The 144,179-nt window shown below is 40.6% G+C and overlaps 3 protein-coding genes across 3 annotated transcripts in view; 2 read left to right on the top strand and 1 right to left on the bottom strand.

The window, feature by feature from the left end:
- The first annotated feature begins 61,489 nt into the window (after positions 1-61,489).
- Positions 61,490-113,600, top strand: gabrb4 (gamma-aminobutyric acid type A receptor subunit beta4). The gene is made up of 10 exons (XM_085363512.1): positions 61,490-61,569; positions 63,549-63,643; positions 94,095-94,162; positions 96,339-96,559; positions 104,574-104,656; positions 108,527-108,664; positions 110,688-110,840; positions 111,893-112,149; positions 112,857-112,946; positions 113,247-113,600. Exons 1-10 carry the CDS (start codon positions 61,490-61,492, stop codon positions 113,598-113,600), a joined length of 1,539 nt encoding a protein of 512 aa, XP_085219638.1.
- A 19,551-nt stretch (positions 113,601-133,151) lies between these two features.
- Positions 133,152-137,747, top strand: LOC146623912 (V-set and immunoglobulin domain-containing protein 1-like). Its single transcript, XM_085363511.1, has 7 exons — positions 133,152-133,194; positions 133,289-133,452; positions 134,178-134,385; positions 136,906-137,061; positions 137,192-137,308; positions 137,416-137,560; positions 137,651-137,747. Exons 1-7 carry the CDS (start codon positions 133,152-133,154, stop codon positions 137,745-137,747), a joined length of 930 nt encoding a protein of 309 aa, XP_085219637.1.
- A 1,433-nt stretch (positions 137,748-139,180) lies between these two features.
- The window catches only part of tmlhe (trimethyllysine hydroxylase, epsilon), a 12,130-nt gene continuing 7,131 nt past the window's right edge, over positions 139,181-144,179 (bottom strand). Inside the window, exons 3-7 of the mRNA XM_085363510.1 lie at positions 140,526-140,805; positions 140,287-140,406; positions 139,962-140,198; positions 139,714-139,852; positions 139,181-139,568 (exon numbers count right to left, since the gene is read on the bottom strand). Coding sequence (XP_085219636.1) covers positions 139,437-139,568; positions 139,714-139,852; positions 139,962-140,198; positions 140,287-140,406; positions 140,526-140,805 — 908 coding nt within the window. The 3' untranslated portion in view covers positions 139,181-139,436. The remainder of the gene's footprint in view (positions 139,569-139,713; positions 139,853-139,961; positions 140,199-140,286; positions 140,407-140,525; positions 140,806-144,179) is intronic.

The raw sequence follows: 144,179 nt of genomic DNA, 5'->3' as shown, positions 1-144,179 counted from the left end.
ATCACACAGAACTCCTTCTGCGTAGCTACAGCAATCCTAACTGCTAGCTCTCGGTTTAAGCTGCTGTTGCCAAATAGAATAATAAGGACACGATGAATAATGCACATTTAATGTTAATATTAAAGGAAAGACATTCAGTAAAAGCTCAGTTCTGTACGAATGCCACTGTGATAGTGATACAACGATGAATACTATTGACAGTGCTCATAAAATTCTAATAATGTTGGAAGAGCAGCTGCATTCTAAATGTCTCTTTCTATTCCAAGAGAGAATTATGACACACATTCTTCGTAATCTAGTAGTGAAATTGGTAAAAGAGTTTGAATCTACGAGTAGTGGTTTTTATTTTATTTTATAAATCTCTATGAATCAGGGAGATTTAGAAGGAGGACAAACATCGCAGAGGGTCCAAATTTTGAAAGTCTGCACGTTGTAGCGGTTAGCCTTCTGCATGTCTGCTGCAAGGCCACTTACATTAGAGCCCTGCTGTACATTTTGCACTTTTTTTTCTTAATCTTTTTTGATGATGCAGATGCATGCACCCTGACTGGATAGCCTTAGTAAGATTGTGATGTTGAGCACTATTTTATTCTCTTAACATAAGGTTTGATCTTTCACTTGTAGACTTCACATAGTGTCTGTTTCTTAGATGTGCATCTTCAGACTGGCCCTGATGATTTCAGCTACATGGAGCATCACTGAAAGAGAACCTGCCTGCCAGTCAGCTCTATAGGCTTCAAAGAGTTTGCAGTTGTGATTTGGATTTTATGAAGCCGAAGCTATGCTTTCATGATTTTGGGTGTTGGAGAATACCCAGAAGAATGACTTCTTATTTCCTGCAGCAGTCATTCTGACACAACAGCTTTAGATCACTGAATTACACCGTGGATCTGACATCACCCTTTCATTTGAATCAAATGAATTCGTTACAAGTTAACAAAACTCGTTTGTCCATATTACGTGAATGTAGGGTTTTATCTGCACAGATTTCCTTTCGTGATTCTTTCCCTCCAACGTTTCACGGCAAAGAAAGTTTTTTATTTAACAAACATTGCTTTCTACAAATCCCTTGTTGTAGACAAGGTTTTCCATGTTAAGTAGGAAAATGTTATGAATTCTGAAAATGAAGAGGAAAAGAAGCTTATCTAGAAAAAGGGGAGACACATGAGAGCTATCTTTTTGTAGATACAGCTGGCGCTGGCAGCACTGGCATTAGCTACGCAAGGATGTAGTAATTCAAAGTAAACCAAGAGAAATTAATTATTGATGTGTTATGAGAGACAACCATACATCATTATGGCGTTTTAGATGGAAAAGCAAATAAGAAAGAATTATAGAGTAGGCATTAGTTAGGCCAGCCACCAGGGAAAGGAAAACGCGAGTATTAAAAACATCAACTTGCTATCCTGCCCATCACTCAGTTTTCTGTTTACACTGGAAGGCGGACGCTTTAGATCAGGCATATGGAAGAAAAAAATTAGAAATATGACAAAAACTAAACAAACAAATAAACAAAAAACACACCCTGACCCTGCAGCCAAGGCTGAATACACTTTACATCTTAAAAAAGATGTGGATGTGGCCGGGCCTTTCATCAGCAGCCAAAGACATCATCAGAGGCAGATACAGAACAGAAAAGCGGGTGGCTGAAGTGGAAGAGAGACGACTTTATTGAATCTGGGACTCAAAGTCAGGAAATTTATCACGAGCAATGGATGCCTTACAGGAATAGATAATGTGCTATAATATGCATTTACCAGTCATTGTATTTCTAAATGCATTCATCTCTGTTTGTGGGAGTGGTGGAAAGTTGATGTTTTTATTAAGATGGATGACCTCGACATAAATCACTGTTAGCTCTTTTAAGAAATTTAATGAATACTATTATTATTTCCAGGAAATAAAATAAAATTATTGATTATTGCCCATTTTCTGACAATCAATAAAACCTGTCTGATGGCTGGAATTGATCAACGTGGCAGGAAAGAGAGGCTGACAGGAAGGGTCGTGACCTTTACAATGACTGGAGGAGGCACGGTAATGAAAGGCACAGAAGCAATTATCTCGTCAGCTCCGGGTTTCTCTGTATGATCAATGAAACAATATGGCTTGATGTCTACATCCACCTTAAGTCTTCGGCGCACCCCTGAATGTGCCGGACCTGTCAAAGTGAGCAGTGCTGTATTTTACCCCGAGGAATTTGGGTGACTTTAAGCCCAGATTCAAATGTCACAACTCAAAGCACATCAGTAAAGCCTCAGCACATACTAAAGGACAAAGTTACAGTTATCAAAGGGAACACTTTCTAGCACACACACACATACAGAGATACAAAGAAGCGCTGGTTTGAGAAACATTTGTGTGTCTCAGAGAAGGATGCATAGGTGTGACAGAAGATAGCATTCGTGTGCAGCCAAGACTGTGGCTCGTCTTCCAGTGAAGCATATCAACAAAACCAACTCCATGGAAGGGCTTAGTCATCCTGTGCTGCCTGTTTGAATAAAAAAGCCGAGCTATACTTGGGAGCACTCGCTGTTCCTACTCCAAATAATTGTTCTACACTTTGGAGTTCTGCACCTGTTTGTGGGTTTGGCTTTTAATGTCATAATTTTTTTAATCAATTTTTATTGTTTACATATGGATATGAAAATGAACAATGACAACAACGAGATTCTGATTTGTTTTTAGAATCAGAATACTTTATTAGTCCCAGGGGGAATTGCTTTGTTACAGACGCTGTTGAAATCTCCCAATTCTTTGAATCTTTGGGCTGAAGGAGGGACAATACTCGGTGTATAAATGCTCAATCAACAATCATTTATTTTCATACAATTCAACAGTCAGAGCATTACAACGTCCGGACGGGAGAGATGCTACCAGAGGGTCAGGCACATGTCTCAAAATGGTGACGGGTTGCTCAGCTTTTTATAGTCTCTAGTGGCCCCCAGCTAGTCGTAAAAGCCAAAACATCACATTCTTTCTCTGTTACAGCGCCTAAGTTATGACCTCGGCAGTTGTTTCTCTGCTTTCTGTAAGGTGGGGGTGTGGAATGTGGTCTATCTATCTCCCCTGTCTTTAGACACAGAGTCTCCTGCTTACAACCTTCTCTTCATGATTCAACAATTAAGCATGTCAAGAAAACAGTGTAACACATTCCCAGCAGATCAAGGATACAGAGTGATGCACATTTATCTAATGAACTAATATGTGAATATGTTCTGTTAACTCAAAAGTATAATGAGAACTAAACTACATACAGCTCACACACTCTATATTAAAGGGTATAATGTGATCTACAGCAGTATTCTAATTCAACTACTTTGATTACATATATAAGGTAACATATAATAACAGAATACAACGCCCACTTGAAAGTATAAATATGAGAGGTAGGACACTAAAAACCCTATCCCAAAAAATTAAGCAAAACTAAGGCGCTAACTAAGATAAAAGAATAATATGTAAAGTAAGGACAAGATATTACAAGTGAAAATAGTCATAAGGTGTCATAAAGGGGTCTTATGAAGTCTTGTAAGGATTTTGTGTCCTTTTGCAAACCTAACAAAGGAAGATCTCTTGCAACATGACTAGAGTAAATCACAGAAACCTGCACATTAACCTGTTGCCAGTCTAATAACAGTCGTGAATGCCAAGACTTGCGGAAAAAATCTTCCAAATCCCCAAACAGAATTAAGGTTTGACTTTATTTGCAGCGTATTTTCTGACAGCACTGAGAAAAAAAAGAAAAGGGGGAAAAAAGGACTGTATTATAGAAGTGAAACTATACAAGAATTAATACACAAACAGCACCAGTGATAGAAAAAAAAGGTGAAAAAGCTCGATACCCTCCTTGTACATGTAAGACTGAGAAAGCCATCCCAAGAGCTGGTTAGCTTTGCTTTACAAAATAACTGGAAACCTTTTAACACTGTGTTAAATGGTGAACATTTGGGTTGCTAGTGAATGCAAGTTGTGACCTTTAGATGAAGCCAGAGCACCTGTTTCTCTTTTCCCCCCCAATATTTGTCCTAAATTATAGCCTACCTCTGGTTGTAGAGTCACATATAAACATGTTTAACAAAAGCATCCAAACCAACAAACTATGTTCTTAACAAAGAATATATTTTTAAGTATTAGATTCTGTTTCACTGGTTCTGTCCTGATATAAAGATTTCTTTGTCTGCTGTGAAAATCTCCGAAGCTGCTAAATTATACAAAGGCTTATATTGCTGTTGGACTTTAGATTGCTATTGACCCGAGTGCTTCTTTTATTTTAGTGGATCCAAATGTTTAAATTTCTCTGATTGCACTGCTTCACAGAGCAAAGATACTCTGTGCACCGAGTAAAAAACTTGCATGCAATAACACTATCTGGATATAGCAAAGTGCAGCGGAACTATTATTTCTCTTTCGAAACTCCCATGAGGGATAATTACCAGAAAACAGAATCTGTTTTTTTACTGTTACTTGTGCACACTGATAATGTGCACATGGCCTGACATTTAAGGAGCCTATGTTGAATTTGATAAATGACTATTTTGATAATGAGGCGGCTGTTCCATCACACTGTGGGATGCTGTTGTGAATAACATATACAAACAAAATACCCACTGTTTGATGTGAGCACAAAGTAGGAGTACAGCAGTGAGCTGATTTGCTATACATTTAAACCCCTACCACTGGGACAATGGAGCTCAGACATCAAGGTGGGAAATGCAGACTCACACCCTGAAGATATCCCCACTACTGATCGGATTCTGTGTGGAGGAGAGAATGAGTAACACTCTACCTTAGGTAACACAGTGGGGAGTTTTCCCAGTGGCACGCACTCACGCAGTCACACAGTCAAGAGTGGTCTTGAACCCACACTGAAAGCAGCATTATTTGGCAAGCAAGAAAACAAAAAGGGATAAATGGCTGGTTTTTGCTCTTATTTTTGATGGTTAAGGTTTCACTTTTTCCTCCACAGTTGAAAATATAAATTGTGGGGGTGGCTACGCACCTCATAATGCAGTTTATTGCTTACTTCAGTGGTTGGTACAGTTAAAGTTCAGAAAATCAAACCACAAATTTATATAATAGCAAAGTACAGTCAGGTTGTACTGGTCCTAATGCTTCTGTTTTTTAAGCCACAGAAAGGGTCTAACACTCCAGAAAAAAGGTTTGCCTATCTGTCTACTGATACTGGTGTATCTCGCTAAAATAACTCTAAAATCAATGCATAACATTTTCTACAAACATTCATGAACCTCTGAGGATGTCAGTAAATGTTCCCCAGAACTCTAGGTTCACATTTATAGTTTAATGTCTTGGAAAGTGTTTCAGTTTTAATTGCAGTGATCCCTGTGGTTTCATAACACCTTCTGGTTCACATTTGTACAAAGTCATGTTCTAGTTGCTGGGTTGGAGGGTTGCGCTGTTTGATCCTGTTGTCTACAGCAACACATGGCAACAAAACTTACAGTCTGACCGCAACGTTAAATACCCAAAGCAATAAGGTAGCACTTGACAAATCTCAAACACAACAGTTTGACCTGCAAGATCCAAAGTTCAAACAATTAATCAGTTTGATCTTATCTTGCAATTAAGAAGACCGTGTGTGATTCTTAGCCATGGTCCGATACTATAGTGAGACCCCTGTTTGCCAAAAGCTTTCTGAGGACACTGAGGTCTTGATTTCTGCTGTTTTGACTGTCCCACATATCACTGAGCCTCAGTTTTCATCTTTTTTTTTTCCAACTACAAATGCATGCTAACAGGCGCTGGGGATGGTCTGCTGCAGATGAAAGAGACCGCAATTGACCATGTAGTTCGTCTTTATAGAGAAAGTTTAACTCTTACCAGTCAAACTATTTGATTGCAGAAAAAGAGGTGCTGTCTCTCATTTGGGGTTTTGCAGCATTTTCAGTTGTATGTGGAGGATGGTAGCAAATATCCTGTGGCATGTACAGAACACAATCCCTTCCAGTGCCTCATTTCATTGTGCCTTTGTGTACTCCTACATTTTTATCTTAGAATGAGTATGTTAGCATATTGATCACTTACTTTTAGCTAAAAGAAAGATCTTACTAGGACAGCTGTAGGCTGTTATTGGGAATCCACATCAAATGTGGCTTAAAGGAAAGCAGCAGACTTGAATCATAAAAAATACATGGACTGCTGGGGTTAGGCTGGATAGATACATTTGATAAAAAAGAAAAACATCTCTTGTGAGTGCCTGGCAGGTGAAGGATGTCACAACTATACCTTTGGTATGTGGATCCTTTAGTTGACATGAATGCCACACTGTGACATTTACCTGGCCATGGCGCTTGTTATCAGGCTTAGTTTTCATTAGACATTAGCTGTCCTAGCCCTACAGTGTCTTTCTAGTCTATACAGATGACTAAGAACGATTGACTTTGCACTGCACAGCTTCGTTCCACACTGTCTTCCAAATGGGACTTTAGTAAGTTCTTCTGACAGAGGACAAAACATGTAAAATAAGAAATATGAAAAATAAATACATATGGTAGAATTTCTGCCTTACAGTGTGCTCCCAACACATCTTTCTCCTGTTTGGAATAAAAACTGACATGTTGCAGTGCACTTCATCTGACAGCATACTGTAGGTACACTAGGCACAGCAGTGCAGATGGTGGAACAGAGTATAAATTGGGAGAGCTTGTCAGGGATCTTGCCACAGACATCAGTGCAGTTAGTGTGGAAGAATATAATGTGTAAATTTTGTTTTCTGCCAGCTGAGAATGTTCATCCCCACAGTGAAGGTTGTCTTTAATTTGAAACTGCACATTTCCTGCAGGATCTCAATCTGTTTTATAACGTAACATCAATTTGGCTTTTATTTTAGAGCTTAAAGTGAAATACACAATGAAATGAGAGACAGGAGGTGGTCTCATATTGGATTTAATTCAGTGATGCTGCTTTCAGGCTAGATACTTCAGTGACCTGACCCGCAAGAACGCTCATTCTATTCTCTCTTTTTAATGATAACATGAAGAGGATGGTTCGTTCTTTCTCCTTCTCCTTTATTATCCCTTGGTGACCTCAGGAAAGCAATCCTTGCTTTCATCTATTGTGGTCTAGATTAGTTGAACTTATCATGGACTCTATTCTCAGTGATTCAAGATGCCTTATGCCAGAGCTTCCCAAAGTGTGGGGCCCGCCCCCTAGGGGGGCGCAGAGCCGTATGAAAAGGAAAAAAAAAAAGAACGCTTGGACACTGCTAGCATAATGGACAGGTTTTTGATGGGGCTCCCGCACAAACGCAAAGCAGGAGATGAAGCATAGCTGAATATGTTTCCAAACCAACTTCCTTCCAAGCCAAAGACTAGAAAATATAGTGAAGCATATCTTCCCTGTGGATTCACCTGCACAAGTGCCAAGGTAGGTCTCCCCTGCAGAATTGGTTTTCCCTGCGTCGGGAGCACGCGCTGGGCTGTCCAAATCACGGACAAATAGTATCCCACATTCTTGATTTTTAGTTCACAAACACTTCTTGTAATAACCAACTACTCCTGACATTTTGGAGATGTTAGCTTTTTATACAGTAAAGTTATAGCGGGATACAAATAATATCAGGCTGATCCTGCCGTAATTTGTTCCCCCGGTTCAAATCACGGACAAACAGTATCCCACAGTTGTTTATGTTTTTGAACCCATTTTGCACAGAGAGGCATTTTTTTGAAAAATGTATTGATAGCAATGTTGAATATTATTACACAGGGGGAAAAAAACAACTACACGTAAAACTAGAAAATGCATTTTCTGAAGAAACTGCAGTGTGGATGCTGATAGCTGAATGTTTTGAGCTGAAATGAAATAATTGCTGAATGTTAAGTTAAAAATGTTGAATGAGATGAAAAATACAGAAATTTTCACCTGAAAACAAAAGTTCAGAACTATTGAAAGCTGACATTCTAACAGAAAAAGTTAAAAAGTAGACGAACATGTTTACAATGTAAATTAGAAAAAGCTGAGTAATGACAAAAGAAAATGTAGAGTCAGAATACATCTGCATAAAAAAATTGAAACCTCATATTATTTTAATCACTGAATGACTGAAATGTGGGAAAACAGACAGCTAAATGCAGTAAGTCTTAATCATTCAGTCAGAAAAAATGATTCTAAAAGTCATCATCTGACTCCAAATGCCCAGATCTGAACCACCTGCGTGCGGAAGAAAAATCCACCAATTGGGGTGCCCCCGGCCTCTCGGCCTGGGGCTCGGTCACTCAGGCGCAGCTGGGGGCCGGCGGAGCTCACGGGCGCGTCACTGCAACTCCCCCTGACTTCTGCTCCGCGGCTGCTGGGCGAGCCCTCATCTGGGACTCTCCTCAGCTCTTACTGGAATAGTGGCGCGGCTGCCCCTCTGTTGGTCTTCCATGGTCTCTTGTGTTCTGGGGGCCTCTGGATGTCTAGAGTTTTGATCTCCTCCATACCCGCTTCACACCCTGGAGGACGGGGCTGTGGCCCCCCCACACTCCCTAGCAGATCATTACATGGAGAAACCTTTGGAATGCAAGCATGCTGATCCACACAGGTATGCACACATGGGTATTCACAGACGCGGACTAAAGCTTTCTTGGCTGCTACCTCAAAGCACACTGTGCGCTGTCTATCTTGCGTGCTGCACAATATCGTTTATTATTTAGTAAATATTGATATCTATGGCTAGCTAGTTTATTGTGATGGTGCTTTGTTTTCTCTATTATTATGTTGCTCTTTGTTGTTTGCTGTCTCTTCTGTTTGTTTTTTTTGTTTGTTTTTTTTTTCTCCATACAGGTGACCCAGGAGTTCTTTTTTTTTTTTTTTTTCTCTCTCTTCCCCCCCCTTCTCACCGTCTCTTCTCCCCTTTGGTTTTCTTTCTTTCTCTCCCCCTCTTTCTCTCATTCATTCCCCCTGTCCTATTTATTTAAAAAAAAAAAAAAAAAATGACAAAGGATGAACTGAAGCTCTGCCATCACGTAATGTTGCATACTGCTGTTTCTGATGTCATTTAGAAAAAAAAAAAAAAAAAATCCACCAATGAACAATGAGTTTGAATTTAACAGGCCAATCAGAATACCCTATTTAATTGGCCTGCTAAAGTTGCCCACTTTTGCTGCTTAAAATGAACAGAAAAGTCAGGCCGAAACAAATCGTTCCCAAATGAAAAGTACAAGTCGTATTGACGAAATTCTTTCACCATGAGCGACAGCAATTTCTAGTCTATTGAATTCTCAGTTTTCATGCCTGTGAAGTTTATTATATGGACGTGGTGACAGTGGAAAGACACCATGCTCTTCTGATTTTCAAACTAACCTTCTGAGCCATTTTAACATTAGAGTCCATGGAAGAGTTGGAGGGAGGAGGCTGTGCATTGGTGACATTTACGAAAGAACCATAACACCTAGTACAATAATAAACACATTGGATAAAAGAGGACAGCGATGGCTACGTTTTGAGGATAAAATCATACCTGTAGAGCAAACGCTGCGGACACAGCAGCAGTTTTAAAAAAGATTTGAAGATTAATTTTTTTGCTCCTCTCACTCTAGCAGTTGAGCTGTCTCATTCTAGCCGCAACATTCCGTCCCATACACAACAATTATAAACTCTGAAACGGGTAAAAAAAACATCATGAAACTTAAACTGGAACTGAAGAAAAAGTATAATAGATATTGAAAAGATAAATACAAGTTGAATAGTTGAATGTCTTGTCTTCGTTTTAAAGTTTGAATGGTGGCTCTACGTCAACGTATGTGGAAGTAGTAAGAGTTTAAAAATGAGTAAGTTGAATGAGGATTTGAAGGGTCTCTCCATTGAAATACATGGGAAATTTTTGTTGAATAAAGTTGAATAATTTAAAAAACAACATAACAGCCAAAAATGAGAAAAATACAAGCACACATCTCCAAAAGAAGAGGAATCTAATGGTGCTTGAATGGTTTTTCTAAGTTGAATGGTGATAAAGGAAATAGCATACAAAAAGCGGGTCTACTCTGTGACCAGTGTTGCCAACTTAGCGACTTTCTCGCTATATTTAGCGAGTTTTCAGACCCCCTTAGCGACTTTTTTTCTAAAAAGCGACTAGCGACAAATCTAGCGACTTTTTCTGGTGTTATTGGAGACTTATTTATGACGACTTTTTGACGTGAAAGCGGGTATCGCTTATACTCTCAACAAGCAGCGGGTGCTGCCGTGGGTACCTTGCCCGTTCCAAAGTGCTCACGGGCGGAGAATAGTCCCCCCCAGCTGCTATCAGGGCAGAAGATGTTCACACCTATGCCTCCGAACTGCAAATGAATACTTTTCAAGCATTCACACTAAATAGAAGAAAGAATAGAAAAACAATACTGTGGATTCTTAATCAGTATCCACACTAATGATTACACCGTGAGGCCTCTGCCTTTCTAAATGGAGGGACAGTAACTGTGTGTGTATATGTAAGCGTGTAAAACCTGCAGATAGTCAGATTAACAGTAACAGTATTTTGTCTCTATCTGCCATTATGCAATTCATCTCATGTAAACAATAACATGGCGGCGTGACGTGAAAAAAGGCACATACCTTTGATGTTGGGTGACGAACTCTGTATTCCTCATCCACATGTAAACGCAAAAAAAGAGTTTAAAAAAAATCCCAGTTTTTGGTGATTTGAAACGTCGTTTACGTGTAAACGAAAGACCCAAACACATAGAAACAGCTGCGTTTTCAAAAATACCCGTGTAGGTGCAGATGTAGCGTAAAAGAGTTGTTAGTGTATTTTATTACTACCTGTAATTTATTGCAGATTACTTGTATTTGTTTAATTGTTTACTAAATGTTTGAGGTGTGAAATAAACTGCAGTGGAGTTTGAAAACTAAATATGGGTGTATGTGGTTGGAGGATGTGTTTGTGCAGAGGAGGGGTGGGGTGCTGCCACTATATGTTTAAATGAAAGCATCAGGATCATATCGTTACCATATAAAGGAGCTCCCGGTATGCTCTGAAGTCCAGTGTTAAATTTTTACTTCTTGTTCAGCTGTTTTCTTTGCCTGATTTATAATTTTCCTGTATTAGATAGAAAACACATTTATATTAAAGGTTCCTGTAAAACATTTTTCAGTTGTTTATTCCTTAAAAAATATCTCATGCCAACTGAGGTATGTCGTGGTAAAATGAGAGAGCTGAACCTTAGCGAAGGCGAACGCTGCAATCAGTTGATTTCTTCATGTTTGATAACCGAGGGTGGGGATAATCTACTTCTTAAATTCTAGCCCCCAGTAAGCTCTGTGGAATTGTTGAGCACTTACTTTCTCATCTGGTGTCCCAGGAGCAGTGAGCACAGCTTGATAATGCAGGAGGATGCTGCTCAAACTCCACAGCATGTATCTGCAACACGATCACAAACTGTAAAGTGTGATTTCATTAAAAAAAGAAAAAAAGGGGGGGAAAAAAGCAAACCTCCCATAGTTTACATCACAAGGGTGGCTTAGGTGTAGCCGTGCATGCATGACTCTCCCAGCAGCATTACTGAAGCATCAACTGCCAAATGCCAGAATATGTGTTAGACATTTCTTTTTATCTAACTGGAACAATCCCCCCAAGCCTGAAATACAGCTAAACTTGGCAGAGAGCGGGATACAAAAAACTGCAACACTGCAACAATCATTGCAATCATTATAGCTGAAATTATATTAATTTTAATACTAAACTGATCAGGTTTTAAATCACTGATGACTGTGATGACAAAAGGAAAATAAACAAAGACTTGGTAGCACGTCTATACTAGGAACACACAAAAGCCATTGCTTGTTGATTGTGAAGCCACGCAATGAAAAGACTTTGCTTTAGGTATTCTGCTTTTTCATAATTAGATATTCAAGTAAAGCCATTCGGAACTTGAGTGTCAAGTACCTTGGATACAGTATCTCACTTTATAATTTACTATTTTATTTTGTAGTCTTTGGTACTTCGTGTCTTGTCTGTACTGTTACTGTATATCTGGCATTTTCCTTGATTATGTTCAGCTGTGTCCTGTTACCGACCGTCCTATTCCCTTGATTAGTCCTCAGTGTGTGTGTCTGTGTGAGACAGCGAGTATTTTTTTTGTCATTCTTTTGTATTCACAGCCTTTCTTTTTTTGGATGTTTATTTATTGTATCCACACTATGTGCCTGTAGCTTTCTGTTCTTCATCAGGTGGCATTTGGGTCTTAAGCTCACAATTCATGATAATTGATACAAAGTGCTTAAAATTTGGTAAACTTTCTTGTTCTTTATAAGGCTTATATTTTATAGTCGCATGAACCAGTTTAACACAGTACTTCTTAGTATATTTTAAAGGTAAAAAGACACTGGGTTGTATAAATGCTAAAATACTGAAATGATAACGGTGTAGAAAATTGTAAAAGTGTACAAAAATGCTAAGAACAGCACTCATACACACACTAAAATACCTTCTGCTATACTGCTGTGCAGCGCTTCCCAGCGCTTCCCATCAAAGCTTAGTATTAAAGTCGCACCATGTGTGTGTTGGGCTCCTGTGAGATCACTGAGGGCTGTGGTACTGTAATAAAGAGCCAAAAAGAAATAGGATGAAGAGGGGAAAGGAAGACACATGAGGAAGTAGAAAAGCTTCTGTGTACTGTGAGAATAATAAGGTTAACTCACACGTGAACCTTATTTAGTAGGCTAAAATATTACATGTGCATTATGGCTTTGTTAATGGCTCAATCCTGGGTGCTGATATGATCATAGTCTTTGCTCATCACATCCCAGCACTTAATAAATGCTTTGCTAATTCATTATGAATCCAAGTAAGCTACAGGCCACAGTTTCCTTTGAAGGCACACCTGTTATTCAAAGCAGCCATGCCTCTATCTTTAAACCTAAACAAAATCCAAATGGGTAAGCTATAAAATAAATCCCTCTCTCAGAGGTCATGAAGGAAGAAATGAGCTATAAAGCCCAAAAACCATTATTTGTTGTTTTGCTGCCAGTTTTTTTTACTGGACATTTTCACAAAAATTGCTAAATATCAGTGAAAATAAGTTAATTACACCTTTAAATGAGATGTCTTAATATAAGAAAAAGAAATGTAATTTCGACAGTATGTCTTAGTTTATCTACATGATAAAGAAATGCTGCTCGTAAAAAAACAGAAACTTCTATAGCAGATGGTGGAAAAACCAAGAACTCTTCTGTCATTAAATTGTTTATCTATTACTCAATTACTTTGGCATAGCATGACTGAGTTTCACAAGTTTCATTTTGCATTATAATAGGCTTTTATGAGTTAGTTTATTACATGTGCTTCATGCTTTTTTTTTCTAATGAAGCAAGAAATGCAGAAAACAGTTCTTGCTTTTTAAGTTGTACTGCACTTGCATACTTAAAAAAATAAAATAAAAGGCAGTTCACTGAACTCCAGATATTCATGGCCCAAACTATGAATATTCTTCATTAAATGCTTAAAGGGTTTCACATAATCTCTAGATCCTTCCATGTTTAAAGAACTGCAGGTCTGCTAATGTAAGAAATGTAAAATCAAAAAGGTTAAATCAGGGAAATAACATAATTTCGTTGACTTAAAGGCATTTTACTTGGTAACCAATTACTCCAGCACCACATAATCATATGTTGAGCTGTAAAGTTGGGGATTAGCCTTGGCCCATTTTTCCCTTTCTCACAGTACACAGAAGCTTTTCTGCTTCCTCATGTGTCTTCCTTTCCCCTCTTCAGCCTATTTCTTTTTGGCTCTTTATTACAGTACCACAGCCCTCAGTGATCTCACAGGAGCCCAACACACACATGGTGCGACTTTAATACTAAGCTTTGATGGGAAGCGCTGCACAGCAGTAAAGCAGAAGGTATTTTAGTGTGTGTATGAGTGCTGTTCTTAGCATTTTTGTACACTTTTACAATTTTCTACACCGTTATCATTTCAGTATTTTAGCATTTATACAACCCAGTGTCTTTTTACCTTTAAAATATACTAAGAAGTACTGTGTTAAACTGGTTCATGCGACTATAAAATATAAGCCTTATAAAGAACAAGAAAGTTTATAATGGAGAGGTGAGGTTTTCTTTCTTACTGCCTGTAAAGCTCCCACTCATCATAGTACTGTGGCCACACGGGTTCATTGGTCTGTCCTGTTCACTCTGGGACTTATTCATTGGTACACTCTAATCTGCAGTGGCAGTCTGGGTCTGTTTCCTTGCTATTTGTGCTCTTGCAGCACCAGAGCACTCAGTGAAATCACTTCCCATAGCTACAGTAATTGTTTTTGCTATCAGCACCTACCATCCAAACTGAATTAGGGAAAGCTTCTGTGTAGTCTGCTCCCTCTCTTTTTTTCTGACAGCTGATGTGACAGCAGTTCTTTGTGATGCCTTTCTTCCATTATTACAATAGTGGTGTGATGGATATTCTCATGTTGTGTTCAGGGCTACGATGCATACATTCATCAATGCCTTAACAAAGAGGTTGTTAGTGAGTGCAAATAGGTTGGAAGCTCATATGATGCATTATGTAGCAAGTTGTACAGGTAATCCTCATATTGTTAGTTACACCTCTGATTTTTGCTGTATGATAGGTGAAAATATCCACAGAAGACAACTGCAGACATACTGCATACTGTACAGCTCTCATGGACAAATACAGGATGAGGCCTGGAACCGACTTGTTGCCATCCTTCAAAATAAATGGCTGCAATATTTAATGAACCTCAAGGGGAATGGCTGTAACCAATCTGTCCTGCTTTAGAATTCAAACAGAGAACACTCACCCTATTTTAATTTGATGCTCTTTCATTGGTGAACTGCAACATATCACCACAGTCTCCAGCAAGTCAGCTGGTGGTGCAGCAGGGAACATGATGGTGATATAGTGAAAAGGGGTAAATGGAGATGAAAGATGGAACAACAACAAACATTTAATGTAAATTTAAACAATGCTGTATTCATGATATGTCATCACTAGAATTAAAAACTGTTCATGCTTCTTAGTTTTTCTTAAAGGGCAGCAGATTTTGCACACAGTATGCTAGTATTTGGTAAATTTTTATTGATTGGTCCTTTAAGGTTTTATGACAGAACAGCTTGATGCCACGCTTGCAATATCACAACAGAAATGTACGTGCACAACATGTAGAAGAGGCAGCTGGTTTCAGTGGTCGAAAGAGTGCTAGTAGTATTTCTCTCCTGGAACAAACTTCTTCCCTGAAATATTTTTTTCATGTCACTCTTTACTGCAACTGTATTAAGTTTTAATTAGCTGTAGTATTGAAAATGTTATCAGTGCTTGCTGGTATTTAATAAATCCATCCATCCATCTATCTTCATCCGCTTTGTCCGGGGCCGGGTCGCGGGGGCAGCAGCCTAAGCAAAGAGGCCCAGACCTCCCTCTCCCCAGCCACCTCCTCCAGCTTATCCGGGGGAATACCAAGGCGTTCCCAGGCCAGCCGAGAGATATAATCTCTCCAGCGTGTCCTGGGTCTGCCCCGGGGCCTCCTCCCGGTGGGACATGCCTGGAACACCTCACCCAGGAGGCGCCCAGGGGGCCCGAACCACCTCAGCTGGCTCCTTTCGATGTGGAGCAGCAGCTGCTCTACTCTGAGCCCCTCCCGGATGGCCGAACTTCTCACCCTATCTCTAAGGGAGAGGCCAGCCACCCTTCGGAGGAAGCTCATTTCTGCCGCTTGTATCCGCGATCTCGTTCTTTCGGTCACTACCCACAGCTCGTGGCCATAGGTGAGGGTAGGGACGTAGATCGACCGGTAAATTGAGAGCTTCGCTTTTACACTCAGCTCCCTCTTCACCACGACGGACCGGTGCAGCGTCCGCATTACTGCAGCTGCAGCCCCAATCCGTCTGTCGATCTCCGGCTCCCTTCTCCCATCACTCGCGAACAAGACCCCGAGATACTTGAACTCCTCCACTTGGGGCAGGAACTCATCCCCGACCCGGAGTGGGCACTCCACCCTTTTCCGGCTGAGAACCATGGCCTCAGATTTGGAGGTGCTGATCCTCATTCCCGCTGCTTCACACTCGGCTGCAAACCGTTCCAGTGCGAGCTGGAGGCCCTCACCCGATGAAGCCAACAGAACCACATCATCTGCAAAAATCAGAGATGAGATTCTGAGGCCACCAAAGCGAAAGCCCTCCGCCACTTGGCTGCGCCTAGAAATCCTGTCCATAAAAATTATGAACAGAACCGGAGACAAAGGGCAGCCCTGGCGGAGCCCATTACCCACCAGGAACGAGTCCGACTTATTGCCGGCAATGCGAACCAAGCTCTTGCAACGGTTGTATAGGGATCGAATGGCCCGTAGCAATGGGCCAGACACCCCATATTCCCGCAACACCTCCCACAGGACACCCCGAGGGACACGGTCGAATGCCTTCTCCAAGTCCACAAAACACATGTAGACTGGTTGGGCAAACTCCCATGCACCCTCAAGTATCCTGGAGAGGATAAAGAGCTGGTCCAGTGTTCCGCGACCAGGACGAAAACCGCATTGTTCCTCCTGTATCCGAGGTTCGACTAACGGACGAACTCTCCTTTCCAGCACCCTGGCATAGACTTTCCCAGGGAGGCTGAGGAGCGTGATCCCCCTGTAGTTGGAACACACCCTCCGGTCCCCTTTCTTAAAGATGGGGACCACCACCCCGGTCTGCCAGTCCACAGGTACTGCCCCTGATCTCCACGCAACATTGCAGAGGCGTGTCAACCAGGACAGCCCTACAACGTCCAGAGCCTTCAGGAACTCGGGGCGGACCTCATCAACACCAGGGGCTCTGCCACCAAGGAGTTGTTTAACTGCCTCAGTGACCTCGCCCCCGGAAATTGGCGGGTCATTCCCCTCATCCCCAGACTCTGCTTCCTCCTCGGAAGATGTGTCAGTGGGATTAAGGAGGTCCTCGAAGTATTCCTTCCACCGCCTGACAATTTTCTCAGTCGACGTCAGCAGTGCTCCGCCAGCACTATACACAGTGCAGGTAGAGCACCGCTTTCCCCTCCTGAGACGTCTGACGGTTTGCCAGAATCTCTTCGAGGCAGTCCGAAAGTCTTTTTCCATGGCCTCTCCGAACTCCTCCCACACCCGAGTTTTTGCTTCAGCCACTGCCCGAGCCGCATTCCGCTTGGCCTGTCGATACCTGTCGGCTGCCTCCGGAGTCCCACAGGCTAACCAAGCCCGATAGGACTCCTTCTTCAGCCTGGTGGCTCCCTTCACCTCTGGTGTCCACCATTTGGTTCGGGGATTACCACCACGGCAGGCACCAACCACCTTGCGGCCGCAGCTCAATGCAGCAGCTTCGGCAATGGAGACGCTGAACATGGTCCATTCGGACTCAATGTCCCCAGTCTCCCTCGGAATGCTGTTGAAGCTCTGCCGGAGGTGTGCGTTGAAGATCTCGCGGACTGGGGCCTCTGCTAGACGTTCCCAGCACACCCTCACTACGCGTTTAGGTGCACCAGGTCTGTCCAGCGTCTTCCCCCGCCACCTGATCCAACTCACCACCAGGTGGTGATCAGTTGACAGCTCAGCCCCTCTCTTTACCCGAGTGTCCAGAACATATGGTCGCAGATCTGCTGATACGATTACAAAATCGATCATCGACCTACGGCCTAGAGCGTCCTGGTGCCACGTGCACTTATGGACACTCTTATGTTCGAACAGGGTGTTCGTTATGGCCAAACTGTGATTAGCACAGAAGTCCAATAACAGAGCACCGCTCGGGTTCAGATCAGGGAGGCTGTTCCTCCCAATCACGCCCCTCCAGGTCTCGCTGTCGTTACCCACGTGAGCATTGAAGTCTCCCAGCAGGACAACAGAGTCTCCAGGTGGAGCACCCTCCAGCACCCCCCCCAGGGACTCTAAGAAGGCTGGGTACTCTGAACTGCCACTCGGCGCATAAGCGCAGATGACAGTCAGGACCCGTTCCCCGACCCTAAGGCGCAGGGAACAAACCCTCTCGTCCACCGGGAAAAACCCCAACGTACCGGCAGCAAGCCGAGGCGGCGGGCTGGGGTGGGTATCCTAATATCCCCTATATTAGGATACCCACCCCAGCCCGCCGCCTCTCACCAGGGGCAACTCCAGACTGAGACAGAGTCCAGCCCCTCTCCAGGAGACTGGTTCCAGAGCCCAAGCCATGTGTAGAGGTGAGCCCGACTATATCTAGCCGGTACCTCTCAACCTCACGCACTAACTCAGGCTCCTTCCCCACCAGAGAGGTGACATTCCATGTCCCTATTGCCAGTCTTGGCAGCCGGGGGTCAGTCCTCCAGGGCCTCCGCTCCTGGCTGATTCATTCAATTCAATACACTTAGGAAATATTAAGCAAATACTGATGAATGTAAAACTGCCTGCCTAGAGACTCTGGGCAGACATAAAGTAAGATGTTTCATCCAGGACAGAGCAGCAGTATATATATTACACAATCGGCAGGTTTAGCCAAATTTAAAAGATAAAGCATTTTTATGGACTACGTAAAGAAATGCATTTATTTTATAAACAGGGAGCCATTCTCTCAAGGCTAGCCATTCATGATTCTATTCAATGTTCAATATGTTGCAATTAATTCACTGTATTAATACAAGGGGGAGCACTGCTGTTACATACTAATCACAATCTGCTATTCCACTGTTGCTATAATAATGTTGGTTCAGGATCATGTATAGGAATTTCTTTTACTTATGTATTAATCACATTATTTTATTGTATAATGCCTTGGTGCCACTGGATTTTAACATGTCTGACACCCATACTGTAAGACAAATGGTGGGGGCGTAGTAAGGAAGTTGGGGGAAGCAGACTACAGGAAGAGTCTTTTGTCTCTTCGAGGACTCTGGGAGGTAGCAAGGGAGTGTGAACCTTAAGGTGTGAAACAGCTGTGTACTGCCTTTTGTTCCTGGAGAAGGTATTTAACTGAGAGCCATGCTAGGCTCAGTGAGAACTCTGCTGACCGACTGTCCCGCGAACATGCAGGGGCTCCATCAAGCTTGGTTGTCTGTTGTCTTTGTGTGCTTGGATTAAAGAATGTTAGCTACCGCTCACCGCTCGTCTGCAGGCTTTATTTTAATGGAAAACTTCCACAACAATCAACAATGATGCTGATCAATGAGCTTTCAGTTAGCATTAGTCAAGAAGTTAGCTGATATTTGGAATAACTATCACTAACAAACCAATATGAGTAACCTAAATTTGGCTAATAAGAAAGCTAATATATTTATTATATTGTATAAACTAATTAAGAAATAATACTAATTAAGACACTTAAAATACTTACTACTTGTTTTTAAACACAGTTCTATATGAACAAAGGTTGCCCCGCCCATCACTAGTATCACCCGCATGATTGGTAAGTTGCTTGTTACCAGTCATGGGGGTTGATCCATGAACATTAATATGTCAAGGCAGGAATAACACCCATAGGTACGGTGGCCCTGAGAGGCCAAACGGACTGCAACTTAAGAAAACACCAGCAATAAGAAAAATGCTGCAAAAGCACACAAAATACAACAGAAATAGGAAAAACGACAACAGAAATAGGAAAAAATGACAATGGGAATACGAAAAAAGAAAACAGAAATAGGAAAAAACACAAGGGAAGTGTTTCTGGGGGAGACAATAACCCGACAGACCAGTTGCCGGAACTGAAAAAATGGTAGGTGTGTTTTATCATGATTCATATAATACTGATGATGGATTTTTAGGCTAATAGTTGGGCTAACACACTTACCTCTCGTCTTTTCTTTCCTCACAAAACTAATAGATACTCCACTTCTTTTAAGTGTCTCCCAGCCCAATTCTTAGCATATTTTGGTTCCTGCAACTGGTCTGTCGGGTTATTGTCTCCCAGGAAACACTTCCCTTGTGCTTTTGGAAATCTGTTTTTTCCTATTTCTGTTTTCTTTTTTCCTATTTCCATTGTTGTTTTTCCTATTTCCGTTGTGTTTTGTGTGCTTTTGCAGCATTTTTTGTATTGCTGGTGTTTTTTTAAGTTGCAGTCCGTTTGGCCTCCCAGGGCCACCGTACATATGACATGTTGCATGTTTAGAGCTGGAAATACGAGTCCGTCAAACAGAGACATTTCAAGTTCTAGACTCAACACTTGAAGAATAAGTAATTCTTTAATCATTGAATGCTATAACACCAAAGATAACAGTTCAAGGACACACGTTCCCCAAGACATGAGTGAACGTGCAGCAGAGTAAATGATTATCTGCAATAACTGCAGAGACTTTACCAAAACGTTTGCCAAGTTGCAAGATTTGCCTTGAAATATTTTGGTCAATATACTTAGTGATAGAAAAGTAATTTTAGCTATTTCAGTTATTTCTTTTATTTTCAGACAAAGACATAAAACGCCTGCTAATCCAAACTTCTGCTTTCTACTGTCTCACATTGCTGCAAACTATTTCTATTTTGTTAAGCAGAGAAAAGCTTTGGAGGACAGCACATGGGTTGAACAAACTCTTTCAGCTCTTTGTATTTTTATTGAGGAAGAAGAATTCCCCACACTGAAAAATGTTATGCAGAATAATAGATAATAGAAATGAATTGCTGCTGACCTGGTTGCTTTGCTCGCTTACCCCTTACCACAGTAAACATCCATCTCCTGCAACACATTGCTTATTGAAGTAATGAGCACAGTACAAGAGAGAAAAGAAAATGGATGGTTGTATATTTTTCTTTGCCTTTAATTCTCTTACAGCAGTGTCCAGAGCCAGATTCACAAAAACACACATCCATTGTTCAAAGCTGCTACTTCTTGGCACAGTTAAGTATGACTAATTTGCCATGAACACTATGTAAATGAATACTTTTTTTAGTCTGAAAAATATATAGGAATCCCTTTAAACTGTTTAGCTCACTCGAGCAGAGAATATTTGCCCCCCCGCAGAGAATGCATCAGAGTTACAGCAGAGCTCAGCTGCAAAGGATTCGCGGTCTAATGAGGGTCAGTACAACAGTTAACTTGTAGGTTATACGCTCAAATGACTGATAATGTTTTCAGTGTATATTCCCTGTGTAGTCACCAAAAACTCCCTTCTCATGCCTTGTTTCTCAAACTTGTTAGGGAACACCAAACATGAGACACATGTTCCTCTTTTTTTGGTCCCATGGTGCAGCTAATCAGCAGGAGGCACTTACTGTTACCATGGAAAACAAGGCTTTAGCTCTGATAGACATGCTAGCTTAGGTTGGCCTAAAACGGACCTGACACGACAAACAAGTTTTAATGCCTACAGAAATATCAGAGTGAAATTAGTCCCATTTCATATCTCATGAACTTTTATTATATCTTTCTGTCATTTGCATCTATAACACCTAATCTATGCTTCAGACCATCAGGCTCCTCAATAATTCCAGCTAGGATCTGATTAGACAGGTCCAATTGTTAATTATGTTTAACATAATTAACAATGTTAACAGTGTTGTTAAATATCACTGTGTTACATAAGACTGTCATAAATTAGATGGTAAGAAAATACATTATGAATCCCATTTCAGTTTAAGAGAGAAAGGGGCGATCAGAAGAGCACCAAATATTAACAACAACTCTAATAACTAAGACTGAACTGACAATCTGTTGGATTTGGGTGCCAAGTGACCTTGGCTATGTCTGGAGTGCTGATACATGAGGGGGGAATTGACGTAAATGTAAATCATGTACCCCTTTAGCTGATTAGAGTGCCAAATGCAGTGTAACGGGACAAAATATGGAGGACCACCCTACTCCTAGGGTGCAAAAAGCACCAGAGATAATGAAACCGCCCACCACGAGCAGGTCTCCAGAGAGAGTGACAGGTTTATGTGCGGATTCTAAATAGCATGTGTCCTCTGTAAAGACAGCGTGCATAAAGTGCACTCTGAATGACTTGCCCTCATAACAGTCCGACGGACTAAGGCGGCGCCTCATAATATCAAATGGTAGAAAGGTCAGGCTTTTATCACACATGTAAGAGTAGACACATCTGGATACTTCATCTATGGATATTGCGCCTATCTCTAAAAACGTCCTCATATACTGTAAATAAGGGCCCAAGGGAAATTAGAGTGATGAGAGAAGCTGCGGTGTGGCTTTTTGCAATGTAAGCTGGGAGATATGCATGTGTTGCATGAATAGTCAGGCCCTCGGAGGTGAGGGTGGGCTCTTGTGTATCTGACTAGTGATGGAGTTGTTTGCTCTTGCTCTTAACTATGGAGCGTGTCTGTGTGATTGGTAATGAGGCTGAATTTTTAGTTCTTGTTTTTTTGCAGTCATGATCAATTATGGGGATAAAACGCTAATAACTGTAATGTTGGTGCTGCAAGCTTTTTGTGTTTCTATCTAAAGTGCTGGAGTTGGAATGAGAAAGCAAGTCCATAAATGCCCAGCCACTGTGACTCCCTTTCTGCTACTGCCGATTTCTTTAAAATCTTTAAAATCATATTTATTTCACTTGAAGCAAAGTGAGCGAAATTGTGGCTCACAACTGATATTAAAATCAGAGGTTTCATTTTCTTCTTTAAATTTCATCAACTCATCGAATAAATTTCTAGTGAAGATTATATAAACCTCCTGCAGAACCAGACTCAGGGAGAGGCAACCATCTGCCAGGACCGGTTGGGGGTGAGGGGAAAATTATTTCTTGTATTCTATTTTTGTGGATTTGTATAAAAGAAATATGTTGTATATAAAATTACATATACACTTTGCTGTAAAACCTCTCTGCATATGCTTTATAGTTTATCAATGGTTTATATAGTCAGGCAAGGACAAGGACAAAATTCTGGTTTATGTCACCCTCTTTTTAGATTTTGTGAAAATATTTTGGTTTAGCTTACAACGTACCTTTCATGAGGTTAAACAGACAAACTTCTACAACATTTCCATGATCAGCAAAGTTGCATGTGTAGTGATAGCGCTGGTCTCATGGCAGTCTTATCTTGCACAATGAAAATGATGCTAAAAGAATATCCAGTGCATTACAATGTTTCAGAAGGGGATGTATTGTGAATGAAAACAGGTTGACCAGGCTACAGCAAAAGGTACTTAAGCTACTAGTTGACACAATAATGGAGCCTTCCTAAGTCTGTATATAAAAATAAACTAGCAAAAAACAGCAGTCTTTGGTATAAACTCCTATTCAGATCACACATAAACATTCGCCACGTTATAAATTTGCCCCATACTCTTTGATAAATTGTGCAACTGAATACAAATCAATATCTAATTTCAATGAATTGTCTTCTATCTGTCTCTAAAGACAGATAAAATGCCTTTAGCGAGGCCTCTGTTCCCTGAGGATGACATTTTTTCATTTTTATTTTTTCAAACTTTAAGGTCCTTTCTGCCTTGTGTTACCGAGAAATGTCAAGCCAAGCTAATTTTGTCTTGCTGTAAATAAACACAAGTAGGTGTTGCTGAATCCTGTGAGTCTCATATCATGAAGGAATCGGGCAAAAACCATCACACGCTGAGAATCAGAGCATGCATGCTGTGGGTTAATAGGTTACCAAAGTGATACACCTGCCTTTGTGTAATCTAATAATAACCCTGTTGCTGCAACACTTCATTAAGTACACTCTTTAATTGCAGTGACACTGAAAGCCTGCTTCTAACATCACACAAATAATCTTGGAGTGACACCTTCTAAAAATGATTTTTCGTTATTTTTCCTTCAGCAGCCACACATGTCTTTGGATAAAAATAGCTTGGCTTGCCTTAAAATACAAACAGCATACAAATACACATGCAACGAATGTGCTGATAATGAGCCATTCCCTACTGTGTCTGAACACTGCTTTCTCGGGAAGAGCTCTGTGGGCAAACATTAAACTTACACGCTGATCATATCCTTTGGTTTCCACAGGCCTGGGAATACTTGATTTAATTGCAAGCCACTCCACTGAAAAAACCAAATCTTTATGTTTGCATGAAAATATTATGTAGAAAATCACTTCCACAATTCCAGTAGCCAACATCAGAGTTGCTGCTGTCATCACAAGATTATATATATTATATATATATCATATATATTAGGGGTGGTGGTATTCGGATAGGCACGAATATCATGTTTTTTACGAATACTTATTTTGAACAAATACTTTAAAAAATATTTGTATTCGGGAACAAGAAAAAACATTTTATCAAAAAGCTGAGTTTCCTTATTAGACATGCATGCCCAGATGAGTGAGTGACGTGTAAGAGGTGAATGCGATAAAAGTCGGAACTACATCGCTGTTTTTGTTGAATAGATTTTTTTGTACCTTAACTGGGTTCCAGAGGCAGTTTATAACTTTTGCGAAGATCTGGAGATTATTCCATTACGCTGCATTACCGACGTCTACAGTCGGGTGTTCTCATGTTCGCTCTGTTTACGTAGCTCTGTTAGCTCGGTCATTTAGACCAGCGGTCCCCAACCCCCGGGCCATGCACCGGTACCGGGCCGTGCGTGTTGAGGTTCGGGTGTGAAATTTATGGTTTCCAGGGTTTTTATTCGTTTTTATCGTTAATATTTATTGTTTTTGTCGTTACCTCAGTTTCCCCGTGTCTTTTCCCGTGTGTTATGAATACATTTTATTTATTTATTTTTGGTACCGGTACTCGTTTTATTTGGTTGTATTTATGCGCGACACCTTAAAGGCCATCCCGTAAAAATATTGTTGGACACAAACCGGTCTGTGACGCAAAGGTTGGGGACCGGATTTAGACAATAGGCTGTTGACAGAGTAACGTTAAAGTCCGGTTTGAAAGGATAAAACAATGCTTGTGTAGTTGTGTCGAACTGTATGCACTTGTGGGAATTATATGTTACATATAAGTTACTCTGTCTTGTGCAGACAGCAAGATATAGGCTATCCGGTTGTTCAGTCTGACGTCTCTAGCCGTGTCTGGGTCTAAACTCCGCTGCAGGTCCATATATCAAACGATCACTGTGGCATTACTGAGAGTTGAAAAACTGTCTAAAGTCTTTCATCTTTAATAAAATGATCAGCGTTCTGCTCTACCAGGTGTAACAATTGAGTTTAACATCCAGGCATCCATGAAAACGGACATTTATGACATTTAACGGAGTTAGAAGTTAGCAGGAAGTTAGCTTGCTAGCTTCTATCTAAATACAATATAGCATGTCCTGACTGCGTGGTTTTGGAAACAAATTAAAACGTACAGCTCTGTTATCACTTCCAACATATATGAAGACAGAAAACGAAACAGCAGTGACGTTTGTAGGGTCACTGAAGTTTGGCTAGCTGGTATATAATGATGTGCTACGTGACCGCTAGCGACACAGCTATGTTAGTCAAAGTCAAAGTCAAAGTCAACTTTATTTGTCGATTCTTCCACATGTACAGGACATACGGAGAATAGAAATTGCGTTACTCTTCAATCCCTAGATAAATAGCAAATGAACATTTAAATATATTTAAATATAAAAGTGATTTAAAAAATGCAAGTAAAATAATTAAAAAGTAAAAATTTAAATAAATACAATTTTACATATAACAAGAAAGCTATACAATATACAATATAATGGGTAAGTGACATTGAGTGTAAACCAGGCAGAGTAGTGCAAATAGGCAAATAGTGCAAATGGAGATTTAGTAGTGTACGGTAAGAGAAAGTGTAACAACAAAGTCTTATGAGGTAATGGCAGTCCAATGCTCCACAAAGTGACTGGTAACTGGTGCAGGCCAGTGAGTGAGTCAGAGAGTGTGTGTGTTTGTGTGTGTGTGACAGAGTTCAGTGAGACCGTGGAGGAGAGAGGGGAGAGGGGGCAGAATCGGGAGAGAGTTAAGCTTCCTGACAGCCTGATGGATGAAGCTGTCCTTCAGCCTGCTGGTCCTGGCCTGGAGACTCCGCAGTCTCCTCCCCGACGGCAGCAGCTTGAAGAAGCTTTGCATTGGGTGTGTGGGATCAGCCGCTATGCAAAGGGCTTTTTTAGTGAGACGGGTGCTGTAAATGTCCTGGAGGGAGGGGAGAGAGACACCAATGATCCTCTCTGCAGCTCTCACTATGCGTTGGAGGGTTCTATGACAGGACGCATTGCAGGCTCCAAACCACACAGTGATGCAGCTCGACAGGATGCTCTCGATGGTGCCTCTGTAGAAAGTGTACATGATGGGGGCTGGTGCTCCTGCTCTTCTTAGTTTGCGGAGAAAGAAGAGACGCTGCTGTGATTTCTTGGCCAGTGCTGTGGTGTTGTACGTCCAGGAGAGATCCTCTGTGATGTGCACACCCAAGAACTTGGTGCTGCTCACTCTCTCCACAGACGCTCCGTCAATGGTCAGAGGAGCATGTTGGGTGTGCATTCTCCTGAAGTCCACAACAATCTCCTTCGTCTTCTCCACATTCAGAGAGAGATTGTTGTCAGCACACCACGTGGCCAGGCGTCTCACCTCACTTCTGTAGTCGGTCTCATCCCTGTTGCTAATGAGACCCACCACCGTTGTGTCGTCCGCAAACTTGATGAAGAGGTTGGAGCTGTATGATGGAGTGCAGTCATGGGTCAGCAGAGTGAAGAGGAGGGGGCTCAGCACACATCCCTGCGGGGCCCCCGTGTTTAAAATGATGGTGCTGGATGTATTACTGCCAACCCGTACTGCTTGAGGTCTTCCGGTGAGGAAATCCAACAGCCAGTTGCACAGTGAGGTGTTGAGCCCCAGCTGGACCAGTTTTTGAATGAGCTGTTGGGGGATTATGGTGTTGAATGCTGAACTGAAATCTATGAACAGCATTCGAACATATGAGTCATTTTTGTCCAGGTGTGTGAGTGCCGAGTGGAGTGCAGTGGAGATGGCATCATCGGTTGAGCGGTTGGGCCGATAGGCAAACTGGAAGGGATCCAGGGAGGGGGGCAGGACAGTCTTGATGTGTTGCATGACTAGTCGTTCGAAGCACTTCATCAGGATGGGAGTAAGTGCAACAGGACGGTAGTCATTAAAGCAGGAGGGAGAGGACTTTTTTGGAACCGGAATGATTGTGGTGGCTTTAAAACATGTGGGGACGACAGCCTGGATGAGTGATATGTTGAAGATGTCTGTGAAGACATCAGTGAGTTCCACTGCACAGTCTCTCAGTACACGACCAGGAATGTTGTCAGGACCCGGAGCTTTACGTGCATTGATCCTGCTGAGGGATCTCCTCACGCTGTCCGGTGACAGAGTCATCACCTGGTCACCAGGAGGGGGTGGGGTCTTCTGTGCAGTGGTGCTGTTTTGGACTTCAAAGCGAGCAAAGAAAGTGTTCAGCTCGTTCAGCAGGGGGATAGTGCTATCACAGGTCTGTGGTGGGGGCTTGTAATCTGTGATGGTCTGAATGCCCTGCCACAGGCTCCGTGAGTCTCTGCTGTCTTTGAAGTGATGAGATATTTTCCTGGAGTACTGTCTCTTAGCCTCTCTGATGCCACGGGAAAGGTTGGCCCTAGCTGTCCTCAGGCTTGCCTCGTCTCCAACTCTGAAGGCAACATTCCGAGCTTTCAGCAGCCTGTAGACCTCTCCTGTCATCCATGGTTTTTGATTGGCCCGGACAGTTATGGTTTTCGTGACTGTTACATCCTCAATACACTTGTTGATGTAGGCAGTAACAGTCTCTGCGTACTCCTGGAGGTCAGTGGTGTTGTTATAGGTGGCAGCCTGCTTAAACATGTTCCAGTCTGTAGTATTAAAGCAGTCCTGTAGAGCCTCTGAAGACCCCTCTGGCCACACTTGTATCCGCTTACGAACCGGTTTGGTCACTTTAACGAGCGGTCTGTAAGCAGGCATTAGCATGACAGTGATATGGTCTGAGGCGCCGAGGTGGGGGAGGGGAAAAGCTTTGTAAGCTCCTCTCTGGGTGGTGTAAACAAAGTCCAGTGTGTTATTTCCCCTTGTTGGAAAGTCTATGTGTTGTTGTATTTTTGGAAACACGCACTTTAAGTCTGCATGATTGAAATCCCCAGCCAGGATGAGAAAAGCATCAGGATGGGCTGTCTGCTGCTCACTGATGTGCTGGTACAGTTCATTCAGTGCCTCATTCCTGTTGTTGACATTGGAGGAGGGAGGGATGTACACAGCGCACAGGAGTATGGCTGTATATTCCCTCGGTAGATAGAATGGCCGGCACTTAATAACCATTAACTCCAGCACTGGTGAGCAGTGTTTGCAGACCGCAACAGCATCGCGACACCAGGCATCATTGATGTAAACACAAAGTCCTCCCCCGCGGGTCTTACCTCCCGCGACGATGACTCTGTCAGCACGGTAGCATGTTAGCTGGTCGAGCTGAATGGCGCGGTCCGGGACACTGTCGCTGAGCCATGTTTCCGTGAACACAAAAGCACAGCAGTCCTTTACATTCCTTTGAGATGAACGTAGCAGTCGGATGTCGTCCAGTTTATTTTCTAGCGAGCGTACGTTGGCCAGAACGATAGAGGGGATGGCGGGTTTGTGTGGGCTAGCCGCTAGCCTAGCTCGGATGCCACCGCGCTTACCCCTCTTCTGCTTCCTCTCACACCGCTTGAGGCGCATCCATTGTGGGCGAAGTGCGGGAGTGGGGGTCGGTGATTGAGTAGGCCTTCGGAGCAGACCCAGATCTTTCAGCTTCTCGGTGTCCACAGAGTTTAACTTAAAAAGTTTGTTTCTGCCGATGTCGAGAAGAAGTGTTCGGGCATATCCTCGCTTGCACACAGATAGACGCGACAAAGACTTACAAAAACACTGCAACTTACAGGACGACGTTAGCATAATATAAACAAGCTAACTTTTTTTCCACTCGATAAAAGTTAACGTGAGTGTTCTCGGTGGTCAGGAACAAATGTAATCGCATGGCAGGATGCTGTAAAAGGACCAAACTTCAGCCAGGAGAACAACTGAGATAATGCAGCCACAATACGAGGTTAGTCATTCAAATACTGCTGCATGGGCTGGGCTGTAGTTACATCCTAAGGTTTTAAAAACTGAGCTTAAATAAATGATTAGCGGTAATAAAAGCCGAGGGAGGTCAACAGGGATCACTGACTGTTTTAGGAGCTTTTTGAGATCAAATAGAAGAAAATACAAAACATTAAACATGTTAACAACACAAAAGCCATATTAAACGTAGACTACTTTAGACCCGGAAGTAGGATTCGTCGCGTCATCACTGAACAACCGGATAGGCTAGTTAACCTTAGCATAGCGTTCCGTCGCTCATTAACTTAGCTGAAACTCCCCACATGGATTTGGTCAACCAAATGGAAAAGAGTGTTGCTGCTGCTGAGCCACCTCTTGGTCCTTGTTAAGGTTCAAAATATTGGGGATGGACACCAGAGGAAAAACCCACAATAACAACACTGGTCCGGTCGGGTTGAGTCAAACGATGATTTAATGATCACACACGTGGGAGATGGACACTGTATGCAGACAGTCTCAGATCTCATCTCAAAAAAACACATCATCATAGTTTTATGAAATCAGGGTATTAGAACGCCCCTTCATGCGTAGTGACAGGTGTAATACAATCAATGTTGACAATTTTATTTAACACAAAGAATAACATTGTCTCCTTCCCGAGGGCAGACGCTGACTGCCCCCCGTCTCCTGGAACCGTCTGTACCCTGCTAAGACACAACATGGCAGCTACAAGGACTCTTTCATTTGTTAAGACCATCAGTGTGTATTGCTCTAAATCAAGTATATAATATTAAATGAATATTGCTGGATCAGCTACTTCTACTTAAAACATATTAAAACATGACTAAGCACAAAATCACCAAGAATAACATCTTATAAGTGCTGTGTAAGCGCGTGCGGCCTTCCAAGCTCAACGCCTTTGCCCTCCATAGATCAGCCAGACTCGCGCTGGCTGTAGCTTTTAACCTTTAATTACCTTGAGCACAACTCTAGAATAAGCAACAAACTGCAATGTGTATGGAATGATCATGGTTACATCTGCAATGGAAAATCATGTTATTATTCTGGTACCTGTAAGAAAAGATCAAACTAAAGTTATCACCATCACTGTAATGCAAAGAATAATATAAGGTCAAAAACTTCAATTTATGTTTAATGCAAAGCTGGTTATATACTTCTAATGAACTAATAATGCCATATTAAAATATTAAATGATAATGAGAAAAACATCCCCTCCTTATTCTACAATTCCCTCTGTTGACCTCTGGAGAATCCAGAGGTCACAAACAGTTGTTTCCCTCCTTGGCCTACACATTCAGTTCCACATGCATCATTGGCATCATGGACATTGGAGTAATGACTCCAGGGTCCACTGCCCTCACAGACATACTTTTGAACATTCTTCTGGCACAAGGGATGAGACAACAACAAATAACCATAATACCCACCACAACAGACAAAGAAAACATGACCGAAGCGATAACCCCCTTCCACCGTCCGAACACTGAGGTCAGCCAGCCTTCCAACGGACTATCAACACCGGAGTGATCATGCATAGTTTCAGAAAGGCTCTTTAGGCCCTCCAGAGCCTTGGTTACCGACCCATCTGGAGCAGTGTTATTTGGAATAAAGGTACAACACTGATCGGCAAACATAGAACAAAACGCCCCCTTTTTCCGCTAACAACATATCAAGGGCCATTCTATTCTGCACTCCCATTAACGAGGTCGGACCCACCTGCTCCGCCAACCCCTCCATGCCGTCTATGGTGAGGTTAGAGAGCCTCAGTACATTATAGTGAACCAGCCAAAACAACTTGATCAAGTTCTGTGTGGAAGCATTTGACAGTCAGTGCTGTACCAAACTGATATGTAATGTGTGCAAAAGTCAGATCAGCAGAGGTAGTTATATCAAACATCTGTCAACATCTGTTATGCATAATCACATGCACTTAAAGCATCTTATTACTGTCTGCCAACCCCCACCAGAAGCACCAATCCCCCACCAGCACCAATTCATCATCACAGCCATGTTCTGCCCCTCCAAGTCAGTTTCACTGTTTGTTCAGCGTCCTTGGTGGGGGGGTTCATAATGTTCACAATGGTATTTTATTAGTTGTTGGTTTTAACCATGGATGAGGCGATGGCTGTTGTTATTTTCTTCTCAATGATGTTCCTTGTTACATGTTCATTGCTGGATTTATGCAAAAACATCAACTAATATTGCATATCCATAATTATTATAATGGATATAATGAAAGAATACTTACACTATAATGTTAATTAGAAGTGTAATGCAAAAAAAAATAGATTTTTATGCCTATTTTGAATTTTACTCGAATACAAATACAAATACCGGCTGCTTTGCACTTCTCTAATATATATATATATTTATATATATATATATATATATATATATATATATTAGGGGTGCAACGATATTCGTATCGATATTGAACCGTTCGATACAGTGCTTTCGGTTCGGTACGCATATGTATCGAACAATACAACATTTGTAATTTATTTTATCAATTTTCCTTCTGACGATGCTGTCTGTGTTGAGCGCTCAGTGAATCTGTGTTCGACTACTCCACCTAGGCTGCACTGTCGAGCGCAGATCCACTGAGCGCTCAACACAGACAGCATAGTCAGAAGGAAGAGCGCAGGGCAAGCTAGCGAGACAGAAGTTAAGCTCTCCTTGCAACAGGCAAATTGAACGTCATTCAGATCTGGCGTTTGGAATTATTTTGGTTTTCATGTGACGTATGACCCTGAAGGTAAGCGAGTCATGGACTAAAGTAAAACAGTATGTTGAATGTGCCATGCAATGCTCAATTACATTGGTGTGAACTAGTGTGTTAGCGCAGTTAGCTCGTTAACGTGTTGGCCGTCTAGCCCCATGCACGGAGTGATCGGCGGTAGCTCGTTAACGGAGATTTGCCGTGTTGTGGCGTTAAGGTAATTTCAACGAGATTAACCTGAAAGCACTAGCGGGAACACAACGAATATGACTGCACATTTACGCCGACATCATCGTAGTGCAAAGACAAGTGGAAGCAGACAAAAAAAAGCAAGCATGCTACTAACTTTAGCCGAGTCATTTAGACAGCTGTTAGCACATGATTCTCCTTATGCTGCTGAGAATATAGCCCAGAAGAAGCGGATAGTATAGCTTTTATTTTGGAAAGAGCCATTTCTCTAGCTAGCCCGACGTCCCGGAGCTAGCGATTTTTTCAGTCGGGCTACCAAAATCTATCTCTTCCCTGCCCGTCGGGCTATTGTAGGAAAAATATATGTCAATGCTTTTGCATTCTTTCGGAAATGTAGCTGGGTAATTATGTCATTGGCATCGGTGAGCCACTGTCAATATGTGACATATTGAAGTCGCGTTTGAATTTGCGCTTGTTTTTTTGCTTTCACTTTGCAATCGTGCGAACTGTGTATAGAGAGCGACAGCACTGATCTGTGAGTGATGATAATTTGTGCACCAATTCCTCTGACATCGTCTTATTAATCGTTAGCTTACTATGCAAACATGACAAGTGAAATCTCCCGCAGCAAGCTTAAACATGTGAGAGGTTGATCGTGCAGAGAATGCTGAGCTTATGTGAGTGAGTGTGTAAAAGCATTTCAGTTCTGCTGAGCCAAATAAGACAGGTCAGGGTGAAGAAGTGACAGCCAAAGAAAAGCTTACCACAAAACGGAGAAGTTATGACAAATCAGACTATGAGGCAAAAAGAAAGTGCAGCTTTATGGTTTTTTTGTATCGAAAAAATATCGAACCGTGACACCAAAGTATCGAACCGAACCGAACCGTGAATTTTGTGTATCGTTGCACCCCTAATATATATATATATATATATATATATATATACACACACACACACACACACACATATATATATATATATATATATATATATATATATATATACTATTTACTCAATTTAATTTGTAAAATATGTGTACACACACACACACACACACACACACACACGTAGAAAAATATTTAGTATACACATCCAGAAATGCATATACTATTATATATTGTACATATATTATTAGTTTCAGATGTAGCCATTCTTGTATTTTGCTTGTTTACATTATTGTATTTTGCACAACTCTGTTGCTTGTGAAGCTCGCACACAAGAATTTCACTCACATGTGCTGTACCAATGTACCTGCACATGTGATGTGACAATAGAAGTGATTTGATATATATATATATATACACACATATATATATATATATATATATATATATGTGTGTGTGTGTGTTTGTGTGTGTGTGTGTGTGTGTGTGTGAAATCATAGATTTCATAAATAAACTAAAGTAAAAAGTCAGTTAACATTACCAGAAGGGGGGAAAAAATCAGGATCATTATCTTTAAATATAACGAAGTCCACATTTATCTCTTTAGCACTCCCTGCAGAGTTAACAGCTGGGGGGAGCAGATGAGTTCATTTGTGTGTAGCAAACAGCGAGAGCTTTAAAAATAATGCACCAATATGAATTCTTATGCTGGTTGTCTGTATGCATGTCATGAAATCCCTGAACTCTTACAGGGGGAAAGAAAGCATACAGGTTACAGACACCATCCAGAGGATCAGAGTGGTATTACAGGAAGTGAGCACAAAATGAGTTGCAGTTGAATTTCTGTCTTTGCTCCCCCCCCCTCCTCTCTCTCATTCATATGTGAGAAGTTTCCCTGAATCTCTGCAGTCGTCACCAGATGGTGCTGCAAAGGCAGGTTTGATCCATGTGTTGCTCACCCAGGCAGGAGCGTGAAGGAATGAGGAAGTGCAGGGGCGCTCGCATCAACGTAATCATCATAACTCTGGCGTCTGGCATGCAGACAACTGACTGGTGGCGGCTATAAATCCAGACCAGGAGAAAAGAGGCTATTATATATGCTGTGGAGGAGAGTGATGCGTTGCACTTTGGAAATTAGAGAGGTCCAAGGGGGGCATGACGCTCCTTACTTCCTAATGGAATACCCATGTCATCACCACAGACGCTTCATAATGTACTTGTCAGCTTGAGCAGCTTGAGCATCAAATGAATGGGGTGTTGTTGTGCAGCACACCACATCTAAGATGGAAAATGTGCCTGTGCTTTAAAGGATCTGCTTTTATTTACAAATGTGGTGAAAAGTGAATTAATCCTAGGCATCTCCATAGTTTTTTTTTTTGAAAGAGCCATAGGAAGCAGAAAACAAACTTACAGGACAAAGAGGCTTTTTTGTGCTAAAGGTAAACATGAAAGCACCGCCTGAATGTTGCTGGTGCCATAATGTGGTTCAAGGGTAGCATTACATATTGAATGTAGTTATATGAAATGTACTCCCTTTGCATATTTGAGTAAGATGTCAGCCATCCGGTATATAACACAATACACAGTGGATTGCTGGTTTCATCAAATCTGATCATTTGCTCTTTGCTTTCATCCACCACAAAAGTTGGAGTGTCACTGTGCATGATAAATACTGTCATGATATGATGAGATGCCATTTAGCAGCGGAGCTCAGGACATTTTCTAGAAGCCCAGAGGTTGGAACAAGGATGGGTGGCAGGCAGGAAAACAGGAGCAGCAGATGGAGTGTCCCATTAGCAGTTGTCCTGTTAGCCACGGCCAGCTGCCACTCTCTGGGTCTCTCTCTGGGCCTGTCCTCTCCCCTGAGTCAACAAAGTAAAACCTACTTTCATTGCAGGTTTGTTGCTTTTCATGGGTTACTAGTTACACAACATCTGCACGTAAAAAACTGCAATGCACGGAGAATTATGATGTCAATTTTACAGTCGTGTACCTCGCTTTCACGTCCTGGAAAAGAGTAGTTTAAGAAAAAACGAATGCATGACACGAAGATTACACAGAGCGAGAAAAAGGCAAAGTCCAAGAATAAAATAAAGCAAACATGTGGAAAAATTCACATTAAATGTGGCAAATGCCTTTTTTACTTGAACCCACAGATTAGTAGGAACCAATTTATCATCACTCACTTGTTCTTTTTAACTTGTTCGTTTTTTTTTCTTTGCGCGTTGCATTATGGGAGCATAGAGTCAAAAGTGCAGTCAGAAATCAGCCATATTGAATATGCACGGGGTCTTTAATGTAACACATTTCTACTCAGAAGCTGTCAGGTTTGTGGTATGAAATCACATGCCACGAACACAAAGCATGCCACATCTAATACAGACACACAAATGCAAACATACTGTACAGAATGAGAATACGAGCAAATTGTTGCTTTCTTGATGTCATTTGGGAATGATGGGAATTTCTTGCTCAGACAAGCTAGCTGTATCTTTCACTAACTCCACTCCAGTGTTTAAAGCATGGTCGTGTTGTGGCTTCACACCTTTTTCATTCACCAGTCAAAGATGTACACAGATAACGGAAACACTCATGCCCTTTGATACACACACGTCACACTTTTTTCCCCTCACAACCTTTCTTCTTCACTACTCTTGTCTTCTTTTTCTTCTTTTTTTTAATAGCTCTTTGTTCTCTGCCCATGTCTATTTTTATCTCAGCGTTCACGGGAGGAGTCAGAGAAATGACGAGGCTTGGGAGACTTGCTCATCTCCATGGCAACTATATTGCAAGCCTTTATTGTCTAATATAGTCCCCCCCCCACCCCCACATTGTATACATTTGCAGCACTTATCTTATTATCAGATTTGTTCAAGTCTCTATTTCGGCGCGCTCCCTCACCGGAAGATCTGTGGAGGTCCTTTTTCTTAATTATTATTTTTTTCTATGCATGCTTCCTCGCTTGGATCCTCCACGCTGTCCACCTCTCACCAGCCCCTTCCCCCCAGGAGCGGATTGAGCTGTCTTTTCCTCTCTGAACCAATGGGCGTGCTGTTGTGGAGTAATTCTGCACTAACCCATGCCTCACTCATGAGACACACTTTGGATGCCATTTGTCTTGCTACCACTGTGAGGCCTGCTTTCATGAGACTGAAAATCTCTGTGGGTTTTGTTCAGTTCATGGGGGTTTTCCCATACCTCCCTGCCCCACCTCTCCAAACTCCAGCCCCCCACCCCTTTACTGGATCCTGCTGAGACAGCAGATTCACTGACACATTCCCCAGCCAATAAGTGTGGTCTGACACCGTCTTTTGAAACACTCGCCATTCCACGGACCTAGTTTATGATTCGACCAATTGCAAACATCTATCACTGTGAAGTCCACAATGCTTTTTAACATTGTAAATCTACCTGGGGGTATGATGATGGACCTTCTAGTAATTTAAGCAGTACAAAAATATATCTACATTTTTTTCACTATGGATTTTCCCCTTATTAGTCACCTCTTCAAAAAATATTTTCAGCTGTTGTAACATCCTGTCTCTTTAAAAAAAACAGGACATGCATTCAGTTCCACATGTGGGATTCCTTCTTGTCACGTGGCTAGGCAGTGCAAACATATGCTATCAGCAGAAGCTTGTGTGTTCATGGCATTAGGTGCACAAACACACATAAGGGAGAGAAGTGGAGACAGTCTTATGAGCTATAATGGTACAAACATGAATGGGGTGGGAGCTTCTGAAGGAGGCGCTCAAACATGAGAAGGAGACAGAAATATACCTTGGAGGCGAAGAGAGGACTGATGCAACCCCCTCACATTTAACACAACCTGCGCCACCATTAAAGCATTAAGAATATGCTAGCAGCACCCAGACTAACAATGCCAGGTGAGATAATGAAGTTAATTATGTGTTTTCTTTCGTGCCAGTCCACAAGTGCCAGCAGATGCCAGCCCTGAGGATCTAAGTGCTCACCCATGGTCCTCCAGATTGCCCTCTGAAAGAAACCCTTTCACCGGTCCGCCTGTTCCCTATAGCAACAGTCATCCCCCTCTGCGTCACCTGCCAGCCAGGGAGCAGGTGGGCCCAGCGGGGCCAGGTTGAGACTTCACCTGTCACACTTCCAGAGCTGTCCCACGCATGCCAACACAAACATGAACGGAGGCACAAATAGTCCCAACCTGCAATATTTCAAGCAGATTTTATTATGCAAAACACATGGAAACAGCTGAGCACACACCAACACATGTAAACACACACAGGCATATATAAATAGACGTATCTACATGTGTTTAGAGCACATATAGTTGTCTTTAAAGGTGTTTTTTCCCCAGAGGCTGTGTCTGAATGAATCTGTGACAGTGCATCTTAAGGCCGGCCAAGCTGAGTCTATTTGGATTTCACAGCTAATTTAATTTGTGAGAATACTTTTGTTTTATTGCAGCAACATATGTTCTTCTGCTCCATTTTTCACCCAAACAAGGGCTGTTTATTTGTCCTGTTTCTTCTGCTTTAAAAAAATTGTGGTGGAAAGAAACTACTGTAAGTACAAGTTTATTATGCAAGCATCATTAGATGTGCCTGCTTTAGTATAGTAAGGCAACAGTTCCCCCTGCCTTTAGGACCATATATGTTTTAAATGCAAATTTTGTCCAAACAACTTCATGACATGCAGCTGCAAGGACTTGTGTTCATTTAGCATGTGACATGGATTCCAGTTTTTGTGCTGCCTAGAACAGTTTTAAAGTTTAGCTAGCAATGAGCCACCAAGACTCTTGTAGCCATTAATCACATCCAGCTAATATTCCCCTTTAGTCTGGTGGCTAAATATTTAGTACAGGTGTATTCCCATTACGCTGCTGTACAAACACAAGTGGAATTCTGGGAATTCTGGCATTAATTTAATAGCTTTTACTTAGACCAAGCATTTCCACCACTGCAATGTAGAAGATAGCTTTGCACATGCACAGCACACTTAAGGTAGTAATCAGTCAGAGTGCTCTTCATGAACAATAGAAGGCGTGAGCTTATAGGGGTATGGCAGGGTTGGGCGAAGGCTGTGTGTGACCCTTGATGTGAAGGAAGTGACAGTCAGGCAATCCACAACAGTGTCTGAGGTCAGAGCCCCCCACCCTCAAATACAGCACGATCAATACCAGTGATGAGATATGGTGTGACGAGTGGTCTATCAATACTGCAAGGCAGAAGGAGGTACATTCATCAATCAATCTTGTCTTTCAAGTTCTGATTGCACAAGAGCACATTTAGCAGCAGAACAGAAAAGGGATGTCAGCAGTTTACTTGTTTTTTTGTTTTTTTTGGTCAAACAGAAACAGTCCTTCCAAGCAGAAAAAATGATAAAATAACATAATTTATTACCTTCTATATTGTACATCTCAGGTATCTTTTGTTCTTAGTAATATACTATATAATTTTTCATCTGCTTATATAGTATTCTAGGAATGAAAGAAGAATTGCTGAATGGAGAAAATGAAAACATTACATTGTTAGATTTTAATACATCTTGACAAAAAGTGATGGAAAACTCCAGGTCCAGAGAACAGCACTTGATATTTTAATATGGACAATGTAAGTTAAATCCAAGTGCCATTAAAATTACATGTTTTTTTTCTTCCTTCTTTTTCAGTCCCTGGCTGGCCTTTCTTGTCCTTCACTGCTAATGGCATGATAAATATGCAGGGAGACAGTTGCACGCCACTTCTGGGTTGATAGTGTGGGACGAATGATGCAGTGGCTTCCAAAAGAAACCTATAGCTTGTCCTGGATCAACCACAGGATGAAGTAGGCCACATCTGATGCAAGTCTTTTACAAGTTTTTTCTATTTCTTTTCCATATGGGATGAGAGCTGACACTGTGGACAATCTGATATTAAACTCGGTTGCCTACTAACTGGGTACATCTTATCCTCCTAAGAGGGGGAATATCTTTGCAAGGGCATTAGGGTCTGACCTCTGCTTCCGCAGTTACCATCAGGTGGGAAATCAATGAAGCGCGTGTGCAAAAGGGCTCCCATAGGACTGTTCGCATCTGCACGAATCAGCACTGTTTTGTCGCCACCATTTTTTCTCAACTCTGTCAGATGAGATCAGAAGGCACAAATGTGGCACATTTCACACACCTACACTGGATCTTCACACATAAATAGGCATGGGATACTCAGGGGACAGGTGATGCTGGTCATATGTCACGCATTGAAACAGTGAGAGACATAAGCCACAAATTTTAAGTTGCTGTGTTTATTTGAATATTTTGATGCACGACTGCAGCATCGACAAGCACTGATGTGTAACCTGCGCTTTAGAACTTCAAGTCTCTTTTCTCCCTTGCAAAAACTTGTATTTACTTTCCAGGCCCTGTAGTTGGCTCTGGTTTTGTCTTTGCTTGATACTGTACAGTATATGAGTTTCTTCCCTCGGGTCTCTTAGACATGCAGAATACTGAGCCGTGCACATTTAGGTTGACAGATTAGTTTGCATTTGGTTTGACACCACAAGAGAAGGCCTCGGCTTGCCTGCAGTAATGGCTGATACTTTTCTGGATTGGTTTAGTGTGAAAGCATGGCCTGCCAGGGGAAATATGTAGGTTCAAACCCTGACCCAGTAGGACCTGCCCATGACTTCACAGTTCCCTGTGCTTTGGGAATAAGAGGTGAATCATCTATATGTGAATCCCTATATACCAAGCAAAGCAGACAGAAGCCCTGGGGAAGATTCTGTTTCTAAATTAGTGGCCACTGAAGGCTGCGTTACGGAAGAATGCATAATCAGGCTTCAAGTGCGCTTAATTCAGCACTGACCATCTCAGACAGAGAGAGGGAGAGAAAACAAGTCAGTCAGTCATGTGCTTATTTGTAATACTGACTGTGATTGTAGCATAGGCCTGTGCAACGTGTCCTTAATGACGGCATAAATCATTTCATAACCAACTGAGTCTGATGCTTGCTTTATGAATATTTACACAGTTTTAATCAATTTATGCATTTAGAATCAGATTCGACGTGATGACAAGTTTGTCTCCCTTTAAAAAAAAAAAATTTGGCCCATGATGAACTGCCATATCACACTAATATGTGCTACTTATACCTGATTAATTTGTTCCCATCTATGTGAGGCCACCTCTCTGAAAGAGTAGCACAGCTGCTTTGAGATAGCTCAAGTCCCTTAAACACACAAATGCGCATGGACAGAGACACACACATGCAAACACATATGCACACACCTTCTTTCCCCTAGTGTGGGCTCTGCAGCTGTTCCTGTTATGATTTGGAACACCAGGGCCATGCTAAAGTCTACAGGAATCTAGAAAAGTAGGAGCCAGAAGGAAACCTGATACAAATGAAAAGTAATGTTGGATATTAAGTAAAACATACTCCAGAAAAAGCCTCACGTTCCTGTGCACTTATACGCCCCAACCGATGCTTTTGAGAATGTCTCATGAGCCACCAAGTAAAGTGTACTCAAAGAAGGCATTTAACCTCAAGATGCCCCAGCAGAGATGCCTTGTGGACAATACATTTGTTTCTGGCTGTATTTGTACACTCTTGCTCTATGGTAGCTGGGCTAGACTCCAGCGACCCTATTGGATGGATGGATAAATGGATAGAAAAGTGTGTATATAAATACAAGACTGCACAGAGTCCTGTTTATGAAAACTTTGTTTTTCACATGATGTTATTAGACCTAGGACTTCATGACCCTGTAACGTTAGCTCTAATGCTAAGCTTGACAAGTTTGAAACTTGAAGATTCAATAAAGAAAGAAGAAACAATAAAAATGGTGTTATAGGATGAGCGTGAGGGTATTGACTTAAACTTATGGTTAAACTAAGACCTGCTTAACAAAACAATAAAGAAATAATGATATTAATTATTTTAATCAATATAATTACTAACAGATACATTGTTATGTCTCTATGTATTGATGTAATTACAATCAGCATGAGTAATGAGGCATAAACAGCTTAGTGGCTGATAATTACTTTTGACTTTCATCCTTTTTTTTAAAAATTACCAGAGCTTATAGATATTAACAATATACTATAGCTTACTCTGAGCCACCCACAGTGTCTCTAAGCTAATACCTAATTCTATTACAGCAGCAAAGCAATAGCAACAGTGACAGTATCCAATTCAGTATCTATGCAGATGAAGAGAAAGAGAAGAAATCTATGAGAAAGTGTCAACAGCAGAATTGAAAGTGGCAATATGCCACTGCAGCTATGTGTGTGTTAGTGTCACATGAAGGCTCTATGCATAGTTAGCACATTGTCAAATGGGCAGACAATGGTGGCCTTAGTTGTTTTACTACAATTTCTATCATCCAATTATGCCAGGGTAGATTTAGCAGTGGATCTGGATAGTTGAGTGCAAATTGATGATCCAGATGATGTCCTTTAGTGGTTTGGCTTGCACACTGATCTGAATCTTATGGGTGCCAACCGGTCACACTTTGTGTAGTACTTGCTTGAGCAATGTTAGACTGCTGACAAGAAGAAGGTCAGGGGATAGTAAAAGGATTTCTAATCATGCTTGTTGTTCTTAACTGCTGATTTACAAATAAAGTTTGAAAAAGTTGTCATAATGAAGGGTTTAAATGATTTCTAAATCATTGCATTCTTTTTTTATTTACATTTTGTACAAAATGCAGGTCTTTTGGGATTGCAATGGCCGGATATGTTACAGATGTGCATGAAAGGCATACATAGCTAGACCTGGACAGTGGATGGTGGTGTAGTAGGCTTCAATGGAAACCACAGAGTAACCTATGTGAAAACAAAAGTGACACTGTTTTTTTTTCATGGAGACAGATGTCCTATTTTGGAATCCTAGTAAGCAGCATCTAGTTGTAAATGATTTATTTAAGAAATATAATTAGCCATTACACCTGGAGTCAAATATTTTATATTTTTTTATTTTTTTTTTTAATTGGAATTTGATCTTTCAGAGATCCACACAGAAAAGTTTTTGAAAAGATTTGATGGAAGACTAGCACAGAATGTATCTGACCCCCTGTTTGTCCAGCATTGGAGCCCTTCCTTCCTGATGATTAAATCACATACTTTCAACCACGCACGAAATTCAGCCTATTGTGAAATATGGTAACAAAAGCCTTCTAACCTGCTGAAGATAATATCATCCCAGATGGAGCATTTTATATCCATAGGAAGTTGCAGATCCTGGCACAGATGCCTGTTTTGTGCTTTTAAGCATGAAGAAGTTCTTTATTTTCAGAAAAAGAAATGGTTAAATATTTTGGTCAAACATTCAGACCTGTGCAGGTTAGGATAGTTTGCAAATACATTTTACAATGTATTGACGCATTCACAACAGATGAATAACAATTTGGCAGCCAGTCTTCTTGTAATGTTGCAGGTTTATGTGCTAAGTTCCAGTTACAAGTTAGTAAGAGCAGTCAGTTTTGTTGGTATAAAGTGATATACCACCATATCTTGAAATTTTCGGCTGGTTATTAGCTTGGTTGGCAGACACAGATAGCTAGGAAAGTCCTGCAGGCTTGTCCGTTTAGGGACACATGCAGAGGCTATCATTGTTCAGACTGTAACTGCAGAGAACAGGCAGCTATGTTTTTGATAGTGGTTCATTTAACAGCCAACCTGGACATGGCGGCCCTGGGCTGTCATATTTGTTTTGGACTTTGTCCATGGTTTGGCTGAGTAGTTCTCTCGAATATAGTGCACTCTACAAGACATGATGATAGCGGTTATCGTGGGTCATTATGCATACGCCATCTGTCACAATGGCCCACTGTTGATCTCTAATACTCTCTAACCCATTAACTATGATTGCATTAAACAGGTTCCAGACTGCGGTGACCACCCAGAGCTTGCTTTTCTTCTCCTGTGGCCAACTTTTGGTACGGGTCATATTGTAACATAATGTGAAGCTTACACTCAGTATTGGGAAGGTTACTTTTAAAATGTATTCCACTACAGATTACAGAATACGTTACTCAATGAGAGTAACGTATTCGGAATACTTTGGATTACCTATTATATTATCATGCTTTTTACAACTACATGAATGTACTATTATCGTGTGATTTATTACTTTTACTGAAGGTTACTTGCCATACCAATATCGACTAGATTTTTAAATCTTAATATAAAATGAGTAGGGTAGGGTGGACATTAGGTAAAGCTGCACTTTTTGCAGAGATCTCGTATAGAAAACAGTTTCACGCATATATAAAACAGGTCCGCGGCTCCAAACCATAGTAAAGGGACCTCTGGCTAATACGTCGGGTTCCGTGTCGGGTTCCATGTCGGGTTCGTAGACGAAAACTAGCTTTACTTTGTTGTCTGGGTCAACTTTGCTAGCGAGAAACAGAGAGAGCGTTGAAAGGCTGCTTCAACAGAACTTATTGTTTTGGAGAAAAACATGAACACAGTGTACAGTCAAGTCTTAATAGCTTACTTACAACTGGGCTCGTCAGTCACTCTTTTTGGCTGCAGTGGTCATTATTATATTTGCATGCTTCCATCTCCCGCTTCTGGTCGTACTTTTCCACTCTCCTTTTTCTCCCTCCCTCGCGCTCACAAACACATAACGGGTATGGCAGTCCATTCTCCCTGCAGCACTACACTGCCCATGAGGCCACATTCTTTAGGGCGATGCCTGTAACACTCTGCCTATTGCCTTCGTATTAAATCATTTTTGTGAATAATTTTTTTAAATATTTCTTCAAGTCATTATGCGGGCCACGAGTAGAGGTGACATGGGCCGCGAGATTGAGACACAGGCATCAGAGCCTCTTAATGCGTGTTTTGTTTGGGGCGTGGAAACCAAAAGTAGAGAGGGCATAGCCGAACATATGAAACAGGAAAATACCGCCGTTTAATCCCTTTATTTATAGAGTGCTTTGAGTACTCCATATGCTGCCTTTATAAGTTCAGTACTGGCCCTGTACTTACTTGATATCAAATCAATACTGAAATTTGCAGTATTGCACAGCACTACTGCACAGAACAGCATTTCAGTATAACTCAATCCAATCCAAACCAAGATCACATAACTATGGTCAAGCTATTATTTCCAGTCGACCAGTGTCTGTGTGGGTAACCAGTGAAAAATGTAGGTCCATCCTCGTAAGAAGCAAGTGACTTTCTGTTGAGTGTGAGAAGTAATGTTTCTATCACATGGGATCTTAACAGGCTCCAGTTTTAGTATAATATCAATCAATTTCACAAAATGAGAGAAAGGCCATGGTCCATGCAGTGCTAACTACAGCGTCTCACGTGGTCTACACTCTCTCACTGGTATACAGAGTGTAGAACTTCAGGCCCACAGAAAGGTTTCCAAAGTGGAAAACAAAATAAAAGGCAGAACAATTGTTTTCCCTTCAAAATGCCTTTCCAGGAGACAGAGCTTCAGGAGAAAACCACAGTTTCTATCATTTCAACATGATTCATTCTAATATACTGAATATCCTTAAAGAATATGTAAAAAGTACAAGACTAAATGATGTTTAGATGAGCAATATAAAATATTCATGTAGTATATACTGTATGTTTTAGTGTGGTGTCAACATTTCTGAGGAGTTACAAAGGACTTTACAGATTCATGGCTTTTTTGTGCAACCAAATGGTTGGCTTTGGATTGCCTTCCATGATTTCTGTGAGAAAAACCCAGTCTCAAGATTTTAGCCAAGGATAGCTTAACTGCATTCTTGGGAGTACCCAAGAATGGGTTTAGCTTGCTGGCGAAGGCAGGGCAATGGGAATAATTGTAACTGAGAAGGGAAATGTGCACCAATGATGCAACCAGCCTTGCCAAAGAAGCATGAGAGGACAGAGGTTGTTCTTTAGGCTGACATGCGGCCAATAGCTTTGGCTATGATCACCCTGGCAAGGATGAAGCCTTTTAAAAGAGCTGAAGTAATAGAATAAAAATTACATTTTTAAGTGGCCAGTGATGTTTTAGGTTCTGGCAGTGTTAGTGAAAAGGGGACTGAAAATATATGGTGTACCTTTGTTTTAAATACAGATTCCTTTCTTTGGAAAGGAACCTCAGAGCCAGGGCTGGACCGATAATCTGGCATACCGAGCATTTTCACGGTGGGCCAATGTACTTTTGGGCCGATGGGCCGGTTAGAATGACTCATTTTGACTCATTTTCATTACTGATACAGGGTTTCCCAATCAAATCTCTGAATGCGACCGGCCCTCCCCTACCTTCAATGTGAGCTCACGCAGCTTATAGAAAAAGTTTCGTGGGCCAGAAGTGGCGAAAAGGTGGAGCTGAAAAAACAAAGACAAAAAATTACAAGAAACTAAAAATAGATGCAGCAAAATGTGTCAAATCAACAAGTACCAGCAACAACTAGTACCCAGCCCTCACAGTCACAGGAGGCTACTGCTGTTGCTAGCACCAGCTGTGGAGAAGTGAGGAAGAAACAGAGGAAGATGAAGTTAATGTAAGAAAATAGATGGAGGGACATAATTAGGAAGGGAGAGATTCAAAGATTTAGGTCAAATGAATGGCTACTTTGACCATGAACCACTATTAATAGTTAAAGTGTAGCTTTTAATTATTGTCACATACTGCAGTGCAAGTAAGAAATAGCACAACAACAACTCTATCAACTTGATTAAATCCTGTTTCACTATCTATAATCAAACAAAATGAAATGTGTATGCATGTTAGGGGCAATTTTTCTGTCCCAGTCCAGCCCTGCTCAGAGCGGTGTTTATCCGTGTTTCCTTCAGTGGATAGTAACAGCTTTGTGAAGCTCTGAAATGTGGAGATTCTGACAGAAACTGGTAGGTGTGTCAACAGAAGTGGACATGTTGACAGAAATGCGCATGTTGACAGATTAGCTGTGAATAGCTGTTTGGGTTTAGGCAAGAGTTTGAAGGTCAGCAAGCAGCTGTGTCTGAAGACGTGCCCCGAACCATGGCATGTGCTTTGGATTATACAGCATAAAATAACACAACCATCTCACTTTTCATTAAATAATGTGATGCCACTAAAGGCGCAATGGAAAAAGAGTTACCAGGGTGCAATAGTTTAATGATTCCAAAACTTTCTGGCTTTTGACCCCTAATAGAACTTCACCATACGTTATGATAAACTGGTTAATTTTATTGTTTTTATAGTCATTCATTAATATTCTGGGAATAAGTCAGTGACAACAAATGCAAAACGAAGTCAGATAGCACATGAAAGGGTAGAGGTGGGTTGCAAAATGGCTTGTAATGTACAACAAGAGTGGAATTAGTCAGATTACACGGTGAGCCTGATATAACATTTCCACAGGCTGGCACTGACTGACTGATGCGAGGTAATTAGATTGTCAGTAAAGATTTAAGACAATGTTTCATCCATGTAAGCTGCCCTGTTTTTTTCTTTCTTTCTGGTTTTAAATGAAAATATTAAATAATTAAAATATGAAGTTGACACGCATGGATTTTTGTACTTGTCCTTTATAGCAGCGGTCCCCAACCTTTTTTGTGCCACGGACCGGTTTAATGTCAGACAATATTTTCACGGACCGGCCTTTAAGGTGTCGCGGATAAATACAACAAAATAAAATGATACGACCAAGACAAAAACTATGGTATTCTGTAAATGTAATAATAAACACAAATTCACTCTTGCAGCTTGGTACCAAATGGCTCACGGACCTGTACCCAGCGGTCCTCAACCTGGACACAGCTATTTTATTTAGCATTTTTTTTCTTCTTTTTAAATTTTGGAACACATTTTATTTGAAAAGTACCCTGAATAATAATTGTGTGCCCAATGGACAGGTATGTATTGTGAAAGGATTGTGGTTGAAATGCAGGTTAAAGTTCGGCATATACAACAGGAAGTGATTCAAAAGTGAAGCAGACTAAATAATGCATGCAATAAATAACGGCTGCACATTACTGTAACGGGGTAATAAGTGAGATTTTACTGCCCCGGCATACAAAATGACAACAATATATCTGGGGTGGGTTGATCAATCAATTCCAATGAATCAACGCAGCTTAACAGATACAGATTTCCTCTCTGTTCAGTGGAACCTCAAGACATTCCCTCGCTTCTCCTTACCTCCAGCTTCACCTGCTACAAGCTGGAGGACAGAGCCATAAGACCTACTCCCATCACAAGACATTTTGTTCTCATACCAAAAAATGCTCCTTGTGATTTACCTTTGAGTTTATGTTACTTATCATTACCCTATACTTTTCTTTAACAACCCCACTCCCAGTTGGCAAAAGTGTCTTGGAAATAATTAGGAATTCTTGAAATATCACTTTATGTCAGTTACAACTGGTCTTAGTCATGATTCTGGAGGTGTGGATGGATGATGGAGACTTGTGACTTGACAGCATTTGTGAGAACCACCTGCCAGCTGAAAAGTGCTGAGATACATCACAACAAGTTGCAAAAAACTATGATTTTTATTTTTTCATTCTTTGTAGTTTGAGGCTACAGTTAAAGGCTCTAAATTCTTAATAATAGCAACTGTTTCAAGGGTGAATATTAAGAGAAGATTTTATCTATATCTTTAGGATCACTAAATTTATCATTGTAACTCTGATGAACGACGACTTGGGAAACACATTGACTCACTGATAGATTATTTATATTAAAATAAAACTATACAAAGTACTACAATATTTCCAAAGCTATTAGGATGATTCAATAAGGATAATCTTTACTTGCTGTACCTCTAATGGTGAAATGCCATAAAACTATAACAATGGAACAAGTTTAGTACATCACCATGGCATAGCCCTCACTTCATTTTTCATTTTCATCTTTTTAAACTTTGTCTAAAATCTACAGCTTAGAAACTGATTCAACTGTGCATTACTTTAGAAAATTGTTGTATAGCTCAAATTGTAAAGGAAGGGTGTTTTCTTTGACTATGCACCACCTCTCCAATAAACTCCATGAAAATCTGTCAAGTTCTTTTCTACAAAGTTCTGCAAACAAGCTTCAAATAACTAATGTGCACTCTAAGAACCTTCGCTTTCTCTTAAAGAATTGTTTGACGTCTTGGGCCTCCATCACACAGGCCTAGACTGATTGGCAACCAACTCGCAACCAACTTTGCTTGATTTCCAAGAAAATCATTCACAAAGGAGGTGCTGTGCCAAAAACCTCCTTGTCATTGCTTTGGCCGAAAGCAGATTTCCTCAGTCACTCATAGTTTTTATTGAAGATGGTGACCTTTTGCCAAAAACTCACTAACTTGCCAGTTAGCACTGAAACTTCAAACTGAACTATTCATCTTCAGATTAAAAATGGGAACAATAAACTTTTCACACTTTCACTATGAGTCAGCTAGTAGCTGGTAAGCTGTTCCTAACAAGTCAGCATTTTCCATGCTAGGAATCGACGAGCGCTGCAATCTGCTGGTTACCAACGCAATTACAAGGAGATTTTTGGTGTGACACACGCTTTGTGAATGATTTCACCAAGGGACAACCAGCAGTCACTCACCAATTGGTCTGGGAATGCAGTTTTTGTTTCCTTGTGACTGATCTCTGGCCCTGTGTGACTAAGGCTCTACGTTTTATGTGTTGTATGTGTCAGACTATGTCTTTGTCCGAGGCAGTGACATCCCATAGTAGCCTTTGTGTATGATGTCATGTAAAAGCAGTTCATTTTAATGTTTTCTTTTTTTGTTTGGGATAAGAAGTGCCTACATGTTAGCTAATTAGCGCTGCAGACACTGCCGGCAAATTTGTTACCTACACACAAATCCAACTGACTGCTTTCTTATCTCCAGTGGAGATCCTAAGATCAGCTAATCAGCGTCTCACTGTATCTTAATATCTGCTGTACAGACTTGACTCTTGCATCAGTCTTCTTACTGAGCTCACTAAGCAAGAAAATAAATAAGTCTATTTCTTTAAAAAAACAAACATCTGGGAAACAGTTATTTCCTTTTGTACTGCCTAAACCCCTTTGTGTTTATATCCTCATTACTCTTCCTGTGCTACAGATCCTTTTTTTTTTTTTTTTTTACTAATTTCTCTTTCTTATGAAAAGAAAAGATTAAATAAGATTATATTTGATTTATTGACTGAAAAGACCTAAAAATGTACTTTAAATGTCTTTATGTATGGCTGCCATGCCATGCCATGTCAAGCTATAAAAAAATGATAACGTCCATTCACAGCTCATTTAGCAAAAAAGACAATATCTCTTCACATACCTGCCCGACAAAGTCACCGAGCCTCTGACTAATTTGCTTTATGACTTAGCCTGCTTCTCCGTGTCTGTGTGATAAGCTATGATAGTCACCTAATCTTGTAACTTCTGGCAGCCGTGAGCTATCTCATCAATTAAAAATTCCCATGGGAGGATCAGATCCCAAAAGGAATTACTAAAAAATATTATCCAATTATGATCTCCTTACAGCTGTGTAATTATGCTTGACCACAGTTCATGCTGCTGTGTGACGAGATGGAGAGGTAGCTGAAGTCCATCACTTTTTAATTAACCTGGATGAATGTGGTTTTAAAAAAAGCAAAAAACTTGCACTGGTCTGGTCCCGTGTGATCCCCAACCTGTGACATTTACTGAATAACTACAGCTGAGGTTGTGTTGACTTCTGCAAATGACTCATTTTTGGTTAAATGAACATAAAGGTGTGATGTAAGCTGTGGCTGACTGAATTCATTTTAACACAAGTGGTTTCTACTCTCATTGTCTTTAGAGGTGGGCAGATCAATCCAAATATTAATAGTTGGTAACAGATCGATAGTAGCGTGTTAGCATCGATACTTTGTTTCTATTCTCTATGTTCAGTATGTATTCCTCTGACTTTTTTTCCTTGGAAATAAAAAATATATATACCTCACACATGTACTATGAAAAACGTCTGAACCTTTTTGTGTTGACTTTAAACAACAGAGGTTTAGGAACAGGCGCATTTACGCTTCAGTTCGTCAAAAAAACCCAGTTTCAAAATATGTAAAAAGCTGAGAGGTGTGTTTTGTTGTATGAACTAATTACTGTGGAAAGTAAAAATAACGGGCATTTAGTGCTCATGAAAATGTGTTTAGAATTTGCAAATTAATGATGATTCATCTCAATAAATCATGACACACCACTTTCCACTACAAAAGCTGCTTTATAGGTTAGTATAAGTATCGGTATCAATATTGGTATCGGCAGTACTGGCCCTGGGATCGATACCAAAATTCGCAGTATCGAACAGCACGACTTTTCTTATAGCCCTGGTGAGTTATGTGGTTGCAAAGCATGAAGAAAGTTGAGTGTGTTTCTAAAAAAAAGCACATAAATAAATGGAGCATGCTACACACGTCCCGTGTAATGAGACCCGTGAGACGCATGCTGATGGAATGTCCTTTGGTTCCAGGGAGACTCCAAAGTGCACAAGGACCGGGTCCAAAACGGACAAGAAGCAGCAAGTTGCAAAGCAGGCTTATCCTCCTTTAGTGTCACTACTTGTCCCTGTTTATATTTTCTATCTCTTTGTTTGCTTGTGTACCGACACACCGCTCTGTGCTGCCTGCACCTACAGCACCTCACATCACTATGCTAACTCCTCTCTATGGACTTAAAAGCTTTTTCAATGCGTCTGAAAATATTTATGAATCTAAACACAGTTATTTTGCTCTGGCAACTGAGTGCCAGTGGTGAATGCCTGCAGAAGCCGACCTATAGAGTCATATTTGCAGACTCAAGCATAAAAGTCCATTTGGACGGAGACTATTGACTCAGTATTGGGAGGATGGCTAATGGCACTAAAAGAGCATGTTTTTGTGCCGAGATGGATTAGGTTTTCCCACCAGCACACGACGTGCCGTGCTGCCCATTTTCAAAAACATGAGCAGGACTGTATAATCTTAAGGGACAAATAATTATTGCGTGTACAAATGCAGTGTGTGTGCGTGCGTCTGTGTGTGCGCGCAGGTGGCTTTGATTGATTTTCAATCCATTCCTTCTTTTTCAGCTCAGCTGCGAGGCACATTGTTTAAGGTCTATTTCATATTGTAAATTAATTATTTTCTGCTGGAATTGTATTAGTGTGTGTGTGCATATGTGTGTGTTTGAGTGTCTGCTCTGCATGCATTTACTTTGTTATTGCAAGCAAAATGACATGGCACAGTATTATTTCCCATCTACAATATCCAGACCTCACGCGTGTGTTTTTTGTTGTCGTTGTTGAATGCATCAGCTCCGCGGCCGCTGCAAATGCATCTCCAGTGTCAATCACATTTCTTTGAATTTGGAAGACGGAGAGCAGGAGATGGAGGGAGGAAGCAGGGGTGGAGGTTACAAGGTGGCTACTCCTCACTCACAGTTGCTTGTTAAAAAAAAAAAAAAAAATCAAAATTCAAAAATCTTAAAATGCAGTTGTGTGCACTGGAAAGCCTCTGCTCGCTGAATTTCAAAATACCTTTGGCACCATTGTTTTTTTTCCCCTCCTGTGTGTATACAAGCTGCAAGCAGTCACGCAGCTGTTTCCATGGCAATATCTATCTGTGTGAGGAATTCATTAACCCTTTCTCGCAGGAGTTCCATGTAGAAATCCCACGTAGAATGCAGATGGGGGGTGTGGGGGGGATGCTACAGTGCTATTTTTGACAAAACCTACTATTTATGAAGTGCAACGCATTTTTTTTTAGTATATAGTGGAGAATCCATGTCTGCTTTAGTATTGACATCCATTGTTTCCGTGTTATCCAGACACCAAAGGCTGTATTGCAACAGGCTCTGACATTTGGACGTAAGGAAAACTGAAGTGATGACACTTTGAATGCAAATAAGGGCATCACATGAGCTACCCTTTGCCAGATGGATAGCAGAATAACCCTTTGCGGCTTGAAGCCAATCCTCAGAGAAACATAGTAAGGCTGCGTTTGATAAAAGATAAATCAGTGGCATGCTGAAGTCTGGAAGGAGAAATATATATATGGCACGTGCATGCCAACAGCATGTCCTTAGAAACTGTTACATCCGCTTACTCTAACGCTAAGACAAAGACTGAGCCTGCTAAAGACCTCCCTGGGTGTTGTTGGCATTACAGACATGCTACTTTGATATTGATAAACCATTGAAGAAGACTAACCTGATGCCAGACCTTTACAAACACTTAATTATTCATTGTGATTGTATCAATAAAAGGCCACAAAGGTCTGCTTAAATATGCCCCCCCCCCCCCCCCCCCCCCCCCAAAAAAAAGTGCTATAAAGTGAAATAGTGCACTGAGGGCTGCAGAGGGACACGGGTGAGGTAAGGGACAGAATTACAGATTCCTATTAGTGCTTCTCCTCCATCAATAGCTATTTAGCATCAAGTGTTGCGCCTCGCCCATGCTAATTTTGGAGCTGGCGTGCCATGTGACTGCTTGAGATGTGCACTCATCTGGTGTGTGGAGGACAAATGAGCGTTTCAGGTCAGTTAGTTGTGTGCCGCCTGCAGGGGTTGCGAGCCTTTAGTTTTGTCACTTCAAAGAATGAACAGGTAAGAGTGTGTTAAAGCTGCCGGCCTCCTGCGGACTGTGCCACACGAAGCTGCACAGAAACACACGGGGTGGGTGGGTGAGGGGGATTATTTTACAATTATGATGATACATGTAACCTTTGCTTAATCTCATTAATTATTCAACTCCCCCACCCCCTCCCCGAGGACAAGCGCCACATGTCATCATTTTTTATCTTAAAAAAAAGAAGAAGAAGATAGATACTACATTTTAGCTAATTTCCTTCAGGCTCTCTTGTTTTTATGGCCAATCAGAACATATCTGTTAATTTCCAGTTATGTTGGAATATGCTGCTGTGAGCTCACCAAACATCAGAAATAAACAAATCGAGCCGTGTGTGGAACACCCAGTGTGTTCGGTTTTGATGAGCGTGTTTAATAATCACCAACAGATGTCATTCACGCCAGTCTGAGGTCACGAATCATGAGCAGGATTTCCACTTAGCATCCTGCAGTTCATACTTTATCTGAGCAGAGGTGGATTATTCATGTGATGCATCTGTCTGACTTGTTTACATGTATTTTTTTTCCTTTCTCCCCAAGGCGGACAGAACGGAAGCATTAACGCGCATTTCTTTCTTTCTTGTGTGCAATCCACGGTTTGAGTGTAAACAGCGCTCCTCACAAGTATTTGGAACACTGCGGTGCAGTTCAGCCTCAATGAGCAACACACTGCACTTTGATTGGGCTTTCTGTGGTAGCATAGCAACAATTGCCTGGTAGCCTGCTTCAAGGTAGTGCTTCAGAGTCGTGTGCCGTGTGCTTTCAAAGCCTCCGATCTCATCGCTGCGGTCAATGAGCGGCGTGATGCACACTGATGTTAAACCTTGGTTCTCTCAGAGGTTTGCAGCGAGCGCGAGGTGGTGAGCTCCCGCAGTGCCGCTTTGACCTATGAGTGTAATCATAGTTTATTATGGCGAACAGAGGAAAAATCATAGAAAAGTCATGCAGTGCATACATCCAGTGCCAAAACAAAATGCTCTGCTGCACCTGGCGCTGTGCTTTTGCATGGGCTAAATGCTTCAGCTCTGCTCTGACTCTAGGGGCCTTTTGGAGGGTTGTCCAAGTCATTCTTAATTAGGTCATGAGTCAGGAGGGCAGCAAAGCTCAGTTTGGCTTGTGTGTATCTGCTTGTGTTTGAAGACCTGAAATCACCTGTGGATCTTTGAATGCTGCTGTCAGACTTGTGTGTCTATTTGCACTCATCTTGATCCCATCACTCATATATATAAATGCACTATATTGGCAAAATTATTCAAAAGTATTCAGGTGTTCCAATCACTTCCATGGCCCCAAGTGTATAAAATCAAGAACGTAGCCATGCAGACTGCTTCTAAAAACATTTGTGAAAGAATGGATCCCTCTCAGGAGCTCAGTGAATTCCACAGTGGTACCATGATCAGAATCAGAATCAGAATCAGAAAGGGTTTTATTGCCAAATGTTGAGCGGGTTTACAACATTAGGAAATTGCTGCGGTGCTTCAGTGCAAACATACTGTTATAAATACTGTTATAAATTAAGCTTAAATAGACATGAAAATAAAAATGAGAATAAGAATTAAAAGTGCTAAGTAGATAGATAGATATATACATGAGTGCAGGTGGTGATCGGTGCCAAACATGAAATGATGCAGTGAACACAGCGTAGGGTCATGTGTTAGTGGTGGGAACAGTCATACGGTTATTGTTCATGTGTTCAACAGCAGAGGGGAAGAAACTGTTCTTATGGCGAGAGGTTCTGGTGCAAATGGACCGGAGCCTCCTGCCTGAGGGGAGCAGGTCAAACAGACTGTGTCCAGGGTGAGAAGGGTCAGCTGAGATCCGAGCTGCACGCCCCAGTGTCCTGGAGGTGTACAGGTCCTGCAGAGATGGGAGTCTGCAGCCAATCACCTTCTCAGCAGAGCGCACAACACGCTGCAGTCTCTGTTTGTCCCTGATAGTGGCTCCAGCGTACCACACGGTGATGGAGGAGGTGAGGATGGACTCGATGATTGCAGTGTAGAATTGCATCATCGTCCGTGTTGGCAGGTTGAATTTCTTCAGCTGCCTCAGGAAGTACATCCTCTGCTGGGCTTTCTTAATGACGGAGGTGATGGTGGGCTCCCACTTCAGGTCCTGGGTGATGGTGGTACCCAGGAAGCGGAATGAGTCCACAGAGGTGATGGGGGTGTCAGTCAGGATGATGGGGGGGAGTGGAGCTGTGTGCTTCCTGAAGTCCACAATAATCTCCACTGTCTTCTGGGCATTCAGCACCAGGTTGTTGTGGCTGCACCAGGACACCAAACGTTCTACCTCCCTCCTGTAGGCAGACTCATCCCCGTCCGAGATGAGTCCAATAACGGTGGTGTCATCTGCAAACTTGATTAGCTTGACAGACTGGTGGGTGGAGGTGCAGCAGTTAGTATACAGGGAGAAGAGCAGGGGAGAAAGAACACAGCCCTGAGGGGAGCCGGTGCTGATGGTTCGGGAGTCCGAGACATTCTTTCCCAGCCTCACATGCTGTTTCCTGTCCGTCAGGATGTCAGTGATCCACCGGCAGATGGGATCAGGCACATTCATCTGGGAAAGCTTGCCTCGGAGATGGTCTGGAAGGATGGTATTGAAGGCAGAGCTGAAGTCCACAAACAGGATCCTGGCGTAGGTTCCTGGGGAGTCCAGATGCTGCAGGATGAAGTGTAGGGCCATGTTGATGGCGTCATCTACAGACCTGTTGGCTCTGTATGCAAACTGCAGGGGGTCCAGGAGGGGGGCCGTGAGGGTCTTGAGATAGGAGAGAACCAGGCGCTCAAAAGACTTCATGACCACAGATGTCAGAGCCACGGGTCTGTAGTCATTTAGTCCAGTGATCCTAGGTTTCTTGGGGACAGGGATTATGGTAGAGGACTTGAAGCAGGCAGGCACATGACATGCCTGCAGTGAGGAGTTGAAAATGCCAGAAAACACTGGGGCCAGCTCGTTTGCACAGTGTCTGAGGGTGGCAGGAGACACACCGTCTGGGCCGGGAGCTTTTCGAGCATTCAGACTCTTAAACTGCTTCCTCACACCTGCTTCACGAATATGAAGAGTTGTGGTGGGAGGAGGTGGTGTGAAATCCTCTTTTGTGTGGGGTGAGGAGGGGGTGTTGTAGGTGAAGTGTTTGAAGGTGGTGATGGCTCTATGGAGGGGGGAGAGGTGGGGGAATGAGTGTCCAAAGTGCCTCTATTGTTGGGGCCGTTGGAGGTGTGAAGGCTGCCTGATGACTCGTCAAAACGGCAGTAAAAGTTGAGTCATTCTCTGAGATCTGCTGCTGCATCTTCTCAGAGTGCTGATGTTTAGCAACATCCACTTCTTTAGTGAACCTGTACTTGGCCTCTCTGTAGCAGTCCCTGTCTCCGCTTCTGAATGCCTTTCTCTTTTCCAGCCACAGCTTTTTGAGTTTAGGAGTAAACCAGGGTTTGTCATTGTTATAACTCACCCTGGTGCGTGATGGCACAATGCTGTCCTCACAGAAGTGGATATAGGAGGTGACAGTGTCCGTAAACTCGTCCAAGCTGTTAGAAGCAGCCTTCATTGTGTCCCAGTCTGTAGACTCCAAACACGTGCGAAGCTCCTCCACAGCCTCGTTGATCCACAGTTTTTTGGTCCTCACGACAGGTTTGGAGAGCTTCAGCCTCTGTCTGTACGCGGGGATTAGGTGGATCATGACGTGGTCAGAAAGTCCGAGTGAAGCGCGGGGCACCGCACGATAGGCCCCGCTGATCGTGCTGTAACAGTGGTCTAATGTCTAGTGGTCTCCTCTCTGGTCGGGCATTTAATATACTGCTTGTATTTGGGAAGCTCATGGCTCAGATTGGCTTTGTTAAAGTCCCCAAGAGCAATGATGAGAGAGTCCGGGAATGTCCGCTCCATGTGCAGTATCTGCTCCGCGAGTGCGCACTGAGCTGCCTGCGCATCCGCATCTGGCGGGATGTAAACAGCGGCCAGGATGAATGAAGCAAACTCCCGCGGAGAATAAAACGGTTTGCAGTGAATAAAAAGGTATTCCAGAGAGGAAGAGCAGTGCTGAGCAATCACTGTTACATCTGTGCACCAGCCACTATTAATGTAGAAGCAGACACCTCCACCTTTGGTCTTACCAGAGAGAGAGGCCTGCCGGTCCGCGCGCAGCAGATGAAAGCCCTCCAGCTTGAGCGCGCTGTCCGGGATGTCCTCACAGAGCCACGACTCCGTAAAACATAAGACACAGGAGGAGGCAAAGTCTCTGTTCATGCTTCTCATCAGGGCCAGCTCATCTATTTTATTCCTGAGTGAGCGAACATTGGAAAGGAAGATCCCAGGAAGAGCAGTTCGCAGTCCACGTCTCCTCAGACGCACGAGTGCGCCGGCTCGCTTACCTCTCTTTCGGCGTCTCACTTTCCTGATCAGAGTCTGCAGTAAATCTGCCGCAGATGCGACAAATATTGGAAGTAAATCCACAGGTGTTGTAGTCCTGTAGTTAAGAAGCTCTTCTCTGGTGTAAGAATATCCAGAGGAGTGCCCAGACACAGAAGTTATGCACAAAAACAAAACAGAAGTAACGCACTGAAGCACCAGGGCATCCATACGCAGTGCCATCTTGGATATCAATCAATAAGTGATAGGATGCCACTTAACAAAGTGGAAGCAACTGGGAACAGCTAAGCCATGAAGAGATTCATCATGTAAACTCACAGAGCAAGGTCAGTGGATGCTGAGGTGCATAGTGTGTAGAGGTTAGCAGCTTTCTGCAAAGTGAATTGGTGCACACCTCCACATTTCATTTGGCCTTCAGATTAGCTCAAAAACAGTGTGTAGAGAGCTTCATTGGAATGGATTTCAATGACCAAGGAGCTCCATTCAAGCCCAATATCACCAAGCACAATGGTGTTGTAAAGCACTCCGCCACTGGACTCTAGAGCGGTGGAGACGAGTTTTCTGGAGTGACGAATCACGCTTCTCTGTGTGGCAATCCAATGGACAAGTCTAGGTCTGATGGTTGCCAGGGAAATGATACTTGTCTGACTGTGCCAGGAGTAAAGTTTGTGGATGGTGGATTATGGTGTGGTTTGTATTTCAGGGGCTGGGCATGCACAGAGTCCTGACCTCAAACAGATAGAAGACCTTTGGGATGAATTAGAACAGAGACTGCGAGCCTGGCCTTCTCATCCAACATCAATGTCTGACCTCACAAATGTGCGTCTAGAAGAATGGTCAAAAATTCCCAGAAACACACTCCCAAACCTTGTAGAAAGCTTTCCCAGGAGAGCTGAAGAGCTGCAAAGGGTGGGTCAACATCATAGTAAATGCTAAGAATTTGAATTTGAAGGCATATGAGCAAATACTTTTGACACGTATTTATGAGAATATTGTAAAGCCTGGTTTCCAGTTTCAGACCAACATTGCTATCTTTCCAAATATTCAGCCTCTTCAGGTCATCAAGCTTCTGTCCTTAAACTAGTCACAGGGATCCCTCTTACAGTGAGAATGAACAAACATGAGCTAAAGCTTTTGTTTCACCTCACAGCTAAGGACTTCATTGCTGTAAATTAAACCCCTTCGCGAGAAGCCTTGATTGTGTTCTTTAATCAGAGGGAGTGTAAAAAATCCCACAACAAATTAATGTTAAATGAACTCTCATTAAGTTCCCTCCCCCCCACCACCATTGAAAACACACCTATCCACTCATGTCCCAGACTGATGGTGAAGTTGTATGAAGAAAGGATAAAGCATGTTGTCTAAACACTTGAGTTAAACATACAGCATCATGTGTTACTAAGAGTCGATTGGGGCGTTTGACTGATGCCTATGAACAGCAAGAGGAAAAGCGAGTGACTGGAAGGCACCAATGCATTAACCATGTGATACTATTTATATCTGAGGAGCAAGGGTGACCCAGTAACTCACACGTGTTATGCAACATATGAATGGCGCAAAAAAAAAAAAGTGCATGGAACATGCACATCTCAGGGACTTGGGTCTCCTTGTCATAGATGCCAATGAGAGTTAATCGCATTAATCAGGGAATGCTGTGGATGGGAGAGAAAAACTGTCTATAATGTAGAGCAGACTGTGCATGCCCAGACACTGGAAGTATTCATCTAGCTTGCTGTCAGACAGGTTTCAACTCCATATTACGCTCCATTATATACTGCCACTGCTCCACTGTGGCTCAAAAACGTATCCTATGAGAGCTGAACTGCCTTCAAATGAAACACATGTGGACAAGTAGCACTTATCAAACCTACAATTCCTGTTGCCTTGGCACGTAGACATGAGCAGACCAATTAAAAATGAGAATACATTGAGCTAGTTTGTCTTCAAAGAAAAAACTTGAACATTTTAGCGTTGAACGTCTCGCTTCTTTTGAAACCAGATATCACATGTGAGAGATGGACCCAACTAAAAATGTTCGCTAGTTAATCACAAGTTAGCCTCACTCGAAACCATTCCCTGTTTTGTCATCACTTTGAGTCCAAATAGGACCACATTCAAAATAATGAACTTTATATTCTATTAAATATACTATAAAACGACATACTGAGACAACTAACACATGAGGAGAGTGTTTATTGAGGCACTTCAGTTGCACAAACAGAGGAGTAGCCCCCTGCTGGCCATCGCAAAAATGCACATTACAGGATTCACTTTCCCAATGGAGGATTTGCTTCTTTTATGTACAGTTGAAAATCAACCTTAAGCTACAGCTAGGCATTAATCATTAATTAGAACATCTACAATCATCTTGTACTCGTAAACTAATAATGAGGAAACTAGTGACTCTAATTGTATCACTGTTATACTTTCATTTTTTTTTGATAAAGAAAAAAATAACAGACATGATCATTAAATGATCCTGAGAAACAATGTCCAATTATTGTTAATATGAGTTTTTAGGGCCATTCAAAATCACTTCTCAAGTATCCAGGTTTATGACAGGAGAAATATTCTGCAGAAAAACAAAACAAAACTAGTGTTCAGCTGCCAAGTGTTTCCAACATCATGAACAAACTAACACTCAGTTTGCTGAATCAGATGCTTTACACCAGATTTGGAGCCATCACACTTTCAAGCTTGTCTGACTATCAGCTCCTGTGATGCAACAAGTATGAGTGTGTGTGAGAGCCAGTCGTAATTGCCAAGCCCTTGGGTTTCAGGTCACAGTCAGTCATGATCTTACCAAAGTCTTTTTTAGAATATTTATTATATAATTGAATGCATCTGGTGTTACTCAGTATATAAATAGCGATGCAATAGCGATGATGGTTATGATGGTCAGAGACAGGCCGCTCAATGGTCTCTTCCGAAGCTAAAGCCAAAATACAGCAGTGGCATGCTTTATTGTGTACATTTAAGCATCGGTTAAAATAGGAGATTAAACGGGATAACTATTTTCCTTCTCTGCCACTTCCTTACCCTTTTGGCTCAGTGCTGTGACATCACCTGTGGGGGAGGGACAAAGTGAAATTTCCTTAGAATGGAGGACAGCAGAGTTGAGGCAGAAGCAGCAACAAATGCTTTGAGTGTGCTGAAAAAGACATTAAAAGGAGAAAAAAAGCAAGAAAGGAAGAAACTAGAGATTGTCGCCTGGTTATTCGTGACAGTGCTTGTGGCCATGACAATGACGATGATGAGGCGGTTAAAGTACAGTGCGAAACCCCGAGTCACACCACATTTCGTTCTTGCATGCATTTAATGTAACACAAATGCCTCGGTGGTCAGCTTCATCAGTCGCTGTTTGCTTTTGTCCCACTGACACCACAACGGCGACAGAGCCGGGTCTGCTCCTTTAAACGAGCCTTTGCGCATAGCCTTCGAATCACCACAACTGCATCAGTGCTGGCTGGGTTGCCTAGCAACTGGACAGCACAGAGATCCCTGAAGAATACCTCTTCCTCTGTATAAAACACAAGCTCGTGTGATTCTCCGATTGTGGTGTGCGCGTGTTGCCAATTTCCCAGTGTTTATGTTACTAATACGGGGGGGAAAACATGCTGAAGAGGAATGAAATAAATAAATAAATTCGACGTGCGTGTTTCCATGCCGTGGGTGCGCTCGCGAGTGTGCCCGCATGCATGACTTGTGTGTGGGTGAGCGCCTTCATGCGTAAGTGCGCGTGTTTCAGAAATGTGGCAAAGTGGAAGAAACGCACGGAAACGCACCGGCACACACTTCCAGCATCCTAATGGGCTTCAGAGAGACAATTCAGCGCATGAACAGCCTGTCGCTAAGGAATTCACCTTAGGTGTCCCCCTCCCTCCTCACCCCTTAGTAGGATATTTTATTTTATTTTAAAAGCAGAGATCCAAAAAGAAAAGAAAAGAAAAAACAGAAAGAAAACACAGGAGACGAGATTCCCTCATCATATCTCTTTGGTCATTGGTTCGGTGTTTCCAGGAGAAGACCACCGGACCCTAATAACGTATTCAAGCGCCATTTAACGCCGGGCAGCGGAGGCAAGTGGACTTTTCGAATAGGTTTGCGTCTTTAACATGTAGGCTAATCCGACGTTGTGACACATTGCATTTGGCGTATCGGGGGGGCCATCCATATTTCTCGGCATCTAATTTTTTTCTCCACCAGAGGAGTGATATAGCCTGCTCTGACGTCTGCATCAGATATTACCCAGTGCTTTTTCAATGTGCATTTTCCCCTCAGTGACTTTGCGCTGATCTACATCATCATCATCAGCAGCAGCAACAACAGAGGGGGAAGACAAAGAAAAGAAAAGAAGCGGGGGAATGAAGATTTAATTTTTTTCTTTTCTTTTCTTTCTTTTTTTTTGTAATACAAACCCACCGCTCCCCTCCAGACGACGCGCGTTTCCAAGCTCAAACAAATATCTTTTAACAACATCACGTTGTGGAATAGTCTGGCGCCAGAGCATCGCTGGAACCATGCCTCATCTGCAGATTTGGACTGGGAAATTTCATCCACCAATTTGATCGTCAAGAGGCTGCTGCTCAGTCACTCATGCCCGTGTTTGTTTGGTTTGTTTGTTTTTAAGGGGGAAGAACACTTGTCATCACTTTTTAAAAGTATTAGGTATGCCGTTTTTTGAGCAAGATGTCTGATCTTCTGGTGTTGGTCGAGGGGCTCTGTGACCTGCACGGATTTCCATAGCCGGGGAAGAAGCAGCGGGGGCCAATTACCAGATTTTTTCTTTCTTTTCTTTTTCTTTTTACCCCCATCCCTAAAGCATATTTTAATGAAGACATCGCATGCATAGATGTAGGCTAGTTTATTCGGCATTTTTAAAAGGCAATTATTTTTTGATTGCCGATTTTTACTTTGTGCATTTTCGGGAGGACCACTGGACCGGTTGGATTATAGGAACTATATAGAAGGATTTGTGGAGATGTTGGGTCGCCAAGAAGATAAATTATGTGGAATTTTCTCTGCTCTGGCGGCTTTGTCCTTCGTATGCTTTGTTCAAAGGTAAGAAAATGTCGCTTGGAAGAAAAAGAAGAAAAGAAATTACGAACTGTCACACCCGTAGACGTGATTACCGGTCAATAAAAGGCTCAGATGTGGCAAATCGCATTAACGGGGTACCCAGGCCTACTTATTAGGGGCATTGCTGCCGATATATGCCCTATTAGACGGCGCTTTGGCGCGCGCGAGCGTAAAAACATGCGCGTGCACAACCAGAAGCCCATTGTGAAACGTAACCTACTCCCGATATCAAAATGGGGATATACGTGTGTGTGTGTGTTGTCTGGGGAGACTGTGTAAAATGACAGCCCTGAGTAGGCACTGTAGGCTTGAGCGATGATTAAGCGATACAATCAATCAGCCGATCATCGATTGATTACGCTGTTCTAAGCAGCTGTCCGCAGCTGTGAACTACAGCACTGTATCCAGCAAGCAAAACCCTTTTAATTTTCAACGCCAACTAATGTTCGTATTCATACTGCTGTCGCCCACTTGCTCCTTTTTGTATATTTATATACGTGTTTCAATCTGATTTTGAGAAGGAATCCTGGCGGGTTGTCATCCTCTGCTGCTCTCCACATAGATGACAGGGTAGCCCTTTAACGTTGCAACGTATTTTTTTTTTAAATTCATGTGCCATGGCTTTTAAATGTTTACACCATTGCCAAATTACTGCACAAGACTTCATGGATAACGTCTCAGTGTCAGTCTCCTGATCAGTTCCGTAGTTGTTTTGATCTTAGAGGAACTGATGTAGCTTTCATCCCTTGTGGCCTACTCCTTTTTCATGGTCTGCAGCAACCTGCAGCTTCCCTTATGAGAGTGAAATGCTCACTGAGAACACTGGGCTGCACCTTTTGACATCTGATTCCATTACAATAGTCTGACCCAAGCAAATGAAAGGGTTTGATTTTTGCAGATTCCCTCATGATGCTGTCAGGTGTCAAACCCTCCGGCCCTGCAACTGCCCAGCTTGATGAACAGCTGCACTGCCTATGAGCTAATTGAACAGTGATTCCCTGACTGAGCCGTGGGCAGTAGTGCTCCTGCCATACCAAGGGAGCAATTTACCCCCCTCACACACGCATGCATGCACACCCTCCCTCTACACTCATTCAGCCCCTTCCTTGTAATAGGGAACCTCAGCTGGAGAGCTGCTCTCTGCTAGGTGATGCAGGTCATGGCACCAATGTTATAGATGCCACTCAGACTAGAGTGGACTATGCAGTTCCTCCTGGGAGAGGTGGTCTGTCTCCGGGCTCAGACTGATGAGGCCCGTGCTTCTGACGGCACGATGGGAGGCTTTTTGCTATAACCTCGTGCTTATTAAAACACACGCCACTGAATCACGCTTTTAGCTGATGGCGAGTCAAATAAACTGTGACGTTGTTACACTTAACACCATTGTTTCTGAAGGACTGGCATCAATATAAAACGTTTGACAGGTGCACCATCATTGCACCCCCTCAACCGATTTGATGAATATGCTGTAGGTGGGGCAGAGGGGGATAATGCACAATGCAAAGCACGTTTTTCAAGCATTTCCAGTTATGATACAAACATGGGATTGTTTTAACATTTTATCAGGTGCACCTCAGAGTAACACAGAAAATAAAAAAGCATCTGCATGGATTTAATTCTTTGCAGTGCTATTTTCTTTGCGTTTTGATTAAATCTGGAGTCTGGTAGTGAAATAATGTTTACTTTGAAGGACGTGGGAAGCACGCGTGGATGGGATTATTTGTAAGCGAGGTGTTGTTTAACATCCAAAGTCCCCTTCTGCCCTTTTGCTAACACCTTATCAGGGCTTCCTTTTCAAATGTGACATTTGAAAAGGAATATAGAGTATGTGCAGCACAGTTTTCAGGCTACTATCACTCAGTAGGTGTGCTGCAGAGATGCGTAATGTTTGTGATAAAAGTATTGGACACTTCTGCTTTTGCTGCTTAAAAATGCCTCTTGGATTTTCACCTCCCCTCCAGCTCCTCCATTGGAAGCGCCGGCATGTCTGTGGCCAAGACCACCGTGGACAAGTTGCTGAAGGGATATGACATCCGTTTAAGGCCTGATTTTGGAGGTACGTGTCATGATTACATCTGTTTATGGGTCGAGGGTCTTAACAATTCAAGGTTTGGTCATGATGATATCTACGAGTCATCCCTAAGCCGAGAGCTGCCGAAGAGTTGGCCTGTGGCAAAAAAAAAAAAGAAATGGGGATGAGCTTTGAAGTGACTGCTACCATGTCATTACTATGCATCTATCCACATAATCGAAGATGGCTGCTCCTCTAGAAGTAGGGCATACATGGAGACGAGCCGTCAAACGCTATGTCTTTTAAAATCTGGCAGACTGAATGCACTGATTTTCAATACTTTTCTGAATGCACTTCTGATTAGAGATGTTTTATGGCCTCTGCGTTGCACATTACGCCATACATTTGGCCCATTAACTTTTACTGGAAATTATGCATTTGCTCATTACAATAATGTTTGCTTTTATGATTCTTTAAAGTATACAACACGGAGGACAACTCGTTCTTGTTTGCTACGTAGAGTGATTGTTTTACTGAAGCTATTTAACTAAAGCGGAAGTATGAAAATAGCTGGACAATCTATATTAATTTGTTGGTACTTTAATAGGTAATTCGTTGGGTCTCTTTTGTGTAAAATGAAGGTTTGGGGAAAAAAAATCAATAAGAATTAAAGCTTTTCTTTTGCAAATTAAGTAGATCATGTGTACTTACAATGTACAGGATGAAAAGCCAGTGGTTGGTTTCCTTTTGACATTTAAGTTATTGAGATAACATAAAGTTAACATTTCCAGCTGTGGCAGCGTTGCTTTTGTTTTGCTGTAAAAAATGTTCAGGGTTGTAGATTTGATTGAATTTCATTTCAAATGTAAACAGACATACATTTGCATACATTTAGGAGGCTTATTTGGCTGATAGTGGTTTTCTTTAACATACATGATCTAAATTACGCTTATTAAATAGATGCACACTGTTCACCAGTACCTTTTTTAAAATATGCTGCAGGCTGCAGCTTGTCAGCCCTGTGACTACACTACACTTGATGAGAATGAGAGCAAGCAGTGAAAAACATATAGCAGGTGTGCCTCCTCATATAACCTTCGTCTGGTTGGCTGCTCTGATGAAGGCTTATGTGCCAAGATGCGTTAGGCTGATGTTAGCTATTGTAACAAAACAAAAAAACCCAAACAAACAAACAAACAAACAAACAAACAAAAAAAGAAAAGAAAAGAAAAGAAATTTTTTTTTTTTTTAAAATATGCTATGTTATAGTTGAGGTTAGGTCTTTGTTCTGTGTTTTGGAGTGCTGCCATTCCAGAGTTGTTTCAAAGACTCAGTGAAAGGAAATAAGACAAAGCAGCAACGAAATGCCATTTTCACTTTGCTTCCGACTGTTGAAACAAGCTCGTTATGCCTAGCAGTAGTTTTGGACATTGCACATTTCATTTTAGTTTTGCAGCCAATTTCAGTTGGGATATTATCACCCAGCAAGACCCAGCCCCGTTTGACAATATTAAATATCACTCAAATACAAACAAATGTTTCAAAGTCAATGTTTCTGCAACAGATTCACACATTCCTCGGTCCCATTTATGTAGCGCCATAGCTGTGTAGCTGGTGCTTGCAAATGCCAAGTCTATTGTGTTTTCTCTCTGGCGTTTTAATTTGTGCTTTCATGACAGTTGGCAGCAATTTGAAGAGTGTTTCGGGTCTGAACTCATCCTTATTGTCCCGCTCACCAGCAACAGTTTTGTAGCTCACCAGTTCCGCCATTCAAAGCAGACAAAAGAATTAAATGTGACCAAGAACTGTTGAATCTGTGTAGCGTTTTTGCTGTTGTTAAAGGTCAGAAAAGACAAAAAAAGCTGGATTCGGCATGTCGAATTGGCAAGCAAGCAACAATCACTTTACTTCGCCATAATGACTTACATAATATATAAAAACACAATGCCATAATTCCCATCGCATATCTCTTGTGGGTGAATTACCAAAGTATGTATTAAATATCAGAATATAATCAGGAATTTTGTGCATAGATTTTGAATAAAAATAAAGGTTTCTGTTCCGAAATGTTCAATGTTAAGAAGATATAGGCAGCGTTTTGTGTTATGTGAATGATTTCATTTTTGTGCAGCTGAGAAATCAGCAATGTTTTAAATTAATAAACAAATGGATTAACACTGCAGCATCCTCTTTTATCTCTATATTACCATCAATTCAAGTAATTGCCTTGATTTCTGGTTCGACATTGAATGATATTAAATATCTATATTGATATTGATTGCCTAAAGATTTGTTAGTCACAGGCTGCTATTCTGTAGCAAGCTGCGAATGTGTTGGAGTAAGTAGAGCAAGTTTTAAGGAGTGAGTATCCCAGGCAGGGAGTAGCTGTGCTTTACCCTCGGGCCAGAGAGCTGTAGTCCATCATGTCTTGATATTTCCAACATCACTCAGCTGCTTCTGCTGTGCTACTGCTGCTGATGACCTTCAGCACTGGAGATTCAAGAAGGAGGATTTTAATTTGGCACAATGCAGGACAGTGAGTGTGATTGCTATCGGCCTGGCCAACACCCATATTAGAAGTAAAGATCAGCCCAGAGGTGTATGTTGGTGGAAAAAGCTTGTGCACTGAGTGGTCAGAAATAGGACGATGATGCGTGATATTATTCAGATCGTTTATTTAAATGGAAAGTCCACTCTGCAGTCATTCCATTTGAACAGTGCTCTCCTCTTCCCATTGATCTGTGAACCGACTGGAATTAAAGATAATAGCTCAACAGTCCCAAATTACTTCTATACTATCATGATATTGGTTGAATTACTATTACTGTTTTTCAATTTTGCAGGAAAAACAGTTTGATTAGTGATCTCTTGCAAAAAGGGTGTGCGTGTCTTCTCTTTGGATTGTAGTCCTCGGTTGTAACCGCCTAACAAACCGCCCATGGTAACAGTGCTGATTTTTCGATCGCAATTCTGAATGATGCATTACATTGATTTAAATTCAGCCAGCGCATTGCAGACCTGGTAAAGAAAGAATCATTTTTTAAGCACAGCAATATTTTTTTAAACACATTTGCTCTTTTTGAATCAGTTGTGTTTTCATACCAATGCAATTGCTGCTACTCAATCCAGGACCTGATTGTACGGAAATCTGTGTCTTGTATTAAAAAAACAAAACACTCACAAGTTACCAAAAAATGGACGGTTGGTTGATCGTGTCGCTGCTCAGCTGCATTTCACAGCGTCTGCCACCAGTACTTGCTTGTTTGCTGCATTGATACTGATGAGGTCTATCTTTTCCCACTTAATGTTGAATTATAACGAAATAAGGATGAAACATAGTTTTAATGACATTAAATGATTCTAACTAGCTTGAACTAAGCAGCAAATGGTGCATTCAAATGCTTTTCTTAAAATGTGCTCATTCCATGAGAACTTTCCAGCATACTGAAAAGTGTTGTGTGGACTTGTTTAGGTGTGTTGTTCATGTAAGGCAGATGACTCACAGTGATGTATGACAGTGTCTTACAATTAATCGGAAAATAGTGGATTTTGGGAATATGCCCAATTTGGGGATACTAGTAAATCTGCAAAGAGAATCAAAGCTTGAACACATACTAAATGGAAAATAGGACACACTAATGAGACTATACATTTTAAAAGTTCACAGACATTGTAGGGAGTAAGAGCAACCACTGAAGCAGTAAAGCTTTATTAGTTATTGGAGCACAGTGGTGTTGGTCATGTGTTTAATGATATCTTCTAAAACTGGTTGGTCTTTATCATGATTCAGTGATGATGATGCACCTTCTGTTGGGGTAGTCCCTGTCTTTGATTTCATAGAAATATTTGTTGGGAAATTCAAGGTAAGTGCAAAAATACTAGAAATAGTCATGGAGGGCTTTGGTTGACTATATATGTTTTGGGTTATTACATTTGAAAGAGATGTATGTTATCATAAGAATGAGGGGGTTTAAAAGAAATATTTTCTTCTATTCATAATGAAATAAAGAAATATTGGAAATTGAATATTTTTTCCACTTTCATATTTAACCACAGGTATAAGAATCAGATCCAGAACATGTAACATTTACACTCGTCTACTGTTCCACAACCATCCCATTTGACAAATCTGATAAATGATTTAGTACTCTGTCGAGAGGAGCAGGGGCTGTGGATGCACATGCATTTATTTTTCAAATCCATAAGCCGGTTAAGCTTGTTGAAGACTTGCAATTGTTACAATTACCTAAAATGATTTGCATTTTTTTTTAACTGCAGCACCAGACTTCATCTTAATATACAGATACTAATTTCTTTGTCTAGTACATGTAATTATGAGTGATCAGTTGATCTTTGAGAGTCTTAAGTCTTTCTCAGGTAACAGTGCATCTAGCGTCTATGTTTTCACTCTTTCAGAGTAGCTTGTAACATCAAAATCTACACAAGAAGGAGAACCAAAATGGCTCCAAAGCAGCCTCACTGGCAAAGCATTCTGTAGACAGATATGCTTCCTTAAGCTAGCAATATTTTATCATTGCAGGTTTTGTTCGGGTGCAACCACTCAACACATGCCAATCGTATGCTACAGAATGCCAACACTCTTGAAATTGGCCGCATGTTATCAAGCGAATCAAAGAGTAATCTCGCAGACTGGAACTCTGAGCCAGTGGAGTGAAGTAACTCATCAGTAAGATCACCTGCTGGGGAAAACAGACAGTTGACTCTCCATGGCACATGGTCGGCTGCTCTTGACCAAGTGTTTTTGACAGTAAGCCCCATTTTTCAGTGAACACGGGAAGCTCTGCTGCAAGGTATTCCTCATGCGCCTCTGCACCTTGACAGCATTTTGATTATATAGGTTACAATGGCAAAGCCCCTTGGAAACCTGGGGCAGGTGCTGAAGAGCCAAAGAGTCTGTGTCATGCCTGAAAAAAGGCAATAGATCAGGTACCTAGTAAATAATCACAGTGGACTTGTAACTGGTAAAGGTTCATTGTAGAAAATTGCAGCTATCAAGAAGACCACTGGTCTCAAGATACTTGTTGGGCGCAAGGTATTTTTGCACATGGTAAAGTACTCTGGCGAGTTTTGAGATTGTTTTTTCCTGCAGTTGACCCCACAATACTACCAGGTTCACAAAGAAATGAAGTATAAATAGGGCCCAGAGAACTTACAGAACTCATTGCTTTACATTCAGTATACCTGCTAGATTATTATCATAAGCTGTAGACATCATTTTAAAAACAAAGGTCAGCATGTCTAAGAACAGACATTCATGCTATGGTGTGTAAAATATCTGAGTATGAGAACATTCAATTTATACTGTGCATAATGTACTATGCAAAAATCTTGTGGGTGCAATATGGATGCAAATATGGTCCAGAATGGTTACACCTCTCTTGCATCTAATGACAAGTGTCAAATTTCTATCTGAAAGAGCCCGGGAGGTGCCAGACTCTCTCTGCACTCTCTGCTCGACATCTCTCACATTTTGCCAGCGGTGGCAGCACCAGTCCGACAACAATGTATCTGGTACCATGACTGTTGTCAGACATTAGACTTAAAAGGTCACAGTGATGAAGATTAATTTTGGTTATCATCATCTATACTGAGACCTGTGCTGGTTACCATTTTGAATGTATTGAATATATCACCCAGTTGACTGAATTAGCAAACTAGGTAGCGAGTTAGCGAGCAGAGCTACCTGTCAAGCAGAAGACCATTGAATCCTCCAATCACTTTCTGCTGGCTGCAACAATGTTAAGACAGCAATAGACCACTTCCTTATTGCAGCCTTTTCATGTACACATTTTGATCTCCAGAACTTCTTCTCTTTAGTTGTCCTTTTAGACAACATGATTTTATTGTGAAGAATTGCTCTAATGTGTATGCCGATTGCTATGAAATCCTGATGGTTTGGTCTGTTTTGGATGGAAGTCTTATCAATGACATGTTCAAGGTCCAGTCAAAAAGACCTAGAGAATGGTTGATGACTTTCTGGCAACCACCAGTCACAAGGGTTCCACATCAAAAATGTCTCTGTAATTGCTTTGGTCCCTACTAGACTTGTGTGATATGTCTGCCTTACTATTGCAGACAAAACATTTCTCTGTTTCCGGTTTTCACATTTCACAGTTAGTTTCACTACTGCCTTGAGAGTTTGCAGACAAGTGAGGACTTCCTTACAAACTGCAGGCAACCGTGGCAATCTGCTAGTGACCAAAGCAATTAGATCTCTGTTTTCTGTGATGCACTATATACCACTTTGTGACTGATATCACTTCACTACTACTGGTAACCTCTACCAAGCACTCAGCAGTCAACATTTTTTTCCTAATGACCCATGATTGACAGGGGGCCACCAACCAATTTCTAGGTATTCATGATGGGAGCTTTAGAAATCAATTTTACAGCAATTGCCATCAGCCACTTGCCAACCAACTTGGGAACACACCTTCTTCCCTACCCACCAGTGGTTGCCAGATTATCACAGACTGGTCTTTAGGCCCATGTGACTGAAGCCCTAGTTTTTTCTCTGCATCTAAGATTTTCTTTTAGAAAACAACTCAACAGCTTTCTTTGTAAGCTAAGACTCAAATTTTAAAAGACAAGTTTGACCAAAGCAAATGAATGCCAAGTAATGTAACTAACTTTAGCTAGGTAGAGAATTAGCAAACAGCTAGTGCAGGGGCTGTAAAGCTTTCTGTCAAGCCGAAACTGAGAAACGTCTGCATCCATCTTCAGGGCTTTGAACTCTCTGAGGTTTCTTTACAGCAAAATGAATGCAGCTCTTCATTACTGCCTGATTTTAGCTCATCTTGTAGAAATTTTATTCTCACAAACATTATCTTTCCTTCTGTGATTTCATTGCGATGCTCAGCATGTTAATACATTCCAGTTTTTTGCCCCTCGCACTCACAATGATTCCTTGCCCCCACAACGCCTTTCCGCTATTCAGTGCATGAGCTAGATCGCCCCCTGTTGCTGACAGGCAGGCGCTATATAGATCAGTCTGGCATATTACTTTCATTAAAGATCCAGTATACACCTTTTTCCTGTTTGTGATTTCATTTCTTTGTCTAATTTGTCGCTGTTACAAATTCTGCAAAATTGCACATCTTCCTTGTTGATTTTATATGTAAATGATTAATTAAGGGAGTGTCTGCATCCCCTTATGGCTAAATCAATCAGGCTTCTGCTTGTGCGTACAATTACTCAACAGCTGAGATTTATAAAAGAGGGTCATGTGTATGCATGGCTTTATAAAACTGACGAAAAGAATGCGCATTCCTGCCTTTACGCATACACAATTTTAGCCATTCGAATGGTTGCTTTTTAAAAAAAGATACCAATGCCTCACAGAATGGATAGGAGACCATGAGGAGATATTCAAGAAGCCAGATTTAAAAAGTGTTCCAGATAGTGTACCCACTCCACCTTTATGAAAGAAAGAAGACTGTTTACAGCTGCTACAATTTATTATACAGTTTATCCCAACATTAGCCTGACCCTTCGCCAGTATAGCCTGTTGTATGTTGCAACATTGTATGCCGATAAACAGGTGATAAATCAAAGAAGTTACAGAAATTCAGTTTATCTGCAGTTTGAAAACCATGGTTTGTTCATCTCTTCTGCCTTTCTTCTTCCGGCTCACCCTTTTATCTCACCCTTCTCTCATTTACGTAGCCTTGCATGCATGCACACAAAGACACTCAAGTGTGCTCGAGAAATTGCATGTCTCCGCATTAAATCATTTTTTTCTCAGTCAAGTTGTCCGACACTTCAATAAAACTTGACTACAAATGCTGCTTATCTTGGATAACACAGCCAACCTTGGTAGTCATGCACCACAGGCCACACTTTGAATCACGGCTTCTCTGACACATGGCTTTAACGTGTTACACAATGACTTCATCATTTATTATGTAGGTTTTCATAAAAGTGATAGTCCCTAAAAAAAAAGTAGTATGTGAATTACCCAAACTGTTTCTTAACAGACCTCATAATCAGTCACATAATAAGTTTATAATACTGTTTGGTGGTACCTTGTAGTGACTGTATTTTCTAGCAACAGCAAGAAAACATTTTTTAAGCAAGTCATGATACCGTGCTATCATGTTGGTGACAATATTGTGATACAAGGAAAGTGTGTCTGTCTGTGTATATGCTTATCATGCAGTTTAAAAATGTGACAGTATTATTACCTGCCCGATTTTCCTGCCACCATTTTATATACTGTGATTTTTTTGCCCTGATTTATCTAAAAAATAAAAACAAAACAAAGGACTCAACAAGGAGTACATTTCAATTCAGTTTGATTCAGTGTATATAGTGGCCAGCACGATCTGATATCGTCGTGTTGGTGTTAGAGCAGGGCGATATGACCAAAAATATTTATCACGATATACATTTGAAAATTTGCGATAACGATATAACTGACGATATAATTGACACTAGACAAAATACTTTACAACTCCACAATTTTATTAGTGGAAAAAAAAACATCAATGTATTTTCACTTTTCACAAGCAGTTGTTTTTTTTATGTGCATTAAAGTTATATAATATAAAAAATTAACAGTGCAAATGGAAATTCCTTGCTGACAGTTTAACCAAAAGGCATTTCCAGTGGAAATTAGAGCTGGGCGATATGAGATTTTTTCATATCACGATATGTTTTTTTCATTTCAGGCGATAACGATATCTATCACGATATAAGCCAAATAACTATATTTGTAAGATTTAAATGTGCCGTTGCTCACAAGTAAAATGTGAAATAATCAGCAGCATGTTTTGATTTAAATATTTATTTCCCATAATAAGTTCAACAGGGTAGATGTACTTAAGGAACATGAGACTTTTTCAGATAAATAAAGGCAAATATTGAAAAGGCAGCCACTAAAGCGTTTAAGTTTCAAAATAGAAAAAACGAAACAGACTAAATTGTCAATTCCACTTAGAAACAAAATATTAATTCTAAAAATAAATCTTAGTTTGTTTTACAGAAGAACAGACAAAACTGACTAACTTTTGTCAATATCAAATAAACTGAGAACTAAAAGGAAATTCTCAATCTCTCCTTGTTGTATAGCTGAGCTTTTCAAACAGTTTTAACAGTTACTTTAGTCTGACAAAAGCCGAATGACGAATTAGCGCTTCCAGTCAGAGACTGAGGCTACGTCCACACGTACACGGGTACTTTTGAAAACGGAGATTTTCCGTTTTCGTTTTAAAAAATAATCCCGTCCACACATAAAGGGAGAAATGAAGGAAAACGCTGCTATAAACATGCCAAAGCAGCAGGTGGGGCTAGATTCCTAACCGTGCAGAAATGTTGGCCAATCAGAAGTCTAGAAGCCTCGGTGGGAAAAAGTAAACAAAGCTGGGGCATAGAAGCAGAACCGAGTCGTATGTGTGGACGGACAGTAACTGTGTGTATATGTAAGCATTTAAACACTGCAGAGAGTAGAATTAACAGTAACAGTATTGTAGAAATTCATTTCACCGAAACAATAACGTGGCGCACAGTGTGACGCATGCACCAGTTTATTGTATTTCCAGACTTGCTTTCGGCACAATTTACAGTGCACGCTACTCTGTTTTTTGTCAGACTTGAAATAGCCGAAATACCTTCACACTACGGAACTTCTATGGCTCTTCCGTTCGACAATCTCTCCAGCATTGGAACCATTATCTGTTTTCTCTTCGGTCACGCTCGGTTGATTTTTCTAGTCGGCACACTCATTTCCTCCATTACGCGCTGGCTCCATTACCCGCTGGGTGCTTCCCAAACAAACACACGTGCGGCTTGGCACTTGTGCTTTACGTAACAAGTCACGCGACGTGACGCTGCGGCTGTGATTGGTTCGGCTCTGCGCTACTTAATTTGGATTGGCTGACCTTTTTTTTTTTTTTTTTTTTTTTTTTTTTTTAAGAGGACAAGAGCGGCGAGGTCTATCGCGATAGCTTAATTTCTCTATCGAGTAAAAGTTATATCGCGATACATATCGTTATCGTTCTATCGCCCAGCTCTAGTTGGTGTTGTTCCCACATCATCATGAAAATGTTGTTCCAGGTTCAACATTGCAAGTGACCAATCAGAATGTTGTGACGTCATACTTTTGCGACTTCGGGAAAAACCGCCGTAAAACAAAAAACTGTACTTAAGCTGCGAGAAACCGCCTCTGTCCGCCGATCAACGGACCCTGACCCTAACCCTGACCCTAACCGTAACCCTTTAATAAACGGTAAGTCGATTTGATATTTTCTTTGCAACATTGGAATTTCATAAATGCACGAATGGCTTGGTGCGCAAAAGAATAACGCCACAAGAATGTGATTGGTCACTTGCAATGTTGAACCTGGAACAACATTTTCATGATGATGTGGGAACAACACCAACACGGCGATATCAGATTATCCATAGTGGCCAAGTCACAACAACAGTCGCCTCAATGTGCTTTATATTTTACGACCCCACAATAATACTGAAGGCTCTACAATAGTCATGAATAGAGACTCTGGTTAGGCTAACTTGGGGGAGTCTGTCCTGATATTTGGTTCCTGGGTATTAATTATTGTATCACAAGACAATGTACTGCAATGTTGATTTTTTTGTCCCATGGTATGGGGATGTAGCTGTACCAGAAACTTAGTAGTTCGTACCAATACCAGTCGAAAAGTGTGTATTTCAGAATAACATAAGGATATTTCGTAGTTTGGATGATGTGGCTGAATTGAAATTCATTTACTTTGAATTACTTTAACAGGTCTGGATTTCATCTCTTAGATGTTTTTCTAAATTCAAAGATGTGAAAAGCATGATGGCATCATTTGCATATAGCCTTTTGCATATCAGTTATAACCCCTTTTGGCCTTTTTTTAAAAGTCTAGATCGAAGTACGCTAGTCGCTATTTTCCATGTGTAATATGTGCTGTGCAGTGCATAGTGTTTTTGCTCATGTGCATTCTTTTTCTTACATGTCTGGATTGCCTACAGTACTAAAAAAACATGTACATTTTCAGAGTATTGTAGTGAGCATTGGTTTTGGTACTTCCCCTGCACAGAAGCTTTACCCTTTTTTATAAGTCGTATAAGCAAAAAATGTAAAAACAAACTAGAACACTTAAAATAGCAACAATCTTTGATGGATGGATGCATTTTGGGCCACATTACCCCACCATAATCTCAACATAGTTTGAGCCCAGACAGCAAAGGCAGCATGGTTTGAGACTGTCCACCAAAGCTCTTCATCCACTGTAATTTTTAAGTGATGCATTTAAAGATAGTTTGAAATTTGCAATTTTGTTTTTTCATTGCAGTATGCAACCACAGTGTGACTCTAAAAAAAACATGAAATTTACAATTTTGACCACTGTGACTCAAATACTGTATTCCAGCTCTCAGGAGAAGCTTATCCTCCTCGTTTAATCAGAATTCAAACAATGGAAATAATATAGAGAGATACATTTTGGTAATGATACCGCCACCTATAGGTGTTACGGCATTTTTACAGTTGTAACAAAGTTGCTGTTTCTGCAGACGGATCCTTCATTTATCCCCCTCCTACTTACACAGCCATTTTGTCTCTTTGTTCATTAACCTTTTGTGAAAAGAATACTTATCAATAATACTCGACAGATCACCATATGTTCCAGTAAGAGACCTAGCAGAGGTCATGCACTGTGCTAAGAATGGTTTGTACTTTCAGTCAGGAAAAAGGGCATGGTGATCTGACAGTTTCATTCTGGCGAAAACAATTCCCTGTCTTGCTATCAGTGTGAACAAGCTAACAAATGGAAAAACAAACAAACGTCCAGTCAGTTGGAGACGATAAGAGGGCCAAGCTCAGCTCATTCACACATTCGTCCTTCTGGAGGACACATTTCAAATCAAGCTGTCATCATCACAGGAATGGGTTTTATGATCTCAGCTTCCACCATTAACACACCATGACAGGTGACATATCACAAATGCTGTAAAGATGTCATTCTTCCCGCAGAGCCGTGACCAAGTGTGGGACATCTCTAGATGACAAAAAAGTGCATTTACTCAATCCAGCACTTCAGATTTTATGGATATACATGGTTAAATATGGTCTGGTGGGCAAATGTTTTTTTAAGGGTTGGCAAAAAGGGTGTTCAAGTTCAAGTGTTGATCACGAAGAGCACTGAGTGAAGTTGAAAGCCCGGCCACTAAATATAGTCAGTAGATGTCCAGGGGGTGTTCTGAGGCAAGCAATTTTCAAATAGTGACTTTGAGATGAGCTTGTAATCATGGAGCGAATGTATTTTTAGATGACCAACCAATGTAGACAATACTTCATCATATCAGAGTAGACTAAAGAAACAAAGAACCAATCCTCTACCTACCTAAATGTTCTTTTAATTAATAGGTTCAAATGGTTACAAATAGAAATCTTTATAAACATCATTAAATGGGGGAAGCTATCAGTGAAAGTGCTTTCCACAGTGTTTAATGTGGTTGCATAAAACGGTAAGTTACGCTACATGGGAATTTAATGGGAAACCACTCAGCAAAGACTTTAAACGTCTTTATTTGATTAAAATGCACATTTCATCTTCCTGCCTTCATCATGCAACAAACACAGAAATAAGGAGCATTTGAATAGTTAGGAAGGTTTGAAAAAAACAAAACAGGTGTAACTGTCCATCTACCCATTAGGGTTGTTGGGAGACACTGAAGCCTGTTGCAGCAGTCACAGGCTAAGAAGTCAGGTGCACTCTGAACTTGTCACCAGTCCAAGGCTAGTGCAGAGACAGGCTACTATTCTTGCACTGACATTTAAACCTATGGCAAGTTTAACCAATTAACCTAATGTATTTGGACAGTGGGAAGACAGAGACAGAGTATCGGGAGAGAACCTACATGTGCACAGGGAAGATGTGCCAATTCCACACTGGACCCAGTTTTCAAAAATATTTCAGTCAATAATTCGTTATTTTTATTATTATTATTATTAGTAGTAGTAGTAGTAGTAGTATTAGCAATCATTATTATTTGACCAAATTGTTTTGGCAGCATGATTTTAGCACAGCACTGGTATAGAGTAGCAAAAAACAAAAGCAAAATAGACAATTAAGTGCCTTGAAGCAACCCATATGGAAAAGAAATAGGAAAAACTTATAAAAGACTTGCATAAGATGTGGTCTACTTCATATAGTGAATCATATAAGGCAGTGGTCCCCAACCTTTTTTGCGCCACGTACCGGTTTATGCCTGACAATATTTTCACGGACCGGCTTTTTAGGTGTCGTGGATAAATCCAACAAAATAAAACTAGTACCGGTACAGAAGAAAAATAAGATTTATTCATAACACACGTGAAAAGACCAAGGAAAACTGAGTTAATGATAAAAACGATAACAAAATAACGCTAAAAACCCTGAAAACCATACATTTCACACCCGAGCCTCAACTCTCGCGGCCCGGTACCAAACTACTCCGGTCCGTGGCCCGGGGGTTGGAGACCGCTGATATAAGGCTTATATGATTTACTCAAGAAAGTGGCCACTTTCTCATTACTTTCATATATAGTTTTAGTAAGTATCCAAAACATACAAGTTTCATTTATATAATTTTTCAAGGGATCTTATCTCTGTTTTCACTCTTGTATGCTTTTCATACAAGTTTCACACAAGACAGATACAAACTTTATAAGATTTATATATATCTTTCCATATGGGAAGTGTTGTTGTGATTTGGCGCCATACAAATATAAAATTGAGGTAGGCTGTGATTCAAAGCCAGTCATTGTTCTTAGAAATGTAGAGTGTTCAGTTTCCCATGAAGGCTATATATATATATATATGTATGTATATATATATATATATATATATATATATATAGCAATGACATTGGAATGTCGTTCGGACTGGAGAAGTGTAGTCGGATGGTAACAAAGAGAGGGAAGGTAGTCAGAACTGAGGGGATTGAACTACCAGAAGGCAACATTGCAGACATAGAGGACAGTTACAAGTACTTGGGGATCCCACAGGCGAATGGGAACCATGAAGAGGCCGCTAGAAAAGCTGCAACCACCAAGTACCTGCAGAGGGTCAGGCAAGTCCTGAGGAGTCAGCTGAATGGTAAGAACAAGATCCGGGCCATCAACACGTACGCCCTGCCCGTGATCAGGTACCCTGCTGGGGTAATAGGCTGGCCAAAGGAGGAGATAGAAGCCACTGACATAAAGACAAGAAAGCTCCTTACCATGCATGGAGGGTTTCACCCCAAATCCAGCACCCTGAGGCTGTACGCTAAGCGGAAGGAAGGGGGCCGGGGACTGGTGAGTGTAAGCACCACAGTCCAGGATGAGACAACGAACATCCAAGAATACATTAGGAAGATGGCCCCAACTGACCGAGTGCTCAGTGAATACCTCAGGCAGCAGAAACCCAAGAAAGAGGAGGGAGACGAGGAACCATCATGGAAGGACAGGCCCCTGCACGGTATGTACCACCGGCAGATAGAGGAGGTGGCTGATATCCAGAAATCCTACCAGTGGCTGGACAAAGCTGGACTGAAAGACAGCACAGAGGCACTAATCATGGCAGCACAAGAACAAGCTCTGAGCACAAGATCCATAGAGGCTGGGGTCTATCACACCAGGCAAGACCCCAGGTGCAGGCTGTGTAAAGATGCCCCAGAGACAATCCAGCACATAACAGCAGGGTGCAAGATGCTAGCAGGCAAGGCATACATGGAACGCCATAACCAAGTGGCCGGCATAGTGTACAGGAACATCTGTGCCGAGTATAACCTGGAAGTCCCGAGGTCAAAATGGGAGATGCCCCCAAGGGTGGTGGAGAATGACCGAGCTAAGATCCTGTGGGACTTCCAGATACAGACGGACAAAATGGTGGTGGCTAACCAACCGGACATAGTGGTGGTAGACAAACAGAAGAAGATGGCCGTAGTGATCGATGTAGCGGTTCCGAATGACAGCAATATCAGGAAGAAGGAACACGAGAAGCTGGAGAAATACCAAGGGCTCAGAGAAGAGCTCGAGAGGATGTGGAGGGTGAAGGTAACGGTGGTCCCCGTGGTAATCGGAGCACTAGGTGCGGTGACTCCCAAGCTAGGCGAGTGGCTCCAGCAGATCCCGGGAACAACATCGGAGATCTCTGTCCAGAAGAGCGCAGTCCTGGGAACAGCTAAGATACAGCTAAGGACCCGAGCTTGAAGGATAAACCGCCCGCAGGGGCGTGCTGGGTGTTTTTTTTTTTTTTTTTTTATATATATATATATATATACTCTTAAGCACTCTTAAGCATATTTTATATACTCTTGAAGCGGTATTTTGCATATGCCATAGTTTATAAGGCTGTTTCACAATATTCAGCTTTTTTCAGTGGATCTTGATTAGGTCAGCGTTTACATTGTCTTTCTGTCGTTCCTATACTGAACATGGGAAATAATTTAGATTATCAGCACAAAAACAGTTCAGTGATGCTTTACTAAGCTACTCTCCTACCTTACTTTGTCCTTGTCTGGTGTAATAAACAGTGATAGTGGCTTAGTGTGTCTTAAATGGTATTTTGTTGGTAGTGCAGCAGGGAGAAAATGAATTTCAGTGAGCATACTGTAGATGTGCATAAGCAGGATGACAAAGAAATGAGCCTGCAAAGAGAGCCTGTAAATGTCTAACAGAAGGTGCTGTGCAGGGGTAATTTATGAAGTGTTGTCTCGGTGTAGACAGCCCTGCAGATTTTAGAAATACATGTGACTAGTGGAAATTGCAAGTGGTGATCTCTTCTGTTATTTTTTTTCTCTCCACGACTTTAAAGGTTCACATGGTTCACGGGATGGAGAATTTTTCTGTAACAGATGGATTAATTAAAGTTCAACCGTGTACCTTTTAGGGAGAAAGGACAATAAAGGACACCCTGTCCGGGGACTGGAATGTCACAGCAGCTCCACTGGGAATAAATCTGAAACCATTACAGAGGTGACTAAATCTCTGGGGAATTCTCTGCGGTCGTGGGGCATTTTATGTTTTATGGTGGTTATGAGCATTAAAAAAACAAAAATGAAGTAAAACAAAACCAAATAAAAGTAGCACAAAAAGAATTTGGTGTTGAAAACCAATATGTGATTTTTAGTTTAAAATACAGTATTGTGTTACAGACACAAACATCAAATGACATCAATGCAATTTTTTTATTTAATACATTTAATTGATATTATTAGTTTAAGGCTTTTAACCTTGGTCCCTATGACAGTGTCAGAATGCACCATCTGTGAGCAGCTGTTTTAAAGGTGTGTCAAAGTCGGGCTGCTAACAGTGAAAAAAATAGTCTAACACTGCTGTGCGTTCGATTATTTACTGTGTCACAATAAAGGGAAAATTGTTCCAGTCTGTAAATAGAGCAGCATTTCTCACATTTATACTATAATTATATGCAGAACAGAATGTGCTAGTTGGATGATAATAATAATTTAAATATTTTTCATGTGCTCCTACTGTACATTGGAATTGTCTTGGAGCAAGAACATCAGTCAGCTATAGAGCTGCTGCTGCTGCTGCTTGATGCTACCATTAACAGTTCTGAGGTGGTACGTATTATTTATCATTACACATGAAACGACATGAAGACATATTTTTAACAACAATAAAAAGGATCCGCAATTTGACTAAGAAATGAAATACATCACATTCAGATTACATGATACAATGTTTCTTTGTCGATTTGTTATTAAGTTACCAAAAGTTTAAACAGCTAAAATTATAAGAAATAAAGGCTAATTTTTTTGAGTGTTCAAATTTCCAACAAGTGTTGCTTCTGTGAATGAAAAGAAAACCCCAAATCGATTCTATTTCGTATTTAAAGTGTCAATGGTGTTCCATAGACATGTACCAAAACACTGTAAGAGGATAAAACTTTCTATATTTATTGGAGACTTCCGACTGCAGGAAGTCATATTGCTTCCACAGTCGATAACAATGCTGCGTTCTTGTTTTCTCCACAACATGTATTTTGTCTTGCATCCTACCATAAAGTCATTTTGACACAAGACTTTAATGGTTTCAAATAAAAGAGGATCACGGTAGAATTTTGCAGTTTAATGATCTCAACCATTAAAAAACATCAATGGCTTTCAGGACCACTCGTCAAAGCGAATCAGACTCTCTACCTGTGCGGCAGTTTGTGACAGCAACTGTAATTGCCGGATCCCGAGCTATAGGCGGTCCAGCCTGTGGACATGTCATCAAAGAACGGTCACCTGCCATATCTCTCTGCCATATGCAGCTCGGGTTTTGCTGATCTCATTTCCCATTGACCTCAAATGAGTCCCAGTTGCAGCTTGATCTTGTGTGTAATGGATAAGTGGTAAATGTAGCCATGAAACAGCACATCGGTTTCAGCGAGAGTGGTGAGTAGAATGGACACCTAATTGACTGCATATAAAAGGCGGGACATGTAAGTAAGAGCAGCAGCTGCAGCGCTTTATATTCAGCTTGTAAGATGCTGTAGCGTAATGTAAGTGTAATTGATATGAGGCTATCCCGTGTGTCCTTTGAGATGATAGACTAAATGCTGCTCACATACGTGTGCGGCTCTTTACAGAAAGTACTCCCAACACTATTACTTTACCTTCTGAGAACACGACCACTGATTGATGCCCGCAGGACGTCGGATGCAACCTGCAGTTTGGCGGACGCAGATATTAAATAATATGTGGTAGCAGGTAGATCTATCAAGGTTAGCAGGCAACACTTGGGACAATCTCTTAGTCTGTGTGCTGCGACATGTCAAATGTTGGGGTGTTTTGCATATGGGCTGATGGCAGAGGCCATTGTAATTCAGTCTCAAAGTAATGCCTATTCAGCGCAAAACATAAGTGTGTTGTCAGAATCCCAGGATGGATGTTGGGGCATGTGCAAGTGAAATCTATCCTGATGAAGAGAGAATGCCCAGTGATTTATTACAGAGGGAACGCAGGAAAAAATGCTCAAGCTGGGCACTTTTTCCTTTTCCCTTCGCTTAGATTTTCTATTTGAATTAAATGAGGTGTGTATGTAGGCAGGCAGAGGGGGGGCAGGGGTGGTGAGAGATAGCATGCAGGAGAAAGGACATACTTCATCTTCCCATTCAAAGTGTTGTTTTCAGCAACTTTGAAATGAAGGAGAAAAATGCTGATAGAATTGCACCAGAATGTATCGCAGTGGACTGCAAAGTACAAAAACCCTAGGTCAGGCGTTGGTGAGGCATCCTGCATGCAGGGCATTTTTCCTCTTTTTTTTAAAATTCCTCTTAAGGTCCCCAGTGACTCACTTCTTGAACCTGCAGTGATTGATGGGAGGTGTGTCCTTGACAAGGCCATGATAGGGTGGCCAAGGGCAAGATACAGCTATCAAATTGTTTCATATACATAAACAAGGATTAAAAAAGCCATTTACGGCATCTGGAGAGAGATGCTTTCACCCTTACTACTAGGAAACATGCTTAAAAGCCCATCTCATTTCTGAACTCAAACAGCTGGCCACAAAAAAAAAAGGTTTCCACATAAAAATATTTTGTGCATAGTGTAGGGCTAAAGGAAAACGCAAGATGGAAGCGTGGCTCAACTTCTGTGAAACAGTGTTTACACCTCTTAAAGCATCAATAAGAACAATGCAATAAAATGCAAATTATTTATATTGAATTCAGTGACCATTTGAGAGTAGACCAGTGTTGTAGCTCTGAAAGGGAAATTTTTTCGTGTTATAATTATTATCAGTTCTGCACTGACGCGTCGCAATTCAGTACCTGGAGGTTTTTACTGCTGTTATAACAGGTGCAGAACATAGCTTGGCATTGTCTTCCTGAAACAAGCAAAGTCTCCCCTGAAGGAAATCTACTTCAGCACTTATGAGACCTTTACAGATAGCTATGCACGTTACACATGCCATGCACAGTAATGAACATCATGCCATTACCGATGCTGGCTTTTGACCGTGTGCTAATAACAACCTAGACAGAGAATTTCACTGTTAGCCTGACAAATGTGGCTTCCAGAAATATTTTACTTTTTATTTAGTCAGAGTACCCAACATGGTGGCACAGCTAGCATCACTGTAAATATGCTAGAGACTGACAGCGATAACAGAAAAAGATGATTCTCTAATTTTGTTTCATGTTGCATACACCATAATTGTGATCAGTGCTGGGATCGTTACTTTAGTTTCTTAAAAGTATTGTATTATGTTACTTAATCTGTTATACTACTCATTACATTACATTACATTACTTACCAAAGAAGACCTGCTGAAGATCAGTGTGTGTTCTTTGCTAACATTGCGTTAGCATGCTATATGTGCAGATGCTTCCAAATACAGAGCAAAAGTAGTGCTGGCAGCACGATGCAGTTGTTTATGTCGTGGATGCAATTTGTAGTTTAGCGGACTACCTCACGTTTGTCCTTTTGTTCAATAAATATAAAAGCAATGTCCATACCGCTCCACCATTTTCCTCCTCCCGGCACATGACCTGAAATCAGCTGACTGCAGCACAAGTGAGCAGGAATAAGAAAAGTTTTGTTGGATGTTTTTTTTTCTTTCTATCCACCCAGCATTAAGATAACTGAAGAATTAATGCAAGTGATGAGATAATTGTAGCTGTAATGTAATCACTGAATTTATTATATTACTGCGTTCCTGAAAAATATGATGTCATTACAGTAACGTGTTACTTTGCAACACTGATCGTGATAATACGTTCTCAGGGTGTCCGATACAGATAATTACCTTAATGCTGTTTTGTATGAACTGTTCTGGCATCTGTATGCATAATGGTGATGTCAGTGGTGATGCTTTCATTTTCAACATTTAATATTATTACAATTCAGGGCTCTCTTGTTAATTGTAAATAGAAACAGGAACTGACACTGTAGGTATACTTTACCAGGTCTTGTTAAGTCTACAATTTAGAAATAACTTGAATAGGTTTTCTTATGTCAAACTCCATTCTCCTGTTTTGTGAAGCTATAGGTATGTCAAAAGATATGCATGTATAAACTGAAAGATCTGAACTGTAGTTGTGTTTTTAGTTTTTGATTTTCTGTGTGATCACAAATAAATGGAAGACATTTGGACAGATGTATCTATCCTCCTGCACGGTCACATGTCTCTGCAGTTCAAGTGTACAGTAGATGTATGTGTCAACTGGCTGATGAGTTAAACTTACTGAAGTTTTCCTCTAGTGGCACAACACAACTTCTCTATTTCTCTTCCTGCCCTTCTTTCTTCCTCGGAGTCTTTGAACACACAGCAGCACTCGCTGTTACTCTTCCTTTTGATTCCACTTTTTTCATCTGATCTAACACGACTTTAGTTTGTTTTCCTTCTTTACATTTATGCAGCTTGTTTTTGTTTTTCACATACTATTTTTTCTCCCCCTTGTTTTTGAGTTTGTCATTTAGAGTCTGTTATCCAGCTCTGTTGACTTTTGTTTGTCGTGTTGCAGGACCTTTTTTTATTCCTCGCTTTTGTTCGAGGTGAGATGTTTCTTTTTTTTATCTCACCTGCGCAATGTGACTTTCTCTGTTCCTGTGGTCTAGCAGCATTTCATGTGAAAATAAATGAACTGTAAACTCTAGATGGCAATTCAGCTAAAATGAAGAAGTAGTGAGATTCCTGCACACATGCCTCACACACATCTCGCTAATGTCTTGTACTGTTCACCCTTTGATGACCTTGGTTGTATTCACTCCTGATGGGTTTTTCTTGTTTGTTTTTTTGGTAAATTGTAATTTAGTGGCTTGGACAGAACAGCAGAAAGAACACGAGGAACACTAAGAGTTTCTTTACTAATAAAGAACTAATTCATGTATCGTACTCTCTTGAGACATATTAGTCTTGATTGGTGAGGAGGATCTACACATAATTACCACAGGTTAATGTAATTACACAGACATTTAAAGCGGGACTTACCAATGCGTGCACGATGATGCTGATGCCATTGGATATCGTGGCATCAATTAAAAGAGACAAAAACAGATGCCCTTTTGTAAAGAAAACATCCTGTATTTAGCAGCACACATATCTTATGACTTTGCTTAAGCCAATTTTTCAAAATGTTCAGTTCACGATCAGAAGGGAACATGAAAATAATGGCATTGATTAAAACTGTCAATGTGCGACTGAATAAATTAGGCCTACGAGTAAATAAATAATAAGCTGGACCACAGAGAACTGATGAATGAATTATACCCTTTTTTAGCCAATAGTTTGCTAACAGCTTCAGGGGGAAATCCTGCAATGGACACACTTTGTCCTCAAGTACCCATACATTGGCATATTTCCTTTGTATCACAGAAAACAAACCTTTCACAGTCTGCAAGTTGTTCCTTTTTTAAATTTCTTCAAAACAGATTGGTGACTTACCCTTTTTCTGTGCGTACAACAATCTCAGATCTAGCTCTGTTCATCTTTGGAGAGCACAAAGCGTCATATTTGAAATTTCATCTCGAATAAATACGCTTTATTTTCATTTGGCTGTGTTCAGTAGATATACTGTAGGTTAAATCTGTTTAAACGAAGTACTATTTGGTTGATTGAGTTACCCTCGTGATTAACTGTCTGCTATTTTAGTGTCTCTCAACAACTGCACTTGCTTCTAAAAAAAAGAAGTCAAACCTTTCAATTCACTCTTACTCCCCTCAGACTACTTTAATAATGTTCCTTGTGGGATTATAATGTAGGAGTTGGAAATTTCATTTGTAATATGTGCAGTGTTTCGTAAGTAGGAAGCGTCTTCTGTTTCCAGCTTTTTAGTGCAGTATCTAAGTAGGTTTCATACATCAGGCCTGAGGTTTGTGACAGGATAGGACGATAAGATGAGGCCACCTTTACTTATCCTCTGTCTCTCTGACTTCCTGTGATGTACTGCCTCTGCTCTCCTGTTTCACCTCATCATTTTCTTTTGTCTACTCTTCTGTCCTTTTTCAGGCCCCTTTGGTTTAATGATTTCGCCTTATTTACTGGCTCAGGGTCTTCGGTTTTGGCGGCGCTTGCAGTTTTGCACTTGGTTGCTTTCCTTGGACAGTGCAGAATGCAACATTGGTATCAAATAACTTATTTTGTCTGTGTTTTAATGAGAACTAAATGTTACAAACAAGTGTGAAGAATGAATGATTAAGACGGGACAGAAGAACGGGTTGCAATCATGGGATACGCACAGGACGCAAATATTAAACAAACTTGACATTACATTAATTTCAATTATTTTGAAATTCTAAAAATTAAAAATAGGAAAACAACCTGATTAAATGCTCAGTACTTGACATATTTGACCCTATCGATGAGACCTCAGGGAAAACATTAAGCTGCGCTGGGTTCTGAAAGAGTGATCCAGTTTCCTTCCACAGACCTGATATATGCACAGCAACTGGAAACTCTAAATTGTCCGTAGGTGTGACTGTGTTCATCCGTCTATGTGTGTTAGCCCTGCAAGAGACTTGTGTCCTGCCCACTGCATGCTGGGGTACAGACTCCGGGTCTTTGCTACCCTGAAGCTTGTAGAAAGCAGAAGAAAAATACTAATAATTAAAAGTAATAAAAACCTAGCGTTCTGCACAGACCTAAACTGGCTGCACACGTTACGACTGAAACTGCAGTTTATCATGTTTTTTTGGGTTTTTTTTAGACGTGTGTCTAAAAATGTCAAAAGATGACTTCTTCACTTATATAGCTTTGTGAGGATATTTAAGTTCTTGAGGGTTTAGGGTGAATACGTTCAGTCAGCAGTTACATTAGCTCCCTGTGGTGACCTAAATAACTTCATTCATAAAGACACTGATACATGCGGGGAAACGTGAACGTACAGAACTGCCTCCCTCTCAATGTATGCGTTTCCTAAAGCAAACATCACCGCCTCGTTTCAGTTTTAGCCGTATATTGTTCACATGTGCTCGTGATGATTACTTGATCTGATGCATTTGTTTCTTTCCAAGCTGATCCTACTTTTAGCAGCCACAAAATTACAGTAAATCTAATGTATATGATGTGTTCATTTGGAGTTCATAAGGGTCTTAGATTATAATTTTTAAAAAAAGACACGTTGTTCCTTCCTCAGTGTTCGGGATGAATGTAACATGAAAGCCGGTGCACTAGCGGAATAGACCTGCTGTATAATTAGGCTGCTGAAATATTGGATTTTAAGATGTCATGTTGTTTTGTAATCTTTTGCTGATGCATATCAGAGACACACTTTGGCTTCTTGAGCAAAGGTAGCGTTTCTATTATTTATTGCACTTTCCGCTGTTGTTTTCGGTTGATCTCTATCATGAAGCAGCTAACTGAGGCCGCTGTAGTGAAAGCATTTTGTAGGACACATTGTTGTGTTGTCTTGAAAAAAAAGGTTTCCATTGAATAAAACCAAAACATAAAGAGAAAAAAACAAATGAAAAAACAAAAACAAATACAGATTCAGCTGGATAAATCATCACGCTTCTCTTGCAACACTGAAGGGAAAATGCTGCACAGTTGCTATGGAACCCTCTGTTGCTAGGCAATAGGTTTATTATCAGAGTTTTATTTTTTTATATAAGAGGCGGTGTTTTCTTTGGCATCTCGCAAATTTGTTTTCAGAAGGCTTTTTTTCGACTGACAGGTTATGAGGAATAATGCTTTCTTTAATTAAGATCCAAGTTATTCTCTTTTGTTTATTTTCTGTGTAGATGATCAAATGCAAATGTCCAAACACAATATAACTTATGAAGTATTTCATCAGAAACCATTGCTGCAAGAGAATGTCACACATTTATGCAATATTAAACCACATATTTAGCGGTTAGCTTTCTTAAGGAGGATTCTATATCGAGTTCACCTTATGCTGGTCCTGTGTTGAATGTGCTATTGATCCTCTCTTTCTTTCTTTCTTTGTAATTTATCTGGCTTAATTTATGAAAACATCCAAATTATAAGCGCAAATATGGAGGGAATATTATCATGATGCCCTCTTGTGGCTGCACCCAGACATCAGACTGATTAAGGTTTACATTATTAGACATGTTTTTAATATATAAGAAAATACAATCGTAGTAAAGACCCAATTTAGGGAAGCCTGACTCTCTTTTTCTTTCCTCCCTGACCTGTCACGCTCTTACATGTACTATGCATAGAAACTGACATGAATCAAAGAAGCACTATTTTGACTTCTGATTATGATAAACATCTGTAATAGCAACTCCAACTGTACTTTGTAGCTGATTATGTTACATTACAAAAAAAACCCAAACAAAGGCATTTTTTTAACCTGCTCTATTTTCTTTATAATAAATAACGACTTTTCAGATATTAGTCAGGTTAGGACTATCAGCTAAGATTAGAAAAAAAAAAACATGATTAGCAGTCAAAAGATTAGTTACAAAGACATGTGTGCCCTGCCCTCAGTTGAAATCAGGATATGCCACTCCCCAGCAATGAACGTACTTTGTTTTGATTTGAACTGCCATTGCCATGGAAAACATTAAGTGGGGCAGCTCCACTGCCCCCTACATCGGTTGCCCTGAGGCAAAATAAGGCTGTTAGACTGCAAGCTAAATGTGGCAACACATTGTTGGACTTCAGAGGACAGCATACATAATAGATGAAAAGCAAAGGAGGGGACGCAAGGGCTCAAAAAGAAAAACAATTGTCATCAAGGAATGAAATCAGATTGGCTTATTTTCTGTTTATGAACCATTTAGGAAATCTACTGGACACCACTCCATGCTAATGAGCCATGACAATAATGACTTCAGCTACTGGCAAGAAAAGAAACACATTTATATCTTATTCGTTTAAAGCAGTAGTTCTCAAAATGTGGAATGGGACCCACTGTTGGGGTCCCATCACAGTCACTGCAGGAGCAAGGGGGAAAATATGGAGTGAATGAGATCACTGACTGATTTGTATTTTAAAAAACAAAGATGAGTTTATTGATCCTTTGCCTTTTATTGACCTTTATTTTAATAAAATTCAACCTGATGAAAATTGTGCAAGTTTCTCTTTGGTGCCTGCCTTTCAGTAAATGTGACCAGCATAAGCTTCTCCATCCTTTAAGATAGCGCTACTGGTCTTTTCATCCATTATTTTAACTAAATAGTCAGCGTCCTTCTGGGGAAAAAAAGACAACAACATACGGAGGTCAGCCTTGAGAGTTTGAGAGTTCCTTTCAAACCCGATGTCATGACTGATGAGTCTGACTGAATTCCAGGACAGGACACTACTTGACCAAACAATAATGATTTGTCATCATTGCCACCATCTATAGTATATTTATGGTCTGTTTCAATCTAAAAGGCAGCATCATTTGCAAAATTACCATTCGAGTACATTAACTACAACTTAAAACTAGCAAACGAGATTAGAAATCCTTCAGGTTTCCTGGGGGTCACACATGAAGGTGGAATTAGGATTCTTTCTCATAGACTGCCCCCTGCTGGCCGCTAGAAAAAATGTAGGTTTAAAGCACATTTGTATCATATTCACTTTTCAGACCCAGAGGCAGTTGCCATCTTTTATTTACATGCTATGGGCATTAAGAAGACTTCAGTCTAGTCACCTCTGCTGATACTGTGAAAGCTTGGGAAAATATTATACATTACATCTTAATGTCCACCTAAAAAAAAAACACACTAAATTGTGTTGTGATGTTAGAGTACAAATTCACCCAAATCAAATGAAGAGCAAATAAAATAAGAAAAACATAGTATTATGTTTATAATCATGATGCCCTGCTACAGAGAACCCATTTTAAACACTTACATTTAAAATGATTAATGTGATTAATTGATTCTTTACCACCAACAATGCTCGCCTTTACAGTCAACCCATGTAGCACACACGCACAGGAAAATCTTCATGCTGTTAGAGCATGTGGTCATTACACTGCCATGCGAGTGGACATCAAAAAACCCCACAGGGTGACTTTAATTTAGTAAAATTTCAGTAAATCTGTTCTGTTCCCTGAGTGATGTCCCTGTGCCCAGTTTCACGAGGAACCACATGAGGAGAAACCAGTAGGCGACTAAAGATCAACTCATATTGTTTTTGCCTCTTTTCCATTTTAATGCACCACATCTATGCCCAGACCATCATCAGACATGTGCTACAAGCTGTTCCTACTGCGATGCTGGCCAGCAACCCGTCAGCGAGCCAGAGCAGGCTGACACATTCAGAGGCTTCTTGAAAAACTTAGTGTTACACGCTAGTTCGCTAATTGTTCGCACACAATATGGCTTGCCTTGGGACATTATGATCTCTTCCTCTTATTCGCACCCTTCTTTTTCCACAGATCCCAACCTTTGATAAATTATTAAAAAGACAGACTAAGAAATGGTTGGAAACATTTGCAGCGGAGAACAAGAAAGTATGTGGTGGCTACTGTTGGGGTTTTTTTTTTTTTTTTTTTATGAAAATCAACGTCTAATGGTGTTTGTTTTCGTTCCAACTTGTGAAGTGCAAGTGCAGGCAACAGTTTTATTTCAAGAAAGCTGTGGTAGTGAAGTGAGTGACTCTGCTCCTCTAAAGCAGGGTCAACATATGCAGAGGGAGACAGGGAGGGAGGGTGGGAGAGAGAGAGGTGAGATTTGGTGCTTTCTGTTTTCATCTAGCGAACGAATGTACTTTGGCATCTCTGGGGAAAACAGTTGCTGGTTGCTTTCACAAAGTGTGATGGAAAATGGCCCTATACCCCCTTCCATCATCCATTTTTTAAGGAAAAGATGGGTCAGGAAAGATGACAGAGCTTTAGGGTATTTAGAGTAGTGGGACGAGTCAAAGAAGAAGAATTTGCAGAGTATAGGAGAGAACGTGTGCGGGTCTTTCAGTCAGATCCCCAGAATAGTAGCAGATTCATTCATGTTATCACATTTTATCATAAAATATCATAGAATGTTTGTATTGTTGCTGTTTTTTGATCGTCTGATTCTGTTGTGTTTTACAGCGGACATCTGATATGCCTTTTAATTCTCTAAAGCCATAGATTGTTGCAGTGAGGCTTCGGGGGTTATTTCATGACCCTCAAGATTGCACCGATCAGGCATAGTATTATGAGCACTGACAGGTGAAGTGAATAACACTGATTATCTCTTCATCGTGACACCTGTTAGTGGGTGGGATATATTAGGGAGCAAGTGAACATTTTGTCCTCAAAGTTCATGTGTTAGAAGCAGGAAAAATAGGCTAGAGTAAGGTTTTGATAGGTAGACGACTGGGTCAGAGCTTCTCCAAAACGGCAACTCTTGTGGGATGTTTCTGGTCTGTAGTGGTCAGTATCTATCAAAAGTGATAATACTCTCCTGGGAAACCTTGCTGTCCTGCCATCTATGTGGATGTTACTTTGACACGTACCACTTACCTAAGCATTGCTGCAGACCATGTGCACCCTTTGATGGAAATGGTACTCCCTGATGGCCATGGTCACTGTCAGCAGGATAATGCGCCCTGCCACGAAGCAAAAAGTGTTCAGGAATGGTTTGAGAAGCAAAACAATGAGTCTAAGGTGTTGACTTCACCTCCAAATTCCCCAGATCTCAATCCAATTGAGTATCTTTAGGATGTATTGTACACCCAGGTCCGAAGGCTCCACCTCTCAACTTACAGGACTTGAAGGGTCTGTTGCTAACATCTTGGTATCAGAAACTACTTTACACCTACAGGGGTCCAGTACAGGGTCCATGGGTCTGGGCTGTTTTAGCAGCAAAAGAGAGACCAACACAATATGAGGCAGGTGGTCATAATGTTATGCCTGATGTGTAGTACGCAAATGGTAACACAGTTCTAATCCCATTAACTAATTTGCCAATCCAACTATTGTGACCATTTAACATATGTGCTAATATTTCATACATGACAAAGCTGCCACAGGTTTTGTTTTTAAATTTAACAATGTTTTACCCACACATGTGTGTCAGTACAGTTACACCTATAGGTTGCAGATGATAGTTTAAGCAGAATGATGCACTGAAATGTGTAACATAAGTGTCGTTAAGGAGGAATGAGGTGCAAAATGATTTATTGGGTATGATCGTGATATAAATCATTTGTTTTAGCCACATTCAACAACTGTCTTGGCTTCCTGGTCACGTCAGTGAGCACTCTGTTCTGAATTGCTTGGAGATCTCGGACCCCGCTGTATTTTTTTTTAAAAAGTTGTTCCAGAGTGCTGGAGTACAATTAAATGTTCTAATGCGGTACACAATTAAATATTTAATAAAGGAAGTGGATGTTGCACCAGTATGAAAAGAGAAACACAGACAATCTGTCAGTGCCAATTGCAGTGTTATTTAGTATAATTGATGAAGTTTGTCAAAACACAAACAGTTTAAATAAGTCGATTAGTCATCAAAGCTAATTCTAGCAGAAATGTTTATTTCATTCACCTTTCTGCTGAAACAAAATGTTCCTAGTCATTATGTTGGTCAGAGTTGGTCATGAATTAGACTGCACAGTTTGTTCCATGCTCTAAGCTACAGAGGCAAGACATAAAGTTTATGGATCGATGTTTGTATCACAGAAACACACACTATAGTTATTGAGAGCAGACTGACAGGCTAGATTGAACTCTATTTTTAGCCATAATCAGAAGCATAGTCATGGGGACTCTTTATGCATCTAGACTCTGTATGGTGAGATTATTTGGGCAGATCTGGGTTATGTTAGTGATTTTTATACACTTAAAATCCTTATGGCCTCTGAACTGTGCAAGTTTCCAACCTTTAACATCACCACAGCTCTCGTCATCTAAAGCAGCTGTCAACTTTTTTTTTTCTTATTAATATATATATTTTTTATTTCAGAGTGTTATATTTTTAGAGGATCCAGAGGTGAAGTCTTAGATCTGTTTTGGGCAAAGAATCTGTCTATGTGAACTTGTGCAGTATAACCATCAGCTGTATGTCACTCTCTGACTCTGTGACTCACAATAGGCTATAACAATATACATATTCATAAAATGTGTTAATTATATTGTGTTATTACAAAAAAGTAATTATTGGTGGTGCTTTCTACTTGATACTTCTGTCCCAATGAAACTCCAAAAAAAATTTTTTCGCTTTCAGTACCTATTACCAGCAGCTAATGCTGAGGAATCTCACTGTGCAGTTAAAACTGTGCAGGAAATGATGGCCTAGTAAACTTTTATTTAAAAAAGAGAAAATTCGAAGAAACAATCAGCATAACAAACCAGTCATTGCTTGTGATAAAAAAAAGTTATCATGCCGTCCTTATTCCTTTCTATTTTCTAATTAATGTGTGCCACCAGTCCCTGAAAAATGATATACTGTAGATGCAGTATATCCATGCATATGATATACAGTAGTATATCACATGCAGTTCACACAGCAGCAGTGCACTAATAACGTAGCTATCGCATTGATTCATTTTAGTAAAAAGCTATAAGTCTGATGTCTTTCGGGTATGTATGATGATATATTAGATTGTACACACTGCAGCAGAGTTGCTTTTTTTCTTCTCGTAGTTATGATTCCTATGCAAATGCCACTTCCACTATAAAACTGTGGCACATCATCTGAATTCCCTGATTCAGCTTTGCCACATGAACCAATCACTGATCTGCTATTGCTGTTTCTGTTTTCCGTGTCAGCAAATTATATTTTGTGGCTCCATCAACCAAAATAAAGGTGACTTAGTTTGAAGAACAGGGAATGGGAAGGCTGTATTTTGCACCAATAAAACACTGAGAACTAATGGTAACAGATCTGTTCCCCCAGTTAAGGCCAATGCAAGGCATTAAGAAAAGAACAAGCAAGCGCTTATTGCAGTTATGTATCTACGTTTTTTAGTGTTACAGTGTGCCTTCCTGTATTTGAGGCAATGTCTCATGCGTATTCATGACTGTATACAGCACAGTCACATGGTGTCACTGGCTGTTGGTTGCAGCGACTGTGGTTTTATGTGCACTGTGAATGCATACACCTCGTAAACCTAAAGTTGTGTGACGACTGAAATGGGTATGTGGTTATTGCATTTGTAAGAGAGTCAGCATGCATATCTGTCACATGCACTATAATCATGTAAATGAGGCGTGGTTCACTCTTTTCGTTCTTTTACATAAACTGCTAGTATAGAAACGTGTATGTACGAGAGCATTTTCTCCGTGTGGTTTCAGAGGCTTCTGAAAGGGGCTCATCTTTACGCTGGGCTTTGCATCCACCCACTGGCAACTGCACATATTAAGCACTAACCTTTATATTTGTGCTCAGTGTGATTTTTTTTGTCTTTTTGGGGATGGGGGTATTTGAGCTGTTGAACAAGGGTACAGTGCATTTTCGGTAAAAAAAAAAAAATGGCTGTTTTCATATGCAAAAACATAACACAGTGTCGATTTTTGCATCAGTCAGTACACAAAATCTGATGTGGCTGGGTGGATGCTGCTGAATTTATCAAGCAGTTTAATGTTAGAGCATCGCTTCAAAATATGTGTGTTTAAGAAGAAAAGAAAAAATAAAAGCGCTTTGGTGACGCCAAGTTTTCCTTTCTCCTCAGGTCCTCCAGTCGTCGTAGGAATGAGCATCAACATAGCAAGTATAGACTCCATCTCAGAAGTAAACATGGTAAGTTCAGATCTCATTGTTTTAAGGAGGGCTTCACACTAGGAACTCCCAACCTTGCAAGAAGAGACTAGATTCATGCTAAACCATGCAAATATTAAATATCAGATACCAAAATTCCCCAAAAATATATCTCAAACACTCGCTATGAAAAATATCTGAATATTTCTGTGTTGACTGTCACATCTATTTTTATTTATAGCCTGCAGCACATTTAAATAATAAAAGATGATCCAAAGTGCTTTAGAGACAAGCACATTTAAATTCCAGGTCTTCAAAATTAGTGTTTTTTGAAGACTTGAAAATACATGAAAAGCTTAAAGGTGTGTTTTGGTGTGCTCACTAATTACTGTGGTATCCGATCACAGTGATTTAGTGGTCAAATTGCAAATTAATGATCATTCTAATCAGTATTGGCAATATTATCCCTGCATTTACTTTGCATGGGATCACTACCAAGTAAATAACTATCACACAGCACTTGCAAATACCAAGGCAAATACTTGCTTACAGAATCAGCAAAGGCAGGATTGCTCAAAGGCTTTCCAGCTACAAACACTACTAACTGTGTTTTGTACAGTTCAGTTGGACTGAACGGCCACACAGACTGTGGATACGTGTGATGGTGGACAACCGCTTCTGCTTGTTACTGAATGAGACACTGAGATTTGACTGCAGGTTCTTTTTTCTTTCCTTTTTTTCATCATTACTCCTCACACTAGTTTGCAGGTAATATACAACGTGTTCGTTTGCTCTGACAAAGACTGTCAGAGAGGCAGGCTGGAGTACTGGATAAGGCAATATGGCTGATGTCTGAAAAATGACATCATCCTGTCTCTTAGCGTTCTTTTTCTTTCACTCAGCATGATATAGCCGCCCACATAGTGTGGCAGCTTTTTAAAAATTATGATTATTGTTGTTATTTTCTGCTGTATGGCTTTTTTTTGCTTCTGGAGTGATGGAATAATTTTCCAAAAATTCAAAGTTTATTTGTGATTTGACATACATCTAACAATCCCCTAAAGTTGATTCTGTTCATCTGGGCGTAGCGTTTTGTAGGAGAAATATTTCATCACTCATCCAAGTGACTTCTTCAGACTCAGCTGACTGCAGGTTTCCCCAATCTTATAAACAGTACATTTGCATAATGACTGAAACCAGCCCACTGAAGGAACAACGGGCTGGGAGGTCAGATGTCAGGTTAATTACGCAAATTCTCATGACCATTGATCAACAACCACTAACCAAAACCCACTGATCAATGGCCATGAGTACCATTCACAGAGAGTTGGGGAATGGCTGCAATCACAGCATCAACTTTTGGAGATTTACTTTCCTGGATGATTGAGAATGCATCAAGACATCTAACAATCAGTCACTCAGACTGATTATTAAAAATTCACGGTCTTAATGAAACAAAAACATAAAATGTCAGTGTTTTCCGCCCGTCGATGCGTTTGCAGGTTTTTGAGTAGCAGAAAATTTCATTGGGTTGTGTTTTTTAAAATGACGTTAGAGTGCCTTTCCTCAAATTTGCATCTAAAATTGCTGATTATTAATGAGAAATGTCACTGAAAGGGGTGATTGAGTTGTTTATCAGTAGTTTGGTTTAGTTCTCATTACGAGCCCCGTGGCCATTCATTTGTACACGGGTGAGGCGTTTTCTGAAAAAATATTATGTCATTAATAATAAATCAGAAAGGAAGGATACCAGATCTCTTAATAGGCATCATGCTCAAATGCAGAGTGTGGGTAAACTTGTTATTTAACTCTAATAATCTGAGATGCATCGAAAGCCGCCGTTTTGGTTTTTTTTGCACTTTGTAGGTTTTACATTAAGCGCCTGTACTCGTGTTTTTCTCAGCACTATTAACAGCACAGCCCTTTGGCTACAGGGGATACATTAGCTGCAAGACGATATTTCTCCACTTCACTGCATTTCTCCTCCTAATCCTTCTCTCTCACGCTTTTCCTTAACACAATCAGAAACATTAGATGTTTTTTCCTGATCTGAGATTCACTTAAGCATCTTCTAGTTTCTTCTGCACTTAACTTTTGAGCAGCAGTTAATCTAAAACAACTGTCTACTTTTCCCCTTGAGTACAGTTGAGTACTTTTTTGTTTCTTTGTTTGTTTTTTGCCTGTGGTTTATGTTGGTTTTTCCTTTACTTCTTCCCAGGACTATACCATCACAATGTATTTCCAGCAGAGCTGGCGAGATAAACGGTTGGCCTATGGTGAGCTGAACCTAAACCTAACTCTGGACAACCGTGTAGCAGACCAGCTTTGGCTCCCTGACACCTACTTCCTTAATGACAAGAAGTCCTTTCTTCATGGTGTGACAGTAAAAAACCGTATGATCCGACTGCACCCTGATGGCACCGTCTTATATGGATTAAGGTAAGAGCAGTAAAAACGCTACGCACTACGTGGGTTGCTGGTTAATTTTAATGTGGCTTATCAGGCAAGCATCGGTGCTGTGGATACATTGTGCCACACTCTTCTGTCTTTCTTTTTCTCTGTTTACCGTCCAACTGTTGTTTTATTTGCTTTCACATCATAATAGCAATGCTGTGACACTAAGAGTGCAGTTAATTTTTAGGTTGATGACTATTGGTTGCTGCGACCGTGTGAAATGAACTTTTAAGTAGACCAGGTCTACAACAACCCGCAAACAGTCTCTGTCTGCAGAGCAACTTTGGTATGTCAGGCTGGGAAAACATGGCAATAGGACAGAGTCAGTGTACTATCAGTTTGCTATCATGTCCTATTGAATGGGGTCAAGATGGCAATTACATGTAATCTGTTTGTGATAATATCCAGTTAATAAAGTAATCCAGCCCAAACCAATTCCTCCAAAAACAGTGACATAGGTGTTCCAGGACTTCAACTTAACTACAAAATGACACAGGTACTCACCAGCCTTGCTGTTGAACAGCAATATAACCAAACTACAACCAGTTGAGTTGATCCCCCTGTTGGAAAGTGGCCTGTCACAGGCGTGCCCTTATCAGTGAATACTGACTCAAATAGATAGCAATGCGTTTGGAAGTTAGTTAGTTATTTTGTCTGCAATCTGTCTGAGACTGACTGTTTAAGTCAGAATTGCTTGCCTTCCACCAGGCAACCTGTGCAGTCACCTTGCTGTTGCCACAGCTATTCACAGTTGGGCACCAAATCAGAAAAAAAAAAATCAATCCAATCAACTTGCAACCACCAATCTTTTACAAGGAGGTTGCTTTCCTGTCTTTGCTGTAGCATGACTGAGCCATTTAATGTTAATACAGATGAGACTGCGTAATTATTATTTATCATTTTTATCATTACCAAAGTTTGTTACACAGCTGAACTTAGAGGCAGATTGGCTCTTGCAGTCTCAACAGGTCAAGTGAGAAGGAACTGGACACCATGAAATGTCCCAGTGTGAGTGTGGCTATGTGCAGCTCCATTTTCCTCAGCAACTGATTAGAAATCTTTCCAGGATGTTTCTCTGCCCACAGCCTGGAAGGAAACTGGACAGAGTTCTTGTTGCCTTTTACATTTTACTTTTATACTAGAAGAAGTCTAAGCCCCAGAAAATATAATGTGAGCACAGAAAAACATTCCACGTGTGCCAGTAAAGGACCCGTCTCACTGTGACCATAAACAGCATTAGCCGTAAAATAAATAGTACAGCAGAATCATAAGTATTTCGATATTGCTAAAACTTTTGCAAACTGCTGAACATCCATACATACAGCTCTTACGATCACCTGAACAACTGTTGCTGTGCTGCCGGCCATTTCCTTCATCAAGTGGTATATTTTACTAACCTTAAACCACATTTAAGCTGGAAAAACAAGATCACCTCTGCTAGCCCATATCATCTGGTCCTTTGGCAGGATGAAATATGACAGATTTATTTTTGGTAACAACAAACAGACTTTCAAGTTTTATTTTTAAAGTTAATGGTCTGCAAAGTTATAAGCTTGACCTGAAACAATCACAATGTTTTGGAAGCAGTGACGAATACATTAAAGCAAAGGTTCATTGACCCAGAAAGGCTAAAAAAAAAAAGGTTTAAAATGCTCACCACCTCAATGTCCCAGATCACTGTGACGAACCAGACAATTCAGTCAACAGCAAATGCGCACAGAGGGACCCATCTAAAAATCCCCTGGGCACTGCTTAAAGTAAGGTTTATGGAACTCACAATGGATTGCTGCTTTTCTTAACACAAGTTATTAAAATAAAGTAGTGTGACAGAGGCAAAGAAGCTGGGAAGGCGTTTTGTTCACCGAATAAAGGAAAATGTCAGCGACAGGGTTTACATCATATGAAGTAATGAATTATTAATGCGATAATCAGCATTCAGAAATGCCAAATTACCAAATTGGTGCTGACACAAAAGGAGATGTGACTGCAAAAGTATTTCTTTTTCTTCTTATGACTCGTCACAGGGCTATTATCACTTCAACAGAAATGCATCCTCACTGATGCAGAGGTGGCAAACAAATATCTGTGAGACGGTTTCATCTGGATCTACTGTGACAATTCCACACAGGCATGCCAAGCTAATTTTAGCTTCTGACCAGACAAGTACAATCTGTACTTGTGTTTCTGTTCTCCAAGTCAGGAATAGGATGAATATATTATTTTAACAAAACAAAAAAAAAGAGTTGCTGTTTGATGGGGAACGTTATATATCCAACATTGTTTACATACATCCAGCTGATGATCACATTGGGAACGACTAGAGGGGGACTTGGAGAGTACATCCTTTATGAAGGCGAGTACACTATTTTGGTATTTTAAGGAAGGGAACTTGAAAAAAAGTATTTAAAATTGTTCCATGCAGGTACTAATTAAGCAAACAGAAAAATAGCACGGACAAAATAGCATATACCAAGTGAAATCTCTGACTTTACCCCATTAAATATTTAGCTTTGTTAGTTTTTGAATGTGTGTGGAATAAAATAACAACTTTGTGCAGCGGCCAATTTAAGCAGGTGGAGACTTGTGCCAAAATGGTACCAAATGACACTGCGCCACCTGATCTGAATAAACATTCCCAGCTGCTCCACTCAGCGCAGCTCAACACATGCAGGTTCCTCTGCGCCCGCAGAAAGAGGCACAAGGGTAGCAAAAATGGACCAGAGCCAGAAGAAAATTGCATTACACCTGCATTTGCACTTCGGCTGGCTTTTTATTCCGCATGCACGAAATGGAAAGCGAAGTCCGTTCCAGGGGATTTTAACGTCAGCTAATTCTTCAACAGCTCGTCCTGAGACGTACTACAGTTTGGTGTTGTCTGCTGTAAGCTGTATAGTAGATGGTCTCAGATTTGATTTTTGTCAGCAGTGTGTAATTAGAAAAAAGTGCATAATCGTACATGCAGTGGTGATTCCAGGGCCTTTATAAGCTTCCCATGAGCGTGTAATGAAATTGCTTTCTTGATTTGTTCGTCTTTTGCCCAGAGGTTGTGAGGACAACCAGAACAGACAATGCACAATAAATGTTTGTAGTCTGAGTTCAAGCTAATTGATTGTTGTGACTCTCAAATCAGAGTGCCTGAGGTTTTCGGTGTCTTTAAATGGATTTTATTGCAGCCCCTCCCCGTTTGAGTCTATCCCCCACGTCCTGCTACTGAGCACGACGTGGGGGATAGACACAAACTGTGGACAATCACATTAAACACGCTACTGCACCTTGTCCTGTTCTCTACCCACTCACTGTGAAATGTGCTAGCACTGGTGTGTTTTTTTGTGTTTGTTTTTTTTTAAATGTGCTTTGTTTCGTACAACTTACTGTGATTCTAATCTAACTTGCGTTCTTCGACTACTTCTATTTTTATAATCATTTTGGGTAAAAGCTTAAAAGTGTCTCTGCTTCACAAAGGCACCGTCATTTTTTACCCACTGATGTGGCTTTGAGTGTTGAATGGTGAATGATTCTTTGTACCAGCAGCCTTTGTTCTTCCAGATTACCAGTCAGATTGCACCAACTTTTTTTTTAAATCAATTTTTCTCATGATCAAACACACACGAAAAAGATATTTTAAAAGATGCTATATTCAGACCTATAACTCGAAGACTACTCTGTTCTGCGCTACAACTTAATTTACTTTAATAAAGTAAACGGTAATAATTATCCTTAGTTCTAAATTTTCCGTATTGTAATACATAGATTGCAATGGAGAGTTGTGGATGCAGCAATGATCAATGCTCCAAGAATGGTTCAGATCACAAACCAGTTCTTCTGATGTGACAGTCTAACTAGGCTTGTGCATAATTTCAAAGTACTTGTGTCTCTTTTTTCTCGTACAGCAATAAATTTCAGTGGGATAAAAGGCACTTTTTGCCGCGTTACTTTTATTCATAGATTTAATTAACATTTTTTTAGGGTAATACTTTAACAGGATTATGCACTGTTCAAGTAATAGTCCATACAGTTTAGCTTTGAACCCTTTAAAGCAGTTTTAACACTTCAGTTTCTAGTATATATTTTTTTAATTTCAGCTATTGCTTGAGGATCAAGTTAGGTACCCATACATGCACCCAGAACAGTTTTCAACTTAATATTTTGAGTTCAACACTTACTTGAAATGCTTGTGACACATGAATTATTATTGCTGTGCTTGCCCACAAGAATCCAGAGATGAAGGAATTGTATGAATGCAAATACAAAAAAAAACAAACAAACAATGAAATTCCATCATTGCAACATTTTGGTTCTTTAAGCTCTTTGTTTTCGGTTGTACCAGGTAATTCTACAGATAGATTTGAACCTTGTGCTTTATTACGTATAACAAACCGCAAAAGATGCATGGGAACATCAGGGTGTTGCACGCAAAGTCACTTCCAACATCACTAAAAGAAGATGTATTCAGTAAAAAACTGTTGAGCAGGTTTTTCTAACTTGCCAATGGGTTCAGAGGCTGAATCATCACCAGCAAACCAACGAGCCAATATGAGCATTGAGGGCTTTGTTGAGCTAAGCTCTCGCCAGATTGTGTTCTCTCTCTTCCCGTTTCTGTAAATCTGCTCTCTCATGTTGCTCTGTTTATTAAGCCAAGCATTGTGATACTACAGTGATCTTCTTTGGTAAGCAAACTACCACACAGAGATGGATACAGGAGTAGACTGCGTAGGCGTCACAACTTTTGCTCAGATATCTGAAAGCCTACCAGTCTGTAGTGCCGAGCCTCTGGGATCCACCTCCAGATTGCTTTTAGTAGTGGTGTTATGTTGGCATAATTCTTTGAAATGAGTGGAATGAACCTTTTATTTATTTATTTTTTATATTACTGGCTGCATACTAGTCAGCCCTTTTGTTCATGAATCATTTTTGCAATGCAGTGACTTAAAAGAAGCTGCAAAGTTCCATCAAAACAGAATTTTGACCACAAAGGTTTCTTTAGGCGTTAGATGCCAATTCCAAAGGCCGGCCCATTGAGATGGCTCCCTTCCCCATACCTCACTTTCGTCTTTTACCTCCAAAGACAACTAAATTGCATTGCATATAAACTTAAAATCCAGAGCGTAGAGAGTGCTGAGTGTCAGACTGCAGTGCATGCACAGGTCTGAGGCTGCTGACCATCTCTTGTGGGACTGGAAGTTGCTGACCTACATCTGCTGACATTTCCAAATCCCAGCCCCTCGCTGTGAGCCATCCAAGCTCGTGCCTACTCAATGATGATTCTCTCCTGACTTGTTAACTGTCACATATAAAGTCAATTTCATTTCTTGTGGGCTTCTCTTCTTTTTTTTGCCGAGGGGTAAAGAATTCATTTCTGTCCATTACTCTGAGCTGCTGTTTCTGCAGCTGCCTGGATTCCACTGCTCCGCTGTGCTGCTGTATCAGGGGTATTGTCTTTTAAGAATAGTAACAGTGTCTTGACAGGATTTGTCTTCCTGTTTATGATCAAAAAGGACCCATCGTATTAGTTTTCTCTGGAGGGGGGGGGGGGGGGGGGGGGGGGGGGTGGCTCTCTTTTTTGGATGTTTTGTTAATGTTTGCTGTGCAATCATGAAAAAAAAGAGAGAGTTATGATTTTAACCTTATTTATTTTAATTAATAATTTTAACTGCAGTAAAGGAAAATGTTAAATTGATCATTTAATCAATGTAAAAAAACAACACAGTGTTTGATGGGATTGCATAAAACTGCAGATATCTGCACTTCATGATGAATAATCTATAGGCAAGAGACAAGATTATTGATAATGGAAACTGGCTGCTTTCTGTTTGCATGAGGCTATTAGCTCAAATTCTGTTGACTCCTTGAGTTTTCAGTGCAATTTCAGCACCAAGACCAAACCTGGCTAGTATGTAGACTATCTATAACAGAAGCCCCAAATGATTTGAAATGATCTCTGATAATTTATCTTTCTTTTTTGTCTCCGTGTTCTTTCTGCGGTCTGAACTGCAAAGGACTCAACTTTTAATATGATGATGCCTTTTTAAAAAAAACCATCTCATAGGCAAGTAGTAGTAGTAGACTGTAGTGATCACAGGTAAAGGTATGTAGGGAGGTGGTCTGGGTGGATGGACAGGTTTGCTAAACACAAGAGGAAACATTCAAATGTAACCCAGGAGACCTCTGTTTGTTTCCAACTGGTAGCCAATGTTTCTTTTAACTGTGAATGTTCTACTTTTTCCTTGTCTTTATTATTGTAATCATGATATCGAAGGACTGCTGCACTATCCACTTTCAGCTGTTTATTTTATCTATGAACTTCAATCCCAATTGTATGTTTGCATAAATCTAGTTTACTCCAAACCCTGGTCTTTCTCTAACATGGTGTTCATGGTGCTCATATTACAAGTGCAGGGAGAAACCGACTAAATGGACTCATATAGCAATTCTAAACTGTAATTATTGTTAACTTTGACTTTTTTCAACTTTTGGTCTCGAATCACGATTGCCAAGGGACCTTTTCTGTTAATGTAATTAGGCATGATGTTATCTTGTCACAGTGTGTAACAATAGTGGCCCTGCTATACCCTCTCAGCAGAAGATCACTGTGAGACAACAGGGAGGTGCGGTACAGTAGAGCAGAACAGCATGCAGATTGAACAGCTTACTGCTTGTGCAGCAGAATGCAGCACAGTGTTATTGTGAATAATAAACACATACGTGTCGCACACTTTGTTTATGTACATGTATAATTTTCTTTACCCTTCATGGTGCCTTTTGCCATCATGGCTTTAGTAGCCACACATGCTGGGGTGTAAATATAGCCAAATCAGCTTCAGCAGAACATATTTTGTTTTCCAGTTACCTGCCAGCAGAACTGTGTTCACGCCACCATGACCAATTTACAGACTCTGTGTTCAAGCAATATATTTCCAGCACAAAGAGCTTATTATCTAATGTATTTCTAATTCTAGTTATGGTAGATGGTTGTGTATATTTTCTTGCTATATTAGTATAAAACCATGGACTCTGGCAGCATCTGTGGCTTATATGATTCAGTGTATCCCGAAAGTATTGCATCCTCTAAAAGCTGAAACTTTGTGAGGTGCTATCATGCTCTCACATGAATGTGCTGCTTGCTTCTGTCACAAGGCGATGACCTGAAAGTTAATTTACTGTAAATATATTTTACTTGCACAGGGCAGCAGTAAGCAAATGAGAACTGGTGTGATGAACACATACCAGCTGGTATAAACCGCAGAAATGTAATAACTAAAATCTGCTGCACCGGTGAATATCTCAAAGACCCCCACATGTGTAATTTGTAGCCAAAGCTGCTTTCCCGTGCGCCTTGATTTATTGGCATTAAGCTACTATGCATACATTTTTCTAAAGCTACCTGGCAGAAATGCATATCTCAGAGCAAGCAATAAATAACATAAATCGACAAAATCCTATGCAGGCTCTGAGCAGTTAGTGATCCACATAAAACGAAATAACGTCACCAGACCTCAAAAATCACAAATGTATAAATCACACTGAAGTCTCACATTTTCCCCTTTATAGAAAAGAACCTACAAAGCTATGTATGTTCAGACCCATAGGGACAGATAGAGTATTGACAAACTGTCATCAAATCAATGACCTGCAGAATAATTACTCTTAAAGGGAATTTTGATTATGGAATCGTCATACTAATGGTTCATTATTATGTACAACATGACAAATGATGACCTCTATATTAAAGGAGAAATATAAAAATGTCAAGAAAAGGAAGAATTTGAAAAAAGAAAATCTACTTCCTGCAGATCTCCTGACCATGAGCTTCACATGTGCCGTAAAAAGGTTAATGCAAGTTTTGGATTCATGCAGGATTAGAACTTGAAACTTCCAGGTAAAGGACCACTCCTTGCCCCACTGCACTATGTCTTCCTTGTTGTTGGACTTTTTACTACTCCCCTCATCTGGTCTTTTCTGTACCAGGTCTTCATGTCTCTATTCTGTCTTTGTCTCACAGGATAACCACTACTGCTGCTTGCATGATGGACTTAAGGAGGTACCCTCTTGATGAACAGAACTGCACCCTGGAAATTGAAAGCTGTGAGTAATGCAAAAGACCCTTCAAAAAAAAAATAACATACCTACAGCCATAAGTATAAATTTTTGTTCTCAGTCAAACTGTGCAATGCTCAGAGAAATAGCAAAAAACCCAAGAGCTACTTCTCAGACCCTACAGGCCTTAGTTAGCATGTTAAATGTTAAAGTTCATGACACTACAATTAGAAAAAGTATGCAAGAATGCACTGCATTTGGAAAAATCCAAAAAACCATATCAGCACAAACATGTAGGCACGGTGGTGGAAGGGTGATGATTTGGTCTTGTTTTGGAGCCATGACCAGGACCTTTTCTGTATATCAAATGATTGTACAATCAAATGTGAGGCCCTCTGTCTAACAGCGAAACCTTGTCCGGAACTGGACCATGTAGCAGGACAATGATCTCAAGCAGGATGGATGAAAAAGAATCAGTGTTGCAGCCTCAATTAACTAAAGCAACTTTTAAGGAGAGTGGCCCAAACTGTGAGGGGGAAGAAAAGCTGAGAATAATTATTTAAAAGCAGTATGGTTTGTCTGGGAGCTTAACTCTATTTTATATCAGAATTTTTGTCATATTTTTACTCCCCAGGCCTGATAATAATTTTCCTTCATAAACTGATGCATAAAAGGTTCAAGAGTTTCGCATAATGCAGACGGCCCCCAGTATGCTCCACCCTAATGTTCAACCATGACTTTTTTGCTAGCTAATCACTACAATACAGGTAATCTATATTGAATTAGGTGCAAATACATAAAGTTTTATTTTGGTTTATTTTGTAGCATGAGGAATTAGAAAGATATTTGTCATCTTTGCACATGTATGGCAATTGTCTGATGTTTAACCCTCGGCGTATATGACTTCATGACTGCCTTCAGAAAAAGAAAAAGTTGCAGTGCTTGATGATGTGCATTGATTACTCACCTCCAAAAGAGACAGTAATCAATCTAAAAGGGTTTTTAGGGTGCATAGATCAGCAAAGAACGCAGAGGAGAGAAACTAATATGACCGTAAATGACTGCAAAACTGAGCTGAAATGAAATACACGCACAAAAATTAGATAACTTCTTTGGTTCCTTTCAGTAGTCTGGGAAAACACCGATACACTCGAACTGTCTGCGTTCTTTACAGGAAAAGGGAGGAAAATTGAATCTATTTGGATGACGACATCACTTAAGTTGATGAAATAGGAAGTGAGGTTGAGATATAGTCCCTATTACTGGCAAAATCTTTTTCCCGGTTGCTGCCTTTTTAATGTTGCGGCTAAGTTTTGGCTGAGCTGAAGTCCCAGTTTTAATAGTCACAGTCCGCCATCAGTGTGACAGATGGACCAAGCCAGCCGTGGATTATTCAGTGGCAAAGGCCAGTAATTAATACTGCAAACCGTAGTGAACTTTCAATGTGTAACATAGTGTCCACATTAATAAATAATATACTAACTCTACCCATCACATCCACATCATACATTTCAATGAATAATTTGTACATAAGACATGTAACCAATATATCGGTAGCAAGAAGGTAGTAATTAGTTATTGGTTAGGTTCCATTTAGCACCAGATTCAGGGCTTATCAGCAATGATTCATTTAGAAGGTAGTCTGGACCCAGATACTTTGAATAAGGTAGTATGTTTCTTTCAAAAATCGGAACTTTTTCAGTATGTCCTAAAGGGGCAGTTTGATATTTTGGGAAAGACTAATAAGTTAGCCATGCTCACCGATTAATAAACAGTCTTACCACTACCACAACACAAAGCGATGGCTTTGTGTTGTGGTAGTGGTAAAACAATACTTGTGTTAACAAAGAAAACAAAGTAAAAAACAATCATAAACTCAAAGTAGCGTATCCTCTACCCATAATTTGCCAAAAGATGCACAATGCAAAACTACAAACATCAACAAAGTATCAAAAAAGACCAGGAAGGGTTTGGGATATTTATCAATTTCCTGGTCTCAACCCAACAGTGCATGCTTTTCAGTTACTAAGTACAAACCTGAAGGCAGAGAGAACCACAAACAAGATTTCAGCCAGTCAAAGAATTTTCATCCAAGTATAAAAAACAATCCTTATATTTAAAATTGTGTCAATTCATAATTTTGATCCTCTGAAAACGAGTGGGCTGTGTTTAAAAGTGTCTGTAATTCCCAAATAGTTATTGAAAAAAAAAAGCCCTTGAAATAAAAACTAAAAGTCTGCACTTCACTTTAAACTTTCCTATAAAATACAACTCCTAACATTAGCTGGCAGCTGTTTCACATATTATTTTCCCCCAAATGCTTTAATTTCAATAAATCATTATCCGAGAGAAAAATATGCTTGTGGTGTAATTAAAAATTGTATTTGCTTGATCATTTTCATTGACCGTTCCATCAATCAAATCCACTTGCTCAATACACCAGATATTTTGTGGTTCATGTTGTTCAAGATAAAACTGCCTAGCATTTACCCTCGGGGATTTCAATAAGCAATCAAATATGGACAGGCTGTGAATTAAAGACTTGCATGCATTTCTGCTATTTACAGTCATGGAAGCTATGCACTAGTGAATGGTGCACATTAGACATCAGTTTGATTTATAAGTCAGCCACTTGTTTCAATTTCATGGACAATGTCGCATTTCCTATAACCTAAAAGAGAGATTTAATAGTAATGAATCCTGGTCCCTTACTGAATGCAGTCCAGGTCTGAGCACAGAGTAGTAGAATGTGAAATGGAGTAATACTTCTCAGACTGAGAAACGGCTCTGCAGTGAATGCATGCTGGCCTACTGACATAAATCTAACTGTGGTCACTTTCAATTGCACTGCCAGTTGAGAATATGTGGGCGCGTCATACCTATGATACAGTATATGTTAATTTATGTAGATATTAATGCATACGGGGCTATATCTTCACAGGAGATGGGATAGTGAAGCATGTGATTATGGATTGGTAGATTTAAGTCTTAAGCAAAAATGTGTTCTTCCTGCTCCCACTGCTTGACTACACTTGATCTTTTACTTAACAAATACACCAAATGAAAAACTACAACAAAAACATGAACGTTTGTTACACGTAAATGTTCTAGATCGTGAAACAAATTTTAATATTAGACAAACATAACCCAAAATAGTTTTTAAATGATGATAGCTTTTATTAAGGAGAAAAAGCTATCCGAATCTACCCGTCCCTATGTAAAAAACAAATGCCACATGCACTTTTTTGAGCCACCCTTGGCAGCAAGAACTGCAGTCAAGCATTTGCAAATACTGGCAATGAGTCTTTCAAACCACTGTGGAGGAGCTTTGGTTCACTCTTCTTTGAAGAATTGTTCTAATTCAGCCACATTGGAGGGTTTTTTGTTTAGTTTTTTAGCAGGAACGGTCCGGTCCTTTTAAGGTCTTGCCAAAGCAATTCGATTTAAGTCTGGACTTTGACTGCTACATAACTCCAGTATGCATGAGCTTCAGGATACAAACTGATGGCAGGGAATTCTACTTCAGGACATTCTAGTAACGAGCAGAAATCCTGGTTGATGCTCCCGAAGTAGCAAAGCAACCCCAGATCATCACACTACCACTACCATGCTTTTCTGTTTATATGATGTTCTTAGATAGATAGATAGATAGATAGATAGATAGATAGATAGATAGATAGATAGATAGATAGATAGATAGATAGATAGATAACTATTATCTAGGAAGGCAGTCAACAGACATATAAAGACACCATGTTCCTGAACTCTCAGTGACTTCAAAGCAGTGCAGGCCCTGACTTATTATCCATACTCATGTATCAGACTTCATACAGAAATGTGGTTGACTTTAACGAGGGTTTCTTTATCACATTTACACCTCCCTCCCCTGACTTCTCATTTTCCCCGACCTTGGCACAGATGGATATACCACAGATGACATTGTATTCTTCTGGGAAGGAGGAGACAATGCTGTTACAGGCGTTGACAAGTTAGAGTTACCTCAGTTCTCCATCGTGGCCACCCAATTGGTGTCCAAGGAGGTCATCTTTACTACAGGTAAGAATGCTTCACATCTATTTAGACAGAGGCTGCATACAAGCACAATAAATCACAATAAAAATGCAGAAATTTAGAAACTGAGCTGCTGGTTATGAAAGCCTGAAATGGTCCAGCAAACATCTTTTTGTTTCTCACAAATTAGAGATTATAGAGAACTGTCTCATCAGGATTACTCATGCAACACTTCTAAAACTCTTGATTTAGCTTTTATTTATCATTATTGCTATTAAAAGAATCATAACGACAAGAAAACTACTGCTGTGCACAGTGAGCTATGAAGATGGAGAGCAATGATGAGAGGGAGGCTGTTTTTTCCAGGAATTAAACTACCAATTAACAAAACATATCTTGTTTACTTTAAACAAAAAGTGCAGCAGCTTTTATATTGCCTTATACTGTATACTTCTTGGCCCGTGGCAGTGCCTCCTTGCAATCTTGTCAGTTTGCTCGGCAAACGTCAGTGACTCCGGGGATGAGATGTGTTAATTAGAGCGCTTGAGAGAGATAAATAGCTTTATTAGTAGGTGAGCTTTTTCCCCTCTGAATACAGGCATGCTAGCTCATTATCCTTATTTGCAGTATTTATGTTAACCTAACACTTCACTCTCTCTGTGCTTCGTATTCAGCGTACGGATTATTAATCTTCTCATCGGACTTTCAACAAGCAAAGATGTAGAAGCGACCTTAGACGTGTAACATAAATGTCCTTTTAGTTGTGTTTCAACTGATTCCAACTTCCCTTAAGCAACCAGACAAGGGTAAACAGAGGAAAAAGTCGAATGTATGATTAATAATTCATTGAGTTTGACGACTTCCAATAATATTTGTTGCTGCTCTTTATCTGGCATGTATTTATCACATTTGATAAGGCATTTATGCGAATGTCCATTAAAAGATTTACAGGTAATTCGAGGTTGCTACATCGACAATACAATACAAGTGAAAATCATGCAAAGAAAAAAAAAGTGGAAAATTGTCCTTTGGTGAGATGACAAGATGACAGATCAGTGACTTAAAGGTGGTAAGTCAGGTAACACATTGGTCCAAAGCCAACAACTATAGTTTCTATTGTGTGGTGGTGCATTAGTGCAATGGCACAGAAGCTCCCATTAATACTCAATAAAATTCATGAAGATTTTACAGCAGCACTTTTTGCCGAAAGTTCTTTCAGCAACATAATGTCCAACCAAATCCTCTTGGAGTTATAGCATCCAGAGTAAAAAAGTAAAAACCAACACTGGATAACACATTCACCTGTTCAGTTCCCAAATGCTCATCTTTTTGTGTAAAAAAATGACAAGATGTAACACGGTGCCCCTGTCGCAACTTTTGCTGACAGTTTCACACTCAAAATGAAATTCTGTTAGACATAAACATGCCCTTGCACGATTTCCAATTAAATATTGTGCTCAAAATCTTTTGTACATCATTGTATTCTAGTTTTATTTACATTTTTTTTTTAAAATATCTTGTCTAGACAGCAGAGAAACCACCCATCAGTGTTTACATTGGCTGATAGTTTTCCTAGAAAACATTTTCTGGTAAGATTCTGCAATAAATGACTTACGGCACACATTTTTCTTCCTCTCAGCATATAGGCATGCACTGCAATTATCCACCTTTAAAAATGGCCGTTTGTTAATGTTTAGAGGACAGAGAAAGTGCAAAAGAAAAGCAGAGCAGCTCACTGTGACAATTCTCAGAGGGATGCTGGAGCTGCCTGCTGAGATAGGGGTTGCAGAAAAATCTGCCTCGTTTGCGACTTTCTGCCATGTTTAATTGGAATCGAACTTGTCCCTGGAAAGGAATCCATCGCTTTGGGGAAATTAAGTGCTCCATCTGAACAAATGGAGAAATGACTACCCTGCGTGTTGTCAAAGTGCAGAGTTTGGAACACTTAAATTGTGCCATGGTTTCTCCCTTCTTTTTTCCTTTCTTTCTTTTTCTTTTTTTTTTACTAATGTGTTTTCACTCTTCTCCTGCTCCAAAATCACCCATCCTCCATCCTCTCTCCTTACAGGTGCATATCCAAGGCTTTCACTGAGTTTTAGGATTAAGAGGAACATTGGATATTTCATCTTGCAGACATATATGCCCTCTATCTTGATCACCATCCTCTCCTGGGTCTCCTTCTGGATCAATTATGATGCCTCTGCAGCTCGGGTGGCCCTGGGTAAGCCGCAGCCACTGCTGCATTATTAAACTCATAACTATCTCTGCTAGAATATATTTATTATCACAGGAAGGAACAACATGTGGCTGTCGTGCAGTGTTACTTGTTCCTGTGTAACTCTGAAGCATATACAGGCAAATGACTGATAGATAATTACAACAAACGCACACCTAAAGGTCACAGCATCAGCTATTTTCAATAGGACATTGCGGTCATGTGGAATTTCTTTTGTTCCCAGAAATTAGTCCAAAAACAGAATAACACAACTATTTCAGTGAGACAGTATTAAAAAAATCTTTATTTTAAATATAATATTTTTATTGCAAATAATTAGTAATGACACAAGGCCCAGCTACACTACCAAAATTGGTAACTTTCATGACACTTATCCAATTTCTCAAGTATTCTCAGAGCATTGTCTGCCATGATAATTGAATAAACCGCATCAAAGTGACTAACGCTATGATAGTTAGACTAAGATGTGATCAGGGTGGCACGGTGGCATAGTGATGGTGCAGCGTCCTCTGTTCAAATCCACCCCCCAGCTGGGCCCTTCTGCGTGGGGATGTTTTCATGGTCTTTCTCTGGCAGTCCAAAGACAGGCTTATGTTAGGTTCACTGGTGATTGTAAATTGGAGGTAGATGTGAATGGTTGGCTGTCTCTCTGTGTTAGTGACAGAGGCCCTGTGAAAGCGGCGAACTGTAACTCCTACTTTGGAGCCAATCAATGAACTCTAGTAAAAATATGTATCCGATTACATTTACTTAACAATCCCACTTTTCTCCTTATCTCCTCTAACACGCATTAAAGGCAAATATTACTTAGTTACCACTATATTAGCAAAGCAATGCAAGATTAAAAGGGAGAAAAGAACACTGGAATGACATTTTTGTCTAAATAAAAGTAAATTGTGCACTCCTTTCACCACTTCTATCACCACGCAGTAAGTAACGATACACAAGTACAGTTTGGAGTAAAAGTGTGTACATGTGCAGTATCTGACGGTCTCTGTGTTTCTTTTCTGTGTGTGTGTGTGTGCTGCTGTACTCAGGTGTGACAACGGTGCTTACCATGACCACTATTAACACCCACCTTAGGGAGACTCTCCCAAAGATTCCATACGTGAAAGCCATCGACGTCTACCTCATGGGCTGTTTTGTGTTTGTGTTCCTGGCCCTGCTTGAATATGCCTTTGTAAATTACGTGTTCTTTGGTCGGGGCCCCGCGCAACAGAAGAAACTCAGCGAGAGGCTGAACAAAGCCAACAATGAGCGCACAAGATACGAAGAGAAGCGCCTGAGGGAACAGGTTTGCATCTTCATCTGCCGCCTCTTTCTCTCTCTCTCTTTCCCCCCTTTTTTTGTACTCCACCTCTCTGTGTCAGTCAGAGTTCAAGTACAAAACAACGATGTTCTGCACATAAGATTTCGAGCCACAGCCATTTTATCCAAAGACACATATGCATACACTAGTCCCTGAAGTAATCTTCCACAAGCATACTGATGCCACCACAGCCTAATATGCATTCACCGACCATCATCCATTGCTTCTCCCTCAAGCACTGACTGCTTTTTATCGAACATAGCCTTTTTCATTGAGATACCTATTCATCTAACTCAACAGTGGTGTAAACATTTCCATTTCTTATTTAGGTTGTTGTCTATGTTTATGCTGTAGGCTTTATTCACTCTCACTCGGCCGGCCTTATATTTCAGCGCCTGTTTTCCTGCAAAATGAAAAAAAGAAAAATTGGATAAACATCAAAACGTAAGATAAGGAAGCATCAGCACTTATGCAATTTGCCAATGACAGATGCTAAAATGGAGTGAAAAAAGCCCCCCCCCCCCCTTTCCTGTTTTCCTGTGTGTGAGGTACTAAAAATGCTATGTTTATTCAAAAGTTGTTCCTGTTAACTCTATGTCTTATGCCTTGTGTAATTTCTGAGAAAATGTGCTTATTTGCCAGTATTTTTATAGCCGTTTAATGTTCTCTTCATTTTTCTTTCACATTGCAAGGACTCCATTTCCGTGCCGTTTCAAACCAACACCTTCAGGTCATTTACACAGCGAAGAAATCTGTATCTCGAGGAACAAAGAAAAGTTGGGGTACATTTATTTAGCAATCATATCAGCTGTAGGCCAGACCTCACGATAAAGTAACTTGTGTTAAAAAAAAAAAGAAAGAAAATAATAATAGCAGTAATATATAAAGAAAGTCTTGTTAACTATTTCTGTTGCATGCGAGAAATGACATTCCATATCATCCCTGCATTTTGCTTAAGCTTGACAGCTTGTGGGATGGGAGGGGGGGTTTAACATAAGTATCAGTTTTAATGGGATTAATGGGGCTGCTCCTTGGCATTTCAGACCTCGCTGAATCTTTGTGTCTTTCGCCGCTTTGCACAGGTGGATGCTTATGGAAACATCCTCCTCACCACGCTGGAGATGAATAACGAAGTGATGCCTTCTGACGTGGGGAGCAGCGTCAGTGACTCTCGGAATTCGGTCATGTCCTTTGACAGCTCCGGGGTCCAATTCAGGAAGCCCATGGCCCCCCGAGATGGCTTCAGCCACCATTCGCTGGATCGGAGTGCCATGCGGAGCCGGGCCAACTGTCGGCTAAGACGACGCTCCTCCAAGCTCAAGTTGAAAATCCCCAACCTGTCAGATGTTAGCACCATTGACAAGTGGTCCCGGGTCATTTTCCCTATCACCTTTGGATTTTTCAACCTTATCTACTGGTTGTACTATGTGAAATGATGTGCATCCCACAAGGAATCATGGGCCATATTTTGAGAGCACATTAAATTGGCTTTGATACAGTTCCAAAATATGTATACACATATACGAGTTGAACATATGTATATGCATATTTCTATATATTATATTTATATATACACATGTGAAATCCGAAAGACCTTTCTGCTGTACAAAGTATTAATAGGATGACTTGAATGTTTAAGAATAATTGTGAAAGAAGAATTTGGAGACTTTGAGTTTCTTTTTCCTGCTGAAACGAACAAAACAAACACGAGATCCCACCAAGGGGGGTTTTGGAACTAAAGACTGCATGATATTTTTGCTAAAAAAAAAAAAGAAAAAAAAGAAAAGGGGGAAAAAAAGAGAAGAAAAAAAAGAGAAAGCGAAAGCTCTCGAGAGAGAAACGATGTCTCAGAGTCCCATTGACTTTTTATTGATACTTACTGTAATCAAAAATCCTCTTCTGCAGCTCATGAAATCAGTGGTGGCTTGTCTGTTCAGGCATCAGCTGAGTGAGATCCTTGGCACCCCCCCACCCCCCCACACGCACCCCTACAGCCGAATCCCCCACCTCCCCCACCCCTGCCATCACCCATGGATAACATGCACGGAAATCTCCGGTTCTACTATGTACAGCAACCTTGTTTGGATTATGTGTTGTTCCTTGGGTTTTTTGAAGTGATATCGTTCTCTTTATCAGACATCAACTCTGGCCTAATGGTCTCCATTAGAGGGCCGCTCGGATGGGGGACGACCGCCGCATTCTCGACGAGAGTCAACACAACCCTTGTATTCCTTTCTCTTCTCATGTTGTTTTTAGAAACGCGTCCTCGTGGGAGGGTGGGGATTGGGTGGGGGGTTGGAGGTTGAGGGAGAGGGCTCCTTTTTTTCATTACGGTTAAAAACAAAATACTGATTATTGTAGATATGGTTTTGACTTGAAAAATACTGTGATTTCAGAGAGTGTCAGAACATGTTCTAGAGCTAGGGCATTACAAGATAAAAGAGTCAAAGGTATGCATTACTCATTTTGATTGTTTGGAGATTAAAAAAAAAGCATATTCTGTACATTTTATCATTCAGTATTCTCATGAAAGTATATTTGTGCTGTTTCTTTCCTCCTAACGACGCTCTTTAGATGCAGCGTTCATTGACGTCATATCCTGCTTTGTGTTTGCTAAGAGGAAACGGAGGATTGCTTTTGTGATTCGTTTGAAATTATTCTGCAGTGAAGATGTGCGAACATGTATATTCAAAAGAGTCAACATATCCGCCTACAGTTTGACCAGTTGTCATTGAGTATATAGTATTCTTTTTTTGTTTTGTTTTGTTCGTTGAGCATTCTTCTCAGTGTCGGAGGCTCTGAGGTCGAGATTATTTGATCGGGACAGTATCGGGCAGCACGTTCAGAAGGTGTTGGGGAAAAAAGTATTCAACGTTTCAATCTTAAACTCAGTCAGTGCCATCCCACACATACGCCAAACCCCGAGGATCAGAAACGACAGCCTATAAGAAGGAAGGATTCTTGGGGGGGAAAGTGTCCCAGAAATAGCCATAAATTGAATGATGTAACAACCAAAAGGCCTACAATCCATATGGATTATTGCTGTTTTGCTCAAACACAAACACACACCTACACACACATGCAGACACACACACATTGCATTTTCAGTGCTCAGGTTCATTTGCAAAGAAAAAAAAACCTCTAAGATTTTGTATTTCATTAATTAATTCATTGTATTTTTAGTTTTTTTAATAGGCCTGGTTAATAGTGTATATAGGTTGAAAAATTGTAGCCACTAAAAAGCGTTTTATGATATTAAAGCAGATGGACAGCTGACACTCTGTAAAAGTTTTGAAAGACAGAAAAGAGAGCAAAAAGCAGCAACATACACAACCAAACCTAGTTAGGGGCATTGGCCCCGGAGAAAAAAAATAAAAGTTACAAAGAGAGCAACTACACACAAACATATTAATGAAGTTAAGGTGTCTAAGGTGTGTTAAAATAAAAGGGGTGCTAATCAGAAACCAATTTGTCTCCTTACATCTTAGTGAAGTTTGTATTGTGATGTGGCCCAAGCCTTGAGCTGAGTTTAGTATTCCTTATTGTGTACATTTTATGCATTGTTGTCTTATTCTCTAGAAGCAAAAAAGAAGAACACTCACTGTTGAATATAAAGCAACCCATGAAATCTTACAGAAAGACAACAAGAGTAACACAAATACATAGTGTAGTGTGTTTATATCGGATATCTTGTCTTTGTTCCAGCAGCCAAGTAGTCTGCTGTCTCGGTGATCCTAAAGTCTAATCATGCGGCTAGAACACAGCGATTACTGAAGAAAAGGAAATAGTTATTTATGAGAAAATTTGACCAAGCCCGGGAGCAGGTTCTCTTGTTAAGTGAAGATTACATATTCAGTGGCGTACTGTAGCAAGGGTAAAGGATAGAAAGGGGGTGGGGTCTTTTAAAGTTGCCAAATGAAAGTGAGTTAAGGCTGTCAACAAAAAACACAGGCAGTGGTTACGACACGCCTAAAAAAGCCCAGTACCAGTTTTGAAATAGCATTTCACTGATTTAGCATCACACTCCTATCAGACTGATGGACAGTTTAGAGCAAAAAGAAGGAGAAATGTCTGTTTTTAAAGAAAATTATTATTCTCATAAATCTTTTCATGTTAGAGTCTTGCATCTACGGAAGAAACTCCACCAAAATGGCATCACTTGGAGCACAAAAGCTTTATGCAGCTTCGTTCACATATGCAGTAGTAGCGCCAAACACCCGCCCAACTAATGCTAAAGTGGAGTGCCCCTTTGACATAATTATACGCATCCCTGTTACACATATGCTGCAATTTTAACATATGAGGATGTTCTGATGTAAAACATTCAGTTGACATCATTACTGTACACAGTCCTCAGTTTTCCAGTCGTTTTTTTGCAGTCAGATTTTGATTGCACTCCCACAGTGTGGACAGTCGACATTAGGGGTGTCACGATAACCGTTTATTAGCATTAACTGTGATATTTAGGAATGCAATATGGATCTTGTGCTAAATATGCACATGTAATAAATGTTTTGCTTTTGTTTTTTTGTATGCCTCTGTAGAGTTACAGTCACAGTCCCTCATAACTTCCATGCAGTTGTATTATGAGTTTAATTAATTTGCCAAAAAAAGAACCCAAAATAAACAAAGTTATATTAGAATTTGACCAACAGCATTAGTGCCTTTTTTTTTATTTTGATAATGTTGTTGATTTTTTTTTTTTTTTTTATCGTGACAGCCCTAATTGGTAAGTGATACACAGAGTTCTCTGAGTCGGGGAGAGAGATATACATATTCCAATTTATGTTGCAGGTTACAATAAAACAAGAGTAATGATAAATGGAAGTTCATACCAGTAACACACAATTTACTTCTTTTTTCTTTTTTTTTTTTAATGAATTTTTGTCATTTCATCCTGCGCTGCACACTAACAGCTTGTCAAACTGTTTGAATGGAATTTGGTGGATCTTCGCTAAGAGTTTGGTCAACCTATGAGGCCAGATTATACCGTTTGTTCTAGTATAAACAAGCACTTTTTGTTTGTTAAAGTATCACAACCACAAGTGTTTTTAAGTAAATTGGTGGAACGCGTTTGACTAGGGTTCAATGATTTGCACTTACACTACATTTTGTGATGTAAACTGACACAAGTATCACATTCTTGTTCAGGTTGGTTTATTGACAGAAATCAATTCAAGCATCCATTTTCATATATATATCTATATATATCTATATCTATATCTATATATATAGATATATATATATATATATATATATATTTTTTTTTTTTTTTTGTCAATAGTAAATGCATATCTTTAATAAACACCAAGCAAATACGGAGGGAAAACATTAGCGGCCCTTGCATGCTCGCAGAAGAAGAAGAAAAAATACAACAACAAAATTCCACCACTCGTTTCAGGGAGAACATGTATTACCTGCTTTCTGAACACGAAATCAGCACATTGTTCCCCAAAAAGCTGTGAGGATCTTCTGTTCTATGCTTTCACTTTAAATTTTTTGCTTATATGAGAGAGAAAATAAATTTCTTTTGACACATGTTCATGGAGTGGAGCAGGAGGAGGAGGAGAAAAAATGTGTTGAACTGATTTCAATGTGAATTTTCTTGCCTCTAGTGTATATGTGTAATTACATGTGAATTGTACTGTAAATATGATATCTTTCACTTAATAGTTCTTAATGCATGAACAAAAACATGGCAGTTCGTAATACCAGCTAGCCTCACTGCTAATGGCATGGACAGCTTCTCTAGCATTGGCATACTTCTGCAAACGAAACCTAAAAAATGAAACAGAAGAAATACACGGTGTGCACAAAATAATGGAGAAATCAATGCAAAGTCCTCTGACAGTGAAGGAGTTTCTGGTGGTCCCGAGCTTGTATCGGTTCACCCATTCCCTCCAGAACAAGGCTAATGCTAATGCTGTTGAAGATGCCTGGAAATTACAGTATGCGGCCTTGGTGCACTCTCAGCGAATGGGAATTTCCTAATAACTTTAGGATTTGCAGAAGATTTCAGTACAGGACACCTGCTGCATTTACCTCAGCTATGGATAAACCACTCAGTCATCCGCGAATCCTCTCAGAAAATTAAGGGCATGATTGGCTTGCTGGCTCGTAGAGGCTAGAGGAGCAGGTTTGCCTTAAGAAGGCGAGTGGGATGTTCTTACCTGTTCCTCAACAAGACAGTCGCATGTGCCCTTGAGCAAGGCACTCAGCCAGTTGCCTAAATGCAACTGCTCAGTTGCACAAATCTGTGTAGGATGGTAGTGAAGTATTTTTTAGCGGGGGTGAGGGTATTAATACAAAATTATTCCCTGGGTGCATGTAAAGATCCACGAATCTCATAGTATTATTAAACAGTTTAGTTAATGTGGGCTTGTGCTCTTTTCGATGTTCTATAAAGTGCCACGTTAAATGCCATTACACATCTTACCAAAGTTTCATCTCCAGTCTCCACATTAGCTCGCTTCATGTGGCACTGAAAGAGTGAACCACAACCACGCGAGCATGTTGAACCAACCAAAACACCAGAACAAGGCTGACTGGCTCCTCACTGTTGGAAGAACTTTTGTTGGTGCATTCATTATTTTGTATGTACCTTGTAACTGGTTTTGTTTTGCATGACCTGAGTTTTAAAAGGTTAATTTTCCTACATTTTTACTCCGCACCATCTGATTCATCTCCACAGCCAGGAAGAGAAAGATCCAGTGTTTACATGCTCAAAATTGCACTTGTTTTACAGCCAGTTCTGCAAATCTTGTGAAAAAAACTGTTCATAAAACTGGAGGACGTATCGCGCGATTGTGGCAAAACGCGAATATGTACCTCTGCAAAAGTAACTGTAAATCACACAATTTGGAACAGATGCACCAAGCGGATGCTGTAGTTTTATCAGGTTCAGCATAAGCATTAACATCAAACGCCCTTCAGCAACAAAGGATGTAAAGGATGCTTGCTATTAGCATCTGAACGTAAGCCATGTGATTGCACAGTGAGTTGGTGTTCCCTGTATTTTCCTCTCTAAAAAGTTGCCTCTGGTTAAGGTCTGTTGTCGGTTACTGTACGAGGATTCCCGCAAAGAAGCTGTGCTGATTCCCACTTACGCATCAGTTTACTGCACCTCCTTCTTTAAAGGAGGAAGACTAGATCATGTTTAACCAGTAGGTAAGAAAATTATCCAACACTTTTTAAATTTTGGCAATGGAAGAAAACAAAAAGAAGAACCCCACAAGATAAACAGCCCATTATTTTGCTTTTTCCTTTTGTTTCGGTATAAATTAGTAAATGATTTTTCTTCATTTCTGTGTTCATTTCAAATTTATTGTATTCGTTACATTTGTTATGGATTGTTATTCTTACTGTTGTTGTTGTTTTATCATAAGAAGGAAATGTAATTCATCTGATATACTGGCACTGGAAGAAAAATGCATTTGTTTTTTTGTACTGTAATTGTTTTGTTCACATTGGGCGCTTATTTGATTCAGTTGTTTAATAAGGTGTTTGATTTCATTTGGAGTACCAGTACTCATGAAATCAACATTTGTGTAGTATGAAGTTGTATTTTTTTTGTCAGTGCAAAATTAATGTTATAGTGTCGATCAGCTTTTTTAGGTGTTTGAACAAAATGTGTTTTTTACAAATACAAGGTGTTCAAGTATGTGGTATAAAAAGGGTTATCATTCAAACAACCAACTTTTTACAAATAAAGGCTTATACAGTAAAGAAAGCTAATGTCTTTTCATTTGCCCTTTGTGGACTAATATATGACACCGTTTCGTTTGACTTTTGATTAATTTCTTTTTCAGATATTAGTCCCCAAAAGGTAAATAGCATAAATACAATGTTGCAAACCAAGAGGACAAAATCAGGTATTTGCCATTGCTACTCCAGGTTGTTGTCAGAGCTCTCACCGCTTAGCTGGTGTCTTGCTTTTGATAAGGACTGCTGGATATGAAGACAGTCTGAAAACAAAAAAATTAAGAAAAATCAAGAGTGTCTTCTTTTAATTTGATTACAAAACATTGCGCGTTTATGAGAATATACCTCCTTTCATACCCTATTTCCTGAATAAAGACGCAAAGTGACTCCTGCTGACAAGTGTAATATTTGCCCCTTTTTCAATTCAGGAACTATTAAGATTCATTTTTCTTTACATTCTTTACAGATGTATGATAATAAATCAGAGAGCAGGAATGCCTTTGTGGGGCAGTTTGCATTCTACAAAACACATGATGATTAATTTGCTCTTTGCTAAGACTCTTTGTCCTCTGGCTGAGGGCATGGTGCTATATATGGTTGCACATTAGGGTTGTTTTTTTCCTGGATGCAGTCTGGGCTTGAACTTTTAGGTGGTGAAAGTGAATAGAATGGGCTCTCAATGTAATTGCACCTTGAGCAAAGACAGCAGTAATGATCCAGAGAGAGAGATTTAAAATATGTTGCACAAAGGAATCTAAACTTTAAGAAACATTCATTACTGTCCAAATCAGCTTATTGATTATGCAGATCAAGTAGCACGGTGGGTTTGGAGGGGCTTTGGGATGCAACCTGTGTCCCAGTCGTCAGTCTCATTTGAAGCAACAACCTGAATAAAAGCACATCAGTGTTTTAAATGTAAAGCATGTACTTTTACCACACTACTAACATTCTGTGACCTCCAAATGATCTAACATGCATAGACAAAATGTATTAACTTGTTTCGATGCTGTTTAAGGTCTGTTCATCAGCTGCGCTTGCAGTCATACTCAGAAAGCACAATATTTTCCACTGTGTGAAAGCCATGTTCCTCCCAAAGTGCAAAGACATTCAGTTCAGGTCCACCAGAGGCTTTAAATAGCCTTGTAGGTGTGAATGTGTTTGTCTACATCCATGTTAGCTATGTGATAGACTGGAAACATGTCAAGGTGAGCCCTTGTCAGATCCCTAGTGCTTGCTGAAATGGATTCCAGCCCACTCCTGTGACCATGGAGAACATAAGGTTTAAGAAGCGGATGGATACTTGCACTTTATATGTCTTTAAATACATGTAGCTATCTGTGTAGTTGCAATTACATAATGGAAAAAATCTTTCTTTAAAATAAGTAACCAAATCAGCACATACCAGAATGTGCTGTTATTTGTGTATCCGTAGATTTAAAGAGTCATCAGTTCCATGCCTCTTAATGATTTTTAAACACAGATATCCTGAGATTCTAACATTTCAGTGTTGTGCACTATTACAAACTAGACTAGGTAAAGTTTTAAGTGCTTATTAGCTTCAAAGTTCAGCTCATTAGTCAAGTTCATAACAGAAACATCGATGCTGCATTTACTATCCTCACTGGTGGCTTTGGCTGGGGACACGACAGAATAGATGGATTTTTCATAATTTCCAGATGGGTTGCATCACCCGTCAATAAAATATTCAAGCAAAAACTTCTATATCTTATTACCTCAGTTAACCCTCTCAGGCTCAAATTAAACTTTTTTTTGCTAATGCACAACCAAGTCCTGCAGTGGTAAAAAAAAACCCATAAAATATGTATGTGGGGTAATCAGGTTGTTAGTTTTTAACTGTTGCAAATCGGCAACGCCTGCCTCGAGAGGGTTAAGAAGCTTAATAGAGTTGTTGATCTTTTACCTGTTTAGATATATTGCCTGCCTACAATAACCTAGCTGCTTAAGCTAACATGTCTACTTGGATTGAATCATGTTTCTGAGAAAAGGTTTTTCTCCCAAGGCCTAAATACAAATGCAAACTTAGGTCATCCAATTCAAGGAATTCAGATACACACTATTAACGTGAATCTATTTTGCCTTTCATGCCTGGTGCCCGCTAAGCACTTGCATGCTACTGGGGATTTATCGAATTTCAAATAAGATGAACTTCAATCACAATGCGTGCACACAGCGGTGGTAGCATCGTTGCCGTTGACACATCCTGTTTGGAGCCCCAGTAAGACTCTATACCCATGCTAACTGCAGTGTCATGTGGCTAGATTTATAAATAGCAAGGCTTGGGCTAAAAGCTAATATCAACTCTTTTTTTTTTTTACAGTTTCTATAACCAGCTAATTAGGATTAAACAAAAGGTAGAAATTAGACTGGAAACATATAAATATTGGGACTAACTAAGTTCTGAACCATCCAAAGAACAGCCAACAGTTCAAAGACCCCCTCTAATGAATATGACACTTTTAAGCCATTTTTACCATGTTAGCCTCATTGCCTTGGAACATCATGAAGAAAAAGAAGAAAAAATGTGATTTTGACATTTTAGACATTCAGCTTAATTAATAGCAGCCAGTTTAGTGTGATTGGCAAACAAGGTTTTATCTAACATTAGTAATATATCAAAAGCTGTTTCTCTAACTAACTAATCAGTAGAGTTAACAGAACTTATGTTAGTGCAACGGAGGCTTAACTGCCTGTGTTAATCTAGATAGCTACCATGTTTTCAATGAAACATTCTTTCAATTTATTTATTTATTTATTTTTTGCCTGTCCCGTTTGGCTCTTTTGCCATCAGAATTATTGTCTAAAGGCAAAGAAAGATGCCCAACGGATTTACTTTACCAAATTGACCATCCCAGCCTTGCCATAATGGTCCATTTGATTCACCTTTTATTGTTTATTTTGTTTTCACTTGCTGAATACGGGACAGACTTGACTGGGGGAAAGAAGGGGAGAAAGAAAGAGGGAAAGAGAAACAGCTGAGAAGAGGGACTGGGGAGAAGGGCAAAAGACAAAAACCAACAGAACGGGCAGCAAAAAAAAAAAAAAAAGAAAAGAAAAAGAAAACCATATATCGATCACCCGGATCACCTGTTGAGAAAGAAAAAAGAAAACAAGCAGAAGAGAACAAGAGTAATAGAATAAACAACATCACAATGATATATGGGAATATGACAGTAAATACTAAATATTAAACATTATTGTGCAGCACATAAGATCAACAGAACACAGTGTGCTTTGAGATAGGAGCCAAAAAGGGTGAGGCAGAAGCCAGGGGGAGTTGCAGTGACGCGCCCGTGAGCTCCGCCGGCAGCCAGCTGTGCCTGAGTGACCGAGCCCCAGGCCGAGAGGCCGAGGCGCACCCCACCTCCGAAGTGGCCCGAGCGAGCCCCAGGCTCCAGGCCCCGATAAGCGGCCGCCAAGGAGTGAGCCGGTGTGTACCTGGACGCCCATCCCCAGACACAAAGAACCACCAACGCACCGATGTCTGAGGGAGTCCGCCACTGGCAGGGGAAGTGGTGGTGGGGGGAGATAGACCTCCAAACCTTGGAGGGCCTGAGATGTCCCCAGAGAGGTGGCGCCTGACACCCAACCTGACATATAGACACAGACATACAGGCACACACAGATACAAACATCCATTCCCACCCTCATGCTCTCATATGCACTTACTCCACACTCAACCAACGTGGAGACAAACATAAAGAGACGCTGTACACACGATCACACTCCCCAAGCGTACTCTACGAACCGGGTCTAGGTACCCTTGCCCCTGGAGGGGGGAACTGCACCCAGACCCAGGTGGTGTTACCCTTTTCCCTGCGGTGGGGAGAGGCAGACTGCCCCGACTCCGCAGCAGCAGGGAGGCCCCACACCCCAGACCGCAGTCGGACGGCCAACTCCTCCTCCTAGCCCCCCCGCTCCAGCAGGTCGCAGAGAATGGGGGTGAGAGAAGACTCCAAACCTCCCTCCACCCGCTCATTGTAGTGTTGATGCATGTGTGTTCTAAGGTGCATTTAAAACCCAGGAGGGCATGGAGCTACCTGCCAGAGAGCAGCAGGTAAGCGCATAGTCCCTCCTGCTAGCCCTCAATGACTAAGTGTATTTAAAATTGAGAGGTGGGCAACGACGTCAGGGGTGGGGTGTACACCCTGATGGTCTTTTGGAGTCCGTGTAGCGTGCCCACCCCCAAGATCCTATATGTATGTGTAATGAGAGTGTGAGTAATGTGAATGTCTAAGTTGTGGGATAAAATTGAGGCAGAGGCAGCCAGAAGGGGACAGAGGAGGGGGGGGGGGGGGGGGGGGTAGCCTCCTCTGCACCCTGGTGACACACCCCTACTCCAAGGCCCTGCATGTGTGGGTGGTTGTGGTGGAGCGGGAAGAGGGAGGCAGCTGGAGATGGGGAGGGAAGGAAGGGAGGGGCAAGTGACCCCTCCCTGGGGCCAGCTCCCCCGCTGACCCCAGTAGGCACCCCCATACTCCGCGAGGGAAAGGGGGCCCAGGCCCATCCAGACCGGGGCCCAGTGCAGCAGCGCCTCACGGCCCCACAGAGCCCAAGACAGTCCACCCAACCCCACCACAGAGAAAACTGCACCCACCCCACCATCCACTCATCTTCCAGACTACATGAGACAATAGACACCCAGGCTGAGATCTTCCTCCACCTCTCCTGTATCTCCCCTTCCTGCAGAGAGAGTTCCTGATGAGAGGAAAGCTCCTGCAAGATGTGACAATCTCCCCCACCAGTTGAAGAGCCCCCCAGGTGGCTCGACGCACCTGCGGCACCCTGCGCCAGGGATGGGCCCCCATGCACCCACCCGCCCACAACCCCGGCAACACACCAACCAGGACCCAAGCCCCCAAGGCCCGGCCAGGGCCCCAGCCCAGAGACGGAGCGCCCCCAGAACCTAACGCCCATCCCGGACCCACCCAGGGGCAGACAGGCTACCAGGTCAGTAACCCACGCCCGTCAGCACAGACCCTCCCCTAGCCCCGCTGCACGCAGCCACGAGGAAACAGTCACCTGAGAGCCAACAGAGCCCCTAACCGGACATGACCGCTACCCCGGGTTGAGCCCCCCAAGGAAGATGCCTCCGGGGAACCCCCCGACGCCCTAAGCCTGTCCCTACCCCCACACCAATCACAACAGTGAAGGCGGGACCAAACTAAGACCCCCCCACCCCCACTAGGTGATGGAGCTGATCAAAGGAGCCCAGAGCAATTGATCTGATGTGGTGGCAGAGGCTGTATCAAGACTAATGTAATCTAATAGGTAATTTCTATATTGGTTAGAATTAAGATTATTTTTATTTTTCCAGTTCATGAGGACTGTTTTCTTGGCTATGCATAGGGCAGTGAAAACCATATGGGCTATATTCTTTTCTGAAGTGACATTATCTAAGCTGCCCAACAAACACACTAAGGGGGAAGTTGGAATGTTACATTTCAGACACTTTGATAAGTCTTCACATATCTCGCGCCAAAACTTCTGAACTGGTGGACAGAACCAAAGAGCGTGGATATAATTGTCCGGTGAATTGGTTTGGCAGTGTGAGCAGTTGTTGGTAGACGTAAAGCCCATCTTGAACATCCGATGACCTGTATAGTGCACTCTATGTAATATTTTGTATTGAATTAATTGAAGACTGGGATTTCTAATTAGATGAAAGGTTTTTAAGCAAATCTGAGACCAGAAGTTTAGGTCTAAGTTAACTGATAAATCCGCTTCCCATTTTGCAATAGGAAGTGATATTGATTCATCTGTTTTAGAAAGCATTCTGTATATTTTGGATAGTAATTTGGGGGTTTTAAGAGTAAGAAATTGAACCACACTTGGTGGTGTTTGCAGTTCAACTTGACCCGGTTTAAATTTCTTTTTTACTATGGATTTAATTTGTTGATATCTATGGATTTAATTTGTTGATATAGGATTAAACAAAAGGTAGAAATTAGACTGGAAACATATAAATATTGGGACTAACTAAGTTCTGAACCATCCAAAGAACAGCCAACAGTTCAAAGACCCCCTCTAATGAATATGACACTTTTAAGCCGTTTTTACCATGTTAGCCTCATTGCCTTGGAACATCATGAAGAAAAAGAAGAAAAAATATGATTTTGACATTTTAGACATTCAGCTTAATTAATAGCAGCCAGTTTAGTGTGATTGGCAAACAAGGTTTTATCTAACATTAGTAATATATCAAAAGCTGTTTCTCTAACTAACTAATCAGTAGAGTTAACAGAACTTATGTTAGTGCAACGGAGGCTTAACTGCCTGTGTTAATCTAGATAGCTACCATGTTTTCAATGAAACATTCTTTCGATTTATTTTTAACATCTAGCAAGTTTTTTGTTCTTCCTCTGCTACTTCTTTTTCTAACAGACATGACTTAACTGTGCTCACCAGTAGGCCTGAAGACATTTTGACCTTTTGTACTAGAATAAAGCGCAAACGTAACTAATAACTACAGCCTTGGCAAGTGTACCAGCAGGTCATGCTAGAGTAAATACCAGTAACCTGAAACTGAAATCGTGAAATGTATATTGACAATATTTGTTTCTCTGTTTCTTCATTTGTTTGCATACTTATTTTTTTCAATGTAATGTAATTTAAAAATTGGGACGCACGCAGACCTCTGCATGGAGCCTCAGGCTCACCATCCGATGATGAAACTTACCCAAGCAGACACTAGCATACTCGCTGATGCGGAAAAGCATAACATGCCTTTAAGTCTTTATATTTAAGACTTTATTGTTTAATATATGCCAATGTATATATTTGAGATTATTCATAGTGTTCAAAAAGCATTTTTAATAAGCCACTGATGCACAGTGATCCACTTATTTTTAACAAAAGCAAAAGAAAAGAAATGCTTTACTTACACTGTAGCAGTTTGAATAGCAGTTGTAAGCCTCGGACATGCAAAGCAGGCTTCTACTAGCCACAAATAGTATCAACAGCCCACCTCTTTCTTCTTTTTCCCATGTTCCCTATTTTTCTGCTCCATATCAGTTCTTTTTTGAGGCATAGCTTTTTTTACTATGAATAATTCACAGGACCAAGAAAAGGCATGCAGTAACACGGTTAAAATGGAAGAGAATCGGTCTCAAAATTTCCAGCGTATACTGTAAATATTACACACATGTATATAAATGATATAGTAAGTAAGAAAATGTAGCCTGAGATTTTAGTTTTTTTTTAGTTTTTTTAAAACACCATTAAGGCTAATGTACCGTTTAGCTAGGATTTACTTGTTACAATATTGTTTCTTGTTGGAAAGGGTTAAATAAAAAGAAAATAACTGGATAGTTTGAAACACGATACTACAATATTAAGTTGCAAATGAAAGAAGAGCACATTTAGCAATGTAAAACATATTTATGGGCAATACTGAAGCAAGTGTGGTTAGATTAAACAAAGATACTCTTATTCCAAATCACCTAACATCATGTATTTAAAATGGTTTATTTTGTCTGTTTCATTTCTTTTACGTTAGTTTCTTCATTTCTGATTATAATGTGAGATTTGGGTAAATCTACTTATTGTTTACTTCAAGTGATACTGATCTTCATCCTTTCAGGCTGATTTGATATGTAGTCGTGACAGACTTGGTGTGTTTTCGTCGTTGCTGCTTAGCCTTCTCTGGTCGCTCTGGCCTGTGTAATGATGCACTGCTGACGCGTCCTCCTTCAGATACGATGGAGATTTAATGCACAGGTTTGTCTCTTCCTAATTGATTTCTTTTAATTTACTCTTGCTAGACTCCCCCAGACACTTCAACGGCTGATTACGCTGCCAAGTGAGTTCACCTTGAGAAGAGCTAAGGTTCACATACAGTATAAATAATATGTCTAACACGCAGTTAACTCATGATTAACCCATGGCCTGTTACAGCTTATTAAATATGCTGGAGAAAAAAAAATCATGTCATTTGATCTGTTTTTTTTTAGTGTACATAGACATTTTTGCATCCTATATTTTCATCTTACTTTCAGTGCACGGGCTCTGTCTGCATTGAAGTGCACAGCTTTTCTGAGGAGATGGATACTGGGCTGGTGAAGTAGCTCAGCGAAATGTGCCTTCCATTTCCGTGTTCTATTGTCAGCTCTCCATATAAAAACATAAAATATTGAAAGGGTGCATTAACATGGATCAGAAATTGATGGCTGTTTCTCTCAGAGGGGAAAAAACAGCAGTTAAAAAAGCACTGGATTCTTTGGTTTGTGGTTCAAACCACCAAGTTTGTTTCAAATGTTTTTAATAAATCATCTTTACTAGTTGTAATTATTGCATTTATGCTTGACCTAGTCAGCCTCACCAGATCAGTCCACTATTCCAAGAAAAGGTCATGTGACCGAGCATCAGCTTGGATTGGTTGAATGGATAATGATCAACTATTCAGCTAATAAACACTTACATCTGTTACTTTACGCATCATGTTCATTCTTTAAGCATCTAGTCTGACACGATCGCTGCTATAATACTTGGTGAGCAGGTGTTTTAATTTTACAGCATGTTCATCGGTGTTACCATGGAGTTTTTGTTTGTGACGTGAAAAGAGAGTGAGGAGCTGAGAAGGAGTGGAAACATAATGCGTGTAATATTAAAATATTAATATTAATATTACTGTGACCATGACTGAACTACTAAGACCACTATGTAGAAAACCCTATGTCTAGGAAAACACACAAAAGGGTTAGGTCAAGACTACATATCCCAGCACTGCATATTTTTGTGTTTAATATACCCAAGGAAGAATATGCCAAAGTCATTTTTAAAAACTAACCTATAAAGTGTGGTTAACAACAGCTGATTTTTATCTCTAAAATTTGCTTCATCCCCTCAATAACGACCACTCCAACCACTCCAAGGTCTCAGTATTCTAAGCTGGACATAAAAAACTGTGAATATCTCTTTAAAACATTAGTGTACTTTGTGGAAAACACACATTTCCACTTGGCAAGAACCATCTTTCAGTTAAGTGTTGAGAAGATCACGGCTCTAACGCATAAAATTATACTTTTGCTGGCAAATCTAACAGCTTGCCTCTCAATTTATTTTGGCATTTCCCTTGTTGCTAAAGGACAGATTTTAGACGATCAAAAATATCATTAGACAAAATGGATGTGGGGACGTTATGCATCTTCTGAAAGCGTAACGTTTCTCTGTGCCAGAAAGGGTCATCTGTGCGATTGCTCCTTTTCTTTTTCTTTTTTTACTTCTGGCATTTTACAAAAGTTATAGTCCAAATGCAGCACTGACAGCTTGTCGATTAGACTGTTTGCTGATGTAAATGTACTCCCCTTCTGCGCCCCTTGTTTCTCTTCCTGAGACAATTCGTCACAGGTCGCCCTCTTCAGTGACAGACTCTGAATTTCAGAGATGACAAAAGTATCAGGAGATGTTGCGTCTGACTGACTGTATCCCACTTCTTTTAGGTTTGTTTGCACAATTGTGTCAATCTCTGTGAAAGCGGCGTCTCATGCTAGCATTTGATGGCAATGTGAGATGATAGTTCAGTGTCACTGCGTGTGGTTTTTAGAGGCAAGGGGAAAATAAAAAAGCAATGCAAAGGAGACTTTTTCATCTGTGTTAGTCAGATGATGTTTCACACTACACTGTTGTTTTTTTTGTTGTTTTTTTAAAGTTCTTACTCTCGCATATGATTTGGTTTTGTACCATCACTGTTTTTAGAAGTGGTAAGGTTGCTTGGTAGCTGTGGGGACATTAAGCGAAGCCACGCTAAATGCCTGGCCTATATATTTTTGTTATCCAAGTGGGAGAGGAGGGTGAAGAAGAGCCAGGCCTGCTGAGGTTGAGGAGTGTGGCATTCTTGGCTTCGTTGCATCAAGCTTCCCCCACCCAACATGTACATGTACATCCACATGCACATACTTAGAGAAATGCTCATCACAACACATCTAACAGGCTGGCCTGCCATCTATTGTCCAATGACTGAATTGCACCCCTGTTCTCCTCAATAGCAGCAGTGTTAATGCGAGTACCTTTTACATGACATCATTTATCTGACCGCTTCATCTGCAAGACAAAGCAAGAGCGCAGGAGGAAAACACATTAAAGAATAGATGATATTTGTTTATAAATGGCTTTGAGCTCTTTAAATTGGGGGACTTGGGGGCATACAGTGCATTTTGACCTTAAGTGGGCCATACCAATAAACATTTCTGTCAGTGTAAATTAGTTTAGCTGCACATTTAATCACTGAAATATCTCAAAATAAGAAAAAGAAGTGCAGTTTCAACAGCACGTCTCAGATTTACATCATAAAGAAATGATGCTTTATTTAATGAAAGAAACCTGTCAGCATGACTCACTGGGCTTTAAGGATAGGAAATAAATGTGTAAAATGACAGAAAAAGTTCTGGTAGCTCATTGCCCAGTAATTATTAAGCAGAAGGTTTTTTGTTAACTCACAAAAAATGTTGATAGTGAAAAAACAGGAACTTTCATCTAATTGTTTATCCATTACTTTGGAGCAGAATGAAACACTGTGGGGGAAAAGTTGTAAATCTTCATGAAAGATTGAGAGACATTTAAGTGCAGAACATTCACAGATGTCTTCTTCTGCACTGGGTACACTTTTATTTTCAGAGGTGCACCTTTACAATTACACTCATATACTTTTAATTGATTTGTGTTCTAAGCAGCACTTGTCATAACTTACTACAATGGTTTGAAAGTGCTGTGGTACTTTTCCACCATGAGGGGTTCAAATACTTCCCCCAGCACTGTGCATTACTACAACAACCAGTCGGATTGTTCAGATAGGTCCGTCAAAAAAAAGCAGAAGAAAATACCACTCAATGTGTACTCACTCTTTCTGAGCTCGGAGTTTTACGCCCCCTCGCAGTCTGCCGACAGGGAAGCACTGTTTGCAGTGGGTGGATGAGTAAGTCTGTGTGGAGGTATTACACAGAAACCTGCCGGAGGTTTGAGGAGGACACAGCTACAGGTCCAAGCAGCCTCGTGAGATGACGCTCGCGGCTTGGTGGATGCTACAGGGTGCATGCATCATCAGCTCTCCCCTCGGATTCAAACTAACTGCAGAGCCATTAATGTGACTGGAATAGAAAGAAGAGTCAGTATAGTGTGGCTGAAGGGCGAAACAGTCAGAAAATGGCAACAATCTAATCTTCCCATTTTATTATCCATGATGGCTAAGTTGCGGTCTTGCTTGCTCGGTACAGGTGCAAGCATTTATGTTCCCCAGAGCATTTATGACAATGACTCTGATGATCCCTTTCTCCTCTAAGGCTACCACTAAAACAAGTGGTCAGGATTTTGTGAAGCATTCTTTAACAGGTTCCCAACATATTTTAACAGTAGATTTTTTTGGATTTCTTCTGAAGTGCTTCAATAGCTAATGGGTAATTTTAGTTTTTTTGTTTTTAGTACAAGTATTCAAGCGTCAAGTGGATGAATCAGGTGATGAATCAAATCTTTATGCTAAAATATTAGTGCTAAGCATTCAGTGATCATTTATAGCATCATGGGGTAAACTCTTAGACTTAAGAGGCTGTAACTGGCCCCTAATGGCTGTGCATGTGAATGTAGTATTATTTTTATTTTATTTTATTTTAATATATTATTTTCCCCATGACCCTGTAAAACTGTATAATTTTTTGCAGTAATAGTGTAAAAAAATGACTTCTTTGAATCAAAATAAACATAGCCAGCCATAAATGAAACAGGCCATTGTTTTGCTGAACGTGGACGATCCGTCACCTTCGATAAAATTTAGCTAAAACAGGAAGCACAAATTTGAATGTTTTATCAAGTTCTGCCAGATGTCCTATTACAATGTCAGCTTCTGTCACTCTAATCTCTAAAAACAGATCTCTGCGCATGAATATGTAACACCTGTGGATTTTCTAGTACACAAAGTGTTCTCATTTACATCTGTAATTCAAGTGCTATTGTTAAATCAAGCCTGAGTGGGCTTTGGTTGCACGGAGGTCAAAGAGTCTGCGTGGAGAGCTGGAGAAGGACCGAATTTGCCAGAAATGTGATCTAAAATCTGCCCTCAAATAACAAGGGATCTGCTTATTGTGTTTCTATAATCCTGATCTCAACTTATGTGGGAATAAGCATTTCCCAAATGTAACTAACTGAATACATTATTAATGGTTCTACTCATTCATTAGTGGTTTTCCCACTTGACTTGTCATGGAATCAGAACGCTCTCAGACTCTGATTAGCTGGTCGTGAGTCATGCTGATGCATTTATTTAAAGACTGGCCCCTTGTTGTTTCACTCTGCAGTTCTGCCCAAACACACAGCTGCCAACACTTTCTTTTTCTTTTTTTAAATTTTCAGACAAAGCCTACAGACAGTGATATTGTGTCATTTGCCAGCCTATCACATAAACGTCTTCTGGATAATGAGCTCTACACGCCTTCCTCCGCTTCCCACATCATGCCGCTGCCTCCCTCCCTCACCCCTCCAGTCACCCCTAATCAACATTTTTCACATTGTTAATCACTTATGTCAGCTTCTGGTAATTATAGACAATTAATCATGTATGATTCACTGTCTCTCCCTGTCAGCATTGTGCTGCACGCTGTGTGAGCGAAAACGACAAAGGTGAAACTGCCTTTATTAAGTAGGCAGCAGCACCGGGGAGTGGACTCCCCAGTGATAAGCGGCATGTTGCAGCGCTTTGGCTTACACTTCCTCGAGGCAAGCGATAAAGGCCAGGTGGAGATTAAATTACATTAATTCCTTTGCCAGAAGCCCTGACCCAGAATGACTTACAAGACAAGGAGGATGAGCTGTGGTGAAACTACTGCCAAAGTACTGAAAAATGAATTAACCATCATTGTCAAAACACCTGCCATGTACAGTCAACATTTCAAAACACACACACACACACAGAGCAGACTGCACTCAGTCCATTTGTTTCCTTTAAGGTCACGTTGTATCTGCCCAAAGCATGACCAGATTAGGGGTTTTCTTTGCCATCATTTCTCATTTTAATCCACCCTGATTTAAACTTTTTGAGCCCGAATGCCCAAATCTATAATTTATGAAAAACAGTTCTCTACACACCCAGTGTACACACCTTGTCTGGCAAACATGGAAATGCAAACATGCGCATTATCAGCAGTTCTGTTACCATGAATTCCCCGACCTTGCCTGTGATACTGTAATGCATTTACCCCTTCCTCTTCTAGACCTGCTTGCACGGCGAGTATAAAGCTCAGTTCTTAGGACATTCTGTGAGAATCCCCACAGCTTTTGTAAAGATGTGCTCTGTGCAGCTCTTGTTGGTGCTTTTAAGCATTGCAGGTAAGCACATTTCTGTCTTACATTATCATTTGTTTTTTTGTAGCAAGTTTACATTTTATTGGAAACCTACTTGAGCTCTGATATTGTTTTACAGGATGTGTCGAACTCATCACAGTGACGACCACGCAGAAATACGTCAATGTGACAATTGGTGGTAGTGTCCTGCTCGACTGTACGTTTGCCACTACAGTGGCGACAACTGCCGACCTAACAATCCAGTGGGAGTTTCTCTCAAAATCCGCCATGACTGCACAGCAGGTAGATGCAGTCTATTGTTCGGATTACAGCCATGTGCCAACTAATTTGTAGTTTTATGGACCAGGATGATGAAATGTCTTTCAATTTAGTAGCTAAAAATAGGGTGTGCAAGTTGAAGTTCAGGCCAATAAACTCATGCGACTACACACGGTGATCACTTCTGAAAGACATGAGTAATTTTGTGTTTCTTCCAAGTTCTCCAGAGCAGATAAGAATCGCTTTCTCAGAACATAGCATCATCTTCGAGATGCTTCAAAATGCTTCGAAGGAATTGATTCTCATCAGAGCAGCAAACATTTAGTTTTTTCCTGTATTTTAAATATTTTAAAAACATATGTCTACGCACAGCTACACATACAGGTTTGCGCCTTTTCCTGCTGTGCCACGTTTTCTTACCAGCTAGCAGACACACCCAGTCTGGATCGCGAAGCCTGTGACTGAGATCGACAAATATCTTTCAGGCAGTGCTCATTTAACCTACAGCCACAGACTCACAAATGTGCTGCTTCATGCAATGTCAAAAAGTGCTTTTAAAGACATCTACTACATGCTGATGTGAAAAAAAAAAAAAACGTCGGTCCTGTAAATATCATATTAACTGGAGAACTAAAGGTTTCATCTCTCCAATTATTTGGATCACTCATGCAAACTAGCTCGAGGACAGTGAGTTTGTGCAGCGATAGCCAACAGATGATCGGATCTGACTTCTTGCCATTTGCTTTCAGATCTTTTACTATCAATCAGGAAAGGTTGTTATTCCCAAGTCTTACGAAGGCAGGATTCAAACTCCAGCTGCTCCAGGGGCCACCATGAATGCCTCCATAACTATAAGAAACATGCAACCATCGGACTCTGGGCTCTACACGTGTGAAGTTCACAATTTGCCCGACGTTGATGGACAGTCTCAAGCAAATATCATCGTGAATGTCCTCGGTGAGTTTTGCCCACTTTTGAAATAGATTTTTGGTGTTTGGTATATTATTGTGTTTTTATGTTATTACATTTTCAAACCCTGTTTGATCCTATTTGATCATTTTTTAAAGACAAAACATGAACCCTAACACACTTAGGCCACACAAAAGCACGGGTAAAAGTGAACAAAAGGAATGAGTCATGGAAAGGAACCTACACACATTCTCACAGTCCAGGAATCAGAAAGGTTGCGAGGGTAAACAGTGGGTGTGTAGGAGATTTCATGCTACCTGATTACACCCATTAGAATGCTGCTGCTTCAGCCATTATTCTCCTCCTCTAAGTAAGCGTGTGTGACTCCCTGAAAAGGGAGTGCCAGTGTTTTTATCGAAACTGCGATTTCAGTAAGAATGTTTCAGCTATCTTTCCTCACCTGAGATTTCTGTATCAATTATCAATGTTGTAACATTAACAAACCTATTAAAGTAGTGGCCCTGAACAGTGTAAATAGGGAATTACATTCATCTCAAATCCCCTCATTCACCGAGTTACCAGGACAACCTTGCAGGCCTCAGTAGTTTCCATGGTTACTTCAGCAGTCTCCTCATTGTCAGTGTTGGAAATTAGAAAAAGGACTGTGACTGCATCCTCGTACTGCATACAGAATATATATGAGTGTCTGCTGCATGCATGTGCTACCTAAATACTGTACAGCCTTTATGGAAAAAAATGACTGGGGAGTGGGGCACTTTCTTTATACTGACTGTGAGGCACAATATGAATATGTATGAACACACTCATGCTGATTAACATGGGCTCAAGGCTGATTTGCATCACTTATTTTCACATAGAACGACTAACACTGGACAGCTTTGCCATAAATTACAAATACATATGTATAGAAACTTTGTTTGTTTTCCTGATGTCTTTTTTGTGAAAGTTAAAACGCATGTGGTATCAAACATGATTTTGGCGTACAGTTTGTTTCCAACTGTCTTACTGAACGATCTAATAATCAGCGGGCAGCAATGAAACACAGATTGCCTCTTCAGTAGCTGCTGAGCTCACGATGAGGCCACTCCTAACGTATCCTGAATCACGATGACTAATGGCTAGCCACGTGACGTTTTGTTTGATTAAAAGGATTTGCTATTTTAACGAACAAATCTGTTAACCATCTTTGATAAACAATCTACAATACACAATGAATTGTTTCACCTGAAAACTCCAAGGAAAGACTAAAAAACACGCTGGTGTATGAATGAAAATAAAAAGGGCACCAGAATTTGCCTTCATCCCTTCATTTTCCATTATCTACTTCCTATGGTCTACAAAATGCATCTAAATTGCCAGTGCAGTGTCAACAGTTCACACAGATAGGGCAGAGAGGAGAGAGGACCCTCATACTTGCGATCTGCTCTGGCTGGTGATTTATTCCCTCAAGATTAAAATCTGCCAATCAGGTGTTGGAGAGACACTCAGCAGTGGAAGCCAATAATTGATGGCACCTACAGGGAGAAACCAGCATAAACAGGAAAGAAGAAAATACACACTGATAAACACACACAGAGCTGCGGACTGGAATATAGCGGTAATCAATACGGTGTAGACCATCTGTTCTAAAGCAGCGACTGAAAGAGCATCTAGAGGCACTTGACCATTGCTGCTTTATCCCACTTCATACTGCAACAAATTTCAGAAAAGAAAGTACATTTTTTTTTATCTGACATATCTACTAGTTGTTTCCAGTCCTCAGTATCTAACTCAGTCTAAGAGGATTATAAAACAATGTGGTGTTAAAGAATAAAATCAGCACTTTCAATGTGTTTTGCTTGCAGTCCCATCAGATGCTCATAAGCTGTCACAAGTGTGATTTCCCCTCTAAAGTTACCCTGTGGTTTCACTGAAATAACATCAAAGCTTGCGGTGGTAAAACTATACAAAAGTAATAAAAAGAGAAGAGAAAGAAAAAGAAAAAAATAGTAAATTATTCATATTTCATCAAATAATAACAACAGTCGCCTCAAGGTGTCATATATTATAAGGCAAAATCCTACAGTAATACAGAAAAAACCCCAACAATCAGATGACCCCTATAAGCAAACACTTGGCAAAAGCTGTTTTGACCAGTTTGTGGGTGGGGGTGAGGGGAAGGAGACAGGACAAAAGACAAGCTGTAGAGGAGAGTCAGAGGTTAATACTAACTAATTATTAAATGCAGAGTGGTCTATAAACACATAGAGAGGGAAAACGAGGAGTGAAGAAGCATCATGGGAAGCCCCCAGTAGCAGTGTTGCAACTAAAGGAAGGTTTGGGGTCACCTGATCAAGACCTAACTATAAGCTTTATCAAAAAGGAAGGTTTCAAGGCTATGATGATGACTGGATTTCCTTGCCAAGCCTCAAAGGGAAGCTGATCTCTTTATTCAGGAGCTGCTGTTTAAATGGCTTGAAAAATGTCAGTGTTTTCTCCAGGCTGAATGTGTGCTTTGTAATAATGTCAAGTAGCCAATAAAGCCTTAACTTCCCTGTGGTCCGCCAGAGAAACCATCTGCTCCTTACTGCGCCGTCCATGGCAATGTTGAATCGGGTCACCTGGTCACTCTGACCTGCCACAGTGAGCAGGGAAACCCAACACCGACCTACAACTGGGCCAAACTGGATCAGACCAAGACAAGGAGGCCTGTGCTGGGAAGAAGTGAGTCCAGCATCTATATACACACACGTGTATGTGTGTGTGTATATATATATATATATATATATATATATATGCGCGCATTAGCACATTTACCATCTCATGAATCTGAGTGAACTTTGTTTTTTCTCAGCAACCACAACTGGAATACTGGAAATCAAAAACATCTCCCAGTTTGAGTTTGGGGAGTACCAGTGCATTGCTACAAATGTTGTGGGCTTTGCAACATGCACCATTGAGCTGAGTCCTGGTTTGTCCTCACATTTATTTTTTGGGGAGCTTTAATATGTGTGTTTGTGTGTGTTTGTGTGTGTAATAATCCCCCCTCACAGGTATAAAATGTTTGTGTTTGTATAGAAGTGGCAGATGGGGTTATCGCAGGCGCGGTTATCGGAGCGCTGCTCGGGTGCGTGCTGATCGGCCTGGTTGCGTGGTTCATCGCTCACACAGTCAAGAAACACAAATACAACGCTGTTAAAATGGCAGAGGCCAACGAGATGAAGTGAGATTACAGATTTTTGATACACTTCTTCCATCGATTTGGTCATTTAGAGTTCAAGGGTGTAACGGCTACTGTTTGTTTGTCCACTAGGGGGAGCTCTCCTCCAGCCCAGGAGCCCTATGAGAGCATTCCCAATGCAAACACGGCTGACAACGTTCAGGATGAGGAAGAAGGCCCTCAAGCCTAAATGCCACTTTAAACAGCTACAGCATTGCATTAGCATCACTATTATGTATACCAGTCCTTGATATGGAGAGAATTCAGATGTAATGAGAACAATGGAGCTAATCTTCATGTTTGAATTTGCTTTTTCTGTGCTTACTCAAATTCTGTCAGTTTTACAGCTTTTTTTTTTCCCCAATTTCAGTTAAGTAATGAATGTTTTAAATTTCAATCTTTTTTCTTACATTGTGTGAAAAAAATAAACTGTATGAACATGATTCTAAAAGATTTTTTACATAAAAGAACATCAAATAAATCACATTGATGATGTCATGCCTATACCAAGGGACATTAAATCAGAGCCCAGTTTTGAATGTACTGTATTCCATAGGCTTTGTGAATAATTCAGTATTGTTTGATTGCACTCGAATCCTATTGTGGAGATCAGGGAAATATTTTACTGCTACTATTCATAAGCATCATCATTACCATTACATTAATTATCATTTCATCAAAGCATTTATTCAATAGATTACACATGTTCTTAGTTAAGGTTATTACACCTACCACAGAGAGCATCTGTCTGGTAAAAGGTTAGAAGCGCCAACGGGCGGGGTGAGGCTGATTGCGTTGGAGGTCGAGACATACACACACACACAAACAGTAGTTAGACTCGTGTTTAGGTAAGAGTTCAAATAATAGTTTGCAAAAGCTTGTGACTGCAAAATTGTGTTTGCCTACGGGACAGTTTGTTCCAGGAGATAAGCGAGAGCTAGAAGATTAATAGGAAGCACCTGGCCTCGAGACGGAGAAGATGTCCTTTTAAATGTGTCAAAAGTCGTCCACAGAACATTTGTGGTTTTGAAACTTATGCATGTATTGTATCTGCTTTGACGCATGAGGGGGCGTCATAAATAATACCCTGATGTTATAAAACAACTGCTTGTGTATTATTGGGCGGAGATCGATGCTGTCTGCGTGCAGTGTTCATCTCCCCACGCGTGTGTTCATTAAAATCATTGTTTGACCGACTCTCCTGGACCAATTGTTGTTTTTGTGCTCACCCTCAATATTTGAACTCGTAACACTATGAATGATCAATATGCTAAGTTCCTAACACTGAGGTCGCACCACTTTAATGTGCACAACCAGCTCAGTCTGTGATTTTGTTTTGTCTTTTTTTCTGATTTTTATCATAACCTGTGTTTTAAATGTTTTTTAAATAACCTTTTTTTTCAGTAGTAACAGAAGTAATAAATGTAAAAAAGTTACACCATCAATTTGTTTTGTATCACATGCAAACTTCACAGATCATGATTAAATAAAACATTTCTGAATCACCAGAGTGCCTCAAGATTTGTCACATGAGTGTCAGAGGCTGTGTTTACTGAGTATTGTGAGAGTGTCGAGGATATGCTGTGTGATAAAAACAGGATCAGCACATGGAAGTAGAAGTAACACTGAACGCACAACACATCACGACACAGTTTAATAACTGGAAGCCATTTGAGGATTAAGACATTTCATTGTTTCAAGTCAAATTCGGGACACATTCACACTCTAACTTCACATAAACTGCTTAAAAAAAATCTAATGTTAATTAAAAAATACAGAAGAGCAAAATAAAACATGCTCCAGCAGTATCGGTGCAGTGTTAATTAAACCTGTATTGTGGGCAGAGTGATAAGGCAGTCAAGTGAAGAAAACTTCACGTTCAGGCCTGGAGCCCGAAGCAGCGGGCAGCACTGAGGACGTCATCTCTGGTCAGATAGCATCCACAGAGTTGCCTCGAGCCAGTGAAAGACTCCCTCCCGTGTAAGACTCGCCAGTTGTCTATGAAAACAACCTTACGGGGAAAAGACAGGGCAAAACACTCAGATTATAAAGCAACACTGACATTTAAGTTGTCCTGTGACTTGACTACGAATTCATTTTAGTTGGAACTCGGAGAAGCATTTATGTTTTGACTTTGTGGCCTGCACATATCTTACTTTTCCCGGAGTTAGCTTCACCCATAGCTCGTTCTCTGGCCTCCTCAGCTCTGTGGTCAGCTCTCGATGCGCTGCGTACCAGCGCTGAACCACATCATGGGGGATTGTGTTTAGCACAGATCGATCGTAGTTGTTGTATCTGTCAATACGTAAATACATCAGTTGCGCTAATTAAATGGACAACCACTAAACAAGTGAACACAACATCAGAAAAATAAAAACTACACTAAATTTCAGCATCAACATACCGTATAAGATACATTTCATTGTTCCAAGGATACACGTTGAGCAGGGGGCCGATGCCTGTGATGTGGTTTTGGTGCCTGTCGGTATTTTCGATGTAATCGTGCTTGACGGGCACCTGAGCAAGCAGCTCAAAGCTTTCAGGTGAGCTCTGACGTAATTTTTCTGCAGCGTAGAACCCATCAACAAGCAGCGTCCTTCCCCCGGTTCCCTCATGCTTGAGACAGTGGAAAACCTGGATTCTGCCATAACGAACAGAAGCATCAAATATCCAAACATAATCATGAGAAGTCAACGTTACACCAACAACCCCATCTCTGCTGCACCTACCCACACGGTTCCTGAAAGTAGGAGGTGTCAGTGTGACGGTCCAGGGCCAACTGGCTGTAGGCAGTATCTCCCCTGGAAAAATCTGAAGTGAAGCACCACATTCTGCCATAGGTAGTCTCCCTTTGTGAGAAACAGATGAAATTGAGGATAATCAACAGACAGCTGGTTGAACGACGCCACTGGATACGAAGCGTTAACGTAAAGATGAGAATGTGATCTGTAGGCCAACAGAAGCATACCTGATTAGACTGACCCTCTGGGTTACTGCCTCTGTGGCTTCCACTGTGGTTGGGACATCGTCTATAAACGCGATCCCGTACAGAAGATAATTTTGAAGAAATTTCTTTAGCTCGTCATCACAGCTCATGAACGTGTCCCATTTGGATGAGGTTATGTTTGCATTTTTATAGATGTCTGAATTCCAAAGGATGCGCGGTTGTTCTGTACTCTGGTACTTTCTCTCAAAGCTGTTCTCAGCAAGCCAACTGAGACTGTACCTGGACATGTGACCACCAGGCCCTGGAACATAGACATGCAAAATAAGGTTAAGCTGACTTTGACAGATTTCTACTTTAAGGTTATATTGGATGATTCTACTTCCTGTAATAAACATTTCAGATAATGATGTAATCCTATGTGCAAGTACAGTATCCCCTATGAGCAGTGTTGGGTGTAACGCATTACTGTAATTAAATTACTTTTCCACTGAAAAAGTAGAGTAACTGATTACTGTTCATTTTTAGGTATTTTAATTACAGTTACTTACAATGTACTTGCGATACATTGTAAAATAATTAAACTCGCTGAATATCATTATTTAATTTCAATAATTTATCTTCTAAAGGTAAAAGTAAATTCTGCCGCTTTAACATCGCTGTAGTGCAGCTGCGCGTCATCTTGCGCCAGTTTGCTGCGTAGTCGTATTCTAAAGCGGAAGATGTCGGACTCGGCTGAAGCGAGTGGCTGTTTTATGAAATGGACATATTCCCGTCTCTTCACTTTTCTGAAACAAGCAGACAAGAACATTACAGTAATATGTAAAAACTATCGGCCGCTGTTAATAGCATGAGTAGCCTACTGAAGCACCTGACACGAGAGCATAGACGAACCTTTTAAGATATTTTCAGCCGAGAATGTAGCTGTGTAATGCTCAAATATCTACTTAATTTATCAAAATATCACATATTTGCAAAAGTGCTTCCACGTTTTCGGAGAGCTCTGTTATCCACCAGCGGAATAGCTGACCGGGAGGCCAAGGCTTGATAAGAGTCCGCGAGCACAGCTAACTCCTGGCGTATTGTTTTTTTTGAAAGACTACACTGAAGAGTGTCAAGAAAGGAGATTACATGCAAGCAGGGAAGATGTGCAGCATCTGTCACATGTAGTACTCGAACCCTTGCCACCAGAACTCATGGCAGCTGTGCTGCCCACTGCGCCTAACCAGTTCTGGCCTCAAAACAAAGATATGATGGAAAAAAGCTTAAGAAGCTGGAATTTGTGCTGAAAAGTAGTGAAAAACTGAAAATTTTGCTAAAAAGAGGTGAAAAAGCTGAAATTTGTGTGGAAAGGAGTTTAAACAGTTGAAGTGTTAACTTTCTGTAGTATTCATTCCACCTCATTTCATTTCTGTATTTTATGTATATAAGTTTAGATTAGTTATTTATAGTTGGTTTACACAGCTTTGTGTATGTATGTGTATGCATGTGTAATGTATATATAGACACGCGTGTGTGTGTGTGTGTGTGTGTGTGTGATTTACATTGCTGTGCTTGAGAGCCACCATCTACCGGAACCAAATTCCTTGTATGTGTCTGCACATATACTTGGTCAATACACACGATTCTGATTCTGAAGAAAATGTTGCCATAAGCGGGATTCGAACCCTGCCCTCCTGGTCTGAGAACGGCTGCTCATCTCACTGAGCTAAAACATGGCTCAGCCCAGCAAGCAAAACTGGTGATCACACTGATAATGTGGTCTCTGACAGTAAAATGGGCCAAAAAAATGGCATAAAAAGCTGAATATCTCAAAAAGTATAAAAGTTATTATCACCAAAAGATATAGCAGTCGAAAGCAGAAATAGCAGAACAGTTTAAAGTTCGAACGGTGAAAACCGAGGGAGTAGTTAAGCGGCAAAGAAACGGAGCAACTAGAATAATAAAGGATAAAGAATAAAGAGAAACAGGATCTCAATAGTGTGAATGCCTGTGAGGCAAACATTTACTCAACCAAGTCAGTGAATCGGGTAAAGATTCACAGCAATGACAACAATAATATCTTGAGCTGACGCTTTTCCAGGTTTGCTCAACAAATGCTGGCACCATGAACATGCGGACTGATCCGAGAGGGAGGAGGACGGTAGTGACGGGGCATTTTCAAAACACATCTTTCATCCTTCCGCACTGAGAAGCAAAACTTCCATCTTACTTAGTTTTTCTAAGTTAAGACAACTCAAATAAATTGAGTTTATCAGAGTTTTTTGCATAAAAAGTATTTAAATCGAGCTCTAATAACAAATTGATAAAAACTGAGTTCAGCCTATTTAATATTTTTAATTAAACACAATATTACATTTTACAGTGCAGTTGGAATGTTGGTGGTTCAATCCTTGGCTCCTCCAGTCAAATGCTGCTAGCCAAGATAGTGAATCCCGAGTTGCTCCCAATGCATTAATCAGAGTGTAAGTGTTAGATAGAACGCATTATTAAATAAATTATCGGCTGAATTAGACATTTTTAAAACAGTTTGAGTGAATGGTTGTCTGTCTCCATGACTGTATCCAAGGTGTACCCTGCCTCTTGTGCCCTGTGACAGCTAGGCAGTATACATACAGGATTGCAGGACATTAAGAGGCCTGTAAAATCCTCCGTCTGTACGTACATATGTAGCAAATGAGTTGCAGGGACTCTTATTACATACAATTTTCTCTATAAAGACTCTACATGAGAATGTGTGTAGTCATAGAAGAAGTTTTCTGGATTCTGTTTGTAGTCCTTGCTCGCTAGGCTAATTAAGCTTGTGTGGACTTTGGCAGAATACAGGAAAACAGCCCATGTACGGTGCAAAACAGGAAGCCATTGAGCCAAACAGCCATTTAAGCACCAATTTCTATTGTCCGTCCATGATTTTGCTTTGTATTTTCTTTTTCATTTTATCTTAAATGGATCTGTATTCTAGCTGTACTGTGAACAATAACAACAAACAGGAAGTCTTGGCGAGTAACTGCTGGAAGCCTCGAAATATTGACTGTTGCCACCAGAGTGCAAGCAAGCGTACAATAGCAGAGGGGTTCTCAAGATTACCTGACTCGGATCTGAATGCAAAATTTATAGCAGGCGGTCCATGTGCTGCTGTGATTTAGCATTTGCTAACCTAACTCTGAAAGCCCCCCTGTTCACAAACAGAATACATGCTCAGAAACTGAGCTGACCTTGAATATGTTCCACTAACAGGGAGAGGCATGCATGCAAGAATGCCTGCATCAGCAGCTGTCATGGGGTTGCCACACCCACATATGTCACTGTATGTAAGACACCGTGTCACTCTTGTGCCTGCATAAAACCATAGTGAGAGTATTTTTCAGCAGCTGCACAGTCTGTTTTTTTTTTTTTTTAAATGAATGGTAGAGTATAATCCAGAGAGATTCCCACAGAGAAAAGGGATCTCGGCTCTACAACACTCTGACGGGACTGCTATGTTCTTAAAAGGTTAAAGGAAGATGGAGTTTCCCGGTCTGTACACTGACTCCTGTACTAAAGAGTGAATAATTCCAGCTTGTGTCTGAGTCCCATGGGTCAGAGATTAACATTTTTTCAAACTAGAGCAGAGGGAGTGAATAGTTTCCACTGGTCCACACCTGGCATCTGCAGGACCATTTAATCTTCGGATTTCCC

The sequence above is a fragment of the Diplotaxodon limnothrissa genome, linkage group LG10 (genome assembly GCF_057381915.1).
Source record: "Diplotaxodon limnothrissa isolate DT_005_m linkage group LG10, D_limnothrissa_male_GT1.1, whole genome shotgun sequence".
Classification (NCBI taxonomy): Eukaryota; Metazoa; Chordata; class Actinopteri; order Cichliformes; family Cichlidae; genus Diplotaxodon; species Diplotaxodon limnothrissa.
This window is presented reverse-complemented; position numbering and strand designations above follow the sequence as displayed.

Bases quoted from the DNA above. Each gene is read 5' to 3' on its own strand.
- LOC146623912 (XM_085363511.1), top strand. From the start codon at position 133,152: ATGTGCTCTGTGCAGCTCTTGTTGGTGCTTTTAAGCATTGCAG. The intron at 133,453-134,177 runs GTAGATGCAGTC...ATTTGCTTTCAG, and splicing joins CCGCCATGACTGCACAGCAG to ATCTTTTACTATCAATCAGG. The intron at 137,062-137,191 runs GTGAGTCCAGCA...GTTTTTTCTCAG, and splicing joins GAGGCCTGTGCTGGGAAGAA to CAACCACAACTGGAATACTG.
- gabrb4 (XM_085363512.1), top strand. From the start codon at position 61,490: ATGTTGGGTCGCCAAGAAGATAAATTATGTGGAATTTTCTCTGCTCTG. The intron at 108,665-110,687 runs GTAAGAATGCTT...CTCTCCTTACAG, and splicing joins GGAGGTCATCTTTACTACAG to GTGCATATCCAAGGCTTTCA. The intron at 110,841-111,892 runs GTAAGCCGCAGC...TGCTGTACTCAG, and splicing joins TGCAGCTCGGGTGGCCCTGG to GTGTGACAACGGTGCTTACC.